The sequence below is a fragment of the Athene cunicularia genome, assembly GCF_003259725.1.
Source record: "Athene cunicularia isolate RWA chromosome 1 unlocalized genomic scaffold, athCun1 chr1_part2, whole genome shotgun sequence".
Lineage (NCBI taxonomy): Eukaryota > Metazoa > Chordata > Aves > Strigiformes > Strigidae > Athene > Athene cunicularia.
The window spans coordinates 14,369,138-14,500,841 of record NW_020799092.1 but is presented as its reverse complement, the minus strand read 5'-3'; the positions used below and the strand labels follow the sequence as shown (position 1 = coordinate 14,500,841).

At 39.5% G+C, this 131,704-nt stretch overlaps 1 protein-coding gene across 1 annotated transcript; it reads right to left on the bottom strand.

Moving 5' to 3' along the window:
* Positions 1 to 16,895: 16,895 nt before the first annotated feature.
* On the bottom strand, positions 16,896 to 104,350 carry BICD1 (BICD cargo adaptor 1). The gene is made up of 10 exons (XM_026863573.1): positions 104,345 to 104,350; positions 99,250 to 99,462; positions 65,602 to 65,754; positions 61,040 to 61,477; positions 54,339 to 55,433; positions 45,670 to 45,821; positions 38,637 to 38,954; positions 37,464 to 37,654; positions 23,489 to 23,564; positions 16,896 to 16,983 (listed from the first exon to the last, which is right to left on the bottom strand). Exons 1-10 carry the CDS (start codon positions 104,348 to 104,350, stop codon positions 16,896 to 16,898), a joined length of 2,730 nt encoding a protein of 909 aa, XP_026719374.1.
* Between the last annotated feature and the right edge of the window lie 27,354 nt (positions 104,351 to 131,704).

The following is a 131,704-nucleotide window of genomic DNA, read 5'->3' as shown; positions in this document are numbered from 1 at the left end:
CTGGCTCGCCCCGCTCACGCACAGCCCCGCCGCGGTCCTGTGCCGCCTCCTCGCACCGTTCACCTCTGAAATGCTTTCGCAATTCCTCTAAGATTGATCAGCGCTAGTAAAAGAAGTTGGCCGCAATACAGCCCTCTCTCTTCCAACGAGAAAATTCTCAAAGGCTTCCAAGTCCTAGCACTTAGAAGTGAGTTTTGATGCCAGGGATGGAGCTGCAGTATTTGCATCAATAAATGGTTTATTCAGGCCAAAGCACTCGCCTCTCTACATTTCAAGCAGTGTTAACCGTGAGATGTGGGATTAGGTTCATTTATGTAGCAACAGTGTCTGACAGCACCTGTTTACCTGCTTAACTGAGACGTGATGTTTAGAAGCAGAACATCCCCACCTGGGGCACCATGAGAGTGGGTAGCAGCAGCCTGTGGCAGGCAGGGTGACAGCTTCTGGGTCTGTCAGCTTGATGTGGTGCAGTTAGAGGCAAACCAGTTTCAAAGTGGTGTTCCCACTCCACAGGGATTTCCTGGGTTTTGGAAACCACAGTTTTGGGGCTTCTTTAAAAGAGGGCCTCCTGTTTTATAAGATGCTGCCTCATTTGCTATTAGTCATACTTAGAGAATTTCCTCACAAAAGAGAAGGAACGCAGTCAGCTACACTCCAGGGATGTTCTCCCTTTGGCAATGGTCCAACACAACCTTTAGTTGCCAGGAAGCCCATGAATTGCTGGGGCTTGGAAGAATGTTCTGGAGAAGTACCCCTCTGCACTTGCCCTGCTCCTACATGTTTTTTTGGCCATTATCAGAGATGGGAAGTGGGCAAGAGACCTTTCATTTGACCCATACAGCCACTCATGCTCTTACATCTTCAGTAATGAGATTTTATGGACTGCTCAGGCAAGCTCCTTCCTTGTCTCCTGATGGACAAGGATACCTTTTGTCAGCACCCCCAGAGTCATGCATGCACCATGGCCACATATACATGGGAGAACCGCATGAAGGGGCATCATCACATTTCTCCAGAGTCCTGTGCTATGGTGTGAGTCTCCTGCTGAGTCCTTTCCAGCAGGCTTTCTGGGCATGCAGGACCGGACAGTAATGCACCTCCTCCTGATGTCAGGGGACCACCTGTATGAGGCACCAGCTGTGTCTGACCCACGGGAGATGCAGTGGCAGAGAGAGAGTGGCGGTGCTACCCATAGCACACATGCAGCAGCAAAGGATCATGAGGCAGAAGTCAAAGTGGGTCTTCTGCTTTCCCACGGGGGGGGGTGGTGGGGGGGAACTGGTGCAGCTGGGACATCTGCCACCACGTGCCAAGGACCTCACTGTTTTGGTCACTTTGTGAAATCATTCTCTTCCAGAAGAAGATTGGTATTTTACAGCCTCCCCTCTCATTTCTCACTAAAAATTATTCTGTGTGCTTGCAATTGCAAACATTAGGTTTTCTTTTGCAAACGTACAAAAAAGCAGTGACTCAGAGATAAAAGACTGATTTATTTCCTGACCTGGGCTGGTTACATGGAGATGAATGTATTTATGAAGAGCACTGACTTTGTTGCAACAAACTAGAAATTCTTGTAAACATTAGCTACATATAGTTCAAGCAAGTGGTGCCAAGGATCAATCATTAACTGACTGAGATAAAAATCTTCTTCCAGAACACTGGTGTGCATTTAAATCTTTCTCTTGACTCAGACCAATTCTAGTACTGAGTAATCCTTAGTATTACTGATTTAAACAAGGAGAGAGCAAGAGGGGCAGAGAACCCCTCATTAATAATTCTCAAAGCACTTCACCAAGGAGGAAGTATCAGTCTCTCTTGACAGGGGAGGAAAATGAGGGGTGGGATGAAGTGATTTGTTCAGAGTTTTCCAAGATGTCAATACACTGGTAAAATAGATAATTTTATGGTAATAAAAGATTGTAAATAGAAGACCTTTCTCTAACCTAAGTATTAGAAGATTGCTCAACTGCCAATCTTTAGCCAGGCATAATTATCACTTATTACTGAACTTTGTACTTGCTTCTTTAAACATGGAGCTCTGCTCCTGAAAGGAAAAAGGGCAAGTGCACACACCCTACAAATCTAACCAAATGATAGTAACTATGTTAATTTTGTTTTCTGCGATGTTATCAGTGAGTGGTAACTTATTACAATGTCACTCTGAAAAATAAAGGTCAGGTCAGAAAAGAGAATTGTGGCAACTCTGTGGCATCAGGAGATTGGTCACAAAATCTCATTTTCGTGAGAAAATCCTTCTGAAGCACACTGATGTATTTAAAGCAGTGAGGTGACAGGCTGTGATAGAAGAAATTTATGCAGTCAGTAAATTCATGGTAATGAGCATTTGTACACTGCAGTGTGATACAGGCTTCTCAGGGTAGCTTATTGCCTCTCTTCAGTTAGTGACAGCACAGACCTGGAGCAGCTGGTTCAAGCTGGCTATGAACTGCCGTACACCAGCAACGGGTCCGTTCTGCCTGCTTTAACAGAGTAACAACCGCTCGCCCCTTCTGGCATGCCCTTCCTCCTTTTTTATACGCTGCTCTCAATTTCTCTTGTTCTCCATCTCCAGGGAGAGACAGAGAGTCTTTTGGCAATATCAGCAAGAGGAAAAACATTTTTCTAAGTGTAAAAAGTCAATCTTTATCTTGGAAAACCTCACCCTAAATGATTAAAAATTTAGTGTAATAACTGGAGAAGGGATTGAAGAACAGAAAATACTGAATAAGCTTAAAATAGATGGTGAAGCTGATTCTGCTTAAAATGTGAAGGTCAAAAAAAAATGACACTATTTGAATAAAAGCCTTGCAGCATACCTCCTACCGTAGGTGAAGTGCAGGAAGAGTTACATACCTCTCTGTTGTACAGTAACTGAGGTAACCAGTAAGCCACAGCTAACCCCTTCAAGTGTGGGCAGTAGCTGGGCCATCTGGCTTTCTGTGGGAATGGTGAGAAATGCAGTGGTGGAGACTTGATTTAATCATACCTATTTGCATGTGGGAGGAACAACAGGAACTCTGTGGAAGCACAGAGGTGTAGAAGGAAGACAAGGAAAACTGAAAAAGTTGGAAGAGCGCTTCTGGCATGTGAAAGGCTTGCAAAAGCTCATCTCATGCTGCTTAGGCCCCTAAGCATTCAGGGAATCAGGACTTTATAGGCAATCTTTGTTTAGTTTGTGAGAAACCAAATGCTTCACTTTGTATGTAAACCATTGTTCCTCAAGTAAACCTCTTTTTATTAACCTTTTCTTCTCCCAATGGAAACAGCCTTCAGAAGACTTGATTTCGACTAACTCCTTGAGTGAGACTCTTTCTGTTGTTCCCTCTGGTCAAGTTTCTTTATTTCTGCTGGAATTTAACTTTGTTTTCTTCTCAGTTATACAATAAAACTGTTCCTGGATTCAGTTTATGGCCTCTAGCTTTGATTTCTCTGAGTACTACCTTGTGCTGTACCCCACAGTAAATCTGTGTAGTAACATATTCTTAGAGCATTAATCTGCAGAACCCTGAGAAAGAAGATGCATGAACTCAACACCTAACACAAAAACATGTATAATGATTCTAAATATTAAAAACATTAGCTTATTTAGAGCTGACTTGGACAGTACCCTCCCTGAGGTCTGACAGAAAAAAGACATTCCTTGTTAGATAATGAAACTCCAAATAAAAACTAAAATTAAAATGTAGCTTACAATATAGAAAATCCATACTTAAATACGTACTGAACCAAGTCAACCAAGTCCTGCCTAAGTTAGGGTACAGCTTATGATACATTTTGAATCTTCTGTGAACTGCATATATAACCTGCAAACCAGTTCTGCCCACAGTGAAGTATAATGAAGAAAAAGAACTGATATAGAAAAAGATGAGTAGGATACTAATTAGAGAGGAATCTCACTCATCTCAGGCTCTCATGCACATTCCAGATGAAAAGTCTCTTCCGATGGCAGCAGCAGTTACAATGCACAAAGCAACCACGATATAGATACACAGACTAAGGAAGCAAATTCGAGGCAGATACTTTACCTTGGTTAAATCAGCAGGCAAACACAGAATCCAGCGTTCAGAGACATAGTGACTTTCAGCCTGAGCTTGCAGACTCTGACTTTGTAGCCTGAGGAGTGGCTTACAAAGATGAGAGGGACTCAAGACTGATGCTTGTTCCCTGTGCAGCACCCAGTGTGTGTGTCAGAAAAGGGTGGGGACCCTGAATGTATAGTAGTATGCTGATTTACACACACACAAAAAAAAAATGCACCCAGCTCTTTTGTTACTTATTCCCCATCAAAAAGTCTAGAACTCACTGTATCCTGGGAATGGCTTTACTTCCCTGTGAGAAGGAGCTGCAGGGTCAACAGCGTGAATTATGAGTCAAACAGAAGTAACCCATGACAAGCACTCCAGGCGGGGGTTAGACAAATCCTAGGTATTAACTGCTGGAACAAAAAAGGATGAGTAGGTAGCCCTCAGAGGAAAATCCATGGCAGTTTCTTTTCACGCAGACAATAATATTTCTAATACAGATCTCTGTCCTGTCTTGCTTGATAGTATAAGGGGAAACAATGTTGTGTTTCACTGTTTTCTCTTGTTGTCATTTTGGGCCCTATCAAACATAGTTATGGGGACTACCCAGCAGCAGGTTTTGTTTGCTTCCAGTCACTATAATAAAGAATCCTATTTATCCCGCAGACAGCCTAGATGTCTTTCCTTACCACACAAAAGACCACCAGATGAATGCTAACATGTAGCTCTGCAAGAACAGCCCTGTGATAATCAAAGGAAAAAATACTCTTGCTACATACTGCCTCGATGTTAATTTTGTTTTACTCCTTTTTTTGCTGCACAGAAGCATTTTGTCCATTGCAAGCAAATTCTTGGAATTTATTGAAATCTTTGCGATAAAGCTATCACACATATCCCTTAGTTTTACTGAGGAATGGCTGCTTAGAGGGAGTAATTGCTAATTAATTGGTTTTGTTAGATGTCTTGCAGAATAGCATTCATTTAACAAAGACCAATTGCTTTTAGAAGTCAGAATATTCTTCATTATCCTACCACAGGTTAATGAAATGTTTCCCACTATCCAATTACATCAGACATTTAGACACCATTAGCAACAGTGCTTTAACTTTGATTTGGATTAACTACAAGTGAAAACAAACTTCTATAAGGTCATGTTAGTACAAAGCAGAGAGAAAGCAAGCTATGCTTGAGAAAATTTTCTACTCTCTCGTTACTCTTCTGTGGTGAAAGCCAACAACCACTATGAAAAAAAGGTTTAAAAAACATGGTCTAAGCTCCACATTTGAGACACTTTAGTGGGGTCTGATTCCCAGGGCAGGAGTGACAACTCTTTTAGGTGTACTCCACATTCAAAACCAATTTTTGCCATATCAAGTTAAAATCAGTATTGAAAATTGTGAATTAATCAATCAGGCAAAGCTTTTCCTGATACGGCCCACCATTTCCTTGTAGTCTGACAGGAAAATACGTGCCAGCAAGATCTTGGGAGTGCTTTTCCAAGGGGCTGCTGGGGAGCTGGTGGTGGGCTCTGTTAATGAAGGTGACAGCAGCCAGCGTCTAGCTACTATCTCTCTGGGCCCTGCAGCTTCTCCCTTTCCTCAGAGGGGCCCATGCCTGGTTAGGTGATGGAACAGTTGGTGGTGACTCCTGGGGAAAAGGTGACTGGTTGTGTGGAAGGAGCTGGTGGCTGCTGTGAGCTGTACCTCTGGTATGTTCCCTGCGTGGAGTTCACAAGCTCCAAAGGGCTGCAGCTGGGACCAGGGTCTGTGTGCTCGTGGAAACGTGTGACCACAAAACAAAGTGCTCTTTGCCATTACTTTGCATTTATTCCCAATGCCTAGCCTGAGCTCTGCTCTCTTTCCTTGGTACTATGACATAATGGATAGTACTTTGTTTAAAGAGCTGTGTACTGCTAAGGTGCTGTATACAATAAATATTAACCATTGTCTCTCTATGAATGCTTACCTAAACAGTAAAGGAAATGTTTTGGTAACAAATCCACACCTGGAGAGCAATTGCTTGATAAAACAAGTTGTGAAAAGAAAGGTGTAATTATTACTTCCAGCTCTGGAAGAGAATATACCAGTCTCAATATTGCAATACTCCCTTAACTTTGTTTCTTTTCCTTCTTGTAAAAAAAAAAAAAAGCTCTACGGTACTTAAGAGTACTTCTAATGAGGCATGTGGTACATGCACAGGAGTTTCAGCATGCGTCTCAATAATTTATAGTGACTTAAAACCAAGAGCCTTCAAAGTTGTTGCTGTATTTGCAGACTTCTCTAAGTTGGCTTCACCCACCCTTGTTTTCCTTCACTCTGCTCCACATTCCACAGACTCCCTTGAATCTTTCTGGGCTGAAATGTGATTATTTGGAGCAAAGGGTGTGAAAAGGATATAAATGCTGCTCTTGTTCCACTTAAACTCTCTCTTGTATCCTGAGACTCCAAAATAACATTCCATTCATATTTATCATTTTTAAAATGTATTTTTACCTCCAGAGATCTAACATTGTCTCATTTTGGAACTTAGCAAGCTTTACAGTATATATCCAAGGCTTTATGCACTACAAATGGCTGTAACTTTACCATATTGAAATACGCCCTGCTTTTATATTCATGCATAAGTAGCACTAAGCATAACTGCATAGACAAGGGGTCTCAAACTTCAGAATCTTAACCTAAGCTCTGTCACAGATTTATATTCATGATTTTGAACACAGTCTTTACAGGGATGTAGTCACTTTAAAGGCAATCCAAGTTCTCTACAAAAAAAAGAACATCTGTATTTTACTGAGCTAACATTGTTGGGGGAATAAAGTTTTCTGATGTTTAGGCAATGTTTTCATCAATGAGTCAAACTGCCTTTTTGGTTTACAGGTCTGGTAGACAATCAGAAGGAGGGCATAGGTCTAGTAAATTAAAACCAGAAAGTGGATGTTAAACCTCAACTATGTATAGCAAGGATCTATTAATACCAAGCACCGCAGAAATAGGGAATTAGCTCTGAACCAACTCAAGCACTTGAGCAATGCAGGTTCTGGAGCAGGATATGTACTTGCACTGGGTCTGGCTGAGCTGGAATTGGTTTTCCCCTATTGCAGCCCTCACGGCGCTGTGGTTTATGCTGGGAGCTGGCAGGGTGTTGGTAGCACCCTGGTGTTGTGGCTACTGCTGAGCAGGGCTTACACAGGACCAAGGCTCTTTCTGACATTTCCCCCAAAGGTGGGACAGGGTGGGCAAGATCTTGTGAGGGGACACAAGCAGGACAGGTGACTCAAACTGACCAAAGGGATATTCCAGACCATATGACGTCTGCTCAGTATAAAGCTGGGAGAAAGGAGGAAGGGGTGGTGGTGGTGGGGTGTCACCCCTGGTCCTCCGAGGCAACCACTGCGCGTATCAGAGCCCTGCTTCCTGAGAAGGCTCCACATCGCCTGTCCATGGGAAGTAGAGAATAAATCTGTTTTCTTTTTTTTTTTTTTTGCTTTCACATGCGGACCTTTGCTTTGTTTTGCTTATATTAAAACTGCTTTTGTTTTATCCACAAGGGTTGATCTATTTTCTTTCTTCTCTTTGCCCTGTTGAGAAAACAAGGGGAAAAGGGGGGAAGTGATAAAGTGACTTGGTGGGTACCTGGCATTTAGCCAGGGTCAAACCACCACAATACCACATGGACTAAATAACTCATCTTGCTGAGAGCACCTGGCTACGGCATCTAAAACCACTTTGGTATTTCAGTGTGTGCAGGGTGGATGTATGTGCAGAGGTAAAGGGTTCCATGTAAAGAAATGTAGCTCTCTTTGTTGAGTGTTGATGTTTACCCATCCAAACAACCTAAATTTGTCTATCTGTAGGTGAGAGATAACAGTACCCATTTTGCAAAGATGTTTTGGGAATTAATTAATATGCATAGAGTGCTCTGAAGATAAAAGGAGCTAATTTGCATTTGGCTTAGATAACAAAAACCTTTGAAAGCAGTGGTGCCTTCACAGAGGTGTTTTCTTTTTAAGTAATGTAGGACTTTGCTGATATTTGTATGCAGTGCATTTATGTAAGTTTTTCATGGCTGAAGCTGATCACAAGTTGATCATGAAATAACTCATCGGCCACATCTTCAAATTGCAGAAGATACTCCATGTTATGCTCATGGTCCTGTCATCTGCTCCACACAGGTAAATGTCCAACATCCACATGGAGCTCACTAAAGTCTGTGGCGTGTTGCTCCAACCCAGGGATCTCTTTAAATCAGATTTCAAAGGAACAAACTGAATGGCAAGTCAATTCGTTCAAGTTTTCCCACCAGCTATGAATGACATGGGTCAAATCCCACCTGATTCTAAAGTAACTTCTATGTTCTAGGGTCTGATGGTAGCATCCATAGAGCCATGAAGGACAGCTGCTGCTTCATCTTAGGCCACTAACAAGCTGTGTCCCTGTAGAAAGAGCTACCTTGGGTGGATCAGCATTGAGCCATCTGAGTTTACAGAGATCACCTATATCTAACAGAGTTTTCTTATAACTATAGCAAAGACAGTTAGTCTTGTACAGGGGGATAGAAGAAGACCTGTGTGCCACAAAACCAGTACCTCTTTTTCTCTTGTGATCATAGGCCTTTCCATCTCTGTGAGAGGGAACAATACTGGGCCCAAATCTGCTGCATTCAGAATTTGATCTTCAAGGGAGCTCTGTACTCATGTAGCTTTTCATATCATATTCCTAATCTGAGCAAATAGCCTCAGTTTTAATACCTTAATCAATATGACAGCATTGAATAATAAAAAACAATTTCCTTGAGAGAGGTAATCAATACTTAAAAAGATGACAGCCCTCCCCAGGCAGGGAATCCTATAAATTCATTTAAATGGACACAACTGCCTCATTATTTATTTCCAAAGTTTCCTGATAACTCAGTTAAGGGAGATGAAAGGCATTCTCTCCCCTCCTCATATGGAGCTTTCTCACAAATAACATTTTCTCAATCATATATTATTATAACAATAATATAAACTTTTTTTTTTTTCTCTAAAACCAGTCACCAAACCTTATTCCTGAAGTTAGATACCTCCAATATGATATAAGATATTTTGTAAATAATAATGAGTGAAGTGTGTGTTTTCTAGTAAACTGTTCTAGTCGAGAAGGAATCATTCTTTCAAAGATCAGTATTTTTTACTGGGTTATTAAGCTTCTGCTGAGTTGTCAGCTATCGTATTGGCTTTATTTTTGTGTAAAGTTAGGACTTTCTTCTTTCATTCAGGCAAACACTTAAACTTTCCACTGAGAGGAAAGCGGCTGTGCCTTTAGCATACACAAATAGATGAGAACTGGCTTTATTCCAAATATTTTTTCTCAGGATGCACATAATTATTATTATCTATTTTACCTCCATTTTCCATCTGTATTTTGTTCTGTATTTAAAATCTTCTCTTCTGTGTTTGTCATTCACAGGCAGCTAGAAGATATGGATATACGGCCGTTTCATATGGCCCTCTTCATAATTAGTACCTCTGTCTTCAGTCTCACGAAATCTAGGTTTCAACATTTTTCAAAATTATGCAGTAATGTTTTGTGCTCAACCTCAGTTGCCAGTGGCCTGTCAGTGTTTTATGATCTTATGAGAGTCAGACTATGGCTCCTGCTGCCGTTAGCTAACACTGGGAGTGCTCTGCATTTCTCTAGGTGTAACTGAAGGATTTATCAAGAGAGGTATCCAGAAACAAAGACTTGTTGTGGCAGTCACTGCAAACTTCAGCTTCAGGATCTTTTTCATTATCATCTGGCATATTTCTATAGGAAAACCAATAGTTCATTTGTCAGAAATTACCTTCTGCTCCAGAACAAGGGGTAATGGTGCTTCTCAAGGGAGATATTACCAGACATTTTCTTTGGAAAGAGAAGAAATATTTTTTGAGGTTTTTTTTAACCCAGACTATTTGTGACCTTACTCATACCATTGACTCTTCAAGAGCTGCACAGAACCTGCTGAAGGGATGATAAAGAGGAAGGGGAAGGAGCAATATAGGTTAAAAGTTTCACAAATCAACTTTGCCATGAAAACATTCACACAAGAGGCAATGCTGTGTGAAACTGCCAGCAAAACAAATATGCTGAGGAAGAAAAGTCTGCTTTACCCTTTTCTTTAAATTCTCAGAAACTATTTTAATTTGAAATCGAAGGGGAGGAACACCCAGTGTAAGAAAATTGTATCCATAGTAGTCACCCTTCTGCTAAAATGATCATGCACCACTGCTGCCAAAGGCACTTCTGCAACGAACACATCTAAGGTGGGAGACCTCCCCTTGCTAGACGAAAAGAAAAAAAAAAAAAAAAAAGGAAGAGAGAAGTGGGAAGAACTTAAAAAAGTAACGGTTCTTGAACTGCATTTCTGTCACCATGCATAAATCCTGTTCCTACCCAAAGCACCTCACCAGCCAGCCAAAAACAAAGCCAGCCCTTCAATAGTTCTGACTACATCAAACATTACAGCAGGCTTGGAGGCACAATTCTTCCTCCAGGCTCTTCCCCTTTCTTGACCCATTTCTAAAGAGTAGACATTTGCAACTCCTCAGAGACCCTGCGAGCAGCTGCTGACCTGCCAGGGCTGAGATCCGGACCACTGTGGGACTGGCTGCTGAGGGAGGATTTTGATCTGCTTGCTGTCAGAGCAAGGCTCTTCTGCAAGGGATAAAAGATGTTTCTTACTTTAAAAAGCAGGTATGGTACACTGTACTGTACACAGCACTCCCAAGCCAATTTTATGCTGACTTCAGCACTTCCTTCGTGTCCACATCTCCTGAGGGTGGAGATTTGCATCTTACAAAGCATTCTTGTAGTGAGACTTTATGCAGATGTTGCAGCATTTCAGAGATTACTCAGATCTGTTGGAAAGTCTATATGGGGAATCAGTATTTTAGCATCTGCCTCAATCTCAAAAACCAGAGGAAGATGGTTTGCTTTAAATCTTTGCTTTAATTCTGATTCCTCTTTCCTTTAATGTTGATTTCCCTTCTCAAATTCCTGTCTGATACCTTTTAAACTTACAGTGATGGATCTTTAAGAACTAAATAAATGTGAAAGTATAAACCAAGCCAATGCACTGCAAACTGATGTAAATAGAAGTAGACCAGACAGCATGGCATTAAATGAACAAAAATGGCCAGTTTATTCACTGGAACAGTTATGCATTACACTGTAATTTTAATTGGAACATAAAGATGTAAGAATCAGTATATTGGCTTCTTTTAATTATTTTCTTCAGCACTAGAGTGTTTTTCCCAACCATTTGACTGCATGATCATATTACACATGTACAAGCACAGACTTTATGAATCCCTCACAAGGCATTAATCTAAGATTGTCTACGAGGACAAGGAAGAGTTAACATGGGCATTACTTCAATTTTAAAAACAAATGATGCATTTTTTGAAACAAGAATTATTTAACTTTTTTGCTTTTAGCATAAAGTAGCAACAAGAAGAGTTTCCAATATTCTGTCTTTAGCAAATGAACATATATACTTTTATATTCTTCACCACCAATAAACACTCCATCATTTAACCCCAAGAAGGCAGGACAACATAATGTCAATTCAACATAGGAGTAGCTGAGTTATTACAGCAGTAAACATACAGTATACAAATTTGTGTTTGTCACAAACTTCACCAATGTTAAAACTCTTTTGAAAGGAACACAGCAATCTGTATGGTTCATTAGATACAGAACATCATGCAAATGGAAACATTCAATAGATTACAAAAGTCACAAAACATCAGTTTTCTTTTTTTAAAATTGTTTACAAAGGATCAAGTTGATTAACCCTTTAACAGTCAAACCACAGGGCTGAAAATCAATAGGGCAGTAACTAATAAAATGGACTTAATTTATCCACTGGCATAGCACACATAGCCATATCTGTGAACAGGAGGGAAAAAAAAAAAAAAAGCTAGATTACTCATTTCTTCCTCATAGCTGATAAAATAACAACTCAGCTAGTAAGCCAGTGTACGTTAAACTTTTGTCAATTGCTTGTGTTTATTGATTTCCAAAATATTTTAAAATCCATATACTCAATAAAACCTGTTTAACTCAGATTACTAATGCTGAGAAAAAACATGCACTCTTCTTCACTCTTTCTTTTACAGCAAATCATGATAATCAAAACAAATACAGAGCTTTGTAGAAAGACATTTTTGAAACACAAGGCCCTATCACCCAGAGTCTGCCTGCACATTAACTCCAGTCATAGAATATATGATTTTTCCTTTACCTTTTGTCAGTTTGTCACTTGGTTGCCATTAGATTTCACAAAGGGGATTTTCAGGAACTCCACAGGAAACAGATTAAAATCCAATAAAGATTTAAGCCATGCACCTCAGAATGAAAGTTACAGACTCTCTGTGATAGTCCTCTTGCCTTTCTAGCAGGAGGAATATGCAGCTCACACAAGAAATAAGAATTTTCTAGCCTAGTTATGGATATGGAAAGCTACCTGATGTTAGGAATCTCATGCACGCATTTTACATTGCATATTTAGATGCATTTGTGCCTGAAGGCGAAAGACAATTGTTTTTTTATTTCTTTTCCATAGGATGCTTAATTATACTAAAAAACCCCCTTAATGGCTAAAAAAAGTCTGAATATTGTATAAGCCTTTCAGACTCACTGCACACACAGCAAAGGAAAACTGAAGAAAAATGATGACTGGAATCTTCAAAGAGATAACTATAGCAATTATCATACTTCAAAGGTAAAATATCAGTGCCTGCTGTTCTCAAAGATTGCCAAAGTACAAAAGAAAGAAATTTACTGTAACTTCAGTGGATATGCATCTTCCACTAAAGAAAGGAACAGACCTCAGAAGGGCTGCTATAATCTAAACCTGATGACGATGAATCCAGCTATAGTGAAATTGGTAGCACAACTACTGACTTTGGCATTGCACACTGAACAATAAGGTTGGTATCAAAATAAGGGCCCAGACTTGTGGGTGTCATTCCCAGTGTGATAAGGACTGGGTCATATTTTACTAACAGCTTACTTAAGTATTTCCAACATAACTATCATGAGCAGCTGTCATAGGCGAGGTCATATTTCGTGAGTGAGGTTATATTTCATAACATAATCTCCTTTCTGTTCACACTTAAATATGGCAAATGGCTTAAACAAGTTCACAATTTTTTAAAATAAAAATTAAAATGAAATCATCTTGGCCTTAAAACTTGCAGTGTTAATTACATGTTTCATTCTATGAACCCTACTGTATAGCTATGATTACATTAATTTACTGTGAAAAATGTGGATGGAGAAAGCAGAGATGCCAACCTGTCAGTCAGATCAATCAGAAAGAATACCACTATTGCATCCCCCTAGAAGACAGAAACTTCTATACGATTAGCATGAAAAAGGGTAATATTTCCTCTTTCTGTAAAACCTCCATTTATCTTCTGACCGGTAGAAAATATATTTTCCATACTATTTCATTTTACAATTTATTTATTCATTTTTTTCTCCCCTTATATTTGATTTTTTTTTCTATTTTTTTCTTTTCTTTTTTTCCCACATATTTCCTATAAACTGGATTTCCAGAAGTGAATTATTTCACTGATGAAGGGATATTTTTTCACTACATCAGAAAATAAAACCCAACCCAAAATGCTCTAGAACTGAATAGGCTATTCCAAATCCAAAGAAATTTCAATGCCATCATAGAGAATGTAAGCTGTATTTCAGCTACGAAAGTCAGAGCAGAATTTGAATTGATTCTTTACTGTGTGGAACAAAAACAGCCTTTCTGAGTATGCTCTAGCATTACAAAATATACATATTGGGTTTTTTAATCTTTAAAAATCAGAATATATAGACACACATCATAAATTAATTTGAAATGGGCAAAATACAATATTTTGCAACCTTTAAAAAAAGAGATTTTTGTTTCTGGTTTTGTCTGCAAGTAAATATTTCCTACAAAATCTCTCACAAAGTTTTATGTTATCAATCACTATATAATAAAGAAGAGTTTATCATCTCAAGTTCAAGATATATATTTTATTTTGCACTGGTTAACTGACAAAAGTTGTCCCAGGGACCTACACATTTTATAACTTACAATACAGTAACTACAGCCATTTGTACATTTAAGTTGGTTTGTTTCTAGTTGTCTTACATTTCCAACACTTAAGTTTTATTACATATAAAAAATGTAAATTGAAAACTTTGAAATGAAGAATTTAAAGATTAAGAGAATAAAAAATTTAATAAACCCACTTATTTCTATAAAACAGGGCCACAATTTCTATGCCATTGGATGCTGTTTTGTAAGTCTTAATCCACATGGACATACCACTACAATGTTTCAATTTCCTAAAGCTGCTCTGCAAATCACAACTGAAAAGAAATACGTTTCTAAACAACTGTTCCGATACAACATTTTTTCCCATAAATTTTTATCTGTGTAGAAAGGAAATGTATTTCACTGAATTTGTGTTTAATTTAACTTAAATTCAGGGAAAATGTGTTTGATTTGGATATGAAAATAGGAAAAACTATTTCAAGTGCAGCCTGAAGTAACTGTATTCAAAGTGCAATGCAAATTCTTTTTCTTTTTACAATATAGAGTAGCTGTCTTTGTTGGACGCAGACGCAGCCACTGTACGATATTTATACACCAGTCTGACAAGGTCAGGAATTCTGAGATGCTTTCTGAAGGCAGCATTTGCCTCAGACAAGATGTTGTGTTTTTTAAAAATAAAATTAAAATAGCAGCTAATCTCAGTGTCAGACATGATAGAGCTGAACAAGGTTTCACTTGACTTTTCTATGACAAGACAACATGTAGGTTAAGTATGACACTGAAGAGCGATGTGAATGTATACTGGAAGAATCATGCGAACCACATGGAGACTGAAGTCAAAACACTGCTGAGTGTTGTCTGTTTGATCTGATCAGAATTGGATATCAGTTTGTTCTTATTTTCTCCACCTCTGACTCTGAATGTTTTGTTACAATAGCTCAGCTGCTTTGCCAAGGTTACACGACATACGTTGTTGATGACATAGAGTATTTCTATTTACAGCACCTTTGTTTCTGGTACTATGGTAATAATGATTTGTTAGGCACACTGAGTGGTCACCGATTCTTTCCTCTGCTGATGTCTTGTGTATCATAACATTTGGTAAGCACTGTTAGTAACAGAAGACTGACTTCATTTTCTCAGATTCAGGCAGAATATGAAAGAATTATTCCAACCATACCTGCAGCATTTTTTTTTTCTCCAGCTGCTCTGTACCTTAGGCTGTACTGTGTTTTCCGTTTGTAGGTCATACGTATGCTGCAGAGAAGGAATAAAGACATGTGGAAATATCTAAGCCTTTCTTCTGTAAATAAATTAAGGCCACCTGACAAAGCAAGGGATCTGCTAGTTACCAACAAGTAGGCAGGTAGGCAGTACTGCAAACATTTTTTTCCTAGCTGATGACCAGATGGGAAGCCCACAAATGCTGAACCATGACTCCCTACTTAGCCACTTGCCTTGCTGTCAGGTACTGTGCAAAATAAATTTCTTTATCCTTGATTTTGTTCTGAAACTCACTACTTTTAAGAAAAACCCCAGACCTACTCAGCTTTTACAGGAAAGAATCTTTAACAAGGAACACTGTGCACTGTTGCAATAGAGTCTGTGTAGCATAGATCACCTGAGTATTTGTCATAAACTGACATGAGCTAAGGTTCTGTGTTTGTTGATTTTTGGCAAGGAAAAAATGCACTACAGTAAAGTCCTACTAACTTTGATCTAAACCATTAACTCTACCTCCATGAGCTCTTTCACCACAGAATACTTCACATGAAATGCATACAACTTCACCATTCATACCAACCTTTCATGGTAAGGCCTCAAGCTAGTATCCTGAATATGGGAGCAGGAGGAAAGAATGTTTTTAATTAGCGCACAGCATTTTACTTGTTTTAGATTTTTTTTCTCAGATACCAAATAGAAATTAACTCCAAAAAACAGCACCAATTCATCTACTTGTCTGAAATGCAAAAATATAATTACAATGCAAGCTAACAACTTAAAACAAATCATCCTTTCATCTCCTTCTTAGGCTTAATAATTATTTTTCAGTGAAGAGCTAGAACAAAACCAGAAGCTAGTGTAATAGGAATTAAAAAAATACAAGTGCATAAACAATATCAGTGCAGCAGCAAAATATACAGTCACTGTTAACATTCCAACTCAACCCATTTCCAACATTTTTGTGCAACAAAAATTGGCCATATGCTGGCCAATGCAACAAGCCTCTTTTTAATATTAACATGGTCATTCTTTACTTGAGCTATTTCTGCTTCTTTTTAAGAAATAAAATCGATTAAATAGAACTCACAAAAAAAAAGAGACAGTATTTTATAGACACAAAATTCTGGTGCAAATAAAGTAAGAAATAAATATCACACTCTTAATGACAAAAGGAAATTTGAACTGGTTCCTATGTCTGAACTTAGAGAATGTGAGGGTAGGATTTTTGTAACATTTTTTTTTTTTTTAATATTGGCTTAAGTTTCTCATTATTTCAGAGGTGAAGCCAAGCAGCTGGGAGGAACATTTTTGTTGAGATGTTAAATTTCACTACACTTTAGTCGTGATAGCAAAGTTTGAATACAATCAGAGGAACCATAAAAAGTCTTCTTGATAGGTTGGGCTCTGTGCTTTGTGTTCTTCTTCTCAACCTTCCCTCAGTCACCAGAGCAGAGGATATGAATCCAGACTTGTCAATGCAGCAACAAGGCAGGATTGTCTACCCGCTTTCTGGGAACAACCCCAACCTTTGTTGCATAAACACCACTCTGTTTGCATTTTCTCTTACGTTGCGTATGAAGATTAGGGGTAAGGAGGAGGCTTAGAGAGACAGTTGAGAGGGGCACACTGAGAGCTGGAATGTGGCTGCTCTGCTGGAAGAGCACTAGGACTGAAAATCAAAAAAGAAAAGAGAAAATGTGCTTAAAATACAAGGCAAACTTTTTACATGCACGTAAATAGTACAGAAGTAGAAACAAACTTTAAAAGGGGATGAAGCCTCATCTCTAAATCTGTATCCTCAGATACACAGGATATGTAATGAAAATCCTCAGTGTGCACGTATTGAGTGACACCTGGATTCATACATGAAGCAGCACAGATATCCTGAATGCCAGTTCACATACACAACTGCTGTTTGCATGCTCTGATGAAAAATGCTATATGAAGAAATGAATGGATGTGTGAAATGGGGGAGCGAATTTGCGGGACAAAATGCAGGTGCTATCTTTAAGCGATCATTAAAGATTTTCTATATGCAACTGATTGTTTGAATGGAAGGACAGTGCCAGTCTGGAAATCAGGTTTCATCACTTTGTGTAAATAGGATCTTACTGAATGTGACCTATTTAGTGGTGCATTTGTACAAATACAGTGTAACCTTCCTTGACAGGCAACATAAGTATCACATATTTTGTAATCAAGACTTCCAAAGTGTGGGTGTTTTTGTGTTTTGTTTTTGTTTGATTTTGTGCTGTTTGAAGCCTTTTCAATTCTGTCATATACTTTTTCCATTTGGCTCTTATACATTTTTGCATGTACAAAGCTGTCAGATAAGAGCATTCACCCCATCAGCCCCTAAATGGGCATTTATTCACCGTCATATAGCACAGAGAGGTCTGAACCAACTTCCAGCAAACCAGGTGGGTCTGGAGTTGTAGCTTTGCAGTGGCAGCCCAAAGATAATCAGGTTTGCTCATTTAAAGGCAGCTCAGCAATCTCTGCTACACTGCAGAAGCCAATGCGGACACAGCTTAAGTGCATCCCATATGATTCCTCAGTCTGGGTCTGTCCTGTTTTAAAAGGGTGAACTTCAGCTCATTTTGTCATTGTCAAGCTAAGTGACAGCCATTAAAATTTCAAGGAAATCATGCGGCAAAACAAGATACCAAAGTAGAATGCAAGTAGATGCAATTTATTAAAAAAAAAAAACCAACCAAAAAACAAAACCTGTTTGTTAATGTGTCTGGGAAGAGTTTTATTCCTAATGCTTCAAATGTTCTACAGTCTTGAAGTTATTCCAAGCTCAACAGTGTGAGATATGACGAAGCACAATCATTTATGCCCCTGTCTTCATGAAAATTTGCCTTTTCCATTTTCTTCTTTAGAAACTGTGCTGTTACATATTATCTCTGCAGCACAGACTACTGGAGTGTTGGCTGGAAGGAATGCAATTAGTCTGTTGCTGGAAATGAATCAATTTGAAATGCCAGAGGTATTTGAAAATCTGCCACTGGAAATGCCAGCGGTACTGAAAATGTCTGTAGTTCCACATACAGCATTTACTTCGGGAAACAAATACATTACAATGGGCTTACTTGAAGACAGAAACAAGTGTGCACCATCACCATTAAGAAATTAGATGGCAATGTCCACATTTTCAACAGAGACGCCTAGAAGCCTATGACCATGAATCCACATTTCAGCAGAGCTACAGTCCTTGCACCTCTGGGCTTATTTGAAGGTCACAGACTTGCATGGCTTAAGTTAGATTGTTTCACATTAATGCTCCTGAAGGTGAGTTTCCAGATTGCAAAATGGCTGGTGAGAGCGGGTTATAGAAGCTCAGTACCTCCTCACAAGATTTGTTTTGTGCTCAGGTGTCTGAGTAGGTCAGTCCCAAAGTGTTAATGGACTATGACTCCTCAGTTTACTTATAGATTTAGTTTAACCCAAAGCACCTAGGCATAAATATTTAATCTAAAATATTTTCTTGAAACTTAGTAGTTGGACTTGTTTAATCAAACACTTTGAGAAGACACCAAACCTGTCTTCCTTCCATGGCTGTAATTGTCCTTTTCTTCTGCTATATGCTGCCACATATGGGTGCAGATACAGAATCTAAAGATTGATCCGAATGAGATCTTTGCCTACTTCACTCAAATGAGCCTGTCAAGAATGACTGCAGATGTACGCAAAAGGTTTGCATTTACTCTCAACTTCTCCACTCATCAAGAGCCAGCTCCTGGTTTCAGCACCTCTTAAGTTTTCAAGATAGTCTTAGGAGAAGCACTAGTCTTAAGTCCTTCAGAGAAATAAAAGTGAATTAGAATATCATATTTGGGAAAGACAAACAAGGAGGTGGTCATGTTACCCTACAAAGACTGCCTTAGTCTCCTCCATTGCTGCCTCATTCCTTTTTTCAAAGGACTTATGTAATTGTCAGAAAGGAACAGAAACTTGACACTCTCCTTGCTCATTAGCAGAGATGTGTTTGTCTTTGGGGCTTCCTTCCCAGCCTTAAAAATAAGCAACACAAGTTGTTCATGCTCCAAGGGAGAAGAGTAGTGAGGAAATGGCCATAGTTAAGGTTAGTTATATAGAGCAATGGCCCAGAAGAGGACATCTTTGAGACAAACAAGATTCTCTTCTACACAAATACGCACACCATAATAATGTTTTGGCATGACCTTCAGTACAAAGTCAGCCCTGACTGAAAATACTGTAATATAAACTATCGCAGACTATTCTCAGATGAGGAAGCGCTGTGCTTAGAATTACATTCATTTTCTCTTCATGGTAATTCTGTGTTGCTTCTCACTTTGAAATTCAAACACAGTTCTATGCATAGAAGAAACATAAAACTTGTCTCACCATTCCCCTTTCATCCTATAATAAATATCTGGGTCATTAGGAAGTGAAAAAAATTTACAAGATTATCAGGCACCTTTGTAGCAACATATATACACCCATCACTTGCATTCCCAGTAGATCTGAATCTTTTCCTAAAACTCTACTGTTACACCATCCTCTCTTCAGAAAAACAATATATCCAGTTCATTAATGCAGATTACTGTAGCACTATATGAACAAAAATTAAATTAGAATCAGCAAATGCCACATGACATTCAGTGTGCTTTTTATGGCAGTATAGGTGATTGTGGCAGCAGGTCCTGGAGCTGAGCTATCAGGCACATTGACAGTTGCAGACAGTAGAGGATGGCAGGTGAGGTTAACAACACAAAGCAACAGAGAGACATGGAAGAACATGAAGCTGTTGACTATTAACTGAAAATAAGGAAGAACATTGTTACATTCTCCCCATGGGATATGTGCAGCTTTTAAAACGTTTGGTTTTAATAGACATTTTTGTAAACCTCTCTTTAAAGGCTGGAATCATTTGGGGATCTATTCATTCAGTTGATGAATGAAGTCTGTGTCATTTTTTGTGTTAGCATTGTCTGGTTTTAAGCAGCTCTTTTTTTCCCCAGCACTCAAAATGCTAATCATGTATTTCTAAAATCAAATGGAAAATAGCATGCAAAGCCCTTTGGTGTTATAAGTACTCTGTTTTCTCTCTTAAAGATGCCATTTGCATGCAATATTGTCTAGCACTGATTGTAACTGTAACAGATCAGCAATGGAAAATATTAATAGACCAGTGATATTTTCAGAATGCAGCCATTTTGTATGCATGAATATTTTACCTTATTTTTAATTTCTTTTCTATTTCATATTAAATAAAAACATTATTTCATATTAGAAAATAATATTAATTTCATTTGCAGTTTCAGGTTTTTTGGGTTTGTGTTTCGTTTCTATTAATAGATAACTTGGGTCTAGAGTTTGGCCTCTGATAATGAAAATAAGGTTTTCACCGCCTTCAACAGAAACCTGAACACAATCCAAAGACAGACATGTTCTTTTTAATACTGGATGATGGCAATATTTTGGTTTTGTCCAATACAGTCCGTCAGACAGGTAGCTACACATGCCAGGAAGGGTAAACATCATCCAGTAAGTTTCAGGGTAGGCCTAGATTTGGTTGCTTGTCCCATAGTCCTGGACCTAGAAGTTGAAGTGATGCATGGAAGGCAGAGCGAGACTTTCATGCATTCTTGCATCAGTTTACTTAGAAAATCTCTTAAGAAAAGTTCTCACAGATTCTCCAGATCAGGTTCCACTTAAAACATGCAGACTTAGGAAAAAAGACAGACAGATGTATAGCTAAATAAATTAACTAGATGTGTCCTGGAGTTTCATTTGACTTGAATCCATTCCTAGCTTATCCAGTGAGGTTCACCAAAGGCTATGCGCTGCAATCACAATTACTAGAAAAGCCAGAATTACACAAGTCCCACTTAAAATTCAGTACAGAAAATGGAAAAGAGAAAACTGTCTGTATTTGACATTAAGGTTCAGAATGTTACGATCAGGCATGTTAACCAGGTTGAACGTGATTAGACATATTTCAGGATGCAGAAAACATCTGTGTGAATTACAAGTCAGAACAAGCTATTGTTTAATCCTGGGTGAAATGCCACTGAAAAGTCACAAGTTTTGCAAGAATAGTCACAAGTAGTGCAAGAATAAAGTTAAGAGATTTAACAAACAAGCCTACTTCTCTTATAATGTTTGACTTCAGTCCTGGGCAGATCTTTAATCTGTCTCATTTGGCATCACCATGTCATTGAAAGCATATGTGCCATTCCAGGAGAGACTGTCAGAGGATGAGGAGAGGCAGTACAAGATCCTGTCTTCCTCCTCTGCTGGATTTAGAAAATCTGAACCTCAGTGAGTCTAACTGGTTCTTTAAGTGCCTTCAAATTTTACTCCAGATTTCAATTACTTTATTTAAAGCACTTGGCAACTTATGCTATCATGCTGACTTGTATTAACTGTGCTGTTACACTTCACTGCTTTATGAGGCTGTGCAGCTATGTGACAAGGCATAAACAGGTAAGGCAACAGTGTTAATATATAAAAAATAATGTGTTGTTTTCACTTTACCAGAAGAGTATCAATCTAGTGATTAAAAACAACAGTCATTGGAAAGTTGATAGTTCGGCAAAGTATACAGGTGTATGGTGTTTGTGGGATGACTGATCTGAATTTTTTTAAGTGTTATCCATATTTTAAATTATCATTATTATTTTCCATATACCATGGTTTTGATTTGGAAACAGCAAGAAAGGTGTCTTGAACACTTCCAGTTTTGGTTGTAGTTAATGTGGTCTTCCTAACTGAGGAAGAATTAAGGGACAAACCTGAACACCCTGAGACTTTCCTTTGGACCTTATCCCTTCCTGGGGGTTTGTTTGCAGAACAAGGTAATGCTTGCAGGCAGATGTATAACAGTAGATCAGGTAGGTTCTCCATTCCAGGAAGAATGTTTAAAATTTCAGTAGTAATTGTTAGCATTTCGAGAGCACATTCTCCACCAGGGGAGATGCTTGGAAGGAACAGAATAGGCTTTGATTTTGTGATGGTAAATTAAACAGGGTTAAAATAAGACTTGGTAATTAAACTTCCATGTATCCAAAGCACCTAATGATATTCTCAAATCACCGTAACATCTAAAGTACAGAAGAAACCACCTGACTGGGATTTTAAGGATTTTAAATGGAACTAGTAACTTTTTTCCAGTGTTCTGTAAAACTCCAAACTGCAAATCAGTAAGTGGTACTTATCAGTTACAATGAGCTTTCACCAACTTCTCAGTAAAATTTTTGTAATACCCTTATATAGTAAGGAAGTTAATAATACTTCCACTTTATTGCCTATAAAGGAGAGGCACAAATGAAGTGGCTGCTCCAAGGCCACCAAGAGACCCCTTGTGACCCACACAATTAGTGCTCAGCAATGCCTGATATACAGTCAGAAAGGTGTACCACACCATTCCCCAGTGGGCATCACTGCAGACTTCCATGCATATGAAGTTGAGCGCTGTGTGGGAAATAGCTTCTTTATATGTAGGGCTATAGATCAATTTGGTCACTACAGATCAGGTTAAGATCTAAAAATAATGTAACCTATGAGAGTATAGGCATAAGTGAATATATGCACAGAATGTACCATGAACAGATACAGAGAAGTATTGTAATCTCTTTTTGCTTTGGTTTGGTTTTGTGCCTTAACTGTCTCAGAAGCATGATTTAGCCTTTGCACCATCTACGAGCAAGGACACCAGGAGTTTACTTTTAACAACAAGATTAAGAACTGACTGCGGTGAGTCCGAGTTCCAGGTCAAGGAGAGCTTTCTGAAAGGTGTTGGCTCAGATCTCACAAATGCCTTTAAAATACCACCTTACAAAAAGAGAAGCCTACACATACCCCTAAAGTTAAAAGTCCCCTATTTACATAAACTTATCTAATAAAAAATAATAAAATAAAATCATTACTATTTTTAAATAATTGAGAAACTGCATAAAAAGACCAAATGAGGACTGCAAGATCCAATTTTGCATTCTTTTCCATATTTTTACATGGATATAAGTGCATGAATGCTATGATTCATGTTTGTACTGCCACTGCAGAAATTATCAGTGTTCCTCAAGTTGTTAAAAGTTTTCTGTTAGTGAAGAAGTGTAGTGAAGAGTTTTTGTATAAGGAAGAGGAGGGGAGTTGCAGACGTGCATGCAGCTGTAGGCAAAGAGAAAAGAGTTAGTTAAATTTACCTGACAGTCTGGCAATCTGGCCCCCTGGCTAGTTGTGAGCCGTGTGGCGGTATGGAGGCAGCAGGCTGCTGACAATCTACAAGAAACTGATAAATTAGACATATATACAGAGAGATTACAGAGCAAGGGGTTAGTAACAGTAGTACACAGGCTATGCATCTGATGGAGAGATTTAGTGAGGAATGTGATCTTGGTTCCTTATCTGACACAAACACTTTTTTTCCTGATAGCAATAACATTAGTTGTTGCCTCTTTTTTTCTTTTCAGAAGCAGCAGTGGAGACATTTTTTGTTTGTCTTTCCTTAGCATTGGCAAATTTTTGTTTAAACAGACAGCAATAAAGGGCTGTATTCAGGATCTGGGTTTAAACGTATACTTCTCATTCTTCTGCTGGTGATGAAGTTCTTTTCCTTACATTTAATATAAAAAGTGTCAATAAAGCTATTAAAAATTTCCCCAGGGAACTTACATCCATATAACAACACTTACAGATGCCATCTCCTTATGGCCTTCAAGAAAAAGCTTGCAAGAAAGTCTTCATGACTTCTAAATAGTGCTTGTGAGGTTGTTTTTTGTAGGAAAAAGGGATAACTTGATATAGTTGGTTTTCACTGTTGTGTCTAGATTATTTACCAATTCTCTGCCAAAGCCGTTTCCAAATTAATCACTTGCAAAGCTGTATTCTAGTTCTTAATTTATTAAACAACAGTAACACCAAATAATCCTTTGTTGCTACATTTTTACATTTGGAAGATGAAGACATCTTTAAACTCACTATTTGTGGGACTTCATGAAAGTAGTTGTACAAGACAACCTTGCTTTCTAGCTCACTAGTTTTTACCAAGTTTTACTTAATTTTCCCCACAGCAGTCTGGCCTTTCATTCCAGTGCCTGTGAGACTCATGTCATCAGGGTCCTTTCAAAGATTAAAATCTATGGGTGAAACTGTGATCGTTTGGAAAACTACTGGAGATTACTTTTTATCTCCAGCGGGGTTCGCAGACCTATCATCCTCTCTGACTGCTTTAATCTGATTCTTCAGTGAAAAGGAGTTACTTTCCCCTGAACCTTAAAAATGAGACAACTAGACTTCATGTACTTGGAAAGAATTTGATTTTGTTTTTATCAGTTGATTGCTACTTAAAGCTCCACACTAGTAATTATTTCTCTATAAAACATACATGTTTTCCAGAACCCACTTCTATACTTTGTCTCAATCAAATGGAAGAACATGAAAGTAATTTGCTGTCAAGGGTCTTGAGATGACATCAGGTACAATGCAGAGAAGCTCACCTCCCTAGCAACAACCCAACATTGTATCCACTATACATTGCCCTTCCATACAAGCCCAGAGTGCTTTTCCCTAACTCCTATGAAGATCTGTGCTGACCTCCAGTGGGTGGAAGCAAGAGCACCCAAATCTCTAGTTTGTTCCTGCTTCAGCCAAGAGAGGGGTTTGGACCTATTTTCAAGTGCACAACTATCTACATCAGAAAAATATATTCACGGCTAGTGCTGGCACCACTGTGTCAGGAAGCAGAAATGGAATGAGAAAGGATGCTGTGCCATTTTCTCATTTACCAGGATGGTCACTATAGTTCTCAGTTCATCTTTTAGCAGAGGAGTACAAGAGTTTGCAAAGCATTTCAGTCATGAATAGAAGGGTCTGTCATTTCAGCACAAAGTTCAATTAAAAGAAAAGGTGCCTGGGTGGACAAACAGAGCAGGCTAACTGCAGATGGGAAATGATTGTAAAAATTAATTAATGCCTTATTCTAAACAAACTACTTTGCAGAATTTCAAAGCAAAGTCATCCCTGACAGCTTACAGGAGGTAGCCAGTGAAAGAAGAAATACAGAACAGAATATTGTGTGATGAAAAGGTGTGGAAAGGTTTAATAAATACAGAATAAATTGTTCTGACAGTCTTCCAGAACAATGCAAATGCCTGATTTATGATCCTATTCTAGTATCTCAAACATCCTGCAAATATTTTATGATGCTTCTTCATCTGCCAGATTTGGCAGAATGCATGAATAGAGAGCCAGACACTGCAAGCATTATGCGAGCTGGATGATAACTATTCAATGTGAGCAAACTACCTCAACTTCATATGAGACAATTCTCTACCTGGCACCAGGTAGAATCTGGTACAATCTGGCTCACACATCAGTATGAAATCTACTGATCCACATGACTTAAAATAGCTGAATCATCCTCCTGCAGTCTCCAGGAGTGAAGTTTTTGAGGATTATTCTAGGAAAGAGCTAAGCAGAATGCATATAGCTTACATATACACGTTTCAAATTCAAAGGAGCTCTTATCTACTTATGTCCAAGTAGCTCTGCCAGGGCTAACTTTATTCCTTCTCTATTTAATCCTTTTAAGTATTTTGGAGGGTTTATAATGTTGTCCTCTCATGTTATGATAATCATAAAATGACTTCTTGTTGCGTTGTGTTTAAGGGTGAAAATTAGCAGACAACATTTAGTCCATCCTTTCTACTAAGGAACTCCTGCCTGTATCAAGTAAATGTTTCTTTCTGAAATACTCTGCTGAAGGTTAAGTTTCAAAGATGTCTTTGCTGATTGTGTGGTCAATGTCACATACCATAAAGTCAAGGTAAGAAAGACACTCTCTCTTTTACTAAAAAATAAAAATAAATTTTAAAATTACATTGGAAGAAGCTTGTTCCCAGTATTTTTCAGATCTCAGGGAGTATCAGTCAAGCTACAGAGTGAAAGGACAATTTATCATTTGTGTAGAAGTCACTTGGGGAACAGACACAGATTATACTTTTTGGTGTATCTTCCTAGACCACCACTACCATAATGATTAATGAAGTTATTAAATACAGACATTTCTCCATCATCTCTAGTTGCTGTAAGGAAATAAACCATTGGGGGCAGGGATTGGGCTGGCTGATCTCTTAAGAGTCCTTTTAAAATTCTAGGAACCTATAACCAAGAAATGAAGGTCAGTGACCATTTCAACCACAAAAGGGAAAGAGGAGCTATTGTACACAAAAATTCATACACCATTTTTCACTGAATTCAGCAGGACTTAAGTCTGTACAGAGTCCTGTGGCAGATTCAGACAATGTTCACCACTGCATCTGTTGGAGCTTTGAGTCTTGACCTATACTATACCTTAGGCCCGTTCAGATTTTCCAGTTCTTAACATTTTAGCCATTTGCTGGCAATGGTGGTGTCAAGGGCTCAGAGACTTCCTCTCTCACAGATTAGCCAGTGCTGATTTTCCTTTGGAATCTAATGTCTTGTCCTCATTGGGCTAATCAGCTCCTGATGTAAGAGCATTAAAAATACCAAGCTCAGAGAAGCTACATCTGCTCATATGAGGACCGAATGTGCTGCTGTAAGTTAACTGCTGAGAGCATATCCCACAAAAAAATATTTCCTGTGCTTCCCTTTGGCTCAGCCACAAAAACAATGCATTTCTCTCATGTCACAAGGTGCGTTCTGCCCTCCAGTCTGTGAACTGGATGACTCTAATCAACACAGGCCTCCTTAACTGGGTTATTAATGTCCAAGAGATGGGCATGCCTTTGGTTGACATCAGCAATGTTCTCAGCAAAAAAACTTACATGCAAGCAGTTTCAGTCCCACCTGCTTAGGACCCAGCATACTGCAATGGAACATGGAACATTTCAGCATATTTTGACACCCAGTAAATTACTAATCTCTACACAGTGCTGTCAAAGACCAAGACTAGTAAGAATCCCAAGATAAGCACTGGGGTACTGTGAATGAGTAACTGATATATAACATACTTTTAACTGCATCTAGTTCAGTAAATCAATGGAGAGCTTTTTTCTCTCTTGTTGGAAAGGGCAAAATTGGAAGTCAAACAACAAACCAATCATTTTTTTACAGGTACTGTTATATGTTTGGTATTTCTGTTAGGAAAAGCATTGGGGAAAATTTGTTCTTAATAAAAGAAAAGCTGTCAAGAAATGCTTATTTCTTGCAAAATGTGAGATTGAGGCTTTTTCAGTCTTTTAATACAAGGTCTCCTTAGCATCCTGTTAACCACTCCAGGCCAACAGAAAATCCTTCTTTCCTACCTAAATTTTTCGAGCTATCTCACTTTGCGTCATGCTACCCAATGTCAATTGAACTTGCTCAATAGCTTGAGGAATTTGATAATGTGTCTATGAAGGTGTTATTGACAATTTATTTGAAAAAGAGAAGATGTCTCCATTTTTATGATAATGATTTTGTTTCCTTCCCAAGATGACAATTTAATGGGAAAGAATGAATGGTTAACAGCATGAGTCAAAAGTATGGGCAAAGAACAAATCAGTAGTCTTCTAGTTGTTCAAAGGTAGAAACATGTCATATCATACAGCAAGTCCTACAAAGACAAAATTAAAAAATCAATCCTCTCTACTTGAACATGGGGAACAAGGAAAACTTCCAAACCCAAAGGACAAATGCGAGATGTCAAGAATAACAGGACAGAGGGTACTAAAACACTCACCCACATTGCTGAGTTGAGATTTGTAGAGATGCTTTCAAAGTGTAATCTGACAGGATGAGAAAAGTCCCAAAACTGCTTATATACAGGGGTGGTGGTGACATAAATCATAAGTTAAACCAGCTAGTCAAATAATAGTATAAACTTATCTCTGTTCTTCTAATGGATGCCAAGAAAACTTTGACCTTCCTCAAGGCCAAGAGGAACTTTAAGCAGTAATGGTTATCGCAAAGAACAGCTGGTGAGAAGACAGCTGTGGATTACCTTTGGAAAAAAAGCCCAAACAATGGTACAGGTCAAAGATTAGAAGAGTCTCTCCCTTCTCCTGTTTCCAGGGTCAGTTTGGCTCTGGAAATAACACAGTTACCTCTGCCCTATGCACAGCTTCAGCTGGTCAGTCTGCCAGCTGCAAACTGGGTCAAGCTCCGTGTTTCTGCAGGCTGTCCCTGGAAGGAGAGGAGACCTGGGTGGAGCAACCACACAGGTTCTACACAGAGCCTGACCAGCCTTATATTGACCCCAGCTCTCTCAAAACCGGATGGACTCAGATTGTCCTGGCCTGGGACCAAAATTACCAGTGGAGGGGATTGAGCCATCGTACAGGTCCATGAGAGCCAGTCCTGCTCTGGCACATCTAGCATGCAGGCAGCCTAATAAACTTCAGCAGGTGCAGGTTAGCTCCTGCACAGACATTTTCCAGTATGCAGATTCTCTTGAGTTTTCCCACTGTCTGAGTTTTATCTCTGTTGTCATTAAATTGAATAATGGATCACTGATTGGAGATAGACAAATTTATCAGTCAAGTATCAGTTTTGGCTTACTTCATGGTAGAGCTGATCTAGTATGAAATTTCTATGTCAAGTCTTGCAAATACCCAGGTAACTCATATCTGAAGCTTGTTATTCAGAGAAACTCGGTATCTTAGATAATTATTGGCTGGAAAAGTTTCAACAACGAGTCCTTCCACTTCTTATTTCTTAGTCTTCTCAAAAATTATTTGAAGAATAAAGGTTAAGAGATGTGAGTATACTGCTGAACTCCCATTTGCACACAGAGCTGGAGGCATCAGAAATATCCACATATTGCACAAAGATGCTGTAGGCCAGCAGTAGGATGCATCCAAAATCCTCATCTCCTGTCATCATCTCGTGTCCCTTTTTTTTTCTTGCAAAGGTACTGGGGAATGTCCCACTGTTTCTACACTCCCGAGCTCCTGACAAAGGCTGCCTCCTGCTGCTCCTCTTCCTCTCAGCACTTCACCTTCAGGAGCAGGTCAGACAGAGTAAACATAACAAAGACCCTTCTGTTAAATGCTTCTCAGGAGTAAGAACAGGTGATTGAGCTTATTAGAAGAGGTAGAGGATTTAATTGCTATTTTCTTATAGCATTTAAGGACATGCTATCTACCTTGATGATTTCTACAGACCAACTTGTGGAGCATCACTAACAACTCCATGCATTGCCTGACAGATAACACAGACAGACATGGTTTAGTAGGTCACTGATTCAGTGGTTTTCCAGAACATGTCAGGTTTCTTGGCTATGTTCTAGTGAGTTCTTTCATCTATACAACAGCTACACTATATGGAGTGGTTTTCCCCTCCTTATTTCCTTATTCTGCATGACATGATTTCTACTTTCTTTTTAGACCTGAATTACCCCCAACCTAGAGAGCTCTTCCCCCATCAGTCCATGTGCTTCAGTGGTAATGTGACTGCTAGCTCAAATTATATTTATAAAGCTATATCCCAGCCTTGCCCTTTGCTGTAGCTCATATTAAAAAATATTTTTTTAAAATAAAGAATACCTAGTCATTAACAAAATCAGTGAAATGCATTATTCCTCCAGTTAGACTAACATTAAGAGGTTTCTTCTCAGCTTTGTAGGCCTTTTCACATTTTCTATATCATAATGTGTTATTTCTCAAATGGTTTCTGTGAATGCTTTAAATAATTCCTCATTAAATCTACTGAGAAGCTAAATAATGGGTTAGTAAAATAGCAGAAATGGAAATGGTAGAAGGTGAAAATATATGTTCAGTTCCTTTCTTTTATATACAGTTCATAAAAATCACAGTTAGAAAGGTCTGATGATTTGTGAAATACTTACTAAAAGACACACATCTTAAACATTTTAGAAGAAGAAAAGAAAGGTCTTAAAAACACAGAAATCACCACACTTGTGTCTTGTTGGTTACCCATCTTCCACAGAAACTTAAAGTGTCTAGGGATACATTTCAGAGGGCCACAAGTACATCCAAACCAAAAAAATACTTGCACTATTTTATGGGTAAAGAAAGGCCTGATACAAAAGTTAAAGTCAGTGGGAACAGTAATTTTAGTAGGCTTTGGAATAATCAACATAAGGTACAACTATAATATTTCATAGCCCTAAAAAATGTAGACAAGGAGATACTTACAATCAGGGATACTAGTCTGGATTAAAGAATTACTGGTGAGCTTACTCCATACATCACAACATCCGAGGGAACTGCTCTACTAGAGAGCTAAAATATCAGCATGTCTAGTTTAAACAGAGACTCACTTCAGCTTTGCCTATTTTATGACATGAGAAGCACAACATTGAATATTCCTGTATATTTGATGGCAAAACCCAGTAAGTTATGAAACCACATTAAACCTTGTCATAAAAGAAGATAGAGATGGATGGCTTTTGTTACTAACACTGTCAAGATATTTCAATAGCTGTTTTAGTTAGTTGATAAGACTGGATTCCAAAGCCCAGAATTTTCATGGAAAGTTAACAAATATCTGGTAACACACCTTAAAGATATGATGTGTCATCTGCATACCTGTTTAGTTAGAAACAACCAGAAGTCTAATAAGAATTTACTGGAGAACTTCAACAAATGATGCTAATACTAACCATTCCATCAGGCATTGACATCATAACTTAGATAACAGAGAAAATGTCAGTAACCTTTCAATCAAAACATACAATAGTAAGGCATGGATTTCACTGCAATTTTTTTTTTCGTTTTTCTCTTTTGTAGTGTTTAACAAACAGATTGGGGCTTCTATTAATTTATTTTTTTTTTTTTTTTTTTCTTTATATAATGAAAAATACAAATAGAAATTAAATGAAACTTGTAGAATTGCAGTGAATTCATGCCATAATAGCTAAATTATATTGAAGTAGCTAAATTATATTGATCAGCATGAAATGTATGGTTTTTGTCTCATCAGTGATAACTGGAAAGCTAAATATAAGAGAGGAAAGGCACAAAACAAAAAGGTCTTATTCACAGTGGCACCAAGAGGTAAAAGTACATTTAGCCAGCTGACTTCTTCACCAGTTACAGCCAACTAATATCCTTGGCAAGGATACTGTTCTTCAAATTCAAAACGGCCTCCATAAGGACAATGTACCATGCTTGAAATGCCATAAATATGAAATGCTCATTAAACTTAGTTAAATGAGCATATCAGATGCAGGACATGGCCCTGAGAGCAGGAAGATATGTACATATCTCTGTATATATGCACTAATACTGCTCCTTAAACAGTGAACACATATATACACAAATATGGCATGTTTACAAAACCCACAGAAAATAGAACAATGCAGAACAAAAAAGTGAACACAGATAAGTTAATAATGGCTGAATTATCTTTTTTGTGAAGGGCATCATATTCAGGTAAAAAATGCTACACCTGATTAAAAAAAACCAAAAACAAACAAAAAACCCCTGCTAATAACACCTAAAATCCATTTTTCATGGAGAGTAGAGACAGATTAGACCAATATCAGATGAGTCTTACAATAGCCAGTAGCACCCTGTCTGATAACACAAGCTGAGACATCTTACAGGTATAGGATCACCATCAATACAAGTACATTCTCAGTAGATAAAAATGCAACATATTCGTAGCCAAGGACTCAGAAAAATCCTCCACAGATCTCTAATGAGGCAAAGGGTAATTTGCACTTGAGTTGTCAGAATGAAGTTGAGGGGTTTTTTAAACAGTAATGGTTCTGAAGAACTTTCATGCTCCAGCTGCTTTGCACTGCTTGGAATGAAGCAAATCAAACTTACCTGCCTGAAAAATTCAGAGCAGACTGGCCTGACTAGTTACATATTATATGGCTGCATACCTTATTCAGTAGTGGTGGCCCACTTAACTGCCTACCCTGCTTTTCAAGAATAAACTGTTTCACTTAATGTACAGACAAATCCATATTGTTCATGAACTAGAATTCAGAATAAAATTCATTAACACAAAATCAGCATAGAAAAAGATCCTAGTTACATTGCTTTTCATTTTCATTAATCTAGAAAATTTCCTCACAAAGGAAAAGTAAGAAATATTTTAAATTGTTCACTGGGTGACCTGAGCAATCATAAAGATCTACAAAGTACCCTCCTAGCAAAATTCAGATCTGAGCTGATAGCGCTCCTCAAAGGACTTCTGCCACAATCATTTTTAAAAGAAGCTGTGCTTTCCTCTATGTTCAGATTTCTAACAGTCCTTGTGTTTCAAAATTGAGAAGTGCATAAAAAAGTAAAATTGAGGTACTGAAGTAATGTCTATAGTACCAAGGCTTAGAAATCTGTGAGGAGCTTCCTGACATTGGTACTTGAGCTCAGAAACAAAACTGGAACTATTTTTGGCAAAATATTCCCAAACAAACAAAAAGTGTGCGCAGCTAAAACCCTTCAACTTAAACCCTTTTCACCACACAATGAAGTAAGACCTAGACCTGCTATCAAAAATTTATTCTCCCTACCTTTCTAATGCTGTCAGGTACCTGTCTGCAGACAGCCTCTGCTGTGGAGCGTAGCATCAGCCTGAACCTCCTTCAGTCATTTTCCCAACACCTTCATCCAAAAGGGAAGGGTAAAAACAGCTTCATTTCCTATCAATAGCTTCTACCCATAATATGCCTTTTTAAGATGCTTTCTTATATCTTCACACACCCTAAACAAGATGAAGAAGCAAGAAGGAGGAGCCAAAGCCAAGAATCTTGCCCCATATGATAAATTCCACTTTAACAATTATTTTAAGAAAAAATATATAAGAAGGAACATGAGCTTCTGGTTACACAGAGAGTATCCTTTTACAGAATATTTCTGAAAGTCATATCCTAAACACTATACTTCAAAAAAGCTCAAAATCCAGAAAGAAAAAAATTAAAATAGCAGTACAGCTATTATTTAATATTATTTATTAAGCTATTACTTAACACTTCACATGGCCTATCAAAAGCCCTTAATTCCCTGTAACACTAAGGAACACCCTGCTCAGCAGACTGTCCGCTCCTAATTGTGTGAAATTTTGTTTGTGCTACATCAGATGAATGTATTCTGAGGTTTCTAACCCATTGTTCACAGGTGAAACCACTTTCAGTATAACAGGTAAGTAACAAGGACAACTGTTAAGCAACACCCTTTGAGTCCCAGTTTAAAGACTTAACTGGAAGACTTCTTAGGACCTCCATATTTGGGTGACTAATTTTTTTCATTATAACTTTACTTGTTAGCTTTAACAAATAGTTTCTACCTACAGATGCTGTAAATTAGCTCTTAGAGACACTACTAGGAACTCTCTATAGGAATTTCCTTCAGCATAGAAGTTCTGTATATTAAATTTTATCATAAAAAAATCAAGACAACAAACAAAAGCCAGTTATTTTTATTGTATCATTATTCATACTTGATTTGCCTATAAGCACAGAGCTACAGCAGAAATTAGTCTTGGATGACTTTTATATTAAGAGTATATACTATATACTCTTAATTATGTATGAAACGTGGTGAGCTTAGTGCTTGAGCAGTCGCTATACTATTAAATAGGCACTCCTTGTGTTGTCTTTATATTCCACGTGAGTTTCTTGTGAGAATCAAATGCTGTTCTGTAAATCAGTCTTGAAAGACACCTGAAAATCAAGCAAACTTTTGGGTTTAATGTGCTTTCAGAAGTGAGCAACTCCACAAAATTACTTAATTTTGCAGTAGTTTTGCACATGAAGACCAATGAAGAACAAGAAAATCTAAACCCTCTAAAACAGAAACTCGGGACTGGGGTAAACTAGCATAGTTCTGTTGAAACCCATGGGGCTAGCCTGGGTTATGTCAGCTAAGCATCTGACATCAGCTGGGCTTTGAATTTGAGATCAATGTGTCACATTTTAAGGCTACCTTTCCTTTTTCTATTTTAATAAAGTAAAATATATGACTGTACAGAAGGGAAAGGTTAGCTTCTTATGATCTTAATTCCTAGGAAATATAAAATGCTTTACTATTCAAAGTGTTTTCCTGTGTGGGATTTTAAATAATGAAATCTGCCCTGTGGTACCTACAAGTGTAAACAATATGGAAAAGAAGCATCTACCACAGTTTGTTCAGGGGGCACTTCAACAAAGCAGAGACTCTCAGACAGATCACAGTTGACTCTTTAACCACCTCTGTTTAAGGGAGAATGCTGCAGCCATTAGTTACTCCCCATCTCATAAGCCTGTTGGGAAACCTTTTTCTTCAGATATATCATCCACATAGGAATCTTGACTGATTTAAGCTAAAATTACAGAACTTTATATTCAACTTTTAGAATCTCCATGCTAAAAAAACTGACAGAGAAAAGAACAGTATCAGGGCACCTACAGCAGAACTCTTCTGTCTCATTCTTTCCTTGAAGCAGTCAAGAGAAGCATATTTCATATTTGGGACTGTGGGATATTATGAGACGTCTAGTGACATTTCTAACACAGTGTTAGACACTGTAAAATCCAGCCTTAGTCTTTCTATATGCCCTGATTTCTTCACATAGTTATGAAAACATCCACATGCAAAACTGGGCTGGAATTGTGTTGGGCACAATACCAGCTGGTTCTGCCTATTAGAAGAATAAAGACTTTAAAGTGTAAAAATGATACAAAATAACAGAAGAAAAGAAGAAACACACAGCAAAGCTAAATCCATACTATGACCTAGGGGAAATGAAACATGATACTTTGGAAATGAACTGAGTGGTATTTTAGCCACGCGGTTAGTAGCTATTCCTTCAGTTAGAAAGCCCACATAAGTTTATACTGCCACAGCTTGATGTCACAGGGACACGCGTGCTGATTTAAAGTTGAAGGCAGTCAAATGGACACCAGGTAGGAGATAACACCCTCTTTCTTGAGAGGTCTTTAATTCACCTGGTCTTCACTAGTGAGCCTTCATGCCAGGGTCTTCCTCTGAAGAAGGCAGCAAAAAATAATCCCAGGTTTCCTCTACCAGGTAGCTGGCAGCAGTCAAAGCTGGGGCCAGAGCATGGTGCAAGCAGCCTCTTCTGCCAAGCACCAAGTGTAGAAGAAGGCACAAGAAAAAGACAGACACAGCTTGCTGCTGCATGGGGAACATGGGGCAGTGGACCCTGCTGGTTTCTCCCTCTACCAATTTAATTTATTTTGGCTCTTGCTCTCCATCAAATGCATTCCCAGCTACAGCCTCCCACAACACTGGGACCTAATGAAAGTATAGGGAAGCCTGCACATCATATGGCTGAAATATTTATTCATTTGAAGGAAATAGTTCACAAATTTAAAAAAAAAAACCAAACCAAAAACCTAACTGCATTTAATTTAGGCTTCATTGCTCCTCCACTTTAAGGACACAGCCTTATGCCAAGCTATACTCTACTCCATAGTGTTTGAGTTTGGTTGCTCTTCTTTTGCATCCTCTCTAATAAAGCAGCAGGTGTGAGTTGCTATGTTTCTTGTTGGCTTGCTTGACTGCACAAATCATTTGGGAACAGAAACTCTTTCTGATATAACGCTTTTAAACATTCCCTATAAAAGCAGCAGAAACATATATATAATTAGAAAGATGGCAAAAAATATCCTACTTGGTACATCATTCCTTCGATCTGTTAACAACAATAAGAAATCTTCCAGAAACTGGTAAAAACAGTGCTGAAAAATTCTGTACCTCATCCTCAACCTGATTATAACATATCACAATTTTGCAGTACAGTAAATTATGTTTGCCTATCTGTTGAGCACAGTTCTTTTTTAAATCAGTATTTCTTCCAGCCACTGAATGGCATTTGCAATATACAGTCAGGGTGCTTAACACAAGGGTCATCCAGTCCTTGGATTAAAATCTGTTTCTCCTTTTCTTGGCATTCTTGTAAATTGTATACGGGAAGTACAATTGCAATTAGAAGAGTCTTGTAAATTGTATATTAGGAGATTGCCATTTTTTGGCCTAGATCGTCACATTTTCAAACTGGGGAGTTTGGTTATATAGAAAATGCAAAATCCAGTTCTTTAAAGACATGTAATTGTCCCTCAGAAAGAAAATCATGCTGTTGTAGGATGAAGTGGAAAGAATATAAGAGACACCACCATTGTTTAGGAAACAGATTCCTGTCGATCGGGTAAAAAAGGAGCACAGGGTCTTCCATCAGAATACAAAGGAATTGCTGAAAGATCGGTACCCTTTATTTTATACATTTTAAAGTCTTTGTTTCTTTCCCCTTTCCACCTTTATCTCCCCAGGAGCCAATTCTTTGATTTATTTACTGCAACACTCCTTAGGAAAATGTCTTGTTTAGACTCTGCAGTTTTACAAGTCCTGAGTGGGTGTTACTTGCACGGCACTACTCAAAGGCAGCTGTGATATTGCTGGCATTGAGCGAGAGATGTAACATACTATAGGGTATTTCTCAGCTTTTCAGAATAAATTTGAACAGAAATCACTTTGTGGGTTTTTATCTTTTATATTTTCTACTTATGTTTTTTGCATATAGCAAATTTCAAAACAAAAAATGAAAACATTTACCACCAGACAAGAGTGTGCACAATAAAATGCTAAAGGTTCTGCTCAGGCACAGAAAAGAAGTAATTATTAGCTTGTCTGTCAGGAGAAGAAATATGTCAGAACCTTTGAAATGGCATTCCAGTTTGCATTTCCTTTCTACGCCTTGTTCGAAGCAGATACTACATTTTGGCAGGAAATGAAGAACAAAAGCTTCCTGCAAAGATAAGCTTCATGACTCAATTTATATAAACTAAACCTTCTGTGAGCTTAACATTACCCTTTAGAAAAACCTGATGAATGCTCCAGGGTGAGCAGAAGACAGATGCTGTGTAGGCTCCTGCACACTGCCAATCACTCCCTCGCTGGTCCTCACACATCTGACTCCTCTGTCCTGTTGGCTTTGTGTCTTGCATGGGGACTATCAACACAGCCACCAGACTAAGCACCACCCAGGCACAGGGGTGCAGCCTCTGTGGATGCCAGCGGGACTGCACCCACCTATACCACAGCAGGACTTTCCCCACTGCATCTGGAACCAGTTTGGGCTGCTGCCAGCAGAATGCCATCTCCTGCCACAGATGATGCAGGAGGAGACACTTTGCTTTTCATGTCTCAAGAAGATGCCCAAATTAGATTGCATCTGCAGTGCTGGGAGGGTCCCCTGCTCTGCTAGCCACTCAGCACCACATGCACCCAAGGAAAAAATGTTTACCTGGTGTGGCCACGGTTAACCTTTTTTCCTTGCTGAGACGGTGCCCATGGATGAATTCACTCATGGAAGGGGGACCCCTCAGAAGAAATGATTCTGTGGAGGCGGGATGAGGGGGGGCTCTTAATAATTTCTGGAGGTAGGTCCCTGAAGTCCTGGGATGGCTCTGATCACAAAGGGAAGGTGAGAATAGTCTTGCAGGAGATCCAAGAAAAATACATATGGAAACAAAAGAGTTTTACTTTAATTACCTTTCAAAGCCTCATGAATGACAACATCATGTAAATTTGCTTAACAGGTAAAAACCAACTAGCGTTGCCACCCCACGTCGTTTCCACAGCAGAGCACCTTGCCTGCATTGGAAATCCTGGTTCATATTAGGGGAGGAGGAGATGAGGATTAGGGGAGGAGGAGATGAGGTTGAGTTATATCTCAGCATCCTGGAGTTGACATGTACAAGGCTCCCTGAATATTCCCTTGCTTTTGCATTGTGACTAGAACGTATGAGAAAAGGAAATGACTACCTAGGACTTCTCTTAACAGAGAGTCCTCTTCATCTCCAGAACCATGGACATCCCCACAACTATAAGGCTTTGGCAGGGCAGTCACAAGATAAGATGAGAACTCACTGCTTGAACAGTGAAATATTTGCATTAGGTTATGAATGGCAGCCATTGCCCTTCAAAAGGTTTCTTGCTCCCATGTAGAAAAATTGATCTGAGTGAACACATCCATATTCTTTTGGCACTGATGAAGAACAAATGAGCACCAGATCTTAACAAAGAGATGCAGCTTCTTTTGTGTTAAGCGCTGAAATGCTCACAGAGCACAGTCCTTTTTTTATTTCAAGTGCTCATTAAGGAAAACCTTAAGGAAAACTTGTTAAAGAAAATACATTCACACCAATATTAAAGACATACAAGATACACTGGGACACTGACAGAATATAGTTCAAAACACTGCATTAAGGAGGAGGAAATAACATAGTGAGTAGGTGGATCAGAACCACATGTTGCCAGGCTTTGAATTTCGTATTCATATCCTCCCCACCTCCTTCTCCCCAGTCAAAGTACAAAAAAAAAAAAAAAAAAAGAATTATAATGTTTACAATTCAGTGAACGACTTTAATGAAAGTCTGGCCACTGCACTGTACTGTAAAGATTACTGCATGCATACCTTTTCCTCTGAGTGCCACTGCTGACCAGTAAGTTTGGTTGCTGTGGGCCCTGACTATGCAGGAGGAAAGTGTCTATGCTTGGCACGGTGGCTGATGCCTCCTCACTTACTTTAGGGCTGCCGATCTTGCTCTTTCCAAGCTTGCCTTTGCTGCGTCGGGACTGCTCATGGTCGAACTCTAAATCCTCCAGTCGCTGGGTAAGGGCAAGTTTTTGCTGGATAGCCATGCGCAACAGAGAGTTTAGGGTCTTCTTCTCATCCTCCGCAGCTGCTAGCTGCCTCTGCATCTCATCCAGCTGCGTGACGTACTCGTCACACCTGGGAAAACAAACAAGGCAGATATCTGGGGAACCAGTCCAAGAACCAACTGTACTGGTGGTCACATTTCTGGGCTGCAGTTACAGGGGCAGATTCAGATCCAAGCTTTTGCCAAACCTAATCCTGAAGCAGACAGCCTGAATTCTTCCATTCCCACTTTGAACAAATTTGGACTTGGATCTGAATGCCAACACTTCCTGTTCAGCAGGAGAACCTAAATCTAGAATATCAGAGCCATCTATGATAACTAATGCAGATAACTAGGAACTGGAGAGAAGGTTTGGAATTATCACCAGGTTAGCCCACAAAGAACAATTTTGGGGGCTGATTCATCTAGTAACTCACCAGGGATAAGAATGTCTACTAATTAGATGATACTATTTTTCATAGACAGTAGTATCTACTTAATCAAAACATTACATAACATTATGAAAAAAGACTGCAAGCACTTTGAACACCTGACACCTTGGATTGTGAAATGAGAGGCCCTCAGCTGTTTGTCATTGTTAACTGATTAAAGAGGTACTATTTAGGAAAACCCACACCTGGAAGTTACTTCACACTTACTGTTGAGTCTCTTGGAGGTGTGCTCAAGTATCCATTGCTATAGTCACCTACTCCTTTTTAATCCTCAGATTCTTTTATCTGCATGAAAAATGGTGTCCTTTCCATTTGCTTTAGACCTCTGAGACAGATTTTGAAATAAAATCACCTTTCTCATGATTTTGTTAGCATATAAGACTGAATTCAATTTAGTCTTGCTTTAAACAATGATTCCTAAAGTTCACAGGAAAAGCAAGGCATTTCAGGATGGTCTTAGTCATTTTTTTTGAAGTGAAATAGCTCAGTTAGTTAAAAACAGACCATCTAATCAGTAAGAAACAAGTGATACATGTATACCAGTAGTGAAATGATTCATGAGTAGCAGTACTATTTGATCATCAGACATTTGTGGCAACATCCAAGAATTTTTCATGTTGAATGATTCAGCTTTCATCAAATCTCCTCCCCATGCAATCTGTATAAATAGCTTTGCTGTGTAATTTCAGTAGTATAATGGATGAAGATTTAACTTTATCAGTATCACTCACAGAAAACAAGCACAGAAAATAATTTCAGTTTTCCTTCTCAAAATGTGTGACCATAAACTTTTGAATTATGTCAAACTGAGCGATGAAACTGACTTCCCTGAAACTTTAATCTTTTCCTGGGGAAACAGAAATAAAGTATACTCAAAATTTCATAGTTATTCTTCACACACAAACACACACATATAAATACTGCAGTCTCCTTTTGAATAATTCAGGCACTGGAGGAAAATTACTAAATCAGCCATAGTTTCAGTATTATCATTCTTCTACAGGACCTTAATAAGCATTGTCTTTATTCAAGCTTTGAGGAAGAGAAATATTTCTGCAGTGTTGGTTGACTTAAAGACATCTTACAGCTTGCACACCTATTTCTGCTCCAAGCCATGAGATGGCTATTGATGCTTTAGCCAGTTTCTTTTACAGAGACATTAGAATGAAATCACCATTCTGGAGATATAAACTATATTCATTTGCAATAGGAATTACTAGAATGTCTCTGTTAGCAGAGTTTTAAAGGCTCATTTCTTGTAACCAGATAGATCCTGTATCCATTCTGCTTATTCTCTCCTGCTTTCCTCTTTGTCTAGAAGACGCCTTTTCATTTTCCAAACATGCTTTCTTTTGAAAATTTAAAAAAGTAACATCTGCAGCTATACCTGCAGCACAGTGCCCCTAGAAGAATGAATTGCCTTGCTTTAGCATGTCAATAAGCCGATCTTCTTTTCAGAAAAAGATTGGTTTTCTTCAGGCCCTAGGATGTGTTCTTGGTATCTAGGCATCTGCTTTCTAAAAGCAGCTAAGAGCAGTTAAGAAATATATGCTCCCTGCAGATGGATATTACTAAAGCAGATTTAGATAAACCAGCTTCTCATTACTTGCTATGAACATACTAGCCCTAAAAATCTGAATATACTAAGTGCTGTTAGTCAGACTCGTAATTGAGACAAACCTGGATATACTAGATGTTATAATTTGGCTTCATACTTGAGACAAACCCGATCTCATTAATACACCATTTTCCAACTGTTCTGATTAATTATACGCTCTTCCTAAAAGTCTCCCCATAATAGTAACCCCACATTCTTGGCAGTTCACTGCAGTGTTTGGGTGGTTCCAAGTCATCTGACCTTCACCACAGCTTGAAGTTTCCTATTATTTTTCACAAACACAAGGTCCATTGTCTCTGTGTTTAGTTGCTCAATCTTTTTTTTTTTTTTTTTTTTTTTTTTTTTTTTTTTTTTTTTTTGAGAAAAAGTGTTCAGAAAGGTTAAACCTAAATCAGTCAAGTAAAGGCCATAATTAACTTTAGAAACTGCTGAATTAACAATCTCAGATCTCCTTGAAGTCTGCAGCAGTGAAGGTTATTCCATGTAGTGGGAGGTAGCTACTGCCTGAAGCCATGGCATTTCCCTTCACTGAAATACTCCCTGCTATGTGTAAGTGCAGGATAAAAAGAGAAGTGTTTTCAATTAAAAAAAGAAAAAAGCATTACACACATCCATATTGTCTTTAGCTTACATGTTTTACAAACATTCATGAAGTCTCACAGCATACCAAGGAAGAAAAAGGTTAAGAGCTCCTAAGAGAGATGACTTCTGGCATGGCACAGACCACTGCGGACCAAACAGGGCTCCAGGAAGTACTAGGGCTCTAAACAGTACTAGGGTCTTTCAGAAATACTCAAATAGTAGTGAATAACAAAAGTTAGGTTATGCCCTCCTGAGTCAGAGCTCTTTCCCAATTTCTCCCTTGCCCCAGGACAGGTGTAAGCTGCAAATGACTATTAAATAAACAGCACTGTTATCTTGCTGTCTGCTGGTCTACTTATTGCCAGAGCAAAAGTCAAGATTTCACCTGTTTCTCATTTCTCTTATCTCAGAAAGGAAGCAGACAGACACATAAGCCCACTTATTTTGTATGAACTGATCCAAGAAGCTTATATAGGAGTTTAAGGGATTTCTAGTTCCATCTCTCTCTCTTGTCTAGGAATGCAACCCAAATACCAAGTGAGGCTTATGTCTAATTTAGGTATCATAAATCATAGTAAAGCTTGAGCTAAAACCCAGTGACACTGACAGATCCCTGCTCTAGCCATATAAGCATAATTCTCTTCCGCTCATAAATGTTTTCTCATCTAGGATAGCTCCAGAACCTGTCTGAACTTCCTAGTCCATATCTTCAGCACACTTTTTTCTTTAAATATTAATCACAAGAAAACGCCTTGATGGATGGAGAATAAAATCAGTGCATGCAGTGTCAGGACTGTGGCAATATAAAAAGTAATATTTCTTTCTCTCTCCTTTTGAGTATCTCTATTTAGGCTGGGAAAGCAAGCATGTGTAGGGACTCAGTAAAACTAACTGTCTGAATCCCTTTAGGATCCTGCTTTAAAAGTGGTTCTTTCTCTCCTTTAGCACTAGACTTCCTTTCCCAGGGAAAACCGTACTCTAGATGGGAAAACTAATAGTTTAAAGAGTATATTTTTTTACTTGCTCTCTGGATGAGTGCTGTCCACCAGCCTCACTGCTTCCCACTCCCACAGCTCCTGCCTGGGTCACTGACTCGGTGTTGGAGTGAGGGGAAATGACAAGAGGGGTAGGAAAGGCTCTCACCATTTTTTCTGGTCTGGGACTCCCAGAAGCAGCCCAGAACAAAATAAGCAGGCTAAAGGCAGGGCCTGCAAATCTGATGGGCAGCACGTGGCCCTGGCATCAAACAGGAACTTCAGCTCTGCTCTACCAACCCCATGCATCCCACAGAAAAAGTTTTATATGCTGTTGCTTTCTTTTTCTTTTCTAAGAGAGGTACTTGGGGAAAGGGAGTTTGAACTGTACTGAGGACATATATGCTTCGCAGGTGTGAAATAAATTCAGAAAGGGATCACAAGACTAATGAAGAGTCAAGGAGGAAGTTGTAGAGATCAGAACCACAGAAATTTTGGACTGGGACAAAACCAGTCCCAGAAAGAAAAAGAGCAAAAGTAGAGATACAAGCAGGACAGAAGGACTTTGAGAGGGAGAAGAACTGAAGAAAGAACTTAAGGAATGGAGGGATGCACAAGTGTCAGGGAAAGACACAGAAAAAGGATGACTCCTGGTTTCTGCATAGGGGAGCTTTGGAGAAGTGTCATCTTTGCTGTTCAGACCAGAAACAGGTGTGTTGTGCTCTCCTTATAACATGGAATGACATTCATCCAGTGCATTTGAGGAAGAAACTATACAGTTCAGCACCAGAACATCCATCTGGGGACCAAATGAACAGAAAAGGATGTTTATGAAAGAGAAAGGATATTGCTCTATCAAACAGTATATGAAATAATTTTCAGATCTATAACTCTGCTATCAGAGAGGAATATTGTATGTTCTCCCTACAGTAAAAATTCAGAAGTACCATGTGATGCAGGATAACCATGGAAATCACTGGTTTATTCAACAGACGACTAAACAATTGCTTTTTTGTGCTGAAGGTTACTATTGCATCTTGTTACTGCATGAAAAATCTTAGTCTTCTGTTTTCAGACAGATTTCTCTTCTTCAACAGACATCTAAGGTATATCAGCTCTCTGTCATTTAAACAAATGCTATTCCAAATGGACTATTCAGAATGAGTCAATGATTTGAACATTTAGGAAGATTGATTTAATTATAAAGGCCATTATATTCCACAGTAAGGAAGGAAAATGAAAATTTTACAACAGAAAAATCTATAGGAGCACGATGATGTGCAATACCTTGCAGTGAATGACATTTCATAACTGTGCTCAGAAGATCCTGGGCAAAACTTATGACCTCAGGGACAGGGACATGTTCCATAGGCCATGCACTGAGTGTTTAATCACTGCTGCATGGAGTTTACCAACAGCAGTAGATGCTCTGGGTGAGGCTTATCTCCACTAACGTTAGACATTTACAAAGTAGAAATCTGTAACTCAGCAAGTCACCCAGATTCCCTTTCTAGTTCATAGAAGAGAAACGGAAGCTTCGTTGCATCCTACATGCAAGACATATAGAAGAGGTACCTAGATGGATGGCATCATTTAAGGCTAATTCCCACAGAAGAGATGCTGCTGTCTCCCACCAGCTTTAGGATATGCCTTAAACCCAACAGAAGTGTGAGCTCAAGATACCCAAATATGGTAAAGAGCATTCAGTACACCAACAACCTAACAGCCCCTTTAAGTAACAACTTCAAAATCTTTGCAAACTTCTATTAGCTCATAGGTTGATGATTTATGCTCCATGCAAGACCCTTATTTGCTTTATGCTCATGATGCCACTCCTCTACTCTGGAGTTAGTAGCCTTCCAGGTAGTCTTATGAAGTTAGTACATTCACGTGTCTTCTAGAGTAATGAGTTTGCAAATAAAGAGTGACACATGCATTTCTAATACACACACAGAGCTTTCCTTTCTTGAAGAAAATCTTTAGATGCCAATGAAATTAATGGAGCTACCTTGGTTCACACCACCTGCTGAACTGGTTCTTCATTTCCATTATGGCACTACACATACTCTTCTGACGATGAACCTATGATGCATTTGTACACAGCACCAATGTCATGGCATGTAAATGTTCCTTCTCCTTCCTTCTCACCTCTCCCAGCTGCGGCTGCTGCCACTGTCACTAAGCAACAAAGGAGCTTAGAAGGTTGGAAGAGGTGAGATGGCACCTATATACCACAGGGAACGCTGGAGACATGTTGGCACGGGACATGAAGACGTCTTATCACTCATGGACTAAAGCACAAGCAAGAAATCTGCATTGTGTTTGTCTGTAAGGTGAAAAAAACCCTTGATATAACAGAATAATTTCCTGAGGATAGTAATTTCCTTGTGTATTTGGGAGTTAAGAATTTATTGCTGAAAACAATGGATCTTTTTAAAAAAATACTTTAAGGTAACTTGTAAAAAGCAGTTAAAACTAAAAGCTCTTCTGAAGAAGGTGTGGGAGAAGGAAAGATGAGAGATGATTAATTACTGTCCTGCCAGGAGGAACTGTGTTACAGAAGATAAGTGAAACTTTTATCCTGTGAAGAAGAAGATAATAAATTGAATATCACAGCGGGAGAAAATAAGAATTCATGCTGGAGTGGGAAATTGATGTAGCCTCACAATTATTAGTGCTGGATTACAGCACAGGCTAGTTCATGAAATAGATTTTACTAGTGGTAAGTAATCAATCTCATGATAATGAAAACATGAGATTCTGAAGATCATCATTAACCGTACAATAGCTTGATGACAGAATCACTGCATACTTCTGAATGTGAAAATCAGCCATATAAATCTACTCTTTGATTTCCACTTTAAAAAGCCCTATAAATGCAAATATACTGGAGGCATACATTGACATTTATAACACTTTACTCAAGGTTGTACTGACATTGCTATTCTCCAGCTTTATTTTCCAAGACAGGCATCTCAGCAGCACTTGAAAGCCTGCAGGTTTTGCAGAGTGTGCACTCTAAGACTCATTCACCTTCATTCAGCAAACCTCTGACCTGGCAGAAAATAATTTCTGTTTCTCCTCCTAAGCACTCAACATGCACAGCTAAATCTGTTCTCACTTAGCACACACATACTTACTTTTACAGTACTGAGCCAGATGGTTAAACCGTTTCCCTTACCTGGTTGCAAACATTGCTCTCAAGGATGAGAAGGTTGCTGCATCTTCCTTCAAAGCCTTTAATTCATTCCGCAGTTTGGTCATGGTTTCAGTCACCATTGCTTTTTCATTTTCATATTTATTCTTCAAATTGGCTAGTGCCACTTCAGCTGTCTGAAAACACAGACAAGGATATATGCTTATGAGACAGATATGATAACAGCTAAGATGCCATGTTTGATTTTACTTTTGATTTCCTTCTTCATTCACATGGTAAAAGAAGTTAGAGCTGAGTTTCATTGCACTGCACCCTTTAAAGTCCTCTTTTAAGTTGTACTCCATGAAACCAGGAAAAGGAGAAAGCAGTTGAAAAGAGGAAGCCAATTCCAATGCACTAGCAAGAACCTGACACCTTAAATGTTTCTGCAAAACCGTGCAGCTGTATGATGAAAACTCAGGCAAATGAGTCAGTTACTACAGTTTAAGGGGTTGCTACAGCTTAAGGAGCTGTTACCATGTCATTTGAGCTGCAATAAACAACCAGGTGTGTCCCCTGACTGAACTGCAAGCAGGACACACAGCACTTGAGACTTGGCCTCCGTAGCCACATGGGTGTTAACCCTCGTGTTTCACCTCGTACTCCCAGCCAGCTGAGCCTTTCCTTGGGCATGGTGCCTGCCAGGACCTGGCAGCTTATTTTTATGTCTGAGCACTGGCAATGCCTGCTGTTGTGCAAAACATCAGTATTTTGGCAGTTTTAATCACTACAAACAAAGAACAAAAAAGGTATAAATTACAATTTTCACTTAACAGAAAAGCAATGCTTTGTACTCATCCTATTCCTTTATTTTCTTCCACTCCCTCCTTTCTCTTTTTAACTATTTCATTCATTAAATTTCTTTAATTACTGCCCTACTGATTTTAATAGTTACATTTGTCTTATTTTTGCAAGTTTAGCTATCTGCTTTTCCTATGAAGCGTAGTATAATTTTGAAGTTATTCAAAATACATAGTTTTATTGCTACATAGTTTTATACCTACTGTTGCTATGAGACATTTAAAATTATTGCCAATGAATGAGATGAAGAAATAAAATGCTTCCTTTTACATTTACTCAGAGGGGGTTATGGTTGTTTAGTGCATAATAAGTTGCAGCATTTTATATAGGCAATCAATTTCCCTTGTTGATCTTGTGGGTTCTTGAGCTATCACCAGGGGAGAGAAGTGTAGAAGAACGTTAGTTTAAAGTAACCAGCAAGGGGACATGACAAAAAATGACAACAGCCAAACAGTTGGAAATGTATTTTAAACTCAGTTTTCTGAAACTACCAATGTCTCTTAATAAAAGGACATAAAAGTATCTCCTACTAAAATAAACTCTATTTGTGTCTGGGGAAACTGCACAGTCCAAAATGGCAGCATTAAAATAATTCAAATTTGTTTTGAACTGTACCCTCACCAATAATGCTTGCACTACTTTCACACTAGTTTTCACTGAGAGAAGAGATTTTAAAAAAATCACTAGAAACTACCTGTCATTTTAAATAGATGGGTTGTTCCATTCCAAATTTGAAATCATCAGCAATACATTTTAAAAAATCAACCACTTAGAGATATATTCAAATAAATGCAGCTTTACTCAACCTTGCTGGCACATGCTTTGGTAACATGTAGGATGGTAGACAACATCCTATGCCTTGGCAGGATAAAGCAGAAATCATCAGCTTTCTAGCTGTTTTCAGTGATGAGCAAAAATGTGCACTCATAAATTAACATGGAGAAGAAGGATAACTGTGTTTAATAGAACTACTTTTTGGAAAGGAAATCTAGGAAATAGTGCATAAGAGGACAAATTTCTATTTAACAGCTGTGATTAAATCACATTTACTTAAGAATTTTCAGGTCACTAATTAGGCAGAAGTGATTTATGAGAGCACAGGTAGGCTCTATAGCTCAAACTGAGTTCTGCTCTGCCCCTAAGGCAGGAATTCACATGTCTTTGGTTTGTAAGAGAAATACAGCCCCATGTCCCTTAACCTATTATACCTCATCTTCTAATACAAAATTCATGTAAAGATTTTCTTCTGTTTAGGAATGAAAATGAGTTAAAGATATGTGCCACCAAATGCTAGACTTTTAAAAACATTGTTTCAGCAGTGGGATTACATATTCCATGTAAACCCAATAATTTACACATCACTGAAACTGTGGACAATGATCAGACAGATCACTGTAATCATTATGTTTTAGTCTGGACATCAGGGTAAGTTAAATGGACATGTAACACTACAGGATGAAAAATAACCTGGAAATATAATTTAGTTGGTGAATAAAGGTAACAGAGGAAGGACTGTGACAAATCTTGAAACCTTTTTTTAATTCCCATTATAATATAAATTATAAATTAATTTTATATTTTATATTATATTTTATATAAATTAAATATAAATTGCAAAACCTATTGGAAGTGCCCGGTGGCTCTCCACACACAAGACAAGCTTTTGAACACACCCTTTTACAGGCTGCCAGGGATCTCCTTTCTGAAAGTCTTCTAAGGGAAAAATAAAGGGGTACAAGTGCTCTGTGATAGAAGTAAATAAAACTAACAAAAATGTGGTTTTAATAGGCAAGAGAAAGAAGGGGAAAGCAAGCCTGGGAAGCTTCTCTTGGAAATCTGCAGCCAGGGCCAGCAGAGCAGCAGTATATTGCTCTAAGCATGAGGCACAGCATGCTCAAAAAGTCTTTGTAAGGGCCAGTGGGCACTCGATGCTGCAGATGTTCAGGTTACCTACAGCTCATCAGATTGAGACCTGGATGCTGACTGAAGCCAACTGCTGTCAGACTCCTCAGCTCAGAGGATGCCATTTTACAATGCAACTAAGTCGATCCATGTTGGCTAGCTGCCACCAAAAGAATAATTACATAGCCTTTCCCCATCCCTACCGTTTGCACACCTGGTTGTTTTATTCTGAGCTTATTGTGAGCCAGGTTGGAGAGCCTGAAGAGGCAGAAAACCCACCTGAAACACCCTGAAGCCAGAATGTGTGACAGAGAACAGGGCTGAGGGGAGAAGGGGAACTTGTACTCCATCTTTCAGAGGTACCTATGTGTCTGGTCACCTCAGCTGTACTGCTAGACTGTGCCAAGAGTAACAGGGACAAAGCAAACTGAAGCCATAGCTTCACATTCGTCTTCCTCCAGCACCATCTCTAGTCTGATTTATTTCTATTTGTTCCCCCTCTCCACCAGTCTCCAGAATTGTACTCACTGTGCTATAAATGTGTGCTTGTGCCTGAAACCAGTTCTGCGGGATAATCTAGATTTTAAAGAAGTGGGGCAAACGGTGCATTCAGAGAGTGCTCTGAAAGCACGGATGAGGCAAATAAAAGTCTGCATCTCTAAGTAGTGGGTGCCAGAAGGAAGCAGATGTCCAGGACCTGGCTTTATTTTTAACAGCTTTTTATGAAGCATTTGTTTTGAAACTGTAGTTAAAAACATAAACACACAAAAATGCAGCCTCTGAGCAACACACATGGAAATGGAAAGCACAAGAAAAAAGATGAAAATGCAGAAAGATGTGTGCCTATTCTTCAGTGAAGTAAATAACGCAATAAGACAGGAGAGGGGCTAATGACACTCCTGACAGGGGACCAATCATGCAGAGGAACTGGGCAAACGCACTACCCAGCCACAGTACGCCAGCTGGAGACACAGCATTAATCACTCTCAGACCATGTAGCACTTGCTGTGCAGAGGACATCACCTGGAGCTGACAGCAAGGCTGGGAGGGAGCGGAGAGCTCCAACACCTGGACTCCTATAGCGAGTGAAACACTATCTAGGAAGAGAGAGTTCAGCTTCCCGCCCCCACCGCTTCCAAAGCCCAACCACAAAGCCAGGGTGGGTGAGGTGGGCCCACACCTGAGCCCCAGAACCCCAGGCACTGCCAGAACTAACGACATCCCCCTCCTTATCCTTACCAAAGAGATGTTTGCCCAAATCCAGATGCCTAATGGTTGCCACCTTAATCCTGAAATCTGTGAACAAATCTCACTTTCTCTATATATTCACATTCTAAGATGACTTTGTATCCCATTTACTTTACATTAGCAGTGTGAGAAGAAAACTGAGTAAAAAAAGTGTTGCTGAAAGAATATTAAGTCCTACAGTGACAAGTAATTTATTTTTTTACACAAGAAAGCAAAGCAGTAGCCTATTATTATATTAGTGCAGAAATCATTTGTGATACTGGATCTTTCCACCCAACCTCACTTTCCCAGCAGAAATTCTACTGTATTCTGTCTATATAACATCAGAGAACTTGTTTATAGATAAAGTGCTGTATGTTTGGGGTTATCAAGTTATTTTTTCTGAAGGACTTTCATGGCTATCTTAGTTATGGGAGCTGGAGACACCATAGTTACTGCAAATACAGATGTGAATACCTTGCTGACTCAACTCCTTCCCATCGAACCATTTACCTACAAGAACAACTGATCGTTCTTCAATCAGAACGTCAGGATGTTAAATTCCCCTCATAGACAACTTTGCTTTCTGTTATTAGAAATCAAAATCATTATTGAACTGATCCTAAAAGTTGTTGTATCATTAATTTGATATTACTTTACAATTTATGCTACTTGTTAATGCTAATGCTACTTGGGTTTGCTCCACAAAACTGGTGCTGACACAGTAATTATGGCTATGAATAAATGGATATGTAAATCGAGATGTAAGCAAGCAAGCTAGCAAGATATATGTGCCTTGCTATCTTGAGCAATTGATTCAATAAATCATTTTCCCAAGCTTAGTTTTGCAGCTTCTTAGAGCAAATCTTGCTCAGTTTTCTGTGTTGTAGTTTTGTGTAGTCACTTTGCAGCTCAGCCTAACAGTAACATGCTTATTTGAAAATATTAATAAGAAAATACAGCTAGAATAAAACCAAATATAATCAAAAATAAAATTAATAAAAAGAAATATCAATATTACCAAATGCTTTAAACTACACAACAGTTTGTCAGGTTCAAACAGATGTTTCCTGTTTGGTTCTAAAGATTTTAAAAAAGGGGCAACTGCACTGCTGGAGTGCCAGGCCCACTGCAACAGAAGGGGACAGAAACAGAGACTCCTTCGGGGCTGTCCTGCAGTCGGGTAAATCACTATGAAGAGAAATGAATGAAATTCATGTCTGGAGACAGAAATTCCATTTGCTTTTCTTCTCTTCTGATGGATAACAGAGGGTGTCAGTGCACTGCAGGGAAGTGTACTGCCAGGAAAACTGTACAATTCTCATTTTTATCTAATTTTGCAATACTTCCAGTCATCACTAGATAGCACCCGTGCTTCCTTGGTTAAGGGTGTGACTTCACTACTGAAATAAACCCGAAATACCAGACCCAGCGGCCTGCTCCCAGTCTTCCCCCTGGATGCAAATGGTGAGATGCTCTAGGAAGGCCAGGTCTTGACATTTTTACGGTGCACTTGGTTGTGCTCATCTTGCTTTCCCATAGTACTCCAACCAAAAAAGCTTCACCTAAAGTGTCTCTGGAGTACAAATACAGGTGCTTTGTAATAGTATTGCTACAAAGCACAATGAGATGTGATGTGGCCCCTCTGGAGGCTGATGACCGGCCAGGGCATCCAGCCCCACACCAGCTGCAGGCTTCCCTCAGCTCTCTCCTGCTACCTTGGGCACCAACAGTGTCTTACCATGCTACATAAAGGGTGAAAAGACACAGTTTTGTATTCATTAGGGCTTGGGGAAGGTTTGGAGGTTTTTTTTTTGTTGTTGTTGTTGGTTTTTTTAATTATTTAAAGAAAACCAGAATTCTAGCCCTTGTGGTTCTGGACCAAATGTGAAAAACTGAACCAGATATCCTGATATCCTCTGTAGGTTCATCTAAACTGAAACCCACAAGGGAAAAATACCCCCAGCCTAATAGTGCTTAAAAACTTATTATTTTGGAGGGGAAGATCTCAAAGGGGTGAATCTTGACTCCTGTTTTTTGAACATGAGATGTGCTTTGAGTCCTGGGATATACCCATCACTTGAGGCGGGTAGTACTGATAGCACATAATAAAACTCATAGCCCCTATCTCCTTCTCTTTTGTATTATTATGTCTTTTAACGTGGAAGCTTGAGGATGTTGATCTTTTGAATGAACAATATTACAAGATTCTATACGCAGTTGTACCATTACCAATATCTATGCTGCTATCCAATAAATAAAAGTTTAGTTAATAGGACTTCCTTACTTGGCAAATCTATCTTTCCCGTTTCAATGAGCACGCTTTAGGATGATGCTTTATTTCTGACAGCAAGAAAAGAGCAAGACAGAGCTAGATTCTCTAGTACTATCAAAAAAATAAATGATAGCTCTGTACTAATGGAAAAAATGTTTAATTTGAAATCTATCTCAATTACATCTTAATTACATTTTAATTACATGGAAAATCCACATATAATTGCTCAGAGCTATTATTGCTTAGCTAGAGATGGTATTTAATTACTTGAATTAATGTTTAACATGTGTTGTATTGGAGGGAGGGAAATGCTATAAAAGACTCAATGTATATTGAAATATTGCTGTAATATAAAAATCCCCAGTACTCTAGAAATGCAGTTACAGATCCAACGATCAATTAAACTTGAAACTGTAAATTCAGACTCCTTGACTATTGGGAATTCTAACACTGAAATCCCATCACTGTCATCAGGTAATAGTATCCCAAGCTGTTAACCAGGATTCATGCCCCCATGTTGTGATCACGCTCTCATGTGATGCACCCATGGGTTTAAATGAGAAGAGGCTCAGGCAACCTGGAATGATGACTGCCGCTGCAGCCTTTTGCATTTAGATTTAATTTTGGGCATAAGAAGATGCACCAAAGTAAATAAAGCTATTTACATGCATAAATTTAGCTTTTTTAAGTGATTGCAGACCTGGATTCTAATGGATATGAAGGGCTTGGGAGGATATAATATACAAAAAAAAACCCCAGTATGCTTGAAAAACACACAATTACATGGTCCTTTTTTGGCATTTGATATAAAATGCAGTAATTCTCAGTTTATTCGCTGTTCTAAAACATCAAAAATAAAGTGGTTTGATGATTTTTTTAATCTGTGAAAAATGTTAAAATAATAATTTGAAATTTTTTATTCTCTTAAAATAAAACTTTATAATGAATCCTTCTCAAAATAAAAAATTGCAGTTACTGTTTCTGTCAGCTTTATCATGTACGTGATAAAAAGAAAAACCTGATTTGATTTCTTAAAGGATTTAAAATGTGACAATGGCAGGAGAAATTGTTTCTGACTGAAAAGAAAAATCATTAAAAACAATTGTAACAACCTGTAATGAAAATAACTCAGCATTTCACATTGTGGTGGTTTGACCTAGGCTAAATGCCAGGTACCCACCAAGTCGCTCTGTCACTTCCCCCCCTTTTTTCTCAACAGGGGAAAGAGGGGAAAGAAAATAAGATAGAAAAAAACCCCAACCCTTGAGGGTAAAACAAAAGCAGTTTTAATATAAGCAAAGTGAAGCAAAGGTCTATGTGTGGAAGCAAAAAGAAAACAGATTTATTCTCTACTTCCCATGAAGAGGTGATGTCAGGCCTTCTCAGGAAGCAGGGCTCCGATACCTGTAGTGGTTGCCTCAGAGGACCAAGGGTGAACCCTACCCCCCCCCTTCCTCCTTTCTCCCAGCTTTATACTGAGCAGACATCATATGGTCTGGCATATCCCTTTGGTCAGTTCGGGTCAGCTATCCTGCTTGTGTCCCCTCCCAAGATCTTGCCCACCCTGTCCCACCTTGGGGGGAAATGTCGGAAAGAGCCTTGGTGCTGTGTAAGCCCTGCTCAGCTGTAGCCACAACACCAGGGTGCTACCAACACCCTGCCAGCTCCCAGCATAAACCACAACACCGTGAGGGCTGCGATAGGGGAAAACCAATTCCAGCTCAGCCAGACCCAGTACACACCTGCTGTCTTATCAAAGAAATAGTGAACTTCTGTACATCCAAAGCCACTGGTTACACTCTCATGCCTGCCATTCTCTTCCTGTGGCATGCTTTAGCTTTTGTGGCTTTTATTCTTAATCCTCTTAAATTTGCTGAGGGGCATTCAAGTTTTGCAGCCTGTGGAGTATTACCAAGAGCCAGGAAGTGTGCAATGGGCTGTCTGCAGTATCTGCTCCACTACATGCCACCAACAGGGCTACCTGCAGCTTCTGGGTGCTGGCCCAGGTGGCTACCCCTACACCTGCCCTCCTCACCACTCCAGCAGTACCTGTCCCTGAGAGGGGTCAGCACGCCCCTGAGAACCTCTCCATGCACTCTCTGTTTTGTTTTCCAGTGTTGAAAATTTCACCATTTTGTAATAATGCTAGCAACATGCCTGTGCATCAGGCTGGGTGGTAGCTCATCCCTCCCAGCCGCTTTGCTTTGCTCCGCAGGAAAGGCTCTTCTGCCTCTGCCCTTGGTGAGTGGTGGGTGTTGAGGAAAGCAGAGCTAAAAAGCTTAAAGAGGAGGTGGGGAGGGAGGGAAAAAGATCTGCCCTTGCCAAGATTGAGTGAAAGGCTAAATAACCTGTAAGCAAAATGTCCCCACTGAAATACTCCTGGGAAAGCTTGTAAGTGACCTGTATAAATAACAGACCTTCCCATCTAACTGCTTTATTGACACCTTACCTGCTTGTTGGCCTTCAGCACTGCTCTCAGGGTTGCGATCTGCTCCCGCTTTGTACTCAGGAGTGATTTCAGTTTCAGTATCTCTTCCATTAAGGCCTCCTTGTCTTTATCGATCATGGGCGCCAGCTCCCGAGCTGCAGCACGCTGGCGTGACAGCTGCAGCGACCGATCAACAGCCTTCTGCAAGTGCTTGATTTGGTCCCTTATTATGGCATTGAGGTTGTAGATGTTCATCGGCTCTTTGCGGATGTCACTGGTATCAGAGACGGGGGAGGAAGGAGGGGCTGTGATTACAGGAGAAATGGTTGGTGTTTTTGTTGGGCTCTGTTCCTTGCCAGGCTCCATGGCCTCTTTTGTCACCTGCTCCGTTGGGGTCCTGGCTTCTACGGGTGATGCCACCCCCCTTCTAGCAAGCCGTGGGGAAAGAAGACCTCGAGGGTCATCTGGTCCTTTCAGGCTCCCGCTGCGGGTGACTCTGCTTTGCCTGTAATAGTCCAACATAACCCTGTTTGGTGTCTCATTGTTGCACAGGCAGACATGATGGTAGAGCTGAGCCAGCTCCTCACTAAACGTCACCAGCTCATCCTGGGCGGTGTTGAGGGTATTATGGTTTTCATTTGCTATACTTGTCATCCTTTGCAATTCCTTTTCCATGTGGACCATTTTTTCCTGGCTTTCCTTGGTTGACTTCTCCAAGCTTGTCACCTGCTCATCGTATGTCTGGATTCTGCTCTCATACTTGGCCTTCTCTTCAGTGTAGTTTTCCACATACTTATTATATTTCTCCTTTAAGGCTTTGATTTCTGCTTTAAGGTCTATCACCTCAGTAACAGCGACTTTGTATTTACATTCTAGGATCTCCAAGCCATTGATGTCCACTTCATAGTCATGTGCTTCCTCACCAGAGTCTCGGCCCTTCTCACAGTCAAGCTCAGCTTTCAGCTCCTTGTTGCTCTGCATCCCCCTCATGGCGTTGACATGCTCCGTGAGCCTGTGGACTCGTTCATGTTGCTCAGTCAGCGCTCCTTTGGTGTGCTCCAGCTGCGTCTGAGACTCCTGCAGGTTGGCCAGGAGAATGGCCTTCTCTCTCTCCACCTGCAACAGAGTCAAAGTAAGAAACACGAACTCTGCAATTCTATTCATCTCTTCCACTCTCCCACTCTGTGTACACAGCTTGAGGGCTTCCAAGAGATTTTAGCCATGTTCACCTAAACCATAAAATTAAGTCAGAGAGAGATGCGTGTGACTCTCAGAGGGTTATGAAGTCCCAGCCTCTGTTACAATTTGCAATATCACTCCATCACAATTTTACATTTTGCCTACCAAAGAATTACTTAGTGCCCAAGCATTAAGTGCCTAGTCAGCTAGAGTGATGATACAGGACTTATTACAACATATGTTCCCCAAACATATGAACTGCATCACTGTCAACTATATGCAATTCCACTGGTACACACACATTTCCCAATGGAGTTTAAATTTACATTTCCCATGAATAGCCCTACCAATCCTTCACAATATTTATTTATATCTTTGGACTGTTGCAAATGGCTTGATGACTGAATGCAAATACAGTAAACAAATGGCTGTGTACACTTCCACAGACTAGATTAAATAACCCACTGTGGATGAGCATAACAAAGATCAGGAGACTGAGCACATGCAACTCCCAGGACTCCCCATCCCCAGCACTTAACTGTAAGCAAAATCCATCCTTTTAAGAACAAGGCAGAAAAAGCACTGGTTCTGACCTAGTAGGTGCCTTTCTGAATATCCACAGAGAAATGTGGATGTTGAACAGCAGAAGTAGTAACGGAAGAATCCTCTAGAAGTTTTACTATGCATCTTAAAGCAAATCAACCAGACAAAGTTTGATCTGATCAGGCATTTGCTACGTGATAACACCTCTAAAAGACTCCCATTTCAAGTTTTAAATGTAATGCTCCAACTTTTTTTCTGTGCCTTGTCCTGTTTCAAGTTGTGAATTGGGAAGCAGAGGAAGGGAGAGACAGGATTCTTCTTACTTTCATGGCTTTTGCAATAGAACCCTGAGTCTACCAGGTTTGCTGCTCTTTCTCTTCCACAGTTGCAGTCTCAGCCCTGTGTTTACACATGCAGTGAAAATGATATGCTCCACGTTTGCTTTATAGGTAACTGCATTAGTAATTCAGGGAATTCAAAGCAGTCAGTTTGGGAAAGCGCTTTAAAAAACCTTTCCTTCCCTATCAGCATTCTCCCAGGTAGTATTTTGGAAGAGAGTAAAATCAGCCACCATGAGGAAAAGAAAAGCCTTTTAGAGATCAAGGGAATATTAATACCATTTCACAAAATGTTCCAAGCACTGCTTCAAACTCCCATTTTCTCATAATGAGGCTTTTGAGCAGTGGCTGCTGCTCAGAAGTATTAAGGCACTAAAGCATATGATGATCCCCTGGTTTTAGAAACAGGTTTTCAAAACACAGCCTCTATTAGAACCTGCAGTCAACTGCAGGCAAAACCTGTAAGAATAAAAATAGAAGCCATGTTAAAAACATCTAAAAAAGCCCCAGCCTAGTCTTCTTGTGTACAGGTGGCTGATGGCTTAAGAATTAAAAAAACAAGGCCAAACTTCATCATTATTTTATGATCCAGGAAGAGTCTCTCTCCTTACGTAAAGGGCACTCCATTTTAGGCACTACATAACGTGCGCAGCAGAGGACAGCCAAGTACCATGAGTATATTGGTACCTTTTTCCATTTGATGTTCCCCCATTGCTGCCTCAGTCTGCTGGCCATCACCCTTATTGGTCACACCCTCTGCCAGCCCATTCTTGTTGAGAAAATCCAAAACAGGGCAATGTTCCACTTTGCCAAGAGCATCTTCTTAAAGGCTGACTGCTTTCTACTGATCTCTCAATCAGACCTGTTCTGGGGACCCTCGGATTGCAACCCAGCACAAGCCTCTTCACTAGCTTTCCTCTGTTTTCTCCATCAAGCAGTCTGTCCCAGGTCTGCTCTCCCTGGACTTTCAGCTGAACGTTACCACCTGGTATAGAAGGCTTAGGTGTTAATTGCATTACCCTAGTCAGATAATGAAGGTTTTTATTCCTTCAGGCTGGTAAGGTGAGGTACACATGTACATGAAAATCTGAGTTTTGGTTAATTTAAAGAACTGTCTCACCTGATGGTGAGATGTCACGTGGGTAGTAATGATTCATACATTACAGGCCAAAAGCAGTTGGTTTTTTAAGATGTATGCGTCCCATGGTGGGTATGTTCACACCAAAGCAGGCAATTAACTGTAGATCGCACTAATGTAAAAATAAACACAGAGCTTGCAGCCAGAGAGCCTTTCCTTCAAGAAAACCACCTAGTGTTAATGCAGCATGGTGTTTCTGTGTCTGCTTTCATTAATCAGACAGAACTGATCCTGTCAGATAACTTGATCTCAGCTGTCATATTCTATCATAAAGGAAAACTACAACAGAGTTAATTGGAATCTTTATGATAATTTTGCTGCTGATTGTAAGTTTTACTCATTCTGGTCTAGTACTTGTGGATTAAGCTAATCCACTTCTTTAAAGTTATAAATACATGCTCCTACTTCCAAGGGAAAAAAAACCCAAAGCTCCAACTCAGCCCTGAGCACATCTTCTGCATACTAGTATGGTAATTATATTTCTTGTTCTAGACAATATTATAATCTTATTTCCACCCACAGCAAACTTTTTGGAATTGCAGTTATTTTTCAGTCCAGCCGTTGGGTTTTTTTTTGACATTGAAATCTGTAGCTGCACTAAGGATCTTTATCATCTTAAAATCAAAATAAATGCAATTCAAAAGTAGCTTGTACCTATTTTGCGATGCATCCTTCCCTTCAAATATTTCAGTTTGAGATTTCCTTCCCAATTTGCTCCATAGTTTGCAGTTGTGGAAACCAATTTTACCATTGCTATTTATCCCCCTTTTTTGTTTCAGTAACATCAGAGTATCTGTGAACAATTCCTAGTGGAGACTGGAACAAATTAGCAGCAAATCTAAGCTCATGAACCCTGAATCTCAGCTGTATCATATTTGTCAGAGTACTAGCCAGATGGAGAAGAGTGTCAGAAACTGGGCTGCAAGACATTTTTTTTTTTAATTCTTTTTTTTAAGATAACATAATCTAAGCTTTCTAAATATGATGTTGGCCTCAGGACTAGGGAAAGCATCACCATGGAAGAAAGAGAGTAGTCCTAGGCTATGAGATAGACAATTCTTTACAGGGGACAACAAACATGAAGGAAGAGTAGAAAGCCTTGAGCTTTTACAAGAAAATCTCAGAATATGAGAATTTTCAGCAACATTTGTAACCTAGTGGATTTATAAGATGGAAAGTAAACAGTTACAATTAAATCTCTCCTAGGGACCAGCACAGATAAAGGAGCAGCAGCATCCTAAAGCTGCAGAAGGAATTATATCTGTTATAGCAACTGTTTCAGTAGAGGCTTGTTTTTGAGATTGAGGGGAAAAAAATGCCACACATGTACAAAATGGCAAATCTGAAGTTTACTTCTTGCAAAAATAGGAGCCTGCTGTCCTACAGACATAAAAATAGTTCCCAAGAGAAGGTCAGGTCCTTCAGCAATTCTAGTCAGTCATAGTTTAGCCTCTTCAGAGAAAACAAGTGGAACACATACCAAATACTGAGATATGGCTGAATGAACACCATATGGCAAAGACACTGTGGAGAAGAAAAAAAATGCAATTTTGCTGAAGAATTACCTTTTCAGCTCGAACCCGATTAAATCTCCCATCTACTATGAAGAAAATTTTTGGAGGGATTTTTCACATTTGATTTGTGCGACCCAAGTGAGCTGATGCAACTCAACAGAGAAAATGATCACTTCATAAAAAGTACACATCAGCATTTTGCAGTAAGCTTTTTCAGTATCCAAAGAAATCAGGTTTTCAGCTAGGTCTAGTCTTTCTTTTTAAACCATAAACCTTTCAACAAGATTAGAATGCCAAGCAATGGTGGCAACTATTGGTGTGAGGGTGCTGGGGTCCAGCACCAAAAAATGTTGGGACCAAAAAATGGTTGTATTTATTTTCTAGGGTCCTTCTAAAATCCTAAGTTTATGGCTAGTGACTGTCAGAAGGCTGCCTCTGCATTTTAAAATGTATTTATTTTACACCTCTTAAGTCAAGATGATAAAAACAGTTGCAATATCTTTCAAGTAGAAGTTTGCTGATTCATCAAGCTCAGTATTTAATAAAATCAAGACAAAACATACCCAAAAGAATCTTTTTCTTTCATTTCCAAGCAGCTTTCACTCCAAATTTATATTGCATAAACTTCATTGAAAATGCTTACCCTGTATTTTAAAATGTGAACATTTCAAAGCATTTCATCTGAAGCTCTGTTTTTTTAATTTTTAACATTGTATTTATGAATGAAATCAAAAGCTGCATATAATATTTGTGCACGTTATATACATAAATGTATATGTACATACACATGCATATTTATATTTGTGCATATATACACAAAATACACTGTTTACATCTTAATACTGGAAAAGTTTGACAGAATTTTTCACATAAATAAAATTCTTAATTTAAAACTTTCATACTTAAATTATGTATGTCTTGCATCAAAGTTATTTGTGCAAAGCACTAGATGTCATCAGTGTTTGCCATGTCACAACTCAGATCAAAACTTCCCACACTGAGTTTGGCAATGAAGTAAATAAAACAATTAACTCTTCAGCAAATATAGGATAGACCATATAGGGATTTATTGTTCTCCAGCAAGCACTGAAAACTGGGTTTGCTCTACTTGACTTCCAATTTGCCTTCTACATTTAAAGCAGTAAAGGATTTACATTTACTCTATTTAGAAGAGGCACTTTCTGGAAGCCTGCAGCTAGAAAATGCTGGGTGTTTCCTTGATGGTGCCAAAACCTTCCAAGCTCTTGTGGCAGAGAAGATGCTCAACAGCCTGGGCAGCGGGACCCTTTCTCTGTGTGGCATTATACTCCTCCTGAGATGATGTCAGCATCAGGGACAGCAGCTTGAGTTTTTATCTGGCTTGCATCCCAGGCTCCTATTCTGGTTATGCCTGGGCTGGGCTTTGATGAATAGAGAACAAACACTCTCTGTATGATCCCCATGGCAGCCCCTGCAGCCTGCACATCCGCCAGGACTGCCAGCACGGACAAGGGCACTCCATGACATCTCACATGCCACATGCTCTCTGACTGCACAGTTATTAAGAGAAGCACTCCTCTCCTTTTGTTCTCTCTTGAAGGTATGCCAAATCTTGTTCAAACAGAACTTAATGTCAGAAACTCCCCCTGACTTGCAAGGGAGCATAATCGAGTCTGTCTGTATTTTAGTGGGTTTTTTTTCCAGATAGCTTTGGCCATACTGAAGAGTAATTTATTCCACTTTCAATCTCAGGGACATTTCCCATCATCAAACCAGGAAAAAAGAATCTAGCCATCTGCAAGCACAGCAACTAGGTCCCACTAAACATTTGCTCAGATTATACTGATTTTTCACAAGTACTCTGTTTTCTAGGGGTATTTCTAGCAAAATGTGAATATGAAACAAGCAGAAGTCCAAGAGCAAGACATATGTGGTGAAGAACATAATTGTGGGGAAGATCATTACAAAAGCTGGCACTAGGTCTGTAGGATGTGTGTCTGGATGTTTTGGGAGGTTAAATTCAGCTCTTACCTGCATGAGTTGCTGCTTCAGTTTCTGTATTTCTGATATGTTGAGCTCACTGAAGAGGTCAGAGACAGGGTGCAGAGATTCTCCTTTCCTACCCGTGGGAGTCCGGTAGTCACCATTGAGTTTCACGAGAGGCCCATGGATATGTCCATTCATTTTATCATCATTGTTGGGCTCACCCCCATCCTCTGCAAACTTCAATCCATCTACTGATATATTAATATGGTTATTATACATACTATCATTGAGGTTGATATACTGGGAGAGTTCCTTCCTCAGATTGTTCTTTTGCTCCCTTTCATTTTTTAAAGTTTCCAGGGCTTCCTCCAGCTGATGCTCAGCAATTTCCTTCAGCCGGATGGCATCTTCTAGCTGACTATTAAGCAACACAGTCTCCTCCTCAAATCGTTTAATCTCATGCTTTAAGCCTTCATATTCAACCTGAATTAGACAAGACAAAGAACATTCATAATACTAAAACTTGAGTCATGAAAACCTGCCATTTATCAGCCCTATTGAAATAGGTGTTACAGAAACTACAGTTTGAAATACCAGACATTGCCTGCAGCTGTGAAGAACTGTCTGCACAGAAAACGAAAGTGGAGCTCGTTCTGTTAAATACTTCACTGCTTACTTTTTCAGCATGAGAGAATCAAGAAATGTAACACATTTTTCTGAGCAACTTATGAAGATAAACATTGTGTTTAATGGAAAGAAGGCTGTTTAGTAGCAGGTGTGCTGGTAACCGTAGATTTATTATGAATGGCCATAAGCAATGTTGGTATATCATGGTGTGATAGATCTCAGGTTAATATAGTCTGATTTATTAATTGCAAGTATTCCCAAGATGACTTCATATCTAAATTCTTATCAGATGTAAAGTCACTCAGGTACAGATACTCCCAAGTATCTTGGTGTCTTAGTAGTTTTCAAAAATATGGCTGGAAGGTACAAAACCAGTAGAAGAGCCTCAACTCTCTGTGTCATACAAGACTCTCCATTATTGAAGAAGTATTTAATTTTAAAAATTAAACAGCAAACTATTCATAGAACCAGTTTAAACTGTAAATGTCCCAAAATGTTAGATTTTTAAACTACCAGAGAAATGTAGTAAACAGCTCATTCAGCCACACAGTTCTTGCACTACTGCAATATAGGAATGCCATTCTGGAGCACTTGTCAACCTCTTGCTCTGACAGCACTGCCTGAAGCGTGTCCCAGGCAGCCTTGACAGGCTTGGAAGGGACTCACTGGTCTCTCTCCTGCTCAGAGGGCAGGCTCCCCACCCCACACCAAGGTGCAGTATTTCATCAAGGTATTATGGGCATTGTGGGCTGAGGAAAACAACAGCTTCTTCTCTCTTCTTTAAAAGCAGCTCCTGTGTTTATGAAGTCCTCTCTATTGCACCTAACAAGATGCAAAGCCTAGGAAAACCCAATCTAGCTTGAAAATACTTGCTCAGCAATATCTAGATGGTGCAGCAGGTCCCCACTGCAGAACACCTTCCCTTGCTGGTCCGCCTCATCTTCCTTTTCACTGCTGAAAAATCCCACAGCAACAAAAAGGAAGAGCTTTGTTTGTAAAGGTCTGTGTCCATGCTTGACCAACTTCCCTGCTAAAAACAATCATGATTTGCTATTTAATTTTATTCTAATCATGTTATCCACCTTTTCATTTCTAAATGCAAAAAGTCCCCAGTATCGGGTAAAATAATTTAATAGTTTGGTGTAAGAGAAAAAAAAGTACTCAATTTTTCAGTTGAGGCTTTTCTAATTCACATGCATTAATATGTATTACTATCTGCAAGTTTAAAGCATTGTTTAGTATATTTTTTATTTGACATATATTAAACTATAATAAGGTTCTGGTGAAAATAGAAATACCAACCATTTCTACTGAAGTAGAATATTTACCAATTTGTCAAAAGTCTCGTATTTATATGTAAAACTTAAAAACCAAAGCACTACTCTTCAAACCCAGAGAATTTAAATAAATCAAAGAACAAAGAAACTTCCAAAACCATATTGTGAAATATCAAATAGAAAAGGAAAATCCATGATATTTTGAAATCTACATTTAGGAACTTGATATCTTTTCTGACTGGAGGGAGAAAGGTGTCCATCTGAAAAATTAGAAAATCCCATTAAGTAGCTATATTCATAACTCGAGTATATGAAAAAAAAAAAAAGCATATGAAAACCAGAAGTCTATATTATCTATACGTAACCATATCATGGATTCTTGCTTACAAAAGCTGCAAAATACCCAACCCAGATAATGACAGTTTAGCACTAAGACTTGTAACATACGGTTTTGTAACTTAAAGTATTAAAGTATAAAATGCTCTTGAAATTTTATCTCGTAGATCCAAGTTATTTTAGGAATCACAAGTGCATGGATATGTGATGCAAAATGACTGATTTTTAAAGCCATTCAAAATGTGGCTATTTTCACTCCACAGACAGAAAAATGCTGGCATTCGATTTCATTAAGAATGAAATATTACAACAAATATAAACACTTGCAAACAGATTTTCTTCTGGGGGAAACTAGGACAGTCCATAAAGGGGTCTTTAATTTTCTGGTAGTGTGAAAATGCTTCCTATGAGGCTGGTGAAGAAAAAAATCCATGCCTCAAAGGGGGAATTTGCTGGCTCTGTAAATAACTCTGACACAAAGATGATCTGCCATAAATTCAGCTTCAGAAGTGTGAAAGTCTGGGTATCTTCATAAAAAAGGGAATGATGTACCCATTGCTATTACCTGCGTATTCCCCGTGGCACAGCTCTGTTGTCTTAAATGTTTCAAGTGCATTTGTACTAGAGTGGTAAAATAGCAGTAAAAGATAGCTGAAATAGTTCTGCAAATTCCTACAGGAATACAGCAGCTTTGTTACCAGGCTGCCATTAGAAACTGTCACAGTCTTGGCTATTTGAGGAAAGTCCTAACTGAATCAGGCAGTAGGCTAGGCCATAAACCGGGGGGGTGCAACACAGTGCTGTTACCATGTGCTAGCGGTTAAATAAATGGAGTTTACGGAGTGCATGGTATGCTGGTCTGGACAGTGTCTAAAGGCATAAAGTGTCACATCATCCAACTTGGATACATAAATATTGATCATGGCAAGTTAACTCTTCTGACATGAGAACAAATCTCTTTTGTTCAATTTAAAGAACAGCTGTGTTTTTGATTGCTTCCTTTACTGGGTCTGGCTGAGCTGGAATTGGTTTTCCCCTATTGCAGCCCTCACGGCGCTGTGGTTTATGCTGGGAGCTGGCAGGGTGTTGGTAGCACCCTGGTGTTGTGGCTACAGCTGAGCAGGGCTTACACAGCACCAAGGCTCTTTCCAACATTTCCCCCCAAGGTGGGACAGGGTGGGCAAGATCTTGGGAGGGGACACAAGCAGGACAGGTGACCCGAACTGACCAAAGGGATATTCCATACCATGTGACGTTTGCTCAGTATAAAGCTGGGAGAAAGGAGGAAGGGGGGGTGTTTTCACCCTTGGTCCTCTGAGGCAACCACTACAGGTATCGGAGCCCTGCTTCCTGAGAAAGCCCCACATCGCCTATCCATGGGAAGTAGAGAATAAATCTGTTTTCTTTTTTTTTGCTTCCATGCATGTCCTTTGCTTCACTTTGCTTATATTAAAACTGCTTTTGTTTTACCCACAAGGGTTGGGGTTTTTTTTCTATCTTATTTTCTTTGCCCTGTTGAGAAAAAAGGGGGGGAAGTGACAGAGCGACTTGGTGGGTACCTGGCATTTAGCCTAGGTCAAACCACCACACTTCCTCAGAGGTGTATATATATCCAGCAGCAAAGGAAGCTGTGCTTTTATAAGGTGGAGGAGAACAGAGCCCATGACTGCTTACATCTGGATGCAATGGGGCTGTCATTGAGGTGGTTCCTCAGGGTGCATTCAGCACTGCAGTGAGAATTACAGTGTGTTGGTTTGCCATCAGCTGCAGATTGCTGTAATGGGGAAAAAATAAAACACAAACCAGGAACATCTGACATCTCTTCATTTATTTTTGAAACTTGCTAAACTTGGAGGTTAGCATGGCTGAGAAGAGAGCAATACCGATACAGGAAAACCTGAGAAGCAGGGGGAAAAAAGATGAGGGAAAAGATTATTTCCTCTTTTCTCCACTTCAGAAGAAGTCATGCAGGAAACAAACTGAAAGGAAATGGAGGGCTGAATTCTGCCTCTGGGCATTGAGTTCAGCATGCAGGGAGGGAGGAGAGGAAAAGCAGGAAGTAAACAGATGTAATTCTATCTATTTTAATAATTCTTCTGCTATTACAAAGTTCTGTAATTAAATATTCCACCAGAATTTTCCTAAAACTGAGGTAAGGGCCTCCTCATACATCAAAAATGGCCAATAACACTGTTTCAGAGTAAGTGTTTAGCAAAAACCCAACCGGAAAAAAAAACCAAACAAACAACCAAAAACAAAAACCACATAAAGAAACTTCTATCAAAGTACTCTGTGGGATCACATTATGAACATTTGAGAAAATGGTGTAATTTTTCAGCATAGTGCCTAGAATCCTTTGATGCTTACTTGATTCTGTTTCAGCGTGGACACCAATTTCTGTAAAGTGATATTTTCTTCTTCAAGCTCAGTGTAGTCCTGTAGGAGTCTTGCCTCTCGAAACTTGTACTCTCGAATCTCATCTTTCATTCGTATTCTCTGTAGTTCCACCATTTCATTATTCTGAGGAGAGAAAATGCAAGTATATTACCATTCATGGACAGCCACTTCAGTGATGAACCCTGCTTTTAGAACAGGCCAAACAAAAAATTAATTCTCAAATGGAAATGATTTAACAGTGCAAATCAAAACAGCATCACCTTTTAATCTGAGGGCAAGCAGTAATTTCAGGTGTGTGCTGGCAATGCAGAAATGAGAACATCTGATAAGGAAGTTTCATTAACAGTTTCAAGATTAGATGCTTACTGAAATGGAAAACCTGGCAAGGCTTTAACATCTAATTATTTTCATTGCTCTACGATACAGTCAGATTTAAATAAAATTACCACCTGTTTTCCACCAAAGGATGCTTTCTATGCCCATACAGAAAAGCAATGAGTAACGGCATCTGTTCTGTTAAAGACATCCGTTACTGAGCAAGCTGCATTCACATGTTTGTATCTTCAGGCATTAGAGAGGCCCACAGGTAGGCGGGGGGACCTGCCAGGCAGACAGCTGTAAAGCACTCGTCAAAAACCTGACCCCAACAAATGCGTTTCTGTGCTGAGCAGGATTGCACCCAGCAGTCTGAGAACACACAAGGTCACCATTTTAGTTTTCCAATTAGCACAAACAGTTCTCAGACAGCCTTATGAGAGAGGTCACGAGGGATCAGTTTCACCAAAAATTGTTTCCATCAGATTCCAGCTCTGAGTTTGACATCGAGTGTCAGGTTATTCTGGAAAGACTATGCTGGCGTAACCCCAATGTAAAAAATGCACTACAGGGAGATGGAGTTAGCACACAGCTGGAAGAGAACAGGGACCTAATCGGTTGGTAGGGGCAGCCTCCCCCTCTGCTTTGAAGATAAGCCTGCTTTTGCCCAATTAATAGGAACAGGTGTAATTGGTCACATCTCCTTGCCTGCAGGAGGAACCTGAGCATTGCCACAGCAGCTGGTGGAGGGAAGCACTACTGTGACAGGAATGACGGGGCAGAGCCCCCTCCCTGCTGGGGTGTCAGAAAGACCACACCTGGGAAGCAGCCATATGTTTCTGTAAAAAGATTCCAGTGTGGAGGGAGGTCAATCACTGCCCTGATAGCTACCTGGTGAAGTCAAATGTTTACAAAATTCTTATAGCAGAGATTTTAGTCAGTGAACTCTAAATAGATCAATCTGAACAGTTCACTCTCTAGTGTGTAAAGTATAAACCCACACATTCTGAATTGAGGATAAACAGAACTTTGCTGAGCACCTAGGCTAAATAAACAATTACAAACCCCTGGAAAAGAACATTGCAAAGCATGAAAAAAAAATGTTGATGCAAGAGTTACAAAAGCACTTTTTAAAATGAAGCTTTTTTTGTTGAAGAAAAATAAAAATCATCACCTTCTGCCTCCTGGCAGCTAATTAAGAAGAAATAAAGACCCTACATGATTTCTTAACTGAAGGCATGCCTTTGGTTCAAGTGATCCCCGGTGGCAGAAGGGTCAAAGAGCACTAGATAAAAGTAACTGCAAATATTCCTGCATCCCTCACTGTCTAATAAACCTGTGAGTGAACTGTAAGAATGGCACAGCAGGTGATTTCATGAGGTGAAAGCATTTAATACCTCAGGGCTGCTTTATACATTTCGTGTCCATCAGCACGTTCTCTGCACTGTTGGTTAATGATGCCTTCTAGGTGTGAGTACATGCACGAGTCTGAGGCAGTACGTGGACAACACCAAATGCACGAATCTGCTGTTTCAAGTATAATTAATCTACTCTGCAACTCTCCTGATGTCTGGAGGATGATCAGCCAGGGAATGAATAGCAAACGGCTGACATCCATACAATGCCGACAGCAGTCCTGGGAGCAGGAGAAGGCTGCGCAGAGGAGCTCTGCCCACTCAGCTCCCAGCGCGGCGGTGAACCGTTCCCAGCAGCACTGCTGGGGTGAGCTCAACACCACCACACAGGGAAGGTGGCTGCCGAGGGTCCGCTCGTGGTGCCACTGGGCTCCGCCATCCACACCGGTGAAAGGAAGGCCTCTCCAAAAGGGAGGAAGCAAAAAGGTGGCCAGAGATGGAGGACCTGAGTAAAGAATTTTTACTGAATCCTGATAGAGTATTTCTCTCATAGAGTACAAGGCATGCTACTTTGCAAAAGCCTCAAAAATTAACTCTTTAAGGTCAAAGTACTCCTTTGCAAACAGCAACAGAAAACATGAGCTATCATCTTGCTGGAGTGCATCACCATTTCTTTAAGAGAGAAAACACATTCCTTTACCACTTGTAATGGCTGCTTCTCCTACATAATCTTGGAGGTATAAACTGAGCCATTTACAGTGCTCCTCCTCTTCTTGCACACGGAGAAACTATCTCTGCAGAGCAACCTCTATTCATCATTACTCATGGCATTTGGTCAAGGAAGAAATAGTATGAAAAGGAAGACTTGCCAGTTGGAACATCCCATCTTCCATGTCTGCCGCAGCGCTGCCCACTGTGCTTCCCCTGGCCAGGGCCAAGGCCTCTGCTGGAAGCAGTCAGACTGCTCTGCCACAGGGGCAAAACAAACTCAGCACATCACAGAATATGGTGTCACCTTTTCAAAGTAACATAAAATGTGTGTTCTGTCACTGCAAACACCCTGGCATTATTCTCCATGCTCCCAGGTCCCTTCTCCTATTTTCGAACATCTGCACGATGCTGGCAAACATCCAGCTGCAAAGCCTCTAGTGCTTCCACTGCTTCCTGTGAAAGGTGATGCTGCCACATTACAGGACAAAAGCCCGCCATTATCAAGGTTTACAAGTGAGTAGCCACATGCTGGAGTGCTGTTGTTTTCCTTTGTATGAGATCTCTATGCATTTTGTGGAAGTGAAATAGTCTTCAACCTATTAAAACAAAAATTCATCCTGAGTTCATTCTTTGTTACTGTCAGTAAGCAGGGTATGTTTGTGTCAAATGCTCTGATTAAATACAGTATTTTCTCAGAACTCTCTACAGTTATTTTGAACTATTTCAAATATGTATTTCTTAAGCAGACAATACACAGCTGTATCTTGCTGTACAGATACAGAGGCAGTAAGACTCAAGCTTTTTATTTGACCATTGCATCAGTTCTCTCCCGAGGTGATCTGGACTTGTAAGAAAACAGTGTGAGAGGATTTAAAATACAAGGCAAAATGAGTCTGTCAGCAGGGCAGTTATCTATACGAGCCACTAGAGGACAATGTAACCCAAATTATTAGTAAAATAATTTGTAATTAAACTTTACTGGTAATCAAGCACTGAACATTAAAGTTGCAGGACAGAGCAGTTGAGTCAGATGCTTTTACTATGGCACTCTCAGGACTTTTTACATTTCCAGAGAGGATTCCTCTATGAACTAACTACTGGATCTGTAAAAACAAGATAAATCCAAAAGGTGGAGCTAATGATACACGAGCAATGTTTTAGTGGCTATAAGAGCTGAACATGGTGCAATGGTTTTAATGGATCTGTGCCAAAGGAGAAGGAAAAGGCCTTTCTGTGAAACTATAAAAAACAACAGAGTCTTTGTTAGCATTGCATCTAATTATAAGTGAGCACCAATTGTGGAAGATGTCAGTCACATAGCATGTCTAATGAACCTACACATAATGGAACAGACCATGAGAATTGAAAAACAGAAGGCTCAGTTGAGAAGTCTGTTCAAGTCACCTATCCACTAGTATTTAGATATATTTTCAGACTTGCCATATATGAAAAGTGAAAGACATCTCCAGGTTTTACAGGGTCAAGGACCATATCTGTGTAGTACAACCATCACTTTAATCCTGACAGGTCTCTGAGCATCGGTGGAACATAAATATTAAATAATAAACTTTTGTACTTCATACCAAAATTAAATACGATATATGTGAATATATTATTAATTTTTGATTCAGTGTAGACTTTTTAAATGCTGTATTCCACATGCTACATATAGAGCACATTATATTCATTGTGTTTGCAGATACATCGTAATACATTGTGTCATATCAAATAATTGCAAGTGAGAAGGTGCTTTAAAATGAAAGAATGGAAATGTCTAATGTTAAAAACGCTGAGAAAGAACTATGAAAAAATATATGATTCCCCAGGGTCATTTTTATGTCAGAACACTCTCAGTGTTGCCCAAGGCAGCCACTTGTTATAGTCTTATGCCCCATCAATATACCTAAGGAAAGCAAATTGGGCAAGGGATGGTGACCTGAAGCTAGGAAATCTCATCTCCAAGGTGAGAAGTGAGTTCTGGTGGTTTTGGATTTCCTGAACTGTGGACCCATAAACTGAACTTCTTGGAAATTGGTGTTTTGAAGGCTTCTTTTTAAAGTGAATGCAGTTCCATTAACTATTTTGGTTCTCCCCTATCTTGGAGTGCACAAAGGACTTTTATTTTTGGGTTTTTGTCTACTGGCTTTTGTCCCAAATAAAATCAGGGAACTAGCATTTGGGCTTTTTCCCTATATATTTTTCATACAGATTTTCATTAAAAGATTTCAGGTCCTTACTGCAGTAAAACAGACTATTTTTCACACTGCAAAACAGTCTTATAATCAGAAATGAATCATATGCCCCAAACTGCCCTGACTATATCACTATTATCTGTTGGAATATGCAAACCATAGTAAGATGCTGTGTGTAACTTTCTAATTTTCTTAACTCATTGAGTAAGAGAACAATGGAAAACTTATATACTTCCAGTTTAATGGCATTGTATTACAGCTGATGCAGTATAAAATTCCATTTGATCTGATGATAGTTTTACTGCACTTGCAATGTCATCTGAATGTAACAGAAAATTCATACTCAGACTAATATCCATGATCTCATGTGTTTGTTTACAAGTCTTACTGTAAGCTTGTATGTTGTGTTTGCTTTACTCTGCAGAGGAAAATAAAAGTTGTGGGTTTTTTTTGAAGAACAATAATAGGCATATCATAAAAAGTACAATTTAACTGGGGTTAAAATTTAATTACAAACATGCTAACTTCACATGGGGAAGCACTACCAGCACAACTTTGGCCAAAAACAGGTTCAGGACTTAATTCAGCATCCTTCTGTCACAAAATTAACCTCACTTATAAATTATTTTGGCTTCTTTTAAAATATATTGTATCTACTTGGCAACATGCAAGTATAAATAAATTTAGGAGAAATTCATGATGAAAAAATAAACAAACCCTAAAGTATCTTTTTTTTTATTACTTTTGAAACATACAAATATACCCTTAGAAACTTTAAAGCCCAATTATATCTCCTCTTTAGAAGCCTCTAATGTGAATTATGGGTATGTTTTTTGTCTTCCTTAAAAAATGGAAAATCTAATTCTGTATCATACAGAGAATTCGTCTCACCAGCACAATGTAGCAGGACGCAAGGACACCACTGGAAAGCCACCCCTCTTCCTTTCTACTGATGGAAGAATCCAGAGAGGAAAATAGTACAAGGTAAAGACCCAGAAAGAGACCTGCCACAGCAGGGAGGAGGTGGCCAGGGAGCACCAGCTGATCTGCAGAGATACCCAACTTGTCCTGGCAGGCCCTGATTTTTCATTCTGAAGGGATAAGGAAAGGTGAAAGAAGAGAGGATGAAAGGGGGAATAGAAGAGCAAAGGCTTAAAGGCTTAAAGTTTTCCTCTCTCATGTACAAGAATTCTCACCTTAAACTGCAAGAATGACATTTTCTATGTCTCCAAATATATTTAAAACCACAATGGGATTTTGTGGATGATGTAGTGTGACCAGGTCTGACCCTTCTGCAGAATTTACAGCCCAATCCTCCTGATTCATAATGTAGATGCTTAACTAAGCAGGATAAAGCATCTCTTGCAGAACCATTTTTCCTTCCCTTTCAAGGCACAGCTATCTCTATATCCCCCCAAAATTTGATTTCAAAGATTCCTTTTCCTCATTCTTAAAAGTCTGCATCCTCCTTTTCAATATGAATTTATCTGATCTCATCCTTCAAAAAGTTTCATTCTGGTGGCACTGTTAGAGTTCACGATATTGTATCTGATCTAACCAGCTGTACTGGCATAGCACTTTGAGAGCATGAATACAACTCCTGTTGTCCAAAACCAGAAACCACTAACTTCTGAAATGATGTACGATTCTGACATTCTTTAACTTTTGATATATCATTCATTGTCTCAAACCCAGAAAAAAAGCACACATGCTATTGTGCACAAGATATTTTTGAAATTATATCTGTAGAATAACATAAGTACCTATAATCTTTCCCTTCCATGGATTTACTTACAGAATGACAGCATTATCAGAGACAAGGATGAGAAAACCCATACGTTTTTAGCTATAGCATACTGAAAAGAAGACAGATCGAGATACTGTATGTTTTAAGTTCCTTCACCAGCAACAGCTCTTAAATAAAGCATTTACAATATATCTTATAATAATCTGAAATGCTCAATACATTTAATTAGAATCGCTAAATCTAAAGAAGGTCAATTTCTATCAAGGGCAATTAAATGGTCCATTTATGCAGTTATCACAGAATTTGAAATTCATAATATTCAACATTGTAAATCCTGCTACATATAAATCCCTGTAAAATATCTATTTTCTTGACTTTCATATATAACTATATATAAAAAGATAGAAATAAGGAATATTCTGGTTGGTTAGGTATTTAATTTTCCTGCTGAGTATTATGGTCACAGAATATTATAATGACTTATTTATAAACTGATACAAACTACAAATCTCTAATCATACACATTTACCTGAAAAATAATGGTTTGATTTGGCATCACTCATAGCAATTAATACATTAGTATTAATGCATTAATCATGTATCAATTATATATTAATTAATTTAATGATAATTTCTATTAGCACCCTGTTGGAGAATGGCTTGCAGAGCAAGGTCATGGGTCTGTGCAGGAGCTGATTACAGCCATCTGATGTAAACAAAGGAAAAAACCCAGGGTACAGTTATGCTAACAAAGGACAGTTATGCTAACAAAGGGGGAAACTGAGGTACAGAGCGGCCTTGATTATAATGGTAAACAACTTCGGGGAAAAAACAAGCCAGAAGAAGGAGGATGTTGTGACATACTCGAAATACCACAAGGGGCTGGGATACTATAATGTAACCTTTTAGATGTATCCAATAGATTTATGATTAGTATGCAGAACTATAGTTAGTGCTTATATAAGGTGTGATTTCTTTCAATAAAGTTGAATCTTGCTTTATCATTCACATTGAATCGACTGCTTGCTTCCTCCGTCCACTGCAGCACCCTGTAAGAAATACTGCTGTAATATTCATCATTCTTTCTAAGGAAGAGAAACTTTACTGAACTAAACTGTATTAAAACAGTATGAGGAAATTCAGACTCTGGGGTTATAGCACAGTTCAGTTAGTATGATCCTTCGGCATACCTGAGAAATGATGTCATACATTAACATATGATCATTGCAAATATCAAAATATCAAGTGGCTCAAAAAAGTTTTGCCATAACAAGAGCATTGTGGAGGTCATTTTATTTAAACTTAAAACTCTGCTACTCATCTGTCTCCTGCAGCTCTATTGGCATTAAACATTTCTAAGTGGGAGGATTTCTTTCTAAATACCACACTGACCGGGTAAAAGAAATACGATGGCATACCCATACACTGCAGCAGGCTGATAACAATATCTTGCAAATGTCGCACTCTCCACAAAGAGTCTTCCTACAGTACATTCAGGCCTATGCTGGCCTTTAAAATTCTCCTGGTACCAATGGACAAAACCATGTCCACCCAGGGGTCAGCCACAGCCCAAAGGCCAGTCCCACTCCTGCTTATAGACTCTTAGAACCATTCAGGTTGGAAAAAACCCTTAAGATCACCACGTCCAACTGTTAACCCAAGTCCACCACTACATTGTGTCTCTAAGCACCACATCCACATGTCTTTTAAATACCTCCAGGGATGGTGACTCAACCACTTCCCTGGGCAGCCTGTTCCAGTGCCTAATAACCCTTTTGGTGAAGAAATTTTTCCTAATATCCAATCTAAACCTCCACTGGCACAACTTGATGCTGTTTCTTCTTGTCCTATCATTTGTTACTTAGGAGAGGAGACAAACACCCACCTCCCTACAACATCCTTTCAGGTAGGTTTCAGGTTCATCCTTTCAGAGAGCTATGGGTCTCCCCTAAGCCTCCTTTTCTCCAGGCTAAACAACCCCAGTTCCCTCAGCCACACCTCATAAGACCTGTTCTTTAGACCCTGCGCCACCTTCCTCCATGCCGTGTTGTTGCTGCCATCCGCCCAATCCCATTGCTGCGGGAGCAGGATGGGCTCTCCTGGAACCCCCACGCTGTGGTCAGGGTGAAGAGCATGGTGCAGCCAGGGGTTGACAGGGCACTACCTCTTAACATCACACTTTAGCTGAATTATTTTGCCACATCCTCATTATTATTATTATCTGCACTAAATAGTGCCTGAGTAACAAACACTTGAGACTGCACTCTTTGAAGTGAGGCTGTTGCTCACTCTACATCACAGATTATCCCATGACTGACTGGGTACAGTTATGAAGATACCAAACCCAAATTGCTCTTGCCAGATGAACTCAGACAAAAAAGCAGAGTGGGGAGAATATCTGGGGCATTTTGGACTGAATGGAAATTTTTTTTCCCCCCCAATTACAACCTTTCCTATAAAGGTTGTTGCTTTCTATCCACAAATTAAGAAGCCAACAGCAGTGATTCTACATGACAATACCTCAAGGCAGGCTTTTTGATGGAGTATCCACACAGGCCTTTTCAAGCTCATCAAGAAACCAAGGGCTGGTTTTAAAGCCTAACTGATCACTTGGGAGAGGCATCTGCCAGTGATACATATCTCTTTGAGAGGCCATCTGTCAGGTGCAAAGTGCCAAATTTCCTTCTAGACCCAAAGGGGCACCAGCTAACCAACAAAAGAGAAGTTGTGCTAACAGGGTGTGGATCTGTGATCAGTTTAAGTTTAGCAGTCTAACAGCTGCTGCTCCCAGTTCCTGACTCTCCCTTGGGTCAGCACTAGCTTTCACATCAGAAGTCAGATCAGGGGCAGCAAGCCATCCCAGAAAACAAACAAACCAACCAACAAACAGTTTTAATAGTATTTATACTCCCTGACACTGCTGACAGAGTGGATGCACTAGTGCTAGCAGGAGGTAGGGAATAGGAAGACATGCCATTTCTATTTTGGATATGTTTGCTGCTCAGCAGCATCTATACAATCTACAAATACCAGAGGCAGAAACCCAGCACCATTGATGAAAATTGTAAAAATTTGTATAGCCTCCAGGGGGAATAAGATTTCACTGTATGCACTGAAATGTTGAGGAGCAGGGAGCAGTAAAGTGAATTCCTGAGGATAGAAAGGAGGAAAGAGAAAGTCACCAAAGCATCTAAATAAGAGGGGTGGGCATCAGTATTTTAGCACTCATTATGCTTGCTTGGTATGGAAAAATATGTCCCTGTTTATTGACTGCATGCTTTTGTACTGCTTTCTGCTGTCTAACTTTTGATGTCAGGATGGTTTCAGAACTCCCTGTGGTAACCAATCTCCGAGTGTGCTGGGCAGCTACTCCATTCTCCCATGTTTTATAGGCACAGAGCTAGGCTCCTTGTAGGCTTTCCATGTCCCATGGCAACTGTCTCCCCTCCTTAGGACTTGGAGCTATTTTAATTACAGTTAACTGTTAGCTCAGTCCTACCTTCCTTATATTCCTTACAGCAGTAATCAAGCCGTGCTGTCAAGGGATGCACGTGCCAGACCAGGGCTCTGCACTGCATTACAATACTATCCAAGCTCTGCTTTTTTAATTTGCATGCCAAGCCAATCTTTAGTCTTGTAAATACCAGCTTGACATTGCAATATCGATGTCTGTGGGCAAGTGCCTCTGCCTTCTCCTTCTGTGGGAGGACTGTGCTGCAGCACAGTGTTAGAGCTGAGGGAGCTGAAAGCATGTCAACACACAGACCCAGGGCTGGGCAGCAGTACTAATAAATCTGGTCCCTGGGACAGTGCAGCTAAATTAGTAGGGGGCTGAGTTCAAATTAATCAGACGTAATTAATCCTGATCCTCAGCTCACAAAAGATCATAAAAATAATAGAAAAATGGATCTCAAAGGGGCCCCATGGCAGCATCTAGCCCATTTGTCTTTCTCAGGACAGGGGTAACTACATCTATATCATTCCTGCTATCTGTCTAATCTCTTCTTAAACACTTCCAATGACAGATCCCATCACCTTTCCCAGAAACTTTTTTCCTGACTTCACTTTTGCCTTTGCCAGAAACCTCTTTTGAATGTCTAATCTGAACCCAAGCCTTTCACCAAAGTCAGGAAATAAATGCACCTGTTCCTCTCTGCAGGAGTCTTCCATTTACCCACCGTGCTGATCTTTAGCAACCTCTCTTTACAAATAAAAGAGCCTGTGAGAAGTGAGGATCCCAGATAGATCTCTCCTGGAAAGATCTGTGCGAATCTCTCCCACCACAGAGAAAACTCATTAGATGTCCTTGCATGAAATACAGCAGAAATGTAGGGAGATGGGTGATAATGACAACAATGGTAACTAGATGTTGGGGGAAAAAGGGAGACTCCAAATAACACTCCACATTCCCTCTAGTACCCAGTTCCTCACAGTGGATCGAGATAGAAGAAATATATTGAAAGAAACAAAGAATAAACCATTAATACTATTTAGTAAGTAGTGTGAATAAAGAGCTAAAGGATACACAGAAACTACTCACAGGTACAAATCTGTTTCAAGTAGTCATCTGCTGGGACATTCTCTATTGTGCTGCAGGGGAGCTGTGAGAGCTCAGCATCAAAGCAGCTCTGTAAAACCATGCTCATAGCAGATCTTCCCTTTCAAAATTATCCTTGCAGATTGTCATTTGCAGAGGTGTTAAAAGCTCTCTGAATCTGCACCCACCGCCCTTCCCAATGACAACAGCCCATTTCAAATTCACCTTGAAAAATATCAATATTGTAAAAAACGTTGCTAATAAAGGAGGAGCAACAAGAAAGTTAAACGTCAGTAATTGTCCTTCTTCTCCAAAAGGACAGAAACATATCATCTTTAAATAAACACATCTGTGCCAATAAGTTCAAACGTTCTCATGCGGCCAATTCTGTCATTATTAAGAGAGAGTATTTCCTCAAAGTTAGGAGTAATTTCAGTAATTAAAATCCATCTAGCATTACCCATCTGCTGCAAGAAGCATGACATTCTGCAGCTTATTTGACCTTGTATGTAGAACACCCATCCACCCCTGCTTATTCTTCCATGGCATGACCAGAAACATCAATTCGGATACAGGAGTTATTTAATATTAAAAAGATTAAAATATCTCCATGACTAATTTCTTCCTCAAAGACTTAGCATTTTTAATTTTGGTAATATATTTGAGTTACTTAGGTGGCAAATATAGCTGAAGATAACTACTTCATCTATCTGTAAACTATATCCTTTAGGACTGAATTTTACACATAATTTTTATTAATTACAGTGCACATGGCAATTCATGAATATGAATGCCTACGTGGAAGATCTGATAAAGTAAACTGTACTAAAGGTTACTTGAATGAATTGTTTTGCGGAGAAATCACTCTGTAACTTTTGGGGTTATAAAGTGGGTATGTTTATTCAGCGCTGGGCGCATGGGGGATCGCTCCACCACAGACATGCGCATCGTTTGCAGCTCCCGTCCTGCTTATATGTTACAAAATAGTGCATATTCATAAAACTCCTATACATATACATAGTCTACCCCTGCCTCCCCTTGCTTCTCACGGTAATCAGGTCTCCTCCTCTTGGCCTGCGTGATGAGCTCTTCAAGCTCTGGGCTGGGGTCGCAACTTCCTGGGGAGGGGTCGTAAAGATGAAGTACCTCTTCTTCCTCACTGATGAACTTTTCACCCTGTCGCTCTGCGCAGCCTCAGTTGTTCCCTGGGTCCTGGCCAAACCGCCAGGCCAGTTTGTGCTAGAATCTAGGATGATTTGTTGCTAGAACATAAAACTTCAAGGACCATAAGAAACTTCTCTTGGGGCTAGGTGATAGTCACCTAGCAACGTTATCACGAACAGTCCCATACGCCTCCCCTTGTTTTTGCGCAGGCCTTGCACCATAAATCTAAGATTGTTTAGACTCCCCATCTCAGAATGTATTGATACGAACAGTGAAAATACCTGTACTCAGAAAGTGTCTCTGTAACACTGTAGTACTCTTGACTGTTCAACATAAATTAGTTTGAAAGCTGATCTTAGCTTTTATAATCTGCCCTTTCTGTTGTTTATTTTAATACTAACTGCAAATTTCATAGATTTGTTATTAATATATATATATATTACAGTCAATGGTAGTAATTTTTAAATTGTTAGTTTTCTATCTTGTCCTTAAAAGGCTGAGCAAACAAGACTCTTGCTGCTAGGCACGCAGGACAGAAAAACAAATGTAATACATGCCATAAGAACATAGTGCACGGGCTGACTATTAATGCCGTAACACTCACAGAGATTATTCAAGCATGTTGCTCACGGCAGCACAGCCTTAAAATTAAATTACTCTTTTGGAAATTGAATAAATACTGAATATTATTCACTGCCTGCAATGTATCAAAACAGAAAAAAATGCTATAAAATGTATTTACTCAGGGAGTAAAATATCGGCCAAGTTATGGGATTGTTTGACTTTGGATATTAAAATGATGCTTAAATCTATTTTTCCTATTCTTTTGTATTCCCATTTAAATCCACTGCTGTTTTCCTTTCACCATTTGTTTCCACTAGACTGCCATCCAGGTCATGATGGGTGTTGGTCTGATAACAGGAGCCTTCTGATGAAACAGATTATTGAATTATTAAGATACGGTTAAAAAACTGAACTGGGAACACCCATGGAAAACTAAACCCATCTCTTTGTTACCTAAAGATAATTTTCACTAAAGACTGATAATTTTCTAAAGACACCTTGTGGCATGAGGCAGACAGTATCTCATGGCAAATACTGAGTGATCTTGGTGATCATTAAAGCACATGTGAGCAACGGGACTTGGCAGCTCTCAGAGCTGGGCTGCAAAAGTCCTGAGTTCAGCAAGAGAGGGAAGCAGTTTCCTTGTCCTTGCTAAAGCTGCGCTCAAAGACCTTGATAAACAAAGAATACTATTTTCTCAGACTTATGGAAATCTAGAAAAACATGCCCATAAGAGAAGTAAAGGGGAAAATATTTTATTTCAAAGACGTGTTTGCCTAAGCCTTATCTATTCTCAACATCAGCATTTTCAAATTCTGAACTCAGCCTTCGTTCAAGCCTTCGAGCCTGCTGGTGACAGCTGGGTGAAACGGGGGTGCCAGACTGCCCCCCCTGCCTGGCCCTGGCAGGCTCAGAGAGGCCAGCAGCGTTGCAGCCTCCCCATCTAGCCCTCAGCAGCAATCCCCCAAGGTGTAAGGGCACCCACGCATCACGTTGGAGTGCTGGACTGTAAATCTCCAGCTACTGATAAGAAACTTATGTGACAGTGAAGGATTGCAGTCCAAAGTCTTAATTGCTCCCTCTGCTTTCTAACATCCCAGCAGGCCACTGCTGATTGCTAGCTTATGTTCCCTTTGTTTTCTTCTGACTGATTTTTAATATAAAATATAACAAAACACTAGAGGATGGCTCCAAGCTCATTACAGTGTTCTTAAATTTCCTCTGAGTTTTTAAAGTACTCAACCAAAACCTTGATGTAACATCATTACTAATGATATCCAATACCAATTTCAGCAAATGACTATTTAAATGCAAGTTTTTCAGTTCTTATTCTCTTGTATGCCCAATGGCTTGATACAGCACAACTGAAATCATTTATACACTGCAAAAAAAGTGCGGCAGAATAATCAACCTAATGAAACGACAGCCATTGTCGGGGAGGAAAAACAACAGCACACTTGAACTAGGTCAGAATTCAGACGAGCAACAGGAATAAGATGAGATTTATGAACTCCCCTTCGTTAATTGATCAATATATACCATGTCATATACCTACACAGTTGTGGGCGATTCACATGTTCTTCATCTTTGAAATATCGTTACCAGTGTCTATAAGGAAGATGACCCAGACTCCAAAAATTCCTTCGGCTCTTAATTATTATACTGAGGTTTAGTTCACCCAGCATCTCAACCAGAGAACTGACTTTGCATCTTCCTGATCTTGTGTACCTATATACATATAGCATGCCTGATTCTTAAGTTTCTCCCACTACAGAATTACCTTCACAAATTTTACTTCAGTGTAACAGACTTCCACAAGTCCATGTATCAGCCCCTTTCTCTTCTACAGAAATCCTAAATCTGATTCAAATCCAGGGTAATCAGGGGAAGAATATGGATAGGAAAAGTTAAGATACTGACAGTTTGGTGAGTTTTGAACAGGATCCCATGTTTCTGGCCAGCATGGGACTGGAATGGATAGATAAGAGAGCATACACCAGCCTGTGGCACAGCTATTTTCTTGTACTGACCTTGAGTTCTAGCATCATCTCTCTGCCAGGCTCTGAGCAAAGACCAAAGGCTCCCCTTCTCCCAGCCCTGGGGAATGGCTCAGAGATGGAGCTGCTGCTGACTGTACCATGTATTTCATCACACCAAAAACTGGTGCTGATTGTGCATTGTGCTGATAAGGAGGACAGTCAAGGCTCTGGATAAAGCTCAGTACCACTCTTTGAAAATACTGAAATGCCACAGTACTTGTTTCAGACAGGAACTCTTCTTTGTTTTGAAAGGTGGAAAGGGACTGCTTTATATAAGGCAGTCTCCAATAATATGGGCTTTCATGGGAGAACAAAAGCAAATGATGCAATTTTTCCTGCTTGGAATCTCAATTAGAAACTTGGACTTAGCACTAGTACACAGCTTTGAGAGTAACTCAGAAATGGGAGAGAAGAGTTGATGCAGAAGAAGGGACTTCTGAAAGTGAAAAATCCCCTTTCTTAAAGAGAATGCCAGTTGTAATACCCTATAATTTAATAGCAAACCAAATAGGATAGTAGGTTCTTTAAATACTCCATCAAGGAAAATACACAATAAAATAGATGTGAAAGACAGCTGCTATATGACAGAGTCTAGGTTTTCTTTTGCAGGACATAAAGAACCAAGAACCACCCAATAGATTCATACTAGCACTGTTAGAAGCTCTTGCATATCAAAAGCACTGGAAAAAAAGATTACTATATTAGAACCTTGTGCAGGGAAAACAATACATTTCATTCAGCATTGTGGATACAAGAATCCCAGGAATCTCTGAGCTTTAGGAGGAAATACAAACTTCCTCCATCACCTCACACAGATCAACAAGAGTCAGAGCAATCAACAAATGCAAGAGGACAGACTGTTATTAAAAACTGGGATCTCAGTCTCTGTGCCTCAACTCCCCCAATCAGGGGAAAAAACTCATCTAATTATAGGAAATTTGTGCAAATTATACACCTTAAGAATTTAGAGTACAGTTAAAACACAGTGCAAAAATTTGACTACCAGATATAACAATACATGCATTTATATAAAGAGGTAGGAAATTTGTAAAACTTGTCTTGGTTTAAAAAAAAAAGTCTTATAGCAAACAGAATTTAATACCATAGTATTTTATCTCTCATATGAATAAGATTAATGTATGCTCTAAGAACAGACTGGTTAAATTATCTCCCCAAGTAGGCAGGGAGCTGAACAGATGGCAGCACCACTGAGGTAGCAACAGGAATCACTAGTCCTCGCTTTTCCAGATGATCTTTATCATTTCTATAACATTAGAAAATGACTCACCTATGAAATACAATGTTCTGATGAAGAGGCAGAAAATGTCTTTATTTTTTTCTCCCCCTTGAATAGAAGATTATTGACTGTCTAGACATCAGCATTACACTGTTAGTAGTTTTAAAAGGAAATCACATACAGAGATACCCCATTTCTGCTAATTTGTGGCCTTTATTTTTCAAAAGTAAAGATTTATTTATTAGAAAATGTTTATTCATAATGTGTATGAACTACATGCAGCCTTTTGGTAGCTGCCTCAGGTTATTTTGTTTCTTTGTAGGCAGGGCTTTTTTGGATAAGATTATCTTGAACCAGAAGACTGCTTTAGAGAACAATTAGTGTGCCCAGCCAAAATACACATGTCAGCATTTATAGGGAGTCAATCCCTTACCCTCAGAAGGCAAACCATGATTCGTTTGGGCCACTTTTGAATTTATATAGTCATATGAAACACACAGGGAAAAAAAAAATACCTTGGTCCTAGTGAGAAACAAAGCTTCCTTGTTCCTGCTTATTTATCCCATCCTGCTGTATGTTCCAAAGCAAAGGACAAAGGTCTTAATTACAGGAGTTACTGGAGTATTTCCCTGCCTACAGATCACAGCAGAGCCTTTTCAGAAAAAATAATTGTTTATATCACTATTTCCATTAACAGCTAGAGCTCACAAATAAGTTTAGGTGTAGCATTGCACACTGAGACCAAGAAAATTAACTCAGTTGTATGGAATGGAAGAGAGCAGTGTGGGTCTGTTTTTAGGGTTTGTCTAGGTTTTTTTTCCTTTCACTTTGCATGCCAGTATGCAGATGGTTAAACAGAAACATTTAGCAATTTTTAGTATCAATTTGCAAACAATGAGGCAAATATAACTAGATACAGTTCATCTGAGGTCAGCAGCGATGCATTAGGGATTAACTTTGGCCAAGGTCTCAGAAACTTGTCCCCCACATAAGCAATTGAAAAGAGCAAGTCAAATTAAGCCACAGACTGGAACAGAGCTTCTAAAGTCTGATCTGGCACCAAGTATGATCCTTCTTCTAGCCAGCTGTCTGTACCTTACAGAAAAGCCTCCCAGGTTAACTCTTGCAGTGTAAGACGGTTGGAAATGTATTCTGTGTTGCAGAACTTTATTCCAATGCATTCATTTTTTCACAGTAATTATGAGGTTTAATGTCCTTGAATCAGGGCAAGAGCGTAAGGCTGAGGGTTGGTGACTTTTCTAAGATGGCACTGTACTGGAGGGTATAACCACTGTATTCCCTGAATCTTATAAGGGATTTCTTAACTTAATTGAAGATGCAATGCAAGTCTGAGTTTGCCTTCGGGCTATTTTTACACTCACGTTAGTTGAAATGCATGTGACTGGCCTGAGTAAGACACAGAATTATTAAAAGGGCACAAAATATACTGAAAGTCAGTACTGCACAGGTAAGAAAGGAATACAGCTCTCCTGGGAGGTGATGCACAGAAAAGATTTATGAGTACATAAGAGAGGACCTATCTGCAGTTCTCCCTTTACTCAGAAACAACAGCGAGTGAGATCTGCGAGAGCCATTTCCTGCCTGGAAAAAACCCTGGTGGCATCAGCTCTGAACGTTTTTTTTTCCTTATTACCGCTTCTTAAAACACAAACACCAATCCTACTTACCCTATACAGCAGTGATCTTGGCAATCAAACAAAAGCCCACCAACCTACCAATCCAGAGACAAGTGCACTTGCGCAAGGCCCAGATACAACCCCTTAATGTTCATTATCTTAATCAGGGAAGATGCTCTATTAGTGCTTTGGTTGTTCTTTCATATCCACGTCCCCTCATAACTCGACTGCTGTCCTACTTACCTGCTCCCAGAAAAGCCATGCTGGAACCGCAGGATATCCGTCTCCTCTATGAGAAAAATCCTCTTCGAGTAAGACCCGAGTGCTATCGTTAGCTGCCAGCCAGCTACGTGGCAGCACAGGAAACCTCCACTAAGACCATGGTTATTGCAGTTGGTGCCCTCTGAAAGCCCAGCCATGAACAAGGGAGCTCAACACACACCCAGACACATCTCCATCATCACTTTTAAACCTCCCAGTACAAACACATCTTAAATCTGGCTGGATTTAAGAGAAGGAGTAAGACATGGCTTGGACTGTGCAACAATAATATGGGATGAATAGTTTGTTTTAAAGGAAGTCTGAGACCTCTTCTGAAAAAAAATTAAGTACATAAATATAGAAAAATGTTCACCTTGGGTGAACTATCCCTGCTATTAAAAGAATTTGTCTATTCTTTACCTATTCTGCATAACATCACAAAATTTCTTCAAATAAATGATGATTTTATTTTTCAGTGAAGCTTTTCACTCCAAGGTATATGAAAATGCAAGGTACCAGTATTGCACGGACTTGTTGTTCAGTTGGCCAAATGTAAGGACAGGGTACCACCACATGCACCAGTAGAAGCTGCAGTATGGAGTGGAAGGTGGGACAGAGAGAGATATTTCATATTACAGGTGCTGAAGGGCCAAATTAGTGCTTCAGCGTTTTTTGCTATTTTCTAAAATAAAAGTAGTGAAAACTCTAGGAAAACACTAAATAAATGAAAAATCTATCTGAAGAACATCAAAGCTGCTCCCAAAACAACTGAAAGCAAAACACCTACTTCATATACAGTCTCAGACCAAATTATTCTTCCCCACCCTTGGTTGAACAATAAGAGGCTATCAAGGCTGTGCAATAAAAGCCCACACTATAAAGTGAAAATTACATCAAGAAAAAACTCTGAATCTATCTGGAGAAGAGCATAGCTGAGAGGAGGCCACAATAAATCATGTTTAGAAGTTAACCTCAGTCATGCTGAAATGATGAAAATTTCTAATGGATTACAGACAGAAGATAGAAAGCAGAAAGCCAGATGAGAAGGCGGCACATGGGTCTGCACCCCAACAGCCCCTGAGTTATGTGCTTCAGTGGAAGAAGTGACATGTGTTTATTTTACTTTACTGTTGTTTTCACAACGCATTTTACCACACCGTTGAGTAACATGATTATAGGGCCTGAACTGTTTTTCAGCTGCAGCACTAGCTTTAACAACTTGACCTTCCAGACCTCAGATGGGAATGATGCTTAGAAGCACCCCCACTACTTCAAGGCACAACTAAGAAAGGGAGTTTCCTTACAACGTTTCAAGGCACAACTAAGAAAGGGAGTTTCCTTACAAAAAGCCTGCTAAACAAAAATGCTTAAATACATGTAACAAAAACTAACTGTGTTTTTAGGTTTCAGTAAAAAGACAAGCCTTGATATTTTCAAACACTGCAAGATGGTGTAGCTCATACCAGAATTTTGCTGCAGTGGTGGACAGGAAAGAAATAGTCATGGCTATATTGCCTTAAGTAGTGGCATGTAATAAAGAAGAAACCAGCCTATCTTGTTTTCAATGTACTGGGCTTGCTTACAACCCCTGGGGAAAAGGTCAGTGCAATATGATATCAAAAATAATGATAGTCCAGTCTTTGCATTTGGTTCTCGATGGAAAGATTATCTCTCTGATTCACTTTAAGTTACTGCCGTGATTTTTAATAAAATGACAACAGGGCTGAAAAAAATCTCCAAAAATTTGCTTCCTTTGGAAGCAACGTGCTTTCCAGTTTTAGTCAAAGAACAACATTTTTGCTAACTATCCTGCCTTTAAATAGATGATCATGGCTCTTTCTGCCTTAAGGCACAAAGTTACAGAGGCTGTAGCACTGGTTATTCTGACTATGTGAAGAATCAATATCTCTGATATTTCTGAGTTCAGCTAAGAACAAAAATGTAGACTGTGTTAGAGGAACTTCAGAGTTTCAGTCTGTAACATGCATTTATTGGGTCTGAAAAGGAAATATGGTTCCCAAAGTAAATAGGGATAAAAGAATGATTAATCTACATAAATGTTGCTGAAGCTGAGCTGGTAGTTGCTTTGCCCTGCCTTTCTGATCACTGCAGTGAGAAGCTCGGTAATAGTATTCACTGAATTCCTGCAAACTGGTCCTTATCTCACCCAGGCAATTCACAGCCTGAATTCAGCAGGAGGCAGGTGATGTAGCTGCCCTACATTGGAACTGGCCATACAAGAGCATCTTATAACATGCTAGGAGGAGGAGGATTTCTTAAATTGAAACACCAGCAGGGTTGTACGTTTCTTATGTTAAGTTTCCAGACCCATGTGGGTGGTTTTTTTCCTTCTCAGTGCTCTAAAACTTTTTCACTTTTTAAACTTCAGAACATGCACTGTCATTATTTCTTTCCTTTGAAGACATTAATACAATTTCAAGTGGACTAACAATGTAATAGTATTTTAAAATTCTATTAGCAATTTCAGGTTCAATTTCATTTATAGCCTATAAAGTACTTATTTCAAAAAAGAGTTATGGCTCTGGTGCATAACTCCCTCTCATAACAAATTTGGTGAGAAGAAATTCTCTAGTCAGATTAGGAAGAAGAGTCATTCATAACTTTTAGAGGGCAAGAAAAGTGGTAATGGAAAATTCATAACTGACTTCTTTAAAATATTTGCAATGGATAAAAACATAAAACAATGCAAAAATCTAATACATGAAAGCTGTCAAGGGACTGACTTCAAATCACCACCGACATTTAGAGAGCATAGGCAAACCGAGTTGTATAAAGATCAGCTGTACCTCCTAGCCTCCAAAGCAAAAATATCCTGATGATGACTGAAGACCTGTAATAGAATGAATGTCTAAACCACTAATCACATAAATCTACCTCTATAGATGTTTCTTACCTGCTTAACAACTTATTGCACAGTAAAATGCTTATGAGAACTGCTGCCAAAACAAGGTGAGCACCAGTTCTACAAAGTGCCTATGAACACGTCTGAAAGTATCATCAATAAGCCTATCCATAGGCCTCCTTAGATACCTTTTATGCCTCTGCTTCAAAACATGCTTAGATGTCTTTGTGAAATGGAACTTCTTTTCTGACATATTGCAAAGGGGTCTGCAGATTCAGTCTTACTTCCTCGCTGTGTTTGAAGTCTTGGACAACAAACCAAGGCCATCCTTTTCGTCTCAGATTTTTGGAGCAAGCTAAGGCAGAGTGAGTTTATAAAACCTGGTTGCTGACTTGATACAGGAAAAATTAATTTCTTTCTTTAGTATATTCCTAATTACTTGACAACCAACCCCTGACTGTACCTATTCTTTAGATTTTTTACTTTTTCTTTCCTGTTTTTCTTATCTGTCTTGAGCTCTATACGTGCCTCATCTGAGAGGGGCAGATAGTCACTGCACATGAAATACCACTTGAGAGAGAATGTTTTGGAAAGAATCACTCTCCTTTCTCCACATTAACCAGAATTTGCCATTTTAATCATGTACAGCTACTAAGCACAGATTCAGAATCTGGTATCTTCATGCTGCTGTTGTGTTGCCACTTCCGTTGGGAAAGTAACTCCCTTCCTTGGGAGGGAATATGAGCAACAAATGTAAACTACCCTATATCTTTAGCCAAAACTCACAGCATTGCATTTGTGAACAATATTGTCTTTGCATCCCATTTTTGTGACTAGGTATGCAGGACTGATGAGAAATGGCCCATTCTTAACCCACCTCACTCTGAAGCTGATACTGTAATGCCACAGCCATTCTTCACATATAGATCACAGACAGTATGTGAACAGACATCCTGACCATTCCGCTGAAGTGAAAATCACTTCATCTATGATGATGCCTTCAAGGCACATTTGGCTGAACAAGTCAATGTACTGTGCTTCAGAAGAAGAGGAAAGGCTGCACAGGCAGAATGAATGAGCAGTGAAGACAAAAATTGCATTCATATCTAGTCCTACCTATTTGATGGGTTTTTGGAACAATAACATCACAGAAGCAGACAAGCTGTGATTATGTATGTGCATCTGCACGTACACATCTAAAACATTTGCCTGCAAAAATGCATTTCTCTCAATCCTGAAGCTTAAACGTGGATTTGACCATCACAATGAAAGGGTGATAACACTGTCTGACCTCTGCCTGACTTGCTGCCCTCCTCCTGGATGCTGACTGGCACTGACTGTTGAGAATAACTAAAAATAACCAGCTTGTCCCATAAATTGCAATAAGGGCAAAGGGAGAAAAAGAGGTGGCATATTTTGAGTTTCTTGCTGTTCACACTCCTGTCATCTTCCTCTTGTATTTTTCCCTTTGAGAACAGAGTTTGTTGCAGAAAACACAATTAGCATAGATGATGGGAGCCAAAAACTTATTAATGATTTCCTACCAGTGCCAAACTGGTAATGAGTTTGAGGTTTTGAGGCAGAAGAGGGAATTGAAGAGGGAATAGGAGAACCTATTCCTCAGAAGACCATACTTAAAGATGGCATCACAATGCCACACAGAGCAGACTTCAGTTTTGTAAGATGTAGGCTGAATGAATCCAAATGAAAGGATGCCAACATACAGAGCACAAAAATATAAACCCCAAAGATGTTTGATTTTCTTATATTTTTCAGGGTTTCATAGGTCTTGCTTCTATGTGGTTTCTTTTTTTCTAGTTGTTTGATGGGGGTTTTTGTCAGGGAAATTTTTACTAGTTGCTAACTATCCAAAGCATGTATTAGAATTGTCATGCTCAGTCTCACTCTGATTGCAACTCACAAATCATCCACTTCTGGGGTCAGGTCACCAGCAATGCTCTATGCCCTGGTATCTAAGACATATCCCTAGGAAAAGGTGAATCCCATTTCCCCAAATTACCTAGTAAATCCCAGAATAAACCCTTACAAATAAATCAGTACTGATTAAAGGACAAGAAAAATACACTGAAAATAAATACTTTTTTGAACAAGTAAGAGCAGATGTGGAAGCTCAAGTACCTTAGCTGGTAATTATTGTCCACCTGTGATCAACATGCATGAGTTTCTCTTAAGGTCCAAGTACTAATCACAGCACCAGAAGAGATCATTAAATTTTTCATTTTTGTTTGGTTGATCTCATCTGTCAATATATGGCTCCTCAGTGCCATCATTACTGCACTGCTTAATCATGAGCAATATCAAAAGTTTAGGAAGAAGCAGGTTAGGAAAATAGGCAGTGATGCATCTGTATGCAGAGAACAGGAGAAAGCCAACAAGAGAAGGTAAAGTCAGGCAAAACTACAATGCACATGGGGACTCCCAGAAGAGAAATACAACAGTACTGCTTGTGTACTGATGACTGGGACTACCTCAAGATTACTGTTCTGCAACCCCAATGAGTCCTGAAGACATAAAATATTCAACAATTGCCAGGCACATTCTAACACTGAATGACTGGGAAGAACAGTGTCAGTCTCTCAGAGAAGCTTTAACTCTTTTATTTTTTTATAATTGGAAATTGCTCAGGATATTTTAAAAAAATTAAAGGGAGTTAATTGGAACACAGACAACAAACTTACTTTCACTCTTTGTTTAATATCCTTTTTCAGTGACACATATCACTGAAACTTATGCTCTATTTGCTTGTGCACTCAGGCAGCGAGGACTTTCAGCAAAAATTTCTCCTTGCTGTGCCTTTACTTGTTGTGCTTAAAGTTTTGGATTACAGCTTCAGAAAGTCTAGCACCCAGGGTATTCTTCCTTTCCGGCTTAATCCCAGGCAAATGAATGAAGTCACAAGGTACAAGCCTTCACAGCCCCTCGGCTCTTGCTCCTGAGACTCCAGATCACATTGCAAGGATTCTTTAAAAACTGGCAATACAGCCAATCCCAGCACTGCCAAAAACCATCTTGCCACTTGAATAGACAAAAGCCCAAGTTATTCTTAACCAGCAAATTAATACTGAAAAGAGTGAGTCAGCACAAGCAGTTCTTATGAGGGCTTTTTCATCTAGAAACAAAAACAAGTCAGCACAGTTACGTATTTTTAAAAAAGTAGAGGCTGCACAAAACTAACATTTTCTCAGTTCAGAGAGCTGCTAGTGCAGTACCCTGCCTCCAGCAGCGGCCACTCACAGGTGGGTAACACCCAAGAAATGGGGATATTATGATGATGCTTTCCCTGGTGTCCCCTCCCAGCCCCCTGTATCAGGGGGTTGAGGAACTTTCTGAGCTGGTTGCTGAGTCTAGATCTTCAGATATAAGCAGCACTGATGGCCCCAACCTCTGTGAATTCTGTCTCACCCTTCTTTAAACCCAGGTATATCTCTGGTCTCCATAGCCGTCCTCTCAACACATTCTCACACAACTCCTTGTACAGGGGTGTACATAAATGGCTTTGTAACACTACCTCAGCACAAATAAAGGGTCATTATTTCACAGATCTTATGTAAGAATGAGCACTGCTAGACACTGATTTGATTAATTACTGCCTAGATTATGGAGCGCAGCTAAAAGTACACCCTCTTTCATTTTCTATTTGAGGCTCTGCAAAGGACCCTTCCTGAAAGAAAAAGCTGGAAATTTGAGTCTTTATAATAAGACACTCTGTATTGTGCTGGTTTTGGCTGGGGTAGAGTTGATTTTGTTCATAGCAGCTAGCATGGGGCTATGTTTTGGATTTATGCTGGAAACTGTTGATAATTCAGGGATGTTTTAGTTACTGCTGAGCATGTTCCATACCATATCATGTCATGCTCAGTATATAAAGCTGGGGGAAGAAGGAGGAAGGAGGGGACGTTTGGAATGATGGCATTTTGTCTTCCTAAGTAACCGTTACGTTGATGGAGTCCTGCCTTCCTGGATATGGCTGAACACCTGCCTGCCAATAGAAAGTAGGGAATGAATTCCTTGTTTTGCCTGCACATGCAGCTTTTGCTTTACTTATTAAACTGCCATAATCTCAACCCATGAGTATTTACCCTTCTGATTCTCTCTCCCATCCCCCAGAAGGGTAGTGAGTGAGTGGCCGCCTTGGGCTTAGTTGCCAGCTGGAGTTAAACCACAACATGTATTTATGCAACAATCTCTTGATTATGTCCCGCCTGGCCTCTTTTTGACCTCCCTACTGTCCATTGTTTGACTCTGTTTTTTCACAGCAGAGCTAAATGTCTGAACCTTGCCAAAGAAAACAGTGTCATGCATGTGTCAGATCACAAGTTTGCATCCTAAGTCATTGTTCCAGGCTCATTAACAGGAAACACAACTAGTCAAAGCTGGTTTTGGTAGCTTGCAGGTATATTCGAGGGCGAGAACAGCAGAACAGGGAGATTACCCTGAGAAAACAGTGCCACAACAAAATGCATTTATTTTGCACTGTTGACCTTCCTATTCTATTACAGTTGGTGCTTATGAGGAGTATGTTCTTAAAAACACCAGCATTTTATAAGGAGTTATAGGATTACTACAATTTAGAATTATAAACTGTATTTCAGGAAATAAAAGGCTGAATCTCACATGGAGCAAGCGGTTTGTTGGTCAACCTGTGAAACAAGAAAGTGTTTGGTGATAACTAAGTAGCAGATGAAGGTGAATGGCAGAATCATAATTAAACCTTCATCTGTTAACAAGGACACTCAGGAGCAGTTTATGCTGGACAGGTCTTTCTGCATATACTCAAAGCTCTTTCTTTGACAGATAGTATCAGCTGCTAGTATATCTATCCCTTTCACTGCATGGGGAGAGATTTGGTGGGATTACAAGTCACAACTTGTTTTATTTTTCTTTCTCCGGTACATAAAGACATTTTGTTTGTTTTCAGAAGTTCTGTGAACATGGAAAGTAAATGCACAAGGCAGAGAAAACCATTTAACAAGCATTAGTATCTAACTACAAAATAACACCCTCACAAAACTGCTGTACTAATTATGTGAAAATATTTTAAAAACTTTTGTTAGCAAACACCATTAACGATGACCTCCAGAGTTTTGTACCTTCCAGACTGCCTCATGCTGCAAAGCCGGGTTTTACACTTCAGCATGGTCTGCTGCTATCTTTTCCCACCACAGCCCATCTACACAGTACCTTTATTGCCTGCTAGGAGAAACTCTGCAGTGGACCTGTTTTACAGGGATTATGCCTTGGTCCATATCAGTCTGAAGTGAGCAGATGTAGGCACTTCTACAAGAAATAGTGAGACTAATATTTACACAGTATGAATGGAAATGTGTGTGTAAGTGTCAGGAAAAAAAACCCAAAACAAAACAAGCAGAACGAGGATTAAAGGAATGGCCTGCAGTGATAGTGAAGGGCATCACTTGCAGTCAATCCAATGATGGCCCATCAGTGGCCTTCACTTACAAACATGCACTGCTGATTTTCCAGAGACGGTGTCAAGAGGACAGCAATTTGGAGCAAGGACAAGGTCACTCTCCACCCTATGCAGGCTAAAGACCCCAGAGGGGGGCTCTAGATAGAGCACAGACCAGTACGTGCCTTCACAGGAAAAGCATTAACACCTGACCAGAAATGGTTACAGAAATGGTTAACATGTTTTTAAAGAGGTCCAGATAAGACACAAGTATATACTGGAGTTTGACTGGAAGCAGGTCAGCAACATCTAATAAAGTTTCCTATGTTACAGAAAATTATGCTATTATATGATAATTAGGATTAAGGTCAATCCGAAAACTTTTCCTGAAAGCAGAAGAAAACAATACATTTTTAGCAAAATTTTCAGCATCTCATCAAAAAAGCCCCACCCATTAGCACTGTCAGCAAAGTAAGGAGAGAAATTTATGAGGGTGGCTAGGCACCAGCAAGCTGGAAAATCTCCCTTCAGCAGGCTTTTCTAAAAACAGGAGAGAGAAAAGAAAAACACTTCCCAGAGGGGAAAGTAACAAATTTATATTCTAAGCCTAATTTAGAGCTGGTTCTATCCAGTTGAAGGAAGCTTCCAAAGCAAAGGAAAGTAAATATAGTCAATTAGATTGACTATGCTAATACTACCCTAAACTGTGATGAGAGCACTCTCCTGACAGGAGGAACAGCTCTGCCACTCTCTAGCATGCCTCGGCTGCGCTTGGTTTCTCAGGCAGCTCTGACCCCCACAGTCATCTCCGTGGGCTGCCCTGGCATCACATTCCTACAGCTTCTTTTCAAAAAGCAGTGCTTGCATGAAGGTACCTTAAAATGAAGACAGCATTATCAATGACCACAGTGAATGCTTCTCTGTATTTCCTCACTCATTCTCTCTCTAGAAATGAAGCCATTGCTGCAAGTACAAGTGTAATATTAGTAAGAAGATAAATATATTTATAATGCAGGCTTTATTTAATTACTGTAAATGTCAGAAGAAACTTCCATTCTTCAGTAGATTGAGTGGGATAAGTCTGTTGATGTCCTGTGCTTCACAGTGCCTGCAAGACCATGAGGGAGCAAGTGAGATCATGAAAGAATGCTGTATGCATTGTCGCAGTCAACAATGCGGTCATTTAAATCACTTCACTGTGTAGAATAATCCTCAAAGCACAATCACAGCTTCCCTATTCTATGCATGAAGAAAATTATACAACTACAAGGGTAAGCAAGCTAGTAACATTGAAGAGGGTTCACTATTCTCTAAGAGATAGTTGTCACTATGGCCAGGACACTAAAAGGTGCTTCCTGCAGTACATGGTTCATAGCAGTGATTCTCTCCTGGACTTATCTTTTCCATCTTTCTTCAACACAGAGTCAGAGAAAGTTACCTCACTTGGAAACCTAGAGCTACCTCCCTCCAAGACCTCAGTAGTCAAACTACTAGCCACAGGAGAGACAGGTTGAAGGCTACACTCTCTCTGAGGGGTGGAGATCGCCTTTACTGAGGGCTGTCACCTCACAGAGGAGAGACCAGGGTTCTGGTCTCTGCCCCAATTGATATTTAAGTATTTCTTATTAAACATTAATAGAAACAGGGACTAGAAGTAGTTCCCTATTCCCAGCTGAATGGCTTAGCCTTTAGGCTACGGTCATTCTTATGAGCTGGCTCACTCTTGCTCTCCCTGACCCACAAAATATTAACCATTCCCCAACAAAACGGAACAGCTTCATCTGAAGGGATGAAGAGCCTGCCAACTGACTGCTAGGGAGCTTTCTTCAGAGGGAGAAGTGGATTCGTAATCCCTCAGGCAGAGAAGAAAATGGAGCCCCAAACCTTGTCACAATCACAGAACCAGAGACTGGAAGGACATCACTATGTGATGAGGTCAGCTAGGGAAATTTCTCCTTGGAGAACCCCAGTAGCACCTTCAGCAGTGTTCAATATCCAGTAGCAGTGTAGTAATAGACCTCAGTCCAAGCCAAAGGTGTTCCTGAACCTGTCTGGAAACGGACTTTTACATGGGCAGAAAATTTTACAGGTGGAAACTTAGGCATCTAATGACTGTAGGAACCTCCAGGAGTAGATAACATTTGAACGTATTAGGGATCTCAGTTTTGGACATAACCACATCCTACATTAAGTAGGAAGCACTATGTACACTATGTACCCAAATCCTGTTACAGTCTAACCCTAGAGCAACAAAACAAGAACCTGAAATTGGTGTAGGCATTAATTAGATATATGTTCACATTTAAAGCTTTTAGGCTTTACTCTGAATCATCAAAAATGTGAAAAAACCCTAACTCTTTAGACTGAGAAATTATAATTTCTTAATAGGGAAATAGCAAAATAGGATTTTTTGAAGGTATATTTAGTATAGAAATACTAATACTTCTTTCTTTTTTAGATAAAAATCAACTTGAATATAATGCCTGTACATTTTTTCAGTTTCTCATGTATTTTCAGAATGTAGATGTGCATTCTGAAATGCACTTAGCATGAGGTTACATTCCTGAAATGTCCATGGCTAGCAGCAAAACTTTATAATTATTCACACAGGAAAAGTGCTCATGCTTTGCATCATACATAGGTTCTCCTCAAAAAAAGTCCAGGCTGTGACACCCACGTTTCCTGATTAGCATGAAGTACAAGATCTTTGTACTACTGAAGTGAATAGAAGTTTATCTTCTGATTTCAAGGGTAGCAAGGCTGCACAATTTCATCCTAGGTTTTTTTTTTCACCTGGTTTCAACACATAGTGTCTCACTAATCTGTATTTTTCTCCCCAACACTTTTTCACTGCTCTTATCTCTGCTTTTGCCCTCTGGAAGCTCAGGTGTGTGCTGTTGCCATGGCCCATTAACATTGTCACCACACAAACCTCTCTGTTAATCTGGTATCTCCGGGACTGAAGGTACTCAGGTGCCGATTTCTTTTTGCAATGCCAGCAGCTGCTGCAGTGACATTTAGTAGCACAGACTATGAGTTTTAACCCACTGCTCCATGATTTTCTTATGTTATTCCTCCTCCTTTTCACTAGTCTTCTTAAGAAGGAGCTGACCCATACCTGCCAGCCTCTTCAAACACAAAAGCATTCATCTACCCTTGACACAACTCCTAATCCTAGTCTCATAAAACCTATGCAACTCAAACTTTTAAACATCATCTTTCTTCTCCATTTTCTACAGTTTCACCTGCTTTCCCTCTTTACTTCATGCTCTTTCCTCTCCAGTTGCCACCTGTTTCGAATGCCTAGCTCCAAGGCATTCAGCTTCCTCATGAAGGAGGAGCATGATCTTGTCACAAAAACATTCTGCTCCAACTTCTGAGCACTTCACATCATCTGTGCTTTCAGAACCACCTCTGTCAGTTATCAGCTTCTCAAGGTAGTGATTTAATCTTCTTTACCTATCTATAAAGTGCTTATTGTTACCATAAGGAAAGATTTTTCAGTGGCACAAATGGAAAAACCAGTCACTCATCTCCCGACTACAAGTAAACACAGTTTTTAAATAGGACAAAACAAACACTGAGGAATTAGAAAATTATACATGATTGTATTTTAAAAATATTTTTTTAAAAGAGTATTTCTCTAATACTTATAATAAAGGCAGGCAATTAATATGCAGTTAGAAAAGATTAAATAAGCTAATAAGCATACTGATCTCTCCACACAATCTACCATAAACTGTGTGATGCATAACATACAGATTTTGTAAGTCTAGACTCTCTGGCCTCAGTTTTAAAATCAGTGTATTTTCTGGTTCAGATTACAGCAGTTTTAAGACTCTCCAAACAACCTTCTACATCCTCTGTCTGAGGTCTCGGTGGGAGAAAAGAATGAAAAGGGCTACCTACTTCCCAAAATGTACATTTTATTTAGTTAGGTGATGGTTAATAATATGCCTATCCAAAATACTAGGGATTTTCTTTACATCAAAAATAACGCTGCTGGTGTTTTCTTCTTTTGATCATTTTAACATGAATCTAGAAAGCCATCTGTACAGAGATTCCTGGTTCATCCTTCACCATCAGGGTGAAACAAATGCTCGTGTTCTTCAGAAATGTGTCTTTTTCTAGTAATGAGCACTGAAATCAGTTTGTTTACTTTCCCAGACTGAGATGCATAACCTCCAGAGACCTGAGCCTGATATATTCCCTTTTATAGCAAAAGGGATCCAGGTCAAGCTGCCCTGCAGACATCAGCTGTGACTATATGGCAGATACTTGTAAAAAGTCATGAATTTTTAAATTCGGGGGCTACAGAATTCCCAAGATTCCTAAAAGCCATCAGCATTCATGCGAGTGTATTCTGATGGTTCACAAAATGCTCATACACGTTCATATGACTATGGATTTGTGTGCAATGCAGAAAGCAGAATGTATTTGGAAGAGAACTCCCACAACAGACTAGAGAATAGAGAAACACTCACTGCGTTATTTAGGGATGTGGACCAGTAACAGGGGTCACTTTTTGAAAACATAGCTATCAGTCTTCAGTATTGTAAGGGACTAAGGGCATGGATAAAGTACCATAAATTTCTGTCATCTATGCAAAAATTATATTTCCAGGACCACACAGCAGTTTTCCAAACTTTTATATTAAGTCTGAAGGTGAAAGGAGTAATTATTTTTTGGTTTAGTTTAAAAGATATCTTAAGTGAGGTTTAAAAAACAACTATAAAGCATATTCCTTTGGGAGAGGTGGGGGTGGGCAAGGAAAGGAAGAGACAGGGTACAGTCAGGTAAGTTACATCCAGAATCTATCTTTACATGACTCTGTACAGTTGCTCACATAAAGACTATCCTTTTTTCTTCCATATTTTTGTCTAACAAGATTTTCAAATACACTGGTTAAAGAGACAAACTATTTTCTCACTGTAGTAATCTACCTGTGGCAGCTACTAATGACTCTCTTTACCCCAAAATGTACCAGACATTTCATATTTCTTTTTCCAGCCTTAGTGGTTGTCAAGATTTGAAGTAAGCCTGGTATCTCTTTTCTCTTTACCCCAAAATGTACCAGACATTTCATATTTCTTTTTCCAGCCTTAGTGGTTGTCAAGATTTGAAGTAAGCCTGGTATCTCTTTTCCTATTAGCAGTACCCAGAACCAAACCGACAAAGTTCATAAATGCTTACAGTAGAAGGGCATCTCATTTCTGCAGGCACTTGGACATTATAGCCTTAGGATTTATGTGTTTGAAGCAAGGTATACTGAGCTCAGTGCAAGGGCCAGCCTAAGGTAGGTGTCAATCACCCTCTATCTGTTATTATATTCAAGTCATTAATCGTAATAGTGTGTGGTATAAGCTTGGTAATGAACTGACTGCACTAATGCCATTTATGTTTCAATACATTGATTGTAGATCCACACACAGCCAAGGAGTTTATACTCAGGGTCCAACATCATCTTACTAATAACAATGAGTTTATCAGCCTTATTTTTATTCAAGTAAATTATTTTCTTGCACTTTAATTAACTACTAGGGCTTGTTTGTATTTAGCATTAGAACAGGAAATAATTGCAAGCTGGTCTCACACTAGGGGTTACCATTATCTCCACAGAAATGAGGACAATCAATATTCTAGGGAGGACAGGCACTGAAACTGCCTCCTGAATAACTTACAGATCAATAATCATGACAGAAAATGGAAGGCAGATTTGCATTTGTAGGAATTCCAAGGAGACCCCAGAGGAAGGAATAGAGTACAAAGACAAACACGTATTTTTCTCTTAGTTGGTTGTTCATTTGTGACTGAACCCCAGGTCATCAGGACCTGTGAGCTTTAATCAAATGGTTAGGTAGGTGTCTCAGCAGCTGGTTGCCTGCTACCAAGAATATTTTAGGATATGATTTTAGGATGAGTAGATATAAACTTGATTGGTTTTTTTTATAACCATCACAATAGCAATTACATCTTTTAATTGAAACTTGGAAATAAATAGCATACACTTACTTCTTACTGAAACCCGATTTGTATTATGGCAAGTCCAGTGCAACTGTTAAATAAGAATGTGCAATGGGAGTAAAGGATCCATTTACAGGGATACCCTGTCCTAGGGGTTTCTGTAGGTTAAAGGAATGCCATTCCACTCAGCTACAGAAAACATGATAATCTTTGCTCATTTGTTAAGTTCACATGAAAGAATCACTTTCCAGAATCACCTAGGAAATACCTCTTCCAGCAACTGCACACTGGGGAGAGCCCCTAATATCCAAGCATTCCTGGGGAAAGCAGGGAAGATGTGGGGTTACTTCCAAGTGCTGCCTTCCCTCCACGTAGTTGCTTTGCTTAAAAAACTGAATCTGCAGAGATTCTTAAGAGAAACAGTAGGACTGGTAGAAATGAGGTATAAATGTGCACCTGAAAGCACTAGAAGAAATGGCAGAAGGATTGAAGAAAAGTGTGTATTGAAGGCACCTTGGCAAACAGACCATCAAGATCATAGCAGACTCATGTGCAACTTGACACCCAGACTGCAAAACCAGCCTACATCCAGGAAAGGAGACTAGAGACCAATGAATAGGCCAGCGGTGTTGCACAGGGACTCACAGGTGAGGGACGAGCCAAAGAGACTAAAGTTTTCAATAAATGTCAACTCCTTAAGAGCACAAAACGTACATCCAAAATGAGCACATGGTCACAAATCTATGAGAAACCCAAGAGTTGATAGTCAGTATTCCTCATCCTCCATTTCTCCATAATTAATGCTGGCCAAAATGGCTAGTCTAAGAGTCTAAGAAGGTGAGCAAGAGTTGATTTGCTAGCATAGCTGAAGGAAGCAGTCACCTTTCACTCATGTATGGTCTTGTGCTGAACTTTGCTCCATGAATTGTGAAAGCTAACCACCAATACAGAAAGAATAAACCAGTAAAATTATATCAGTCCTCCACTAACTGGGATATAGAAACAATAAGTAAAAACCCCTTCTGTCTAAACTTCCAGTTTTCAAGAAAAAAAGTGCAAGTTATTAAATATTACTAAATTATCCACTGTCCCATACGGCCAGTAACTACATTTGGCTTCCTTTTGTTAATTTTCTAAGCATGAGCATGCATTTTAATTTTGCTCTACGGTAGAAAAAACAGTGAAAGCTTTATTTAATTCTAGTCAATCCAGAATACCTGAGAAATTACATGAATGTTGAGAAAGAGAGGAGCTGCATGAATATCAGAAGCATGTGGAAAATGTGTTTATGTAAAACTCACTTATATGTAGGCACTATAAAACACAATATAAAATGCTAAGTGTGCTTTGGAAATTATAGCTTCCTGAATTGAGTTTTACTATATTTGTCAGGGGGAGTTTGTTGCTGTTTAAAAATAGTAACAAAGTTACATTTTTTCCTTTCTAAATTATATCCCTCTCTGGCCAAGTGATTTCTGGGATGATCACAGACTGGTGGTAGGTGAGCATTTTTACTTCTTGTAGTATTTTCATGAGTCAGAGCCATGCCATCCACGATATTCCAAGAAAATTCAGCCTCCTGCTCCCTGCACAACCCCATTTACCTCTTTCAAGTCCTGGACAATAGCAGTGAGTCTCTCATTCTCTGCCTGAACGTTGGTGACCACTGCCCTGCTCTGCTTCAGCTCATTCTGCATCTCCAAAATCTTCCCAAGGTAATAAGCTTCTTTTGATGCAGACTCCTGGAGGAGAGTCTCTTCACGTGTTTCACCATCTTCAGCCACTTTGCGGTGAATCGAGAAGGACTGTCCAAATGCCTGAAAGAGGAAAACATGCACAGTATAAAACTACTGAAGCCCTAGAAAAATTATCAATGATAATGAGCAGCAGCATAGCCAGCGGGAACAAAATGGATCTGTAAGTCCCAAACTCTGACCTAATAAATACTGCCTTAGCAGCTTCCCAGCAGCTGAGGGCCACCATCTCATTTAGCTGAAATGAAGCATCCTGAAGCTGTTCTCATTTGCAGTATGGATTTATGGCCCCTATCCAGGCAACCTCCACTGAGATCAAGATGGTGCTCTGCTAACAAGCCATTAATTAGTGCCAGTGTTTAACTCTCCTGCAGGAGGCCAGCTGATAATTCCTCAATTCCTTTCTTCTCTAGTTCTGCAAAATAAATGTATGGTTTGTTTTGCTTTAAAGAGCATGAATACCTGACAAATCTTTCTAAATTGCTTTCCATTGTCAACACTCTTTTGTCATAGGAGCTAACTTCAAGATATGGAAAAAAAGCTTCCCATAACTTGAAAGAAAGATAAATGAGTATCCAGCAGTGGCCATCTATACCACTGGTAAGCTAAACATGGAGTTTGACCACCCATTCATTTCATTTGTACTTGGTCTTTTCTGCTTATGCTGAAAAGAAACAATATTTAAATATTCAAGAAGTTTCTAAATATACAGGTGATTTTCAGTGATCCTCTTCTTGATACTGGCTTAGAGTGATCAATTTAATAAGGCAGTATTTTTCAGTGACAATTTCTGATGTTATTTTGGACAGCTCTGAAACAACCGGGAAGAAAGAAAAGTACAAGCCATGATAGTAGAGGAGATGGAGATATCATTTAGATATGAAAGACAGAGGGGAAAATCCTGCAATAATATAGTAACATAAAAAATAATGCAATAACACAAAATAATATATAAATAAAAATAGTAATAAAATAATATATAAAATAAAATCAAAACCTTTTTTGTTTGTATTACCTTTAAAAACAGACATTTGGTTGAAAATTACATGGCTCAATTCTGAAAAAAAGTCAAAAGAAGGCCTCTAATGTTAAGAATATTTAGCCCATCATATGCAAAAGGTCTCTCATATATCTTAATTCAAAGACAGTGTATTTGAAAGACCATGATTTTTAATTTTTTTCCCCAACGTAGGAGAGAAAGATGTAAGTCATAGTAATATATGTCCTTTCAGTGGGAAATTCTCCCCAAAAGCTTAATTTCTACCCAGTCCTATGAAACCACAAAGCAGAGTATACATTTGTACCCACTGTAAGCAGTAGCCTCCTTTGCCTTCCCATAAATAAGAATTATTTGCCAAATCCATTGTTTTACTGCCACTATTTATAGCCTTTCAGAACACATTTTAAGTTTTACTGGCACTAGAACTGAAGCAGCCCCTTAGAAACTTCAAAGAGAAACCCTGTTAAAAAACTTCTTAGCTTTTAAGTCTACTTCACTTAGAGAATCCTGTGAACTCAGCATTAAAGGATTCTAAAAATATTCAATAATGTATTAACCCAGCTGTCTTCTCAAAAGACTGCAAGTTACTGAAATAGCAAGCATCAGCAACTTGCCAAATAGGATTTTCCAAATAACAAGAAATTCAATTTAATGAAACTGTTAAGCACTGATTCAGTCACTATATCTGTGAATCTAAGATGACTGTTTCAGGAACACTGTTAATAAATTATATCTTAATCTACATACATATATTCAGAGGCTCACTGTTCCTAATTTGAGACTGAGCAAAAAGCATCAGTCTAACAAAGATCCCTACAGGACAAATGTAAAGGCCACCTATCGGGGGGAAAATCAAAACCACAGCAGAACAGCAGGCAGGGCTGACAAGGCTGCAGAAGCTCATGAAGAAATGGGAGCTGGAGCCCTCTCTACCAGAGCACTATAGTTAAAGCACTATGGATAAATACCAGTACACAGTGATGGTGGTCTTCCAGGTGCAGACTATATTTTCCTCAAATGTACTTTGAAGGTGCATTTTAGCATGTGTGATGTTTGAGAATGGCCATAAATACAGATTTTGGGAAGGGTGCAGAGTATAACAGAAGATTACTGGTACTTAACATTTCCTTGTACCTGTGACCACAGAAAATGTCAGTGAAAATAATTTGAACTTTTTTTTCCTATGAAATCAAATTTGACCATTACTGTATATTATACTATTCAATTTTCTTCTTGAACTCCTATCAATATATTAAAGATCACAGGAAAGAAAGGAAGCACAATTCTCTTTCCATATAAGTAGAAATTATGCAGGTCCATGCAACAAGAAGAGGAACAAAAGATGTCTTTTAATTAAAAAGCATGCAAAAAGTCTTGTTTATGTATTTCATGATCTGTATAGAACACCAAAAAGTTTAAACTTTCCAGACATACCCACTTAAGGCATTCCACGAGATTGATCACTTTTAAATTAAGACATACACAAATATTTTTCAGCTGGTAGCCAGATATTTCTTCTATTTTGATTTTATGTTTTAATAATTTAATACATTTACTTAGTTACAAAACCTTATAACCTTGCTATAATATAAATATTTCAATTAACTGTGCTCACTTATTTCACTGAAGCCATCCCTAAAGTGGGAAACGTTAGTCACCTGAAAAACTTTTCAGGTCAACTAATCTTGTAACAGATGCAAACGTTGTCTTCCAATATCTACTGTTTTCCAGGCCTGGATGTAACAATACACCTCACACTACTGCTTCACATGAACACCATGCTCAGCCAACAGCATGAACAGGCGGCAGCCTGGGAGAGCTGGAACAGCCCACTTCAGCCTTTACAATTACCTGAACATGCTGGACTGTGAAGAGTCAAAAGGTCCCCAGGGGCTGGGAAATAAGTATTAGTGAAACCCAGTAACACACAAGATACAAACTGGAGGAGCATTTGGCACAGAGGCACTCCTATGTGAGAACTGGATGCAACTGGTGTTGGCATCAGGTATGGAAGAAAGAGCAGCAGATGAAGCTCAAAACATGAGAAGGTGGCAACCTGTACTGCAAGCTCAAGAAAGTTCACTTGCATTTGGGTCAAATTTTGGATACAAACCAGTTTGTTGAACATATCTCATGGTATTGTATATTTGGAAAAAAACAGCTTGCTATGGAAAATTGACTGGGGAAACAGCCTTCCTTTGACACTAAATGACACCGAAGAAAAGAAAGAAGTACCATGCAAATGCAGAGCAGGTGTTCCCTGTGTTCACCATTGAAGAAGATCCCAATATTTTGGTCAGATATTCATAGAGAAGTCATACAGTTTGGCTCCTGGAAGTATGCTGTACCTGTCTAAGAGTACTTTGTCATCTATATTAGTACCATCCCAGCTTCTCTCTAAAACAAATTTCAGGTGATGCCAGGATGGTATAAGCAGGGCCAGGCTCTTCCATGCTATTGCATCTTTTCAACTGGAATACAAGTAGTACATCAACATATGCTACAGAGTTCTCTGACCTAGCCATGAAGAAGTAACTGCTGAAGCCAAGCATTGTAGTTGTGACTGTGGGAATGGTGCTCAGATCGCTCACTTGCATTATTTCTATGATGGTACATATATGGATGGGTGCTGTACTATATCTTGCAGATGTATTTGTTAATTACCACAGTTCTTTTCATTACGGTGCTGCCTTGCTTGGTGTGACTACTCATTAAAATCACTTTGAAATCATCACTACTTGTCCCTGGGTAGCTTTTAGTTTCAGCAATCACATTGCAGAGTAGTTTCAGCAACCACATTGCAGAGCTTTTCTGACAAAGCACACTGTCTTCCAAATTCAAGTCGGGACTCAGAGGGGGCTGTATAGCCCTTTATGGCTTCTATTCCCTTGAGAATATTCTATTCCCCTCCAGTGTAGGCACAATAGCTTAAGTCAGCTACAAAGACTGAGGCAAGTTTACTGTTTTGACAAAGACTGTCCTAACAGAGAACACTCTGAATTTCAACTTACACTAGTCCCATCGCTTTACTCAAGACTTTGCTTGAAAGAATGCTCTTGAATGAGTCAGGAGATACTTTTTGTAAGTTGGTAATAAAAGCTGAGTAACAAGATGCCATTAAATGTTGTATATATATTCTGAGACCTGAAAAATTGTGTAACAGTATCATGACTTTTTAGGGCTGTCTTAAAATTTGAACTTTGAGTACAATAAAATAATGATCAGTATTTGTTTGAGTGCATGATAAAGGATGCCAATAGCAGGCATACACAGGTAAGAGGTCAGTCTGATCATACAGAAAGGTGTAACTTTTGAGGAAAAGGCTGTTTGCCATTGAACTCTAAATCACCCCAAGTGGAAATTCCACTGTCAGAAGCAAACTAGCACAAAAGAAATAATGCAGTGAATAAAATTGGCACAGATTTGTAAAAGAGCAATAGAAAAATACAACCGTTCCAAACAACATATGTAAGAATATGTATATGAGAAATAAAAACAGCAATAGAAAGCTAATGTGCAGTGAGTGACATGAAATGATGTTTGTAAAATTAAAATTCTGTTTAGTACTTGGAGAAAAAAAGAAAAAAGAGAAGCTAGATGTCTAATTTAGGTGTAGAAAGCAGCAAATTATGCAAAAAAGCAACAAAAAACATAAGTAGGTAATGAAGGATGCTATTTCTGAGTTTCATTTTTATTTTTACTAGCCACCTCCTAGTGGAAGTCTAAAGTGTTTGCATAGAACTTCACTCTTCTAGTCTGTGATGATTACTAAGCAAGAAAACATGACCTGACTGCTATCAGGACAAGCAGGCAGCCTACCTTTATGGCTCTGACATTTAATGTAGTTTTTCTGATGCATAATGCAACTCCATTGAACTTATTCAAATTATTACCTATTTCATCTGCTAACTTGCTGCAAAACAGAATGTAATATGTATTAGTTACCTCCATATTCCTAAAACAAACGCAGGAAAAAAACCGTTTGGGATTATCCAAGAGGGTAGCATACTTCCTAGGCAAATGTCAGTATGGCACCACAGATGGAAATCTTTCCTAGAGATGCCTAACTGGGCTTAATGTCAGGTTTTATTTTGTGGCACAACTTGAACGCCCACTTATCACTGAATATAGTGTTTTTTAAGCTTATTATTTTTTTTCTTTCTTTCTTTCTTTCTTTCTTTCTTTCTTTCTTTCTTTCTTTCTTTCTTTCTTTCTTTCTTTCTTTCTTTCTTTCTTTCTTTCTTTTCTTTCTTTCTCTCTCTTTCTCTCTTTCTCTCTTTCTCTCTTTCTCTCTTTCTCTCTTTCTCTCTTTCTCTCTTTCTCCCTTTCTCTCTTTCTTTCTCTCTTTCTCTCTCTCTTTCTCTCTTTCTCTCTTTCTCTCTTTCTCTCTTTCTCTCTTTCTTTCTTTCTCTCTTTCTTCACATTTAGTTAACCACTGCTCAATGTTTTCTGACATTTTTCTGCTAAGGAGCAGTCAGTGGCAGACACAGGTCTGTGAGGAAATCTCTAGGCAAGGCGGAGCAGGGGAGTGAGTGGCTGAGCAGGCTCTAGCCCTTCCCTCAAAATCAGCTGGTACAAAACTGGCCCCCCTGTAAGATGGGATGCGGCTCCACTAGACACATTATTTCCTTAACTTACCTCCAGTATTTCACACCCTGCTCACCTGAACACTGCTGAAATCAGCCTGCATGTAGCAGTTTAGTTGCTAGTAAATCCAGGTCAACATTCAGCCTAACTGGGAATCTCCCTTTGTGGGCTATCTTAGAGGCATATGCTCACTGCTCAATTCTGATCACTTGACTGCCATTCCATGCTCCCTCACACTTTGGGTACACAGATTGCCCTGGGTCTTGGACAAGGACTGTGTTTTATTCCTGAAGAACACAGAAGGTAGCACTGAGTCTAAACCTGACTTGTGTTTCTTGGTAGCACTGCAGTGCAACAGCAAATGACTGATGCCCTGGCAGAAATGACTGATGGGCTCCAGTCTTATATCTGTTTTCTAAAAAAATGGGAAAGTTTTATGCTTCTAAAATGTATTTGTAATTTTGACTAAATTTTCATGCAGTTGACATGACCTCCTGGATGTTCATTTAAGACATCTGAGAGAGGTCAATAGGTTCGCTTTTGGAATTCAATACTGAAGTGATTAAAGTCTTCATATGCAAATAATAGGCATATTGTGATCAAAACCCAGACAGATGCATGGTTAATGATGACAGGAGAAAAAAATTAATAGGTACTGTGTGGATAGTGCATGCGAGATGGACATCCCATGCAGGGAAGCAGGTTGAAAACTCAAAACCAGATTGAGAACACAGCCTGAACCAGAATGGGCGTACAGGCAAGAAAACTAGACCACCAACTTTTGGGTTGACAAGCTAGCTGAAAACAGCTTAAAGCTACAGAAGAATCCCATTTGTCTGATTATTCCTGTGTTCAAGAAAGCAGGATGCTGGAGTCTCCTGCAGAGAGGCAGAGAATAGAAAGATGCTCAATCTCATCACTAATTCTGATACAGGATAAGAAATGTGTAGATAAAATAAAACTTTAAAGTTGCTATATGTTAGCAACTATTGTATAATCTTAAACTAAAGTAATCATTAACTGGTGATCTATTTGTAGAACAATTCTATAACAAACACCATTATGTAGGTGCCTGCTAGAAAATTACTTATTATCTTGTTGATGAATATTTTTGAGATGCATTGTAACAAAGCCTTGAAGCATGTTAAAAGTGCAGTTCAAGCCAAAGTCCCTGAGACAAGGACATTCAGGGGTCTTTCTTTTGAGGTGGTGGTCCATGGTGGACACACAAGCAGCTTCTCGACTCCTTTCAGGATTCAGGAGCATATGACCGGAAAGAGGTAGGGATAAGAAAATGAGCTACGGGAATTATGCTTATGTATGAGAACTTGTTTGTTATGCATTACTGTATCCTGTATAATCTCTGTTTTACACGAGTTGTGTGCGCATTGCTGGTGAGACAGCTCCCCTATGCACCCAGCCGTTAATAAAGAATGCCTGCTTCTTAATACTGCATTCTGAAATAGAATATACTATAGTTTTGAGCACAGTATAGGTAACTATGATAAAACCATAAATGTTACCTGAAGAAGGTATTTTATTACCTCCTGAAGGCAAAAAGCATTGAACTTTATTTCCAAGTACCAGCTTACTTAATCAAGTCAGTTCAATAATAATGCAAATGCTGGTGCAGTGGAAAGTCATGTAAGTTAATATATACATGAGAGATTTAACTAACAAAAAAAAGACTTGCAAACCGATGTGCTGGAGGTTTTATCTATGCCAGAAATACTGAGTTCAGATGCATGGTAAACATAAGTAATATTGAGACTGTTTACAGATACAGAGCAGTAGGACAAATGTCAACAATTCATCGTCTTTTCCCCAAGGAAGCTTAGATAAAAGTGTTCATAATGTGGATGTTTTCTGTCTGTTCTCAGTAGATCCCTACAGTGTCTACAGGCCTGTTGAAATCCATATATCAGATGCTAATCAACAAAGCCTTCAGGAAGTACTGGGGGAAAAGAGCATTTACATTCAATTCAGCTACAGATACAGCCGTGCTTCTGCAGTCCCAGTTCACATTGTGCTGATTTCAATCACGATGCTACGGTGTGAGGCTTTAAACCACCATGCCGCTTTTTTATAAATAAGGAACAAAGATATTCCTAAATGTGATGGTTAGGAAATATTTATAGACAAGAAGAAGAAAGCTTTACCATGAAAAGGAACATTCAATACTAACCTCCATTGTTTATCAGCAAGCCACTAAAGAGGGGAGTGAATAAGAATTTCCATTTAATTGCCTTTAACAGCACTCTAGATGAGGATTTAAATTCTCTGTCCTGAGTATTCCCTCCAGGCATGGAAAATACAAGAAAGAGGAAGCTTGCAACAAAGAGCACCACTTACCTACAACACAATTAATTAGGTTCGTGCTGCTAATTTTAAAGCAGCTCTGTTCAAAATGAATACGGCCAATGATTAAATTATTTCTATAAACAAAATAATTCACACATTATTAAAGAAACATAAAGTGGCTTAAAAATTTTCACTAATGTCTGTACTGGTGCTTATATGAGTTCACACTATTATCATGCCAACTTCCAGCTATTACAAAATTCCAGTTAAAACCAATAAAAGCTTTACCAGAACAAACACACAGAAAACTGTCAAAGATATTCTTTCTTTTTAAAAAATTATGTCTGAAATCTGAGATGAAATATGCCTTCCATGTAGGCTCTATTACCTTTGCAGTAAAGAGAAAAAACCCATGGTTAATGGGGTTTTTTTTGTCTTTTCTGACTGCTTTTCTTTTTTCTGTTTTTCTAACTGTGAAATGACTGAGATAATTGCAATTCCTTCTCCTGCCCTTGCTTGAATAAAGCTGTAAAGAATGTGTGCCAAAATCCAACTCTTTAAGAGTTGTCGGCCTGCTGGCACATTCTAGTTATTTCACATTAGCTCCCCATATGTAAACTCACATTCCATAGTGAGAGCACATTTTTTAGCACATTTTAGGAGTGGTCTAAGCAAAGTCATGTTGCTAGTGAATAATAAAAACAACCCATGCAAGAATACCAACTACACTCTACATTGCTGCTATTACTTTTGCTGTAGTTTTCTCCTGGAGAGAAGTTTCAATGGTAGTACTGTATAGGGAATGATTATTTCCAGCTGCAAAGGCACAAGGGGGAGAAAGGAAAGACTCATCACAAATCAGTACTATCTCAGAGCAGCATATAAGGAAATAAAGGCTGCATGCCCAGAACACCTCTTCTGAAAAAGAAGGGAAGAAACAAGGAGTATGGACACAATCACATCCTAGACAGAGGTGCATACCAGCCAGTGAAGTTGGATGGAGCAAGGAAGGAGAAAGCTGTTTCTCAGAAGATAAGCTCTTTGCACATTGGAGTAAAAATAGCAATGGAGAAATCCTGTATCCGTGTATGCTGCAGATATGAGGAGTATGCCTCAACAGAGATACAAAAAGTGATGAGTGGAAAACTGTAATCTTATTGTCATAATATTACGTTTGTGCTAAATTTCAAGTACATTCTTGTTACTGATCTGTTATTAATTTGAGCTGATTTTAATGGGTTTTTAATGATTTTCATAGGGAATGATTAGGCCTAATCAATTAAATGGAATTTTACAGGAGTATTGGTTTTATTAAAAGATAGTAGCGTAATATTTTAGTAAAGTAGTCATGAAAATACTGTATTTAGTTTAAAGTAACCATACAACCAGTTATGCTGCTACAAAGGCCTTTCTAAAGTTCCAGGCTAACGCCACATAGGCGTTAGTACTAAGAATTATTAACTAGATTTCTATTCAAAGATTCATGATGAAGTACCATTGTTAGACTGTTCAGTAGGGACGATCTGTTGCCCTGTAGACCAAGTTTTCTGGACGACGCATTGCGAGGGGGCCTCAAGGCATGTTGGAGATGCAGTGTGAGCCAGGGTCCTTGCATCAGGGACATTGGAGGGTCTTTCTTTCAGGTCAGTGTTCATGGTGGTGGCAGGGGCAGCCCCCCCCCCCACTCAATTCAGGACTCGGGCGGGCACAGCCAGAAGGTGGTGAGAGTGAAGGGTGAGTTGTGGGAGCTGTCATGTTTATGTGTAAGAACTTGTTGTGTATTGCTGTGCCCTATGTCGTCAGGATGATACACGAGTTTGGTGTGCACTGCTGGTGAGACAACTACCCTGCACACCCAGGTGTTAATAAAGGAGTATCTGCTTATCCACATCACACCGGTGTCAATAAGTTCTTTTATCCTGTTTTGGTGACATTCATGCAATTTTAAAAAATAACTAATTGGGGTTTTTTTCCCACACAATCCCTGAAGAACAGAACTACTTACACATCTGTAGGCTACCAGCTTACTGAATGACCCAAAATCTTTAAAAACTATCTAAACCTCACTTAGGAAGAATTCTGAGGTTTCATCTCTAATTCAGAAGGAAATGGTATTTTTCTACTGCAAAACACTTAACTGTGTTTACATATATTCTGGAAGCAACAGAACATCTATTTTCATTCGATACTCCTCTTTTAACATTTTGTACTGTTTTCTTTCAAGTAAAAAAAAAAAAAAAAAAAAAAAGCAGAGATCTAAAACTACATATTCTAAATGTATAGTAAGTGGTAGTATTTTTACCAAGCAGCAGAATGAAGTAATTGCTTCTCTAAGAAAACAAGTAATACAGGTACAATCTTGTCTTCAAAGCACTGTAAAATGTCACCCTCCAGGCAGAAGTCATTATGCTCATAATACTTCTTCTCTTTGTCATACAAACAAAAGAAGTTAGAAACTAAAATGGATATTTCAGCTCTCCTCATCTTCATGGAGAAGAAAAAAAAAACCCCTTATCTCCTTTAAGATATTTTTTTGACCCATCGGAAATTCTCAGATAATCAAAGCAGCATAATCTTATCCTTCAGCTGACAGAGGCAAGCATAAAGACTTGCTCTACCCTTCTTTGTGTTTCTCTAACTTTTTCAAGATATTTCCTTACTGTTTGTCTATCTCAATGAGTCACCAGGTAGATGGTGTCCCCAAATGCAGCAGCAGGAGAGAACTGACTCTAATCAGCTCCTGCAGAGGTAAACACTAACATCCCAATCCTCATAAATGCTATTTTTTCTAACAATTTGCAATCCTCTGAACTTTTTCATGAACCTCTCAAGAGTCTGGTTTCTATAGTTTTTGTAAATGAAATGGGAGCAGAGAGGGAAGTTACTTGTCTCAGAAAGCAGCATCTCTTTTGATGCCTTTCCCTTCTCCCCAACAAGCTGAGTGTAACAGCTCCGTTTGGAAAATACCAATCTGGCCATGACTGGCCTTTATTATCCTGCTTGTAAAACGACCTAAGCACAGATCTGCCCAGCCAACTGCATTCAGATGGGCTTCTCAGGAGATCCATTCCCAGCATGCACAATGGATCACACTATGGAGTCATCCGGTAGCATGCTATTTGGGGAAGTAGGAGCCAAAGCTGACTGTAAAGACTAGCAGAAGGCTTTTGCAGCCCTGGGTGATCAAATAGTAAATTAAAAGCATGCTGCTAAATGCAAAGCAACACATGAGAGTAGAAGGAGCAGACCTAACTAAAGGCACAGCAGTGGCCCTATTTAAGGCTCATTGTCTATAACTCTGTGAAACAAGCAGCCCAGAAAGAGCAGTAGTCAGGAAGGCAAAGTAAATTTAATTGCTGGGGTGCCTGAAAGGTTTCCTAGAGAAGAAACCTCTGTATGTCTACAACTGACCTCTGATTGAGAGAGAACTGACTTTTGGATTAATCCCAATGTTCACTTTGTCATAGTTTAACCCCAGTTGGCAACTAAGACCCACACAACCACTTGCTCACTCCCCCCCACAGTGGGATGGTGGAGACAATCATAAGGGTGAAAGTAAGAAGACTCACTGGTTAAGAACAGTTTGATAATTGAAATAAAATTAAAATAATTTTTAAAAACTGTAAGGGAAAGAATGTTGTTTTCGCATATTCAGCCTGATGGGAAGGGCAGGAGCGATTTGCCAAAGCAGTTAACAAGAACAATTCATTGAAAGAGCAAACGATTGAAATTCCTGGCCTGGGGTGAGAAGACAGGTAGCTCTTTTGTCAACTGTGATGACCAGTACTTAGAAATGGCTTTAGATGGATGCAGATACCTAGAGACTTGGGGAACCTGAATTTCAAACTTTTTCCATCTTAGTACACTTGCGTGATGAGCTCATGCATATTAACTTCTCCACCCTGGAGAAAGCCAAGGTTGTTTCCATGAACATGCGATGGATGTTCACATACATGAAGGGGTGTATCGCTAGGCGGTTTGGGAAGTCTGTACACCCTGTAGTACTCAGCCAATGAGGAATCAGGGGAGGGAACTCATGGTTGGGAGAAAGGGATATAAAGTATTGCATGATGGCTGTTAGGCACGTCCACCTGGTGGGGCACCCGGTCTTGCAAGAACGTAATAAAGAGTGCTTCACACCACATCCTGTCTGAGCCATTGATAACTGGCAACTGAGCATTTCTCACAATCTGGGGGCTCGTCCAGGAGCGAAGTCGTCTCCTGGGAGTCTCCACCGCTGAGGGCAAGGAGACGCACCCTGTTGATTTCAACGGTCTCGTGAATCATTGAGGGTGGCTCCACAGGGACTGACTGAGATCCTGAGACTGATAATATAGACAGGCCTTGTGAACCACTGGGGGCAGAAGGAAAAAAAAAAAAGTAAAAAGAACCCTGAAAAGCGCTGTTAAGACCAGGTAACTCTGTGCATGGACCAAGGTAATAAAATTGGACTGTTAAGTACTGCCTTGGTGGTCTGAGAGATTCTGGTGGGTGGGAGTGAGTGAATTGTACATTAGTACGGGCTGAGGGTGGAGTCTGCAGTAGCGGTTCTGCTGTACCGTCATGAAAACAACCAGAGGTCTTGGGAAATAAGAAAAATGGGGAACAAAAAGACTAGGCTTAGTGAGAATTCAGGGAAGGTCCCTGAAAACATTCCCCCAGACAGTCTGTTGGGGAGAATATTGGTAAGATGGAGGAATATTCCAAATACAAAGGGAAAGGACAAAGAGAAGAGGATATATTATTGTGGTTTTGTGTGGACAAAGGAGCCCATTTTTGGGACATAAGTTTTTTTGGCCAAAATATGGGTCAACTGGAACTGGTTATGTCAAGACTTAAACTTCTATCTCAGAATTTCATAAAGGCATTTGAGATTCAACAGGAAAAGGACAAAACTCTGTCAGTCTTCTTACAAAGGCTACAAGGTCAGATGAGAAAAAGTCCACTTCGTCACAAAAGCATGGCCAGACATCCAGAAGGGATGGAATGAGAGACCAGTAGAGGACCTACTAGGAGGGGCTCTTTAGCTATAAATCCCACCAAGAGCCCTTGATAAATTTGAGGGTGGGACCCCGGGAGTAAGAAATAATATTCTTAGTTGATACCAGGGCAAGCAGGACATCTTTAAATTATATTCCCTTGTGGTTGGAGCTATCAGACCAATGGGTGTCGGTGGCCAGAATAAAAGGGGAAGGGTTTATGGTTTGTGTTATTTAAAACTACCAGTTTGATATGTCCCAAAGGCAGGCAGTAATCTGCTGGGCTGGGATTTGGTGATACGATTAGGATTACAAATCCACACTTACAAGGAATATATGACTATTACTAAGGATGAAGCAGATATAAACCCCATCATGTGGGTCGAAGAGGGTAATAGGGGAGGACTAAAAATCCCTCCCCTTGAAAATTGTCTTATTGGATGGACATGACATAGTATGACAACTAGCAGAGGGATGGAAAGGTCTTCAACCAATAATTGAGCGGTTGCTTAAAGATGGACTGCTAGAACCCTCTATGTCCCCTTTCAATGCCCCATTTTGCCAGTTCGAAAAATGGATAGTTCTCATCAATTAGTACAAGACTTAAGAAAAATAAATGAAATAGTCAAAGAAGTGATATAGATTGAAAAAGGTGACCTAGTATTAAAAACAACTCCTTGTTTGAATCCAGCCACCTTTCTGTGGAAGGGCAAAGATAAGGACAGAGACTCTGACTTGGAACACGATTGTTTAGACTTAATAAATTACCAAACCAAGGCAAGAGTGGATCTCAGGGATGTGCCTTTGCATACAGGACTAAGATCATTTATGGACGGGTCCTCAAGGACAATACAAGGAAAAAGACATAATGGATATGCAATAATTGAAGGAATAAAAAATGAAGTAAAAGAGGGAGTGGCTCATGAAGAGCTTATCAGACAGGTACTAGTCAATCTGATGTTGCCAGCTGAAATTGCCGTGGTGCATGTTAATGGACATCAAAAAGGGGACTCTTTTTGAGCAAGGGGAAATAGATTAGCAGACAAAAAGGCCCTAGAAGCGGCCTTAGGGCCTGGGGTAGTAACCATGAATTATCTTACCCCTGAGGTACCCATTTTACAAGAAACACCAATCTTTGAGGAAAAAGAAATGCTTAAGGAAATGGGGGCCAGTGAAATGAATGGGAAATGGGTACTCCCTGATGGGAGAGAAATGTTAAATAAGCAACTTATGAGGGAAGTCTTGGTCATCCTGCACCAAGGGAGCCATTGGGGCATACAAGCCATGTGTGACCTGATACTACGAAAATATGACTATATAAGAATTTACACTATAGCCAGACAGATTTGTGAATGATGTCTAACATGTAAAAAAAAAAAAAAAAAAAAAGAAGCTGCTTAAGAAACAACCTATTGGAGGGCAGAGTCCGGGTCTAAGACCCTTTCAAAGTATTCAGATCAACTTTACAAAATTGCCTAAAGTAGGCAGAGTGAGGTACCCATTAGCGTTAGTAGATCATTTGTCAGCTACAACAGCAACAGCGGTCAAAAATAATTTTGGAACAAATTATTCCTAGATATGGGATAGTGGAAAATATTGATTCAGATCAGGGACAACATTTTACTTCAAAGGTATTACAAGACTTAATGAGAAGCTTAGACATATCTTGGGATTTCCACACAGTTGGCACCCTCCTTCATCTGGGAGAGTGGAACAAATGAATCAGACAATAAAGAGACAATTATCCAAGCTGGTAGTAGGAACCAAACTGCCTTGGACTAAGTGTTTACCTATAGCCTTATTAAGGATTCAAACTGCTACTCGTAATGATGTAGAAATCTCCCCTTATGAGATAGTCTTTGGACTACCATACTTGAAACAAAGGATGTATTTCCTAAAAACTATATATTTGGGCTGTCTTCATTATCTTTTCCCAGGCATCAAGGACTATTAGCTCAAACTCCACCATTAGAATTCACAGTTCATAAATTCCATCCTGGAGATTAGATACTAATCAAGTCCTAGAAGGAGGCCAAGCTCCAACCAGATTGGGAAGGACCTTTCCAAGTCCTCTTGACTACAGAGACTGTGGTACGAACAGCTGAGAAAGGGTGAACACATTATACATGATTCAAAGGACCAGTTGAACCCACAGAGGAACTCTGTAAATGGCAAGTCCAGACTACTGAGGATCCTCTACGGATGACAATAAAAAAAAAAAAACAAAACAAAAAACATCTATCTTATAGATGTTATAGATGTGAATAAGCAAAATATTGGAAGTAGGAGCAATTGTGGTTATGGTCTTTAAAAAAAAAAAAAAAAGTCTGTTGGTAAAAATATTAGGAGGAAATTGGATGGCGGTGATTACGTTAATAGCCATGAGCCTTGATACAAGTGACAGTATAAAGAGAAATGAAAAGACCAATGATAAATGGAAGGGAGGGGACGGGTATCCTGTTAAACTTTGTATAAATGTAACTAGGACAGAAAGACCCCAAACTATCCAATTTGATGCCTGTCAGGTGTTGAACTGTGGAGGTGTTGAAACCCAAAGACAACTAAGTAGTGAAAGTAAGTATCTATGCCCTGAGACACAAATTTATAGGGGGCCTTCATGTCCTGGGTAGGATCATGTATGGTGGACTACCACCTAACAGGGATGGACCTATACACCTCCTCTGTCCAATACAGCAAAGGCATTAAAAGATCAAATAAGCATATCGAAAGGGGTCCCCAGTTCCACCTGCTCATCTTTACAAAGTAATCCCATAGTAATAGCCATCAAAAAGGCTGATAACCTTGTAGATAGCACTTATGGCCTTGGAGCAGATGTAGCAGGGAAGGACCCTGTAGCGAGAGTTAGAATAGTAGTATGGGTATTACCACCTAAGATCATTAAGGAAAAAGGCAGCCCACTCAATCCCCTAAAGACAGAAGACTGATCCTCCATAATGACCCTAAAATTGTAGCAATTGTGGAGGTAAAAGATCTTAAACAGACTTTTGAAATAGAGACAGGATATGGGCATACAAATGCCTGGGTAGAATGGATCAAATATACAGTACAGAGTTTAAATCATAGCAATTGCTATGTCTGTACAACAGGAAGACCCACGGCACAAGTTGTTCCCTTCCACTTGGGTTGGACTCAGGATCCACGAGGCATAAAGTGCATGATTGCCCTCTACCAAGAGAAGGCTGCTTGGGGTAATGAAACTTGCAAGTCTTTAGCATTACTATTCTCTGCTGTACAGAACAAGGATAGCACCTACTTTCTCCACTGTCTCTGGTATCCATACAGCCTGTCTCTCACAACAGGGTGGGAAGGTGAAGTGCTAAGGCTTGGACAACAAGCCCAAGCCAGAGTTGAGCAATAGATGAATCCTGTACATTTTATAACTGATAACCATTGTGCTAGTAGGTATTGTACTAAGTTATAACAACCTACCTATGCTGATGTAAAAAGTGTTAAAGTATTGGAATACTGCAGCCTGAACAACAGGCCCCAAGCCGAAGCTGCTAACTTAGTCTGTAATCATTAACAAAGTATGTAAACTCGCTAGTGAAAGATGCAGCTTAGACAAAATATAGTTGGTAGTGAGGAGAGAATGTATCCAACTTCCCTTGTTTAGCCTTGTTCAGGGCTGAGAACCCAAGTGTTTGGCCTTGTTAGAAACTCCCTTGGTTTCCCCCCCTGAGCCCTGGCCAGGCTTTGGGTGGAATCCAACAGGAGGATGAAACCAGAAATTTTCCACTCAAAACAAAGGTCCCAGCTATTCTGGCCTGTCGATCTCTGGTATTTAAGGCTGGGCCCGTTTGCAGCGACTTTGGAAGCCTCACCTACGGGTGGACGCACCGAGTAGGATTTCCCCCTTGCCGGGACAGGCTCTGCAAACCCTCGCTGTAACCGGGGCTGCCCAGACACTGCGGGGCTGGGTGATGGTAAAGTATGCAAGTGGTGATGTATTTTTCTTAATGTCCAGTCTCTCTCTCGTGCAGTAATGATTTAATGCATTCCCCTGGTTTTTGCTGTTTGCTGCTTTAAGGGCACTATTCTGCTTTTTCTTACTGCATGTTTTCTGTATTACACTGTTATCACTAGTACAATACGCCTGCTCTTTTCACTCTGGTGTCTGAGTTTAATTGGGATCCTTTAGCAGCAGAACAGAAGGCTACTAGATTTGTGGGAGAATTCAATTTATGCACAAAAACCTTGAATGTGACTAATGATGGTGCGGGAAACTACTCAGCATTAAGTATCCCCAGAGCAGACCTGTGGTGGTATTGTGGAGGAAAGATCCTACAATCCATTCTACCCGCAGATTGGAGGGGAATGATCTGAGGAAAGCAAAGGAGAAAAAAAAGCAAAAAAAAAAAAAATTGACAAAGTTGCGGGGCCCCTTAAAAAATGCTAGCCCTCAGGCAATGTTAAGTAGATAACATTTTTACAGAAAACAGAATAGATAGTAAACTAATCCCTGTCTTTGAGATAAAGGGGGAGCCATACCAGCTAAAGGGCTTATTTCCTGGGACATCTTGACAGACACAAAAGTTCCAATTAGCAAAACAAACAGGTAAAAAGATGAGTCTACAACCTGGAGAGGAACCAAAGGGCCACAGAGCATGTGCAGGAAGCAAAGCTGAAAAGTTCATGAAGAGGAAGGAAACATCTGGACTTTGCTTAACAGCGGGACACCGTGAAGAGGACCACATACTTCTCTCCTTGAATAATTCTAACAATTACACCTATTCCCCGAACTAATTGTAACAACTCAGCCCTTCCTAATGAATATGTATGTTTTGTTGTAATAAATATCTGGCTACTTGCCAGAGACGGTGTGCAAGCTTTGTGGAGAAATCCCCTTGCACCCCGGCTGGAATAAACATGCCTGCTTTATAACTCTTTCTGAGTGGTAGAGTTTGTTTCCGCACCTCATTTCAGCACCCCAGGTGGGACAATCTCTGCTCAGCTGCCGGAACGACTGAGGGGTGGACATCCTAGGCACACCCCGAGTTCTTCTTGGAGGAACTCCACTCTCAGCTGTTCACTGCGGGGGCAGAAAACAATAATCTAAATTGCGGACAAAAGTATGTTTATAAGTTGGTGGGCTGCTGGTAAGGTGCGCAGAGATGTCTGGCGCACAGCGTAGTCCCTGGAGGGTAACCGTTTGGGTTTGGGGGCGCCATGGGAAGGGGTTTGCTTGTAGGTCTTTGAGGCAAACTATCAATGACTGGTATATAAGAGGTAGTTTGCATTTGGTGTAAGCTGTTGATGACTGGTATATAAGAGATAGTTTACATTTGGGCAGGGTGTCAGTAAACTACTGACATCCTGCATTGGAAATCCTACTCTGCCCTCCCGGGCTTGCGGAAATCTCTTATTGAAGGGCATTACGCAGGGAAGTTGAAAGTCACATAATGCAAGCCTTGCATGGACCCCTTATAAGAGAGGAACGCGAGCAAGATAGCTATCATTAAAATTTTACATGAATGTGGCTATAATTGGGATTTGTGATAGCCACTTCAAGCGTTTCAATTGTTACATCTTGCACTGTGCACTAAGTGTTGGTTTACATTAACTTTTTATTTTTGGCGAATAGTTAATAGTTTATGATTTATGCTACACACGGACTTGGTTGTTGTTTTATATTTGGTATATTTTGTGGTATGAGTGAAAAGCGTGACGGGCCCTTTAAGTGTGATAGAGTGCTTGTGTGCCTGAGAGAGTAAGTGCCTGCAGAGTAATGGAGTGCCTGTGTGCCTGCATGCCTGCCGGGTGTGAGTGAGATGCAGCATCGATGTGAAGCTAGTGTGGAGTTTTGATCTGCGATTCCGTGATCCCACAAGGGGTGCAGCCAGAGATGAACAAAGCACGTGGCAGATTCTGTAATGGTGTTAACTGAACCTACTGTCAACTGCTGGTGTCCTATACACGGGTTTCAGGATTTTTCATGTCACCCAGTCTTTGTTATTGAGTGTTTTACTTGTGACAATTATGTTTGGGTTGGGTTTGGGAATAATTTTTATTGTGAAAATTGTAAAGAACTGGTCAGATTGGGACAGAATAAAGCGCTCGGAAGAGCTCATACAAGTAATTTGTGGAAATTTAGATAGTGTAAAAAATCAGTAAAAGAATTCTTTAATGGAGGTCTAAGACTGTATGGACAGGACAAGTTAACATTCCTTAGTACACAGTAGGTCGTAGTGCCTGCCTGCTTTGTCATCGGTGCTGCTTGCTTGTGTGTTTGTTCAGTGTCTCCTTTAGCGAGGAGGCAGTGATTCTGTGTCAGTTATTTGGAGTTGGGGTGCATGCGCTGTGTTGGGAGGGACCTCTCAGAACACAGGGAGGCAGATTTGTGTTGTGTTTGGAACTTACGTGCTGCCTCCCTGAGAGGAACACTGCCCTGTTTTATACATGAACAGGGTTCTCGGGGAACAAAAAGCATCTAATTAAGGTGCAGCCTCCTGAGAGAGAAAAGGGGGGAAATTGAATATTAATGTGCATATGTGAATTGAATATGTGTGACCCTCTCAGGATGATAACCCCTTTGTGTTAGGAGGTGGTGGGAGGTAGCATTCCAAACACTGCCCAGACTCGTAAAACGGGTCCAGTGTCAGGTTTAACTACACAGGCACCATTCAGAGAAGCGATGGGTCCAGGAATAACCCGAATTGAAGCCTCCTTTAGTATGAATAAGTTAGACGCTTGGAAGGAGGTAGTGGCAAACTACCGGGATGACCCACAAGGGGACACAAAAAGACCTGAACTAAGACCCTCATTAGAAAGATACAAACTTAATGCTAGATGCTATGACAAACAGAGAAACATTTGGTTTTGAAAACAGCTAGCCTCTTACTCTATTTTGAACCAACGTTTAACACCTATGGACAAAGATTTTATAACTGTGGTTGGAGCAACTGGCCAGACTGAAAAGGCTTTCTTTATGCAGCCTATAAAGTATAAATTAGGAAAACAAGGAGGTATACATAAGTTTCTTTATTTCCCTAAACCATTATTAGGGAGAGACTTGTTAGAACAACTAGGAACAAAGATTGGTTTTAGTGCCAAAGGAACTGAGTTTAAAATAAAGGAGGACAAATTAATCAAACTTTTAAGTTTGTCTTTGTTACAGACTGAAAAGGAGAACACAATACCAACAGAAATTCTGGACCAGGTATATCCAGGAGTGTGGGCTTCTGGAATACCAGGCAAGGCTAAGAATGCCAAATTAATAGAAATCAAATTAAAACCAGGAGTACTCCAGTGAGGATTAAACAATATCATTTGTGTGCAGAAGATCAGATAGGGATAAAAAATGATTGATAAATTTTTGCAATTTGGACTGTTAATTGAATGCAAACCAGGGTGTGATACCCTTATCTACTCATAAAAGAAAAGAAATCTGATGGCAAGTGTTATAGATTAGTTCAGGATTTAAGGGCAATAAACAAAATTGTATAAGACCTATATCCTATAGTGGCAAATCTTTATACTTTGTTAACTAAATTAAAAGGAGTTCAAATATGATTTACCATATTGGATCTAAAAGATGCCTTTTTCTGCCTGGCCTTAACAAGAAAGCCAGAAGCTATTTGCTTTGAATGAGGAAACCCTGATACAGGGCGGAAAAACAAACAAACAAACAAATAAAAACAATAACAACAAAAAAAACCCTAAAACAGTTAACCTGGACAGTGTTACCACAAGGTTTTAAAAACAGCCCCACTATCTCTGGGAATCAATTGGCCTGGGAACTTGAAACCCGGACCCCGCCCTCACTAGGAGGAATTTTACTACAATCTGTAGGTGACCTTTTCATAGCTACAAGGACGAAGGAAGATTGTGTACAGTGGACTGTCAGTTTGCTTAACTTTCTGGGACTTAGTGGATATCGAGTCTCTCAACAGAAAGCTCAACTGGTCCAGCAGCAAGTGACCTACTTAGGATTCGGGATTCCTGGAGAACAGAGCTGATAATGGAAAGAGGCCATCTGTCACACATGTGAACCCAGAATGGTAAAAGAACTCCGAACTTTCCTTGGGATGACAGGTTGGTGCCGATTATGAACCACTAACATTATGAATCCAGCCTCTTTTCTCAGCGGGACCACATCAGAGCCTGTAACCCGTGACTGTCTCGAGATCATGGAAGCCATTTTCTCCAGTAGACCTGACTTAAAAGAAGAACCACTTGAGAATGCTGAAGGCACCTGGTTCATGGATGGAAGCAGCTTCATAAAACAGGGAAAACCGTAAGGCAGGATACACTGTGATCACTACTGATGAAGTAATGGAAGCTAAACCATTACCAGTAGGGACTTCTGCTCAGAAGGCTGAAATAATTGCCTTGACCAAAGCTTTAGAACTGGCAAAAGGGAAAGATTAAGATTAGAAATATGCTTTTGGAGTAGTACATGCTTATGGTGCCGTATGGAAAGAATGAGGATATTTACAACACAAAAACAAATAAAACATGCAGAGGAAATTTTAAGGCTGCTAGAAACCATAAAACTCCCTGAAAAAAGTAGCCATCATGCATTGTTGAGGGCATCAAAATGGTAACACTGAACAGGAAATTGGAAATAATTTGGCAGATTGAAAGGCCAGACAGGCGGCAGAAATGACAACCATAGCATTAGCTTTGGTCCCAGATGGTAAAACTTTCAATCCTAAACTCAGATTTGAAACCTAAATATTCAAAGGAGGATCAAAAATTGATTAATGATCTAAAAGATAATAAGGAAAAAGATGGATGGGTTTATATTCCAGATGGGCAAATAATAGTGCCTTCTAACATACAATAGGAGTTAGATTTAGGTGAACATAAGAAAACATTGGTGAGCAGATGCTCTACAGAAGCAGTTAAATTGAAAAACCAGTAAGATGACTATGCTGTTTACTCAAAAAACCCCAAACAAAACAAAAACCACAACCCAAACACATCAAGTAACATTAAAAATGGAGTTATAGGGAAAAGTAATAGTCTAGGACAACATTGGCAAATAGATTCTTCTGAACACCCAGAAAAGGGGGTGTCAGTACTTATTAGTATTAACAGATACCTTCTCAGGTTGGCCAGATGCATTCCCATGCAGAACTAGTAAGTGTTACTGAACGAGATAATTTCTCAATCTGAAATGCTGACAGTGAAACACGATGTTGGCCTCACATGGGGGATTGAGCACAATTGTGAGTCATAGTTGTTATACACACATAGGTGAAACAGGAAAAATAAATGTAGATTTAGGAATAATATTGCAATAATTAAGTATTTTGCAGGAGATATGAAAGGATGATGCTTCTTTAGGCTTTGAAGAAATATGAAACAAGCTTACTTCATGGTTACCAAACTTCAAATGGTCAAAACAATTACTTGCATTGATCATAGGAATAGACTGGCAATTACATACTCTATATAGCCTACAAGCAAGTGGTCAAGTAAAGAAGATGAATCACTTAAGTAAATTACAAAACTAGGTCAGGAGGTCGGATTGCCTTGGCCCCAGTCATTGTCTTTAGCACTTTTGGAAATCAGAACCAAACCCAGAACTGAGGAGGGATTAAGTTCTTTTGAAATAGTATATAGGAAACCATATATGATACAGGCCGGGGCATCGGCTTAGACTGGGAATGAAATAGTAACTGATTATGTTATAAGCCTCCAAAAAGCTGCAGGAAATAGAGAAATTGGTCCTAGGGACCAGAGCTCGAGGTCTGGATGGGCCTGTACACAACATTAAACCGGGTGATTATATATTTACCAGATCTTTTTCAGATTCACCTCTGGAACCAAAGTGGGAGGGTCCATTTCAGCGCTGTTACCATCCCAAAACAGCAATAGGAATCAAAATCGACTGGACCCCTAAGACTCCGAATCCAACGAAAGGATGGACACTGATTATCAACATGGTTGGATTATGGGTAGGGAGTGTAGGTGCATACTTGGCCAAAACCCTTAAAGGGAACGGTAAAGGGAACGGCATAATATAGCAAAAGAATTTGCACAAGTAAAAGAAAAGGGGGGAATTGATCTGAGGAAAGCAAAGAAAAAAAAAGAAAAAAAAATATCTACAAAGTTGTGGGGCCCCTTAAAAAATGCTAGCCCTCAGGCAATGTTAAGTAGATAACATTCTTACAGAAAACAGGATAGATAGTAAACTAATCCCTGTCTTTGAGATAAAGGGGGAGCCATACCAGCTAAAGGACTTACTTCCTGGGACATCTTGACAGACACAAAAGTTCCAATTAGCAAAACAAACAGGTAAAAAGATGAGTCTACAACCTGGAGAGGAACCAAAGGGCCACAGAGCATGTGCAGGAAGCAAAGTTGAAAAGTTCATGAAGAGGAAGGAAACATCTGGACTTTGCTTAACAGCGGGACACCGTGAAGAGGACCACATACTTCTCTCCTTGAATAATTCTAACAATTACACCTATTCCCCGAACTAATTGTAACAACTCAGCCCTTCCTAATGAATATGTATGTTTTGTTGTAATAAATATCTGGCTACTTGCCAGAGACGGTGTGCAAGCTTTGTGGAGAAATCCCCTTGCACCCCGGCTGGAATAAACATGCCTGCTTTATAACTCTTTCTGAGTTGTAGAGTTTGTTTCTGCGCCTCAGGAACGTGTGCAATTGTTCAATTGGCCATCCCATTTACCCTGGCATTTGAAAGAAAAGCAGAGCCATCAGGTAGACGAACAAAGAGGAACCTAGGAGTATCATTTGATGATCGAATCGATTGACTCTATTGGAGTTCCTTGGAGGGTCCCTGATGAGTATAAGGCAAGGAATCAAATATCAGCAGGGGTTGAGTCCTTCTTATTTTGCTGGGTAACTGTAAATAAGAACATAGACTGGATAAATTCTATTTATTATAATCAACAGAGGTTTATAAATTATACCAGAGATGCATTAAAAGGGCTTGCTGAGCAACTAGATGCCATGAGTAGAATGGCTTGGGAAAATAGAATAGCTCTAGATATGATATTAGCTGAGAAAGGATGTGTATGTGTAATGCTGGGGAACAAATGCTGTACTTTTATCCCAAATAATATAGCCCCTGATGGGACTATCACCAAAGCGTCACAGAGACTTACTACCTTGGCAGACAAACTAGCAGAGAGTGAACTGTCTATTCCTGAATTAACTGGGTGGTTGGATTCTTGCTTTGGGAAACGGAAGGGAATGGCTGTATCTATCCTCACTTCTTTGATTGTAGTAGCAGGTGTCTTAACAGCAATAGGATGCTGCATAATCCCTTGCACCCGAGGATTGGTCCAGCATCTCATTGAAACCGCCGTGTCAAAACAGATGCCTCTAGAACGAAACCCCTATCCTGACAAGATGCTGTTACTAAAGGAAGAGGGAGATGAAGATGCAATAGATGACTTCTCATCAGAGAAAAGATGTGAAATCATGTTGTCAACATTCGAAAAATGTTCATAGAACAATACTCTGAGAATATGCAAAAAGCAACAAGAGTATAAATAAGAAGGGGGGGGGGGGGAATTGTAAGGGAAAGAATGTTGTTTTCGCATATTCAGCCTGATGGGAAGGGCAGGAGTGATTCGCCAAAGCAGTTAACAAGAACAATTCATTGAAAGAGCAACCGATTGAAATTCCTGGCCTGGGGTGAGAAGACAGGTAGCTCTTTTGTCAACTGTGATGATCAGTACTTAGAAATGGCTTTAGATGGATGCAGATACCTAGAGACTTGGGGAACCTGAATTTCAAACTTTTTCCATCTTAGTACACTTGCGTGATGAGCTCATGCATATTAACTTCTCCACCCCGGAGAAAGCCAAGGTTGTTTCCATGAACATGTGATGGATGTTCACATACATGAAGGGGTGTATCGGTAGGCGGTTTGGGAAGTCTGTACACCCTGTAGTACTCAGCCAATGAGGAATCAGGGGAGGGAACTCGCAGTCGGGAGAAAGGGATATAAAGCATTGCATGATGGCTGTTAGGCACGTCCACCTGGTGGGGCGCCCGGTCTTGCAAGAACGTAATAAAGAGTGCTTCACACCACATCCTGTCTGAGCCATTGATAACTGGCAACTGAGTCTCACAAAAACTATAAGGAAAATGAAAATAACAAAAAGAGAGCAAGGGAGATAAACCCCAAGAAAAACAAGAGATTCAAATGAAAAACAACTGCTCATCACCCAGTTATCACTGCTCATCCGGTTCCCAAGCAGCAGTCCCCAGCCAGCTTTCCTTTCTAGTTTATATGGTAAGCATGATGTCGTATGGTACAGAAAATTCCTTTGGCCTGCTCAGGTCATCTGTCCTGTCTGTGTTCCTTCCCAGCTTCTTGAGCACCCCCAGCCTCCTTGCTGGTAGAGCAGCATGAGAAGCTGAAAAGTCCTTGATTTAATGTAAGCACTGCTCAGCAACAGCTAATACATCAGTGTGTTATCAATATTATGCTCATCCTAGATCCAAAACACAGCACTATACCAGCTACTAGAAAGAAAATAAACTCTACCCCAGCCCAAACCAGGACATTACTGATGCTTGGGGTCTGAGACTTTTAATGCTGAAGTACATGCTTTACTGCCTGGATTAGGTCAAAGACTAAGATGTTTGGGGATCTGGAGCACAAAGCATACAAGGAGAGGCTGAAGGAAGAGGGTTTGTTCAGCACAAGTAGAAAAGGTTAAGAAAAGGGAGACCTGCCTGCATTCTTCTGTTGTCTGAAAGGGGATAGAAAAAGACAGTCAGACCCTTCTTTAGAGGTGCACAGGGAAAGGTCAGAAGACAATGCTCACAACCTGAATCTGAGGAAATTCTCACAAGACAAAGGGAATTTCATCCTGAGCATGGCACAGCACCAAAACAAGTGCCCAGAGTGGCTGGGTGGAGATGAATCCTTGGAGATCTTCAAAACTTGTCTGGGATAAGACACTGACCAAAACCTAATTCTGAGCTTCAGGCAGGGGATAGACAAGATCATCCTCAGGAACCTCTTCCAAACTAAATTATGTTATGAATAAGGGAGTAAGTCCCTGTGCTGGAAGGACTGATACACACTACGTTTCTCACAGACCAGACAGTTGAAAGAGCTATGACTCATGGTTGGCGTTTTTCTTAGGTATCTTCAATACCAGTCTAAAAATGAAGATGACCAAAAGCAAGACCATTGTGATTTTAACTGTATTTAATTTATATTCCTATTCTCTACAGTTCTTTCTGTGAATTGTCAGCACAGCAGTTCTGATCACTCCATAGGTGATTAATAAGAATGTATTCTCTCCTTGTAACCACACGTCATACTTAATGTCAGCACGTGGCAACCAGCTGGGTTTAGCACAAATAGCTTGCATAATGGAGTGCAAGGAAAGAGCTCCACATTCCAGTTCCTATAGCTGGAGTATCTAAGTTCCGGGGCAGGGGGGCCCATGTTAGCTTTTAGAAAAAAGATTTTTAACCAAAGGTTTAAAAGGAGAAAGATGATTCAGAGATTTCTACTGCCTCAGGCATTATAAAACCTCCTAAAAATTTAAGTTGGAAAAATCTCTAAATAAAAGCATGCCCTTCAGAACAAGAGGCCAAAATTACAGAGTTCTCATCTATTTTCAAAGGTTTAGAGTGCTGCCAGCCACAGATTTAGTATGGTGAACTTCACGCTTCCATTAGCATTGATCAGTGCAGCACACACACCTGTTTCACACAATGCTCTTGCAGCTGGGTGCTCACTGCAAGTGCTGGATAATCTTATGCCTCCAGAGCAAGTGAGATTTTAAGACATATGGTAGTACTGATAATCATGTTACAGCAACAACAGCTTGTCTGCTTAATAAAAAAAAAAAAGTGAAACTCAAAGAATGGGATTTTCATAAATTGTCTCCACTGTAATCCTTAGGGAGCTTTAATTAATTTTGTATAGGGTAAGAAGAAAAAACCCAAACAAATCAAAAATACCTAACAAAAAACCCTGCTTATTTATTCAAAGTAAAGACTGAAGAAAGGAATTTGGTGTATGCTGATGACCAGCAGATCTACTAATGAGTGGAGGGACTTGTCTGACATGAGGCTGCATGAGAAGGTAGATGGCCTGGCACTCCTCCAAGGACTACTGCATTCACACCAAACGTGTCTGCCTAAAGCCAACCTGACAATAAATTGAAGAAGGCAGACCATGCCCCATGCTGTGCATTTGTATACCTACTTGTCTTAGTGCAGCAGGGTTCCAGACTGCTCAGGCTCCCATGTGTCACACCAGCATAAGCAAAAGGCAACAGTCCAACAAAGATTTAGCTTTATAAGCAATAAACCTGCAATCTATGACATTTGTCTACGCATAGCTCTCCCAGTGCTTTTGCCTAAGGACTTGGCTGTCTTCCTTTTACTGGATGAACACAGAGGAAGGTGACTGCAGAGAAGATGGGATTTGAAAACCACACACAAACCAGTAAGATCAGAAATCAGCAGGTAACATCCAGGGTTGCAGACACATTTATAGGATAAGCTGTCTTGGCCTCAGCCAAAATCGCAGTATCACTCTTGCTCTCTGACCCAGTGTTAAATATTTAACACTGCCTGATGATGAAAACTCCCATTTACTAAAGAAGTTGTCTCCCAGTAAGCAATTTGCAAAGGGTAACAAATTTAAGAGAATAATATGCTTTTGCATTGTCAGCAGCTTTGTTTCAGGGTGACCTATGTTCCAGACTGTAAAATAATTGCATAAGTATATGTGAATCAGGCATCCATGACTTTTCTAGTTCTACTGAGAATGTAACCAGAGATTTCACTGACTTCAGTGAAGCCCAAATTTCTACCCCTGGATATTTATTTCTGGATGATATACTGTATTCTGGCTCCTGATTCACTATTTGCTCATGTGGAAATTGCAAGCAAATTGCAAACAGTTTAAACAACTAACTCCTGAAAATCAGCAAAACCTGTCAATCTCAGCTCTTTCAGAGGCAGTCCTATTTTCACAAAGGTTTTCAAACTACTTCACCAGCATCACCAGAATCTTCCCTTTAGAGAATTCCTTATCACAACAGTAGTTTTCATGGAATGATAACTGTTCTTTTCCTCCCTTGATGCCCATCCGTGAGAGTAATGCCCGTCCTCCCTTAGAGCAGAGGATCAGCGACACAGACAGGAGAACACCCCAGTCAGCAGCCAGCGAGGGAGTGCTTAGCTAGCAAGCTAAATGTGTCACAGCACCGGATGCTGGAGCTTTCCTTTTCCTGAAAGGAAGCTTTCACACGTCTCTGAACTTCATACTTAGCAAACTGGAAAGGAATGTATTCCCGTATGAGTCAGATGGCCATTTGCACAGTTGCAACATCAGAATGCAAATGAATGCAACACCTTCCAAAAATTATTAAGGTGAATGTTTTCCTACTCTTCTGAAGAGATTTAAAACAGAAGTATTAAGATCGGTACAAATGAAGTACAAAAGAAAATATATCTGCAGATTTGCACATGTGCTTGCCTGCACACAAGAACCAGCAGAAGAGGGATTAAAAGGAAAGTTAGCTACAGAGTGCTACACATGTGATTTCATATAAAAGAAAAGGAAAAACAAACTGATCTAAAGGTAATGTGTCAAGATAATGAAGAACAGGACTGGAGCCATAAAATATCCAGATAAGGAAAAAAAGAACTGTGAAATTCAGGATTTTTGTGGAGGAATGAAGCAAAAATGAGGCTCAATATCAAACCCACCATCCACTCCTAATGCATACAATCAAAAACCAGTTTGTCATTACCAGTCAATAAGAACTCAAGACACATGTTGAGTCCCCAATGTCCCCTGTCCCGTGTCACACAAACGATCCTGATGTGACTACTTATGCACACATACATGTCTTGGTTCTTGAAAGCATGTGCATATGAGAGCATGAGTGAATGAAATCTGTAACAGAATGAGTGTGGTAGATAGAAGTCAGGCATCTTAGAGGTTCTGTAAAACAAATATCACCTACCCACTCCATAACCATTAACAGTTTGCCCACTTTGGAGATGTTTTTTTTAAAATAAGAAAGTATATTTCTCCAACATGAACAACTCATTACAAGACCTCTTCCTATTACCTGAACTACACTGGTTTCACTGGGCAAATGAGTCTAACACAGCTGATATTTTGCCAAGAAGCATATATCATGATTCACAAGTTTTTATTCATCCTTCAGTGTGTAGTGGTGCAGCTGGAAGGCTGTGGTACAAGGAGTCAGTGCCCCCCACACTTGCTTTCTTCTCACATATGCAAGTGTGCTCTGGGTAGCCTGAGATACCAACCAGCCATAGCAGAGTAGCCATGACTACTTCTCCAGTGTTTGCCTCCATATCACAGATACCATATGACTGCTCTACACAACAGTAAAATTAATCTGTGTACACATAATCAATGCATAGATAATCAATGTGTATATAAACAACGTATACTCCATTGTAAGTATATGTATAGAGCACTGTCTTGTCCTTGAAATATTATGTGCACCTGTATATATAATTTTATTTATTATATAGAACTATAATTTTATTTATATAAGGTAGTAGAACAAATTATCCAAGGGACTTTTCAAAGCTAATTCCAGCCTCCAAACTTGACTGCTATCAGTGACTGATGAACGTGTATTATGATCAAGACCCTGTAAGAGTACCACATGAACAGAAAGGCTGGTGACACTCACCATGGATAGGAACAACCCAGCATGCTGTGAACCACCCAGGGCTCATCCAATGCCACAGCAGGCAGGGGCCCAGCATCAGGAGGGATGCAAGATTGCTATCACTCTCTCTACAGTTTCCATCCTCTACAGAATAACTTCACCAGCTTTACACGTTATGTGCTTTTCTTACTGAGATCTCAAAAGTAACAGGACCCCTCAGTGCAAAACAAGTTAGCAGAAACAGTTTCCATTTATTGTTACCTTCTCCTAATCTGTAATTGAACATGTCCATTACCTGAAGAGCATTTCTAATCTACATTTGCAATTTACATTGAATCATATTTGATGATTCATTAGATGAAAAAATACTATCACAACATGACATCTGACAGATGATGAAGCTGCCTATAGGGATGCTCATTTTTCATTCATTGCTTTACAGACAAAGAGCCTTCAGAGAGTGTCAGATAAATCCACATTGGGAAGATATGTCAGTTAAATGAAGTATTTTAACATTAGAAGGGGACAGAGCGCTCCCTATTGACTCCCACTTTGAGGCAACTGTTGAGGTGGTTGATGATTTCTTTCCTTTCCTTTTTTCAAGCCTGCATATCCACAGAAAATCCTGAACTTGAACCTCTGAACTGCAGTACATCTGCAAGTGCACTTGTAGGAAACATACATCAATAGAAAAAGATACACAAAGTGAAAAAGACATTGTGTCATCAAACAACACATTTCTTTTGTGAGTCAGATACTCCTTTGTGTCAAAACATAGTTATAGCTACCTTTACTGTTGGGAATCTATAAACCAGCCTTTAAAGACAGTGGTGACTCTATATTAAATCTACACAGATGACTTTTAAGTCAAACTTCACTGCTCCCAAATCTCTGTGTACCCAAAGGGCTACATTGCAGAACAAACAAAAGCCAACCCACCTAAATGACCCTAGGAAACTGGAAGGATGTGCTCATCTCAACACACTTTTGAAAATCCTGTAAATACAGGTGTGTGTACACCACCACTGACACACTCTACACAGCTGTGCAGTGCCCTATTAACCAGGATCCCTAGGAGGGCAGAGAAGACACTCTCACAAGGGTCAGCACTATCAGCCACAATGGGATGTGGGCAGCAGTGAACAAGAACATGGCAGCTCTGCCAGACTTGACTTGACCACTGCAGCTCCAGCCAGCCTGTTGTGCACCATGTTTCTCAGCACTCCAGGTTTTCCACAGGCTTGCCAGTGAAACAGAGGCTAGACTTCAAAGGCCCATGAAGTGTGATGTTGCACTCAAGCTGACGAATGCCCTCAGATGGCAGATCACGGACAAAAGGCTCTGCAAAACACAGCAGGATTTCCTTCACACCATTCCAACACCAGCCAAGCCAGCCCAGGCTGCCTCTGTAGAAGGTTAGCCTCTGTGCCACACTGCCCCACAATACTGGTTTTGGAGCTGGCCCCGCATGGCAGGAGTTGCCCCTTTCGCAGAAAAGACACTCTAAGTCAGGGAAGCCAAGCCACTGCCAAGAGTTTCTCAAGCACTGGTTTCCCTTTGCAGGATGAATTGCAAATCTCCATAAACTGCTAACACATCACCAGGAGCTGTGACAAGATTTCATAAAATATGGCTTGGAATGAAAAAAAAAAATCAGGGAAGGGAGAATGAAATTAAATATTTTTAGTAAATTCTTAATATTATGCTATCATACATCTCTGCCCCAATGCAAACTAGGAAAGTCTGGAATCCAGTGATTTATAATGCTATATCTCTTAAGAGAAATTGATTAGGACAGAGTTCAAAGAAAAAAAGATCAGCTTTACTCACCATGGCTCTGCTGTTTATTACATAAATATCACCAAGACACTGTGTTGTATTTAAATGCACATGCACCTGACCACACACCAGTGCTGATGATTTCAGGACACTCCAGGAAATGGAGATGGATTTTTGATTTAAAAGACTGTCCAAAGCCCTTAGGCTACTTTGAAAATATCAACTCAGGGCTACTCAAACCATTTTTGCTAAGATGCTCCAAGCAATTTCACAAAACTCTGTTTAGCAGTAGCAGTGTTGCAGTTTAGCTGGGCCAGCCAGATGTCACCTGCCATCTCACAGCTGAGAAACATAGGCACATGCTGAAACTGTTCCCGGGGAGATCAGAGAAACAGTAATAAAAATGGGAGGAATCAAGTATCTGGTCGTAGCCATGGCTAGGGTGAAGTCCACTACTTACACTGTCCTGATTAAATACATGTGCCAATGATACAGACATGATCAGGGTAAAGAAAAATGGAAAAAAAAAAAAAAAAAAAAGAATGATGTAGTATTGGAAAAATATTTGAATTATTGCCTTTAAAAGTTCTTCCACATATTACCTGGCATGCTGTAATTTATTATTATAAAATTCATGTAGCTACTATGCAAGACTCAAACATATTACTGATCTGTGTTCAAAAAAAAAAATCCATCATGTGGGAGAAGTAAAAGAAGTGCAAAATGTTAGAAGTGTTTAAAATATTTGACTTCTTGGAAATATAGCAAAAAATTGAGACAGCTCTGCTGTCATAGCAGTATATTTATTAGGATGCTAGTCCCAGTGGGTCAAAAGGTTAAATGTCTGAGCCACTGCGAGCATTATAGGAGGCAGGAAACTATTTCATTAGATCCCAAGATAATCGTGTTTCACTGCTGACCCTGGCAATACCATGCAGAATACAAATAATATTAGAATGACAGCACACAGCAGCCCTTGGGGACAAAGAATACGTATATCTGGAAACAAAAACAGGGAC

Coding starts and splice junctions, on each gene's coding strand:
- BICD1 (XM_026863573.1), bottom strand. Junction 61,478..65,601: donor CCACGCTGAAACAGAATCAA/GTAAGCATCAAA, acceptor TGTCTAATTCAG/GTTGAATATGAAGGCTTAAA. Junction 55,434..61,039: donor TGAAGCAGCAACTCATGCAG/GTAAGAGCTGAA, acceptor ACTCTGTTGCAG/GTGGAGAGAGAGAAGGCCAT.